Source organism: Tiliqua scincoides, chromosome 7 (assembly GCF_035046505.1).
Source record: "Tiliqua scincoides isolate rTilSci1 chromosome 7, rTilSci1.hap2, whole genome shotgun sequence".
Classification (NCBI taxonomy): domain Eukaryota; kingdom Metazoa; phylum Chordata; class Lepidosauria; order Squamata; family Scincidae; genus Tiliqua; species Tiliqua scincoides.
Genome location: NC_089827.1, coordinates 51,032,012 through 51,176,190, shown reverse-complemented (window position 1 = coordinate 51,176,190; position 144,179 = coordinate 51,032,012). Strand labels below are relative to the sequence as shown.

Below are 144,179 nucleotides of genomic sequence, written 5' to 3'. Positions count from 1 at the left end.
GCAGGAGATGTTAACCCCAGGCAATCTTAACTCCCTCCTTCCACCCACACATAGCAGGGTTATTGCCATCATGCAAGGAAAGGATATTATGCTGTGGGTATGGATCTGTGCTAGTGTGAGCATAGTGATAAGCAAAACACTTTTAAGCCCATCAGTGGTGTTTCACTGTTTACCTCAGGAATGCTCTTTTGTTGATAATCCCATTGCAGTAGTTTCAAGAAACTGTTTGTTAGCACCAGAGTAGGTCTGAGATTTGGTTTCGAGATCCCATCAGCACCAGATGTTTCATGGGAAATAGATGCTAATTCGTCGTGTATAGATTCCCTTATCCATTCGGTTGTTAAATCTAGGGCACCTAAAATTCCAAGACAGCAGAGATTAAGGAGGGACATGACTGAGACCTACACAATTATACACGGTACGGAGAGAGATCAACATTTTTCCTGCCTCCCACTATACTGGAATTGGGAATAATCCAATAAGAAGCCGACTAAAACAGATTCTCAACAGACAAAAGGAAATATTTCTTCATTAAGTGCATAATTAATCTATGAAATTCATTACCGCAAGATGTGACAACAGCCACAAGTTTAGATGGCTTTAAAGTGAAATTAGAAAAACTCATGGAGGGCAAATCTATCAATGGCTATTTGTCATGACTTGTCATGAGCCATGACCTTGGGGTTCAGAAGCAGTTCTGCCTTGAAATAGTATTGGCAACCTTCAGTCTCGAAAGACTATGGTATCGCGCTCTGAAAGGTGGTTCTGGCACAGCGTCTAGTGTGGCTGAGAAGGCCAATCCCTTCCACACCGGGAGCAAATGCAGTCTGTCCCTGGTCTGTCTCCCTGGCTATGGGCCTTCCTTCTTTGCCTCTTAGCCTCAGACTGTTGGCCAAGTGTCTCTTCAAACTGGGAAAGGCCATGCTGCACAGCCTGCCTCCAAGCGGGCCACTCAGAGGCCAGGGTTTCTCACTTGTTGAGGTCCATCCCTAAGGCCTTCAGATCCCTCTTGCAGATGTCTTGCAGATGTCTTGCAGTTCTGCCTTGAAATAACAGAAACAGAAATGCAATGGCAAAAGCAAAGTATGCCTTTCTCTCCTACTGGTGGGCCTCTGTGAAAAACAGGATGCAAGACTAGAAGGGCCTTTGGCATTGCCCTACACAACTTTACTTACGCTAACCACAGTGTATATTTTGCATGAATGTATTCAGCTTGCTGCAGGACATTCTAACACAACTGAGCACACAACCTAATAGAGGAGAACAATTCAGGGCATCACTCACAAAAGGGAGGGAGAAAAATGGAAAGAAAGATGACAGAGTAACTGAGGCCAAAACGCAGCAGACTGGTTGCAATTCTGCCCACACTGTGCTACAATTCCTTGGCATTATTGCAATGTGGGTGAAAGACAGCAGGCTGCCTTGTGATGCAGGCACTGTCAATGCCAGTTCTGCCCACATAGCATGACATAACAGCATCACAGTGCAGTGTAGAACGAGCTAAAGCAGGGCCATCATGGCAGGGCCTCCTCAAGAAGAAGGGTCAGTTTCCATCTCATCCTACAAACAGTTCATGACAAACCTGCATGGTTAGAACCATACTTTCAAAGATTACAAACAAGTCAATATTCCTTATAAAAACCTATGGTGTGACCACAACTGAAATACTATTTGCAGTGCTGGTTGTTATGCCTCAGCAAGGATACTGTAGAGTTGAAAATGTGTGCAGAAAATGGCAACAAAGATGACTCAGGGTTGAAGCACCTTCCTTATGCTACACCACCTGGGCTTTTTAGTTTAGAAACAAGGACACTAAGAGGGAACATTATATATGTTTATAAAATAATGCATTGTATACAGAAAGTGGGTATAGAGACTTTTCCCTCCTTCTTCCTTTACACTAGAACCCAGGGCATCCAATGAAACCCATCAGCAGGAGGTTCAGGATAGACTAAAGGAGTATGTATTCACACAGCACATTATGGAATTCACTGCTATAAGATGTCATGATGGCCACTATTCAAGATAGCTTGGAAACAGGATCAGATTCATGGAGGACTATCAATGACTATTAGTCATGATGCTTATATGCTATTTCCAGGTTCTAAAGCAAAAGCCATTTACCTTGGACTATCCTACATTCAAGTCCCCTGTATTACTGAGGTCTATTACAAAGAAAAAGATCCAAAGTAGATTGCAGAGTTTATGCTCTTTAGTCTTCTCTCCAAACTTCCCTTCCCAACCCAGCCATTATACTTTGCTAACAGGTGCTTCAAGAGTGGTTATACCAATTTCTCCCACATAATTCTGCCCGTCCCCTAAGATCATCAGGGAGGGTCCTGCTTAGGGTGCTACCACCAGCCAAGGCTAAGAAGGGGATGGCAGCAAGGTCTAGGGCAGTGATGGCAAACCTTTTAGAGACCGAGTGCCCAAACTGCAACCCAAAACCCACTTATTTATCGCAAAGCGCCAACATGGCAATTTAACCCGAATACTGAGGTTTTAGTTTAGAAAAAAACAACTCATACATTAACATCTTTTACCTACTATTATTTGTAACCCGTAATGAACTTTTCCTCTAGAAATTTGTCCAATCCCTTCTTAAAGGCATCGAGGCAATTTGTCATCACTGCTTCCTGTGGCAAAGAGTTCCACAGAGTAATTACATGCTGGGTAAAGAAATATTGGCAGGGAGGGGGTGGCTGCAAGACCTTGCCACTGCTCATTTTCTCAAACAAGAATTTATTTTTTTTTAAAGAACCACCCACAGAAGTGGGCTCTAAGGCTGCAATCCCAGCCACTCTTTCCTGGGAGTAAGCCTCATCAACTTAAATGGGGCTTACTTCTGAGTAGACACACACAGGAGCAGGCTCCAACCCAAGGCACCCTTTCCTGGGAGTAAGCCTCATCGACTCTAATGGGGCTTACTTCTGAGTAGACATGCACAGGAGCAGGCTCCAAGGCTGCAGTGCCAGGCACTCTTTCCTGGGAGCAAGCCTCATCCACTGTAATGGGGCTTACTTCTGACTAGGCATGCACAGGAGCAGGCGCTAAGGCTGCAATGACAGGCACTCTTTCCTGGGAGCAAGCTCCATTGACTATAATGGGACTGACTCCTGAGTAGACATGCATAGGATTGGGGTCTGGCAGTCCAACCCTATCCACACTTTCCTGGGAGCAAGCCCCATTGACTTTAATGAGACTTACTTCTTAGTAAGGCAAGACCAGCAACATGTGCAGGGCTGGTGCCAAAGCCTGCAGCAGCAGCTTCACTGTGCCTGCCACATGCCGCAACCTCATGCTGCATGTGAGCTGCCCACCTTACCCCAGACAGGGGAGGGAGGAAGCGCTCCCATTGGGCTGCTGGGCAGGGGGGGGTGATGTGAGAAATGTCCCCTCACAGAGCCTTTCAGCCTTCCTCCTCCCCTTTACCTGGCTGGATGGGGCGCCTTGGGAGCACGCCTGGCTCTCCCTCTTCCCCCTGCTGTCCGTTCCTTTCCCCCCTTGGCCTCGCCCCTCCCTCCTTTGCTCTGGCTGCTGCTGGCTTTGCGGCTGCACAGGCTCCTCAGCCTTCCATGGCAGGCACGCAGCCTAGAGGCTCACGCCTGTTCAGGGTGGAGGAGCGCCCCTCAGTGGGTTGCTGGCCTCGCCCCATTCCCCCCTTACCCCTGGCCAGGCAAGGCCCCCCAGATGCCTCCTCACTCTCCTGTGGTAAGGCAGGGCGGGCGGGGGACAGCTGGGGCAACGGCACGCGTGCCCACAGAGAGGATTCTGTGTGCCCTCTCTGGCAAGCATGCCATAGGTTCACCACCACTGGTCTAGGGCCTTCTGTGTTGTGGCACCAGATCTATGGAATAGGCTTCCAGAAACTCTTAGGACAGCTCCATCTTTAGATTGTTTCCAGCAGGATTTAAAAGCGCATCTATTTTGTGTAGCCTTTGAGAAGGGATGAAGCCTGTGGGCCCCTTTTTAAGTCACTGTTTTAAATCACTACTTACGAGCCTTTGTTTTAATGCTGATTTTATAGTTCATACTCTGCTATTAATCCACTTGCATGATTTTGTTTTTAATTCATTTTAAACATTATAATATTGTATTTTTAGTGTTTTAGATATGTGAGTTGTATCTGATGTTTTAGTTATTTTAAATTATGTTTTATATGTTGTAAACAATTCTGAGTCATGGAAAAGCAGCATTAAAAAAACTGTAAATAAACTCCACAGATAAATCTATTTCACTAGAAAAGATTTATCAGCCTATTGTTTAAACTTAAACATTCAGAAATGTGAGTCCACCTCATGAGTTAGCTACTGGTCATCCTTTGAGGCAATTGTTTTCCATTGCCAAGTACAAACTATTCCTTCATAGAGTTCCAGTAGTGGAGCATTATTTCCATTATAATTTTGTGGTATGCCAAGGTGTATTATGGGAATCCCCACTCTTAATTACACTGGCAGGCAGTGAACCATACTTGGGAAAAGACATCTGCTATTTTTATAAATTATTATGGCAAGCACTCAGTAACAGAATTCCAAGTATTGGGGGGGAAGAAGGAAGCACTTTTCTAGCTAAAGGTTGACAGAGAGTTTAGTAACAGGGAGTTACTACATCTAGAAAAGGTTTTAGAAAGTGTCTAAAGAGCAAGTTCCTTTCTTTTTGTTTTTTGGGTCAGAGAAGTCTGGCCTCTTTTCAGCTCTAGGCAGCTGCCTGCATTGCCAGACCACTAATTAGCCCCTCTTAAGTAAACAATGAACATACTTGGTGTTTCTTCAAGTATATCTTGGAATTTTGCTCTCTCATAATCCACCAAGTTTCGCTGAAGATGAGGTCTAAGGCTTTGAATAGTGAAATTGACCATATCCATTGTCATGAGGTCCAGAACATGGAATATTTGCCTGGAAAAAAAAGAAACAAGTTTGTATCATAGGAAATCTGTATACGTATCCATTCCACCCCAATTCTTGCTGATAATGTAGTATACTCAGGCAGACACACTTATCTTAGTTGCCCAGAACTTCAGCGTGGAAGAAGGCCACCACCCTCCCTCCCACGAATCATAGACAAGAGTCCAGCAATACATAACAACAATTAGTAACTTGCTTGGTGATTCATGACCTTGCCATGTGTGTTATGGCAAACATGTATCTCCTACTAAATACTCACAAACTACAACAACTCATTAAAAAATCATGAAATGGCTGACTGACTCAGAGGAAAAATGAATGGCTACCCTCCATAACACAGTTTTGAATCATTGTATCTCTAAGAAAGTTATATTGGGGCACAGCTAATGAAAACTCACTCCTGGGCAGTACCTGCAGTTTTTAAAAGGTTGTGACAGATTAACCTTTCCCATGTGATGACACTGCTATACTAGAAACAGAATGTAAAGTGGGAAGGATTTTCATGAACCTTTCCAAATGATAAGAAATTGGGTGTTAATATTAATTATTATTATTAACAGTATTTATATACTGCTTTTCAACAAAAAGTTCACAAAGTGGTTTACAGAGAAAAATCAAATAACTAAATGGCTCCCTGTCCCAATAGGGCTCACAATCTAAAAAGATGCAAAAGAACACCAGCAGACAGCCACTAGAAAAGACACTCCAGGGGTGAGGAAGGCCAGTTACTCTTCCCCTGCTAAAAAAAGAGGAGCACCCACTTGAAAAAGTGCCTCTTACTCAGTTAGCAGAGGTTAGTGTTTTATCATTAGTGTTTTATTCACGCAAGTCCTCTGCCCTACGTCAGCAGTGAGAGGTCATCCCCATGTAGTGGGTGAGGAATGGTCTTATCTTTGTGTGTGCTGTGGTGAGGGCAAGCACACAGCCAATCACCACTTGAGGGGGTGATGGGGGCAGATCCATATTCAGTGAAGGAGGAAATGACTTGCATCATCCCTATTTTGTAGGCACTTCTGAATAGACACCAATTACATTCATGCATATGAGTGTCTGCTGGCCTCTGACATTTTTCAACAATGTCTGTTCAGGTACACACCACAGAGCAGAGAACAGATGAGCACAAGACCTCCTAGTGTTCACACTACAGAACACACTACACAAGTGCTCCTTGTAGTCACACTGCATTCACACTCCCTCTGTTCACACTTCACAAGTGCTTGTGAGTAGCACTGGCCAGGTGCAGGTAGGGGGAGTCTTTTAAAAAGTCTTGGACAAAAATGTCTAGATTTTGGAATAGACTGGATATCGGATGTCCAGATAAAGGATAATCTACCTGTACCAAAGCCTGGTGGCACAGGATGTGAGGGACTGTACTGACTGCCAGAGGCCCTGGCTCAAGGTCTCAGCACCTTACCACCAATGATAAAGACTGTTCTCCTGGGTAGAAGACCAGAAATAATTGCCTTGTTTGACAGAGAAGGTTTTTGCATTGCTATGAAGAGTCACATCTCTCAGGAAGGGCACTTGCTTTGTGTTTGGAAGGTTCAACCTCCAGGGAGAGCTGGGAAAGACTCTATCTGGAATCCTGGAGAGCTGCTGTCAAGCAGTGTAGAGTAGACCAGTGGTTCTCAAACTGGTGGGTTGTGACCCACCAGTTTGTGTAAAGGGTCCCCCATCCCCTTTAAGGGGAGGGGGAATGGGCAAGGTCAGCACCACGATTCCTACGGAGGGCTGCACAGGGCTCTCTAAACCTTCCTGAGCCTCCAACAGCCCAATCTACATTAAAAGAAGGGAAAACATCCCCCCTCACCCTCCCTTAGCAAAGCGACCCAAGGATCTCATTGCTACCCTCGCCCCCTCCCCTGCAAAGACTTACTTACAGAGTAAATGTTCCTAAAAGTTTGAGAACCACTGGAGTAGACAAATGAGCTACATGATAGCCAATGGTATAAGATCACATTGTAAGTTTTTCAGGTCCAGTGTCCACAGACGTGGCCACACAAAAGCCTCTTTAAACACCTATTCCTGCAATCTGCCCTTCACAGCAAGTCAGCCAGGCCAGGGGGCTATATACTTCAGCTTGCAGCTACAAACTTCTGCTAAGAGGCTTAGGGCCCAATCGTCTCTAACTTTTCAGCAGTGATGCAGCCATGCCAATGGGGCATGTGCTACATCATGAGGTGAGGGAGCAGTCACAGAGGCCTCCACAAGGTAAAGAAACATTTGTTCCCTTACCTTGGGGCTGCACTGCAGGTGCAATAGCACTGGAAAGTTGGATACGATTGGGCCCTTACAATGGTCCAGGGCAGCGTTTCTCAAGGTTTGTCCTCCCCCATTCCACTTCACATGGTCCACCTATCTGAAGTACCACTGGAACCAACTGGCAATGATGTCATCACCAGTTACTTCTGGGTTGAGAGGCCAGAGACTACATGACAAACACCCATAAGAGGCTCAGGGTGGACAGGAGGGCTTTTTTGAGTGTGAAAAAGCATGCTTTGGAGCTCTGCCCACCAAGTCAAGCCTCCTACTGCTGTTTGTTGCATCATGTTCCTGGTCTCACTAGAACATAAGAACAGCCCCACTGGATCAGGCCATAGGCCCATATAGTCCAGCTTCCTGTATCTCACAGCGGCCCACCAAATGCCCCAAGGAGAACACCAGATAACAAGAGACCTGCATCCTGGTGCCCTCCCTTGCATCTGGCATTCTGACATAGCCCACCTCCAAAATCAGGAGGTTGCGCACACACATCATGGCTTGTACCCCATAATGGATTTTTCCTCCAGAAACTTGTCCAATCCCCTGCTGGGCAGTGGGTGTCCAGGGGTTCTGTGAGTACCACTGGTAGTTCCTGTACCACTGTTTGAGAAACACTGGTCTAGGGAAAGTCAGCAGGTCCATGAGGCAACCTTCTCCACAGAAACAGCTTGCTTCTTGGAGTGGCCCACACAAGAAGCCATTTAAATCAGTCCCCATGAAGATCTCAGGTTACAGATCAACTGGTGCTATAAAGAGATATACCTAAAAAGAGGAAGTGAGGGTTTAAACCGGGGGTGACAAAATGTTTTGGCAGGAGGGCCACATCACCTCTCTGACACTGTGTCGGGGACTGGAAAAAAATAATTTACGTTTCAAATTTGAATAAATTTACATAAATGAATATATTAGAGATAAACTTATATGAATGAATGAAGGTCTTGCAATAGCTCAAGGCCTATAAAAGGCCTTGCACAAAGCAAGGCTAGCCTTTCCTTTGCTGCTGTTGCTGTATCACAGATGTGAAACAGCAAGCAGTGGAGGGAGCTCTCATCCCACAGCTCATGTGAGAGGTTGAACAGTTGGCCGTCACGCTGAGAGCAGTTGCATCAGGCCAGCACAGGCTCCAGCATGTCTCCGGAGGGCCAGAGGCTCATTGGAGACTGGGGGCTCCCTGAGGGCTGGATTGGGAGTCCTTGATGGCTGCAAGTGGCCCCAAGGCCGGGGCTTGGGCACCTCTGGTTTAAACTAAGGATGAAGTGACGACTTCTTGGCTAAACCCTGGAGGCTTTCAGTGTTGTTTAAATGTTTAATCTATAAGCTTTGCTTTCATCACGGAGCTGTATGTATAGTAAGAGCCGCTTCACATGTTGCAAGGTTTCTGCAAGGAAGGCACTTCTAGGAGGAGATGGATTGTGAACAGGAGGATATGAACTGAAATAGCAAAAGGAATATAAAATGCAACAAGGGTGCGGGTCTTGATGTGCCCTAATAAGCAAGTGTTTCTTTTTTTCCTATTTCTCTCAGGCCGATACAAAGGTCTTCACAAATCAACATATTTAGACAAATTCTTTCAATTTTGGGGTTCTAAAGAACAGTATTGAAAAGCAATTAACCACCAACCTCAACAACTCTACAATATTTCCAGTGGCTTTTAACTGGTTCACATCAGCATCTCTTACTGGCGCACACAGTTTCCCCATGGTGCTAATGACATAGTTTGCAAGACTCTGGATGTCAAGTGCATCATGCTCGGCCTGCTGTCTGATGAGGTCTGTGTCAAGGACTTCACAAATCTGGCTTCGCATCCTGTTGGCACCAGGGTTCAGGAAAGAAAGAAGAATCTGCAATATCGAAAACAAAGACCAACTAAGAACCACCATCTCAGATTACCTACAATGGTAATGCAGGTCTTGCGCGAACATGGCTCTGGTTACGGCCAGCCCCAATTCTGAAGGGGCCGATGGCATGCAAGTGCTGTGGCCCCTCCTTTGTGGAGGGAGCTAATTACCTTGGTGAGTTGAGGAATTTGTCAACAGTTCCTCTTCCTCCTACCCACCCCCATCTTCAAAGGGTCATCACAGGAGCCCATGGAGCAAGCCCCTTTGGAGGTGGGGATTGCCATCACTGCTGTGGCCTCATGACAGTGGACATCAGCCCTTCTGATGATGATGAGGAAGGATATTTATACACCATTTTTCAACAAAAAGTAGTTCACAAGCAGTTTAAATAGCAAAACAAAAGGTCTTGAGCCCTTGGCTGATCTCGAGCCCAACTTGGTTGATCTACTTTTCTGGGCCCAGCACTTTCACATGTTTGCATGAAAGAGAGATGTTCAAGTGTAGCTTCTCTCATCCTTGCATAAATCAAGGTATACCAGCTGACATTCTCTCTCTTATATAGCTTTTAAAGCCCTGCCCACCTTTGCATCTGGGACTAGCCTACGTAAGCAGTCTTCATTAAAATACTTTTGGTGTGAATCTTATGTCAGCTACACCTAGACATAAAATAGATGTGTACCGATGGCCCCTAATGCCATCAGGAGCAAAGAAGAGCCACTGCTTATTTAACAGTGACTACATACTATAAAAAGCCTCAAAACATAAGGACTGGATTTTTTTAGCATTCATTTTACCCTGCAATGGACTTTATAGGCTGCATACTTCAACGATTTAGAAGAGAGATGTGCCTATATAGATCCAATTAGGTAGTTGGGGCTAAGCTGACCAAAATAGGAGCACTCACATGAGAGAAGAGAAAGCAAAGATTAAACTCACCTCTTTAATTTCTTCAAACAGCTTGATAGCATGCTCATATTCGGGAGGATCTTCATTCAGATCTTCTTCCAAACGGTCCCAGAATGCTTTGTGTACAATTTGTTTCACTCTTCCTGTCAAGCTGGGGGGTGAGATAAATTGCATTGAAGGAAGGAAGGAAGGAGAGACAGAGAGAACTATTCAAGCCCTGTAAGTGTCCATCATTTCATTAACAGTAGGGATCTAGATCCCTGTTTGGGTACAGGATTTTTTGCCATGTTGGAAGCCAATAAACAAGGGACATTTCATCATGGTTGTATGCTACCTCAAGATTCAGAGGTAGTAGGTCTCTGAATACCAATTGCTGGGAAACTGTGAGAGAGGGCTATTTGCCTATATGTTCCTGTTTCTGGTTTACGAAAGGCACTTGACAGGCTGCTGCTGGAAGAGGGATGCAGGTCTAGATAGGCTTTTGGACTGATCCAGCAGAGCCGTTCTTAGGATACAGTTAACATACATGCAGTTCCAACTGAAGCAGTTCAGGTGACCAGTAGACCCAAGCCCATATACTTCTGTCTAACACCTTGCAACTCTCAGTTTGGGAAACATCTTTTTTGGGATTGGGCTGAGCTCAGTCTGGAGTAAGTGGAAAAGCGGGGGTTCAGCTCATGGTGGTGTGAGACAAGATGCATAGCAGTTGCATAATCTCTGGGAACATGCCAAAGTATAATAGCCACTGTCTCCAGGAGAGGGTGTGGAAACCCTAAATCAGTGGCAGCAGTAGACAGTATGCAACAAACTGTTTCCTAGCAATGAAATTTTCACTACAAGTATGGGATGAAGAGACATCTGGGCAGACCTCAAGGGCTACATGCCATACATACAATCAGTTGAAGTCACAGGAGGGTTCCCATTAGTCACTCCTGCAGTTAACCTTTAACCTGGAAAAGGATCATGCCCATGTCCACCTGAGAGAAAGACATAGGGGTGCAGTGAATCCAGGAATAGCTATACAGCTCACTCTTTTGAGTGGCCATGGACTTATATCTCTTCTTCATTGACACCAATCCCATTGAAACTGGAATGTAGAACTTCTTTCAGCATTTGAAGGACGAGGACTTTTGGCTGCAATGATAACTGTTTATGTTTTAAGTGCTTTAAACAGTCTTATTTTAACATGTATTTTCTTTAAGCATTGTTAACAGTCTTGTCGTGTTAAAATTATAGTTTTTCCATTATCTCTTTGTTTTTGCAAGCTTCCTTGCGAGTTTGCAGAGACTTTTGATGATACAACCTTTGCAGAGGCCCTTGTACAAGACACTTATGACTTTTACAAGCTTTGTTTAAGAACCAGCTCTACAAGAGCATGTAAGATTTATGTCTCCTTTTTAAAGAATCTTCAGCTTACCTGTTCTGTGGGTGCTCGATGCGTTCCAAGCAAAAGTTCTCATTTACAGCAATTTCGTGGGCTAGAGTCAAGTTGGACAAATTTCTTGCAGCTGCCATCATTTCATCAAAGGTAACCACTTTGGGAGGGCTTGTGGCTGAAATGAAGGAAATAAAGGCATGTCCACATTGCTGAAAAGAGTTCAAACAGACATGAAGGAAGTAAAATATGAAAATGGTCAAGAAAGAAGGAAAGTGGATCATTATACACCCATCATGTACTCTGTCACTGAGTTCTACCCTTTGTCACAGGGAATGGCAGTTACTGTTTAGAGCAGCGATTTTCAACCACTGTGCTGTGGTACACTGGTGGGTTGTGAATGGTCCTATAGAAGTGCTGTGGGAGTTTGGAGGAGGGTCATTTATTAGTAGGACCATTGGGGGATGCCAAGTCTTGCCACCAGCAGTGCAGTGTACCTTGTCAATCATCAAAAAACAGATGGTGTGCCTTGACAATTTTAGCGCCCTGTCAGTGTGCCTTGAAATTGAAAATTGCTGGTCTAGAGGTCAGACCGTGCATACTGAACAACCCATGAAACTGGGAGGTGACCATAAATGAGAAGCTTTATCTTCTGTCTATTCTAAGGCAATGTTGTCCAAACTTTCTGCCTCCAGGGAACCCTTTCAACACTGACCTGTTTGCTAAGGAACCTCCACACACCTGCCAAGTAACTAGTGCGCATTGAAGGAGTCTGGCATACAGGGGGCACAGAACATGTGGACCTGTGACCAAGCCTATCTGATCTTTGTGTTATTTTGGTACAGACGTCTCTCCTCTTCATGCATGTACTGAAGATGTGAGAGGAACATGGGACCACCCCAGATGCCTGTGTGCCCCACTGTTCACGCATTCACCAGTGTCAGCACTCTCAGAATGTGCGCCTCTCTACATTTTACAGTTGATTTTATTATTGCGGACTCCTAAGTTAGAAAGTAAAATGTTTATGCTGATCTGTTTTAATGGTTATTTTTGCTGACGACTGTATACAGTTATTCCCTGCAAACCTCTTTGTGAAATATATATGTTTAAAGGTAGGGAATACAAAATAAGTGTACTGGTTGCTCAGGTGAACTTACAAGCTGGGGAGTTGGACTTGCTTGAAGAGTCGCTGGTAAAACTCTGTCTTGAGTAATCAGAGTCGCTGGAAGAAGCTGCACTTTCAGAGAATCGTGAAGAATCACTGTCACTGTTCTGCCCATCACTGAGAGGCATTTTAGGTCACTTTTGTTGATACAGTAACAGAACCTGAAAAGAAGACCCAGATCAGTTTTTGTTTCCTCTAAGGCCTTTTAAAACTAAAAGAACAGCACTTAAAAATAGAATGCCACATACAGACTGCCTGCAAAGCATGAACAAACAATACTATATTTTCCCACCAGATATCAGTTTGTCTGCTTTATTTTCTATTTAAAGTTCAATGGTTGCTATAAAGTTTGGCGTTTTTAACAAGCGACTAAAAGTTATACTGTTTAGTGCTCTGATGTTTTCCTACTTTCTATAAATAGAAAGCCAACAGCACAATCCTAGGCGTGTCTACTCAAAAGACAATTATATTGGGTTCAATGGGGCTTATCCCAATAAAGCGTGTATAGAACTGCAGCCCGAGAATATTGAATACTAGATTCTGCACCTAAAAATATGACATATGACCTAAAAAATGATGCACAGTTGCATAAATATATTTAATGTGCTTTTATCATGGTATAACCATGATTTTAAAAAATCCCTAACACGGCAAATAGCAATGGGGGGGAGGTACTGACATGGAAAAAGACAACAACATGAAGATTTAAACTTTTGTCCCCACACCAAATTACCCATCTTGAATTCCCCTCCACCGAACTTACCCCTTGGAGAACTGCTGCCACCTACAGTGAAATCCTTGGCTTTATAGGATATTTGAGTACAGTCAAACAATAGCTGGTAAACTGACAATGGCTGCAATCCTAACCACACTTTCCTGAGAGTAAGCCCCATGGAACAAAATAGGACTAAACTAACCACACGCGGTAGAACATGTGTAGGACAGGAAGTGAGCATTTCAGCTCATTTCAAACTCCCAGTGGAATTTAGCTCGTCATAGTGCAATTACTCAAAGTATGTTTTGGCAATGAGCCCACAGACTTGCATCAAGTACTACAATTAGAGCTCTTGCTTATGAGTGAGAACTTTACTAATGTCCTTTACTTCAAGGAATACCCTCTAGCAGCCATTCTCAACCTTTTTTGGGGGGAGGCGTACTGCCCCTTAGGAGCTCTTCTCAGGTTTCAGGGCCCCCCTGTCAAACAAGGATACAACACAAACAGAGAAACATAAAATCCATTTCTCACAGTTGTCAGTCTGTGACTGCCTTCAAACCAGGGTTCCCCAGGGGGCCATATGGCTCCCATGGAGAATGGTTTTCTATAGCATTATAGAATACTCTAGGAACAGAACTAAACATCCATAGCAATTGTGAAGGAAATCAGACCACACTCCTTTATGACCAGGTAATCTTTTTATTACCCTCAGGGTGATCAAGTAGCCATAAACCCTTATGGTCACTTGTCACCCGCAGATTGCCAAATAGCTCCTAAACCGCAGAGCTTCCATTCCTGATAGCCAGGATAAATTTGGGGAACCCTCCCCTTGAGTCGTACTCCAGCTTACACCCCCTTGGGCTCAGCTTGACAGAAGGAGTAGACTCCCGTACAGGGTCTCCAGGGTCCACCCCGGTCACACTGGATTGCCTCCCACAACCAGTCCCTGTGCCCTCTTCCAATCCCAATAATCCAGTCAGTTGTAATAAGTAGGATTTATTGAATAAAGGTTTAAAGCAGGGTTATACAGACAGCACTGCATACGTCTAAAATTTAGGAATTTAGGCAAAGAGTACAGCAATACAATACAACACTCAGTCTAATAAAACATTAACATCTACCTCCTAACTCTAACTATCACTCACCAAAGTCTTAGCATTCCAAAATCCGATCTAGCCCATCTTGCTGCAGTCAAGTTGGGTCACTCCTGCCAAGGTGGTCAAGGGTCTCAGGCCCCCTCAGCCAGAGACAAAGCCAGCCAGCGCATATGTTTCCCTCCCTCACCTTTATAGGTCTCCTGACCTATCCACCAATCAGAACTTGGTGCCAGCCGAACATTCTAGGGGTGAACGTGCCACAAGCCTCCTTACTCATGGTGGAATCCCCCTCCCATCCCGAGACACTCACAGCTGAACCCTGTTGTAAATCAAGCTGGCCTTGGAGCCCACTTGGTACGATATCAGAGGGCCCTGTGAAGCGACCTCACCTCCTCCACAGTTCTTCCAGGCTTGGTATGCACTAATTAAAGTTGGATACAGCTGGGGTCTGACACTGGGGCCTACCAGCATGGCTACAAGCAGATCTTTCTTTATTCAGATGTTACCTGGTCCTCGATTTCCCTTTTTTGTCACAGCAATGTATTGAGCAAAAACCACAACTCAGGTACCCCTCATCTTGGCATATCTGTCCTAGATTAAAAAATCTTTTTGTCTCTAAGCTCAGCAAGCGACTATACCATTTCATCACTTTCACAGATTTGCCTGTCCCAGTTTGCAACACTAGCACATTATTTTAAGTGACTTAGGGGCACAATTCCATCCAACTTTCCAGCACCAGTGCAACTACAATGTAGAAATGGCTTAAAAACCAGCAGTAAAGACAGATGAGCATTCATAAAATGTGCTCAAATGTCACTTAAAAACGTGCTAACAACAGCCACAGAGCTGGGAGTCTGTGAAAGTCTGGTTAGGTTCTCATGAGCAAAGGCAGTCATTAAGATAATCTTTAAGCCTAAACAACTTGGGACCAGGTTAGTACCAAATGAGCCTAGAAACTAACTGGGAATCAATATAATTGATGCAGGATAGGTGTACAATAATTTTCATTTACTATCAATGTGCTGGTGGTTGTATATTGCATTAATTGTAATGCATCTTTTAATTTTAACTATGGGAACCACCACAAAAGGGAAGAGAGCCATACCCCCCACCCATAACTCAAACAGGATCTTCACCCAGAAAGTAGTAGCAGCAGATATTACAGTTTGCAAGGGAAGAGCAGGGTCTCCTCACCTGGACTGAAGGTGTGAATGAAGGTTTCTTTGGCTGGTTTGCTGGGTACAGCTGGTCTCTCCTCCACCGGGGCTAGATTTTCAAGATGCTTCCCCTTACTCCCAGCAATTCCAGCCACTGTTGTGCTGGTGCCACTTGTGTCAGGTGTGGAGCAGCACCTGCAAATTAATATTCTTTGCTCATCATCATAGAACACTAAGGAACATGTTTTATTCTTGCAGTTATAGCACAGCAGGAAACATATGCTGTTACAAACAATGGTTGTTTGAAAAAGCTAAGCCTTATCCTATTGTCAAAATAGTAAATGAGGTAGAGACCCTGTTGCTGGAGGGGATTGTTTTGGCTTACAGATGGGGGCTTGTGCAATGGAAAGCTCCTCCATTAAAAAAACCTCCTTGCACACAGGAAAGTAGTAAGGCTTCTATCAGGGATGGAAACTCGCATCTGAGACTCAAGACTCAGATAGCAAAAAATTGGTTTTTCACAACTTGTGGGAAACTTGAGTCACACACACCAATGACTCAGGATTGACTCAAGACTCGAATAGACCTGAGTCAAGACTTGCTTTTATATGTGCTTACAACTTTATTTTGTGTGTGTGCTTTTTTTGCTGCTTCCATGCCTTGACTCACTTCTCAGAAAGACTCTGACTCAAGTCAAAATGACTCTGGACAAGTCACAATGGCCTTCCATTATGACTCATTTGTGACTCGAGTCAATGGGGGGGTAGACACTTGGGTCTTGACTCGAGACTCAGTGCTGCGACTCCAGCATATTCCTGGTGTTATCTCTAGGAAATTTATATCCATGGGTGAATATTTTATATTACGTTGAGCCCATTATGATCTGTTGGGAGCTGTCATGAGTCCCCCGTATCAGGCAAGCTAAAAGTCTTTTTAAAAAGAAATGCAAGCCTACGCTATGAAGCACTATGAAGTCCAGTCACGTCTGTGACTTCATCGGTGAGAACTAGGCCCGATCAAGAAGTTAGTACATTCTTAAGAGTTTTGCTATTGGATAATACATTGGAGAACAGATTTCCCTTTGCACCAGACTATACAGGGACATGATTCACTGGATTAAGAGATAAGAAGGGATTCAAACATCACTTTTCATGTTTGCAGCAGAGAACTAGAAATGTTTTCAGCATTACCTTTGCTTGATATAAGTATCTTCCAATTCCTATTGGTGAGACTTTACAATGCTATATGCCAGTAACTTTTCTTCTGCAGATCTTTAAGAACTCGTAAGCCCAGTGTCCTGGGTGTCAGATTCTAGCATGCTACCAAGGACAGGGCTGGGCAGAATTTCCACAGTGGAATGCATGCATGCCTAGCACAGATATAATTAGGAAGCTGGAAAGCCACCAGAATTAGGTCCAAGGCAGAAGGCAAATGATCTATGCTCCACATGTTTCATTCATCCAGCCTGACAGGCACATAGTGAACACACCGAGATCAGCGGACAGCACCTCCGTGAGCAGCACTTACTGTTCCACTGCTCTGCTGCTTCGTTCTATGACCTGGATGCAACTGCCCAGAGTGTCTCTATGCCCACATGGGTGAAGAATGAAGCGGCCGAGCAGCAGAACAGTAAATGCTGCTCTCAGAGGGAAGGGATTTTGGTAAATGCTGGATCTGTCCCACAAGTTAGGGTCTGATGAACCCTGTACTAGATATACTGGCCAAAAGTCAAAATCCAACAAGCATCTTGATCACTGGTCAGCATGGCTTATTGGAGCTGTCAAGTGAGAGGTCTAGGTGAGAGGGCCAGGAGGGTAGTTTATTCATCAGTAATGGAGAGTGTGTTACCAAATACTTTGAAAGTGGCAGTTATATGCCCCCTTCTGAAGAAACCCTCCCTTGATTTTGGAGAATTTCCAGCCAGTATCCAAGCTCCCCTTTCTGCGCAAGCAGGTGGTGGTGTCTCAGCTCCAGAAATCACTGGATGAAGCTGGATCCCTTTCAGACTGGCTTCAGGAGGGCACTGGGATGGAGATGGTCCTAGTTGCTTTGGTGAATCACCTTCACCAAGGACTGGATGGGGGAGTGCTTCCCTGCTGGACCTCTCAGTGGCTTTTGACACCATCAACCATAATGTCCTTCTAGGCCAGTTAGCTAAATTGGGGCTTGAAGGCACTGGTTTGCAGTGGTTCTATTCCTTCTTGGCTGACCTGGCTCAGATGATTGTGCTGGAGGATGTCTGTTCATCACCTCTTCCTACCCCCCCCGCCACTCCTTTTTTTGTGAATCTATTTCTTTAATGATTCTGAGTTTTTAGAATACAATTTTTTTTTAAGTGACCTGTTGTGTTTTATGGATGCTGTAAGTCATTTTGGAGACTGTGGTCAAAAAGCAGGATAAAAATATATGTAAGTGACCTACTTTAACATTAGAAAGAGGGATGTGAGCAGACATGCCTGCGAACGAACACACACACACACACAGTTGTAGGGTAAAACAGGAGGATTTCCACAACTGTGTTTCGGGTGGCTCATCCATTCTTATCAGTCCTTAAGTGCTCAATGGTTGTTCCACATACAAAATCTGATGTCACTTACTGGAGGATATTGTTTCAGCACTGTGTTCATTCATGGTCATTAAGAAAGCATTTGGCTGTTCCACAGGGTCAGACAAGGAAAGAAAAAAAACACTGTGAACAAAACCTGCAATTCACTGTGTCCCACACCCTTCGAATAGGAGCTGCCTTTTGAGATAGGATAGGAATGTCTGCAACTACTCTGTTGGGTCCCTTTCTCATAATTTCAAGTAACAAATTCCACTGCAGGCACCTCTAGTACTATCCATTGGGTACAAATACTGATGCAGTACCTGTACCTATAGCAGTCTTTAGCTATCACCCCCAGCAAGAGTACAGCTCTTCCATCAGGTATATAAGCTGACAGATTTCAGCTGAAAGGAGGTTGCAGGGACTCAGGTTTATAAAGAGTCATATTTATAGTCATATCTACCCACCGGGTAGATGGGACTCGTTAGCCTGGGAAGGCAGCTCATCTGAGAGAAGGAAAACTCTGATCCCAAACCTCCACTGCCTTGTGGCTACATCCAGTTAAGGAAAAGGCTTCAGGAGTCAACCTCGAGGCAAAATCAGGAGCCGGAGTCCCTGAGGCAGTTCATGGCTGAACACAGTCATGTTCTGGCAACTCCTGCGACGCCGCTGGAACCAACCGTATTGGCCTCTGCCTTTCCATTGGACCATTTCAGCAACGTGGAGAGGGGGGATTTGCCGCATGGGAAACAGTCTATCCTCCATATCTACTTTACCCAGGCTTTGCGCACTGGAGAGGACACTCTGTTCCAGAACCACTATTCAGAGCGCGATACCATAGTCTTCCAAGACTGAAGGATGCCAACTATTTGTATGGCTGTGTACACTACTAACAATAGGATACTGTGAATTCTGCCTGGCAATATATAGTAGCTGGTGCTACATATTACATTATTATATAGGAGCTTATAGAGAAAGGAAGCACAAACTGAGTGTATTTTTTATTCTTTGTTGGATGTTAAGCAGAGATCCCTTTACTATCCTAGGTGTACTAGCAAACCAAGAAAAGATCTCTATGCCAGTTCTTTTTTGGAGCAACTTTTTTCCTTGTTTACTAAACAATACAAAACTGAACAACATCAGAGATAGGACTGAGCCCCTATTGACCTATCCAATTTTCCAGCACCAAGGCAGCAGCCTCAAGTGTCAAAATTTTCTGTGATTTAAACCTATAGATTCTCAGTCTGTGCTGGTGCCCCTGCACAGAATACACAGTAAACTGAGAATAAGGCAGCAGTGTTCTTTAATGCATGGGTGTGCCTCATCTTCTCCCCCTCCATCTCCAATATACAAAAAATTAAAAATGAAAGGAATGAAAACCCAAAGGAAATGAATACCAAAACAGCTTCTTTTTTTGGGAACACACCTAATTGCAGTTCTGTTGGGATGGCTTACTCCATTGCAGCCCCTGGCTTTCAAGTGCTTTTTTCACCCTCATGGCTCTCTTGCCAAGATAACTTTGTCTTGATGATCCACTGGATTCTAATCACTTCCACAGGAATTTATGTTTCAGTTTGTGTGACCTGGCTGCTCACAGCCCAGCAATGACATTAGGACTGCCACTCACATTGGCTATCCGCTCTCCTTAATCAAGGGCTGCATTAACCAATCAATGCTACCCAAATTTGTGTTTAGTGCTGCTCTGCCAAAAATCAATCAAGAGCTCAGTCTGCCCAATGCTGCTACTGTATCATCTCCATTCATTTCAACAGGGCATCAATACACGGACCACAGGCCCTGACTGAATATCAGGGGAGAGATCAAATACGGGAGGAAAGCCCTACAGGGAGAAAAAGTCACCTCAAGGGAGCAAACTGCACAGAAGCTGTGAGATGGTTCATTACCCTCTTTTGTTTTTAAAATGCAAACCACACACACTTTTATGATTGGCGCTGACCCACATTGGGGGGGAGGGAGCTTTGCCACCATCCCATTTAATTTGGCTCTAAAATGAATGAAAGTTATACAGCACCACTTGGTGCATGAAACTCACTGCATATTACTTGTGGAATGGGCAACTCAGTGCTAAGGCATCCTTACGCCACCAGAACTTATGGCAGTTGCAAATGCAGTGTGCTAGTGGGAGGAGCCAGTCCACCACCTCAAGCTGTGAGTGGTTACGGTAGCCCACCAGTGGATCTTCCATGTCCCCTGGTGCTGGTAAGTCAATGCAGGGGATGGGAGGAAGCCAAGGAGGAGACAGAGCGAAACAGGAGGCAGAATGAGAGAGCTAGAAGGGGGTAGCATTGGTGACAGCAGTACTGCTGGTATCCTGTCCTTCTTTCAGGCCTCAATCTGTATTCCTGGATTCATTCAGACTTGCGTCAGCAAAATCTCTGGCACAGCTCCAGGAAGACCCATTCTAGTACCAGAGGCTTACCCCCAGGTAAGGGAACAAACATTCAGGACAGTGTGGTTGCATCAGCGGGACAGGGAAATGATAGGCTTGGGCCCTTAGATCAGCAGTGGCCAAACTCGCCACTGCTACGGAACAGAAATGCGGTCCCCATTTGGACCGCATCTTACCATTCCACCCAGGTGCTGTGTGCAGTCCTCAGTTGGGGGACAGGGACACTGGTCAGTCCTGTCTGCTGCCCAGCATCCCAGAAGACCAAGTAACAGGAGGTCCAGGCAGGCACAACTGCCCAAAGCATTGCTGTTCTCCAATCAAGAAGGACTACTCATGGTGCCCGGGGCAAAAGGGTAAGGTCCACTCACTGAGCAGACGGGTTGGTCCAAACCCCGGATCTGGCCCCGGGTTGGCAGCCCTGCCTTAGATAACGAAGCACAATGATGATTTCAAGTCTCTACTGGTGTTTACAAGAGTGGTGGTTTGCACTCTTGTAAACATCAGTAAAGAAGATCTTTAAAAGTTGCGCACTGTGAACGGCACTGCAAAGACTTCATTTAACATCAAAATTGGCTCATGAAAGATCATTCATGAAATAATTTTTCTGCACATTTTATTTGTTAAGATCCCAAGAAGCAAAGTAGTCAGTGGTGCATTTATCAGCTAAGAAATCTCATTCAATTTTGTTGTCAGTTACCTCGTGGTCGATCATGCTGTATTTTCTTTACAGAAGACATTGTGCAGTTTGCTAACAGCATGCATGGATTTGCATGCAGTTCAGACAGTGAACAGTGCTGTGTACTATTCGTCAGATAATTATTTGGATTACACCACACAGTTTTATTGGCTTCAGTTTTTCAATCCTTTAACCCAGATGTGCTTCCCCAGGTAACTGAGATCATGCCATCCCACCTCTTGTTGGTCCAAGGAAGAGTACTGCTGAGCCAGTAAGCATTATTATAGTTGGGGATTAGCACATTGCCTACTTCCATTTAGAGCCATGAATAGCAACTGCTATCATGCCTTTGCTCAGCTAATCACAAATCTCCTTAGAGAGACCTTTTACTGTCTGCCACTGACTGAAGACTTCACACAGCAGGATTTATCAGTGGTGTACCAAGGGGTGGTGGTGGTCCATCCTGGGTGCCAGCAATACAGGGGTGCGAATCTCTCCTGCGATTCTTAAAATAAATGTTAAGGCGCAAGAATGTTTGTATGTGCTTGAAATAATAAGCTTAAAAAACACACAAAGCTGTACAAATGTCAGTTTACACATTACATGGAACTCAAGTGGCATGTGTGTGTGTGTCGGTGTTGAATTCATTTCAAACATGCATACATGCTTGACGCGCATATGTGCTCAACCACCTTCTCCCACTCCCCAAGGCCACCATTCCACAGCCCTGGGGAAAGCAACCCATCTACTCTCTGTAGAGCAGAGCTGATGCAGCAGCAGCAGCAACATCGGCGGCTCCTCCTCTTCCTCCATCTGTTTCAGTTATCCCCTCCCCCAGTTGTATTTTTGGCAGCTACTTTGAAGCCCAGTCGCTCTGGCAGCTACTGATCAAAACAAAACCAGCGTTTCCAAGGAAAGCCTTTAAAAACACACACACACACACACACACTCCACCACTACCATTGCCCTTTGCTGTTTCTCCTGCTCACATCCGTAAAAAAAAGAAAAAAGCTGTTGGAACTGCCCTTCTCTTTCACCCCAGGAAAACTGGGGGGGGGGGGGGAGTGATAGTTTTAAAAATGCACAAAATGATTATGATGAGGCTTGCAAACAATAAACACAATCAGCTATAAACATCATCTCTTTTTTTCCTTTTGCAAAAACTCTTGTACAATACAAGATTCTGGTACTAAAGAATTCTTGCTGATTCTTTTACAAAAACAATCGGTTTATGGCTATGATCCTAGGCACACTTACGTAGGCGTAAGCCCCACTGAGTGGGTTTTACTCATGTAAACAACCAGGCTTAACACCAGGTGACTGGGTGAAAAGGGGGGGGGAGAGAAGCAATGCCCTGTCCTTGCTTGTGCAATTGCAGAAGTCACCTTGAACGCCTTTTCCCCCCTCTTTGAAGTGAGCTTTAGAATGATACCCCCCCCCCCCAAATATACATATATATATTGCAGGATTCCATTGGGGGATGCTAAGAAATGTGAAGTCAAGCCAGGTTGCAAAACTCCAGGGTAGTGGTGGTGGAATAAATCAATAAATGGAAGAAAGTCCTTTCCCCCCTCCATAGAGCCACTCACCACCAGATCTTGTAGCAGGCAGATTCCCAGGCTGGGGAGAGTTGATCGCTGGAGCAGAGCTGGCTCCTCTTCCTGCTTTGCTTTGCTTTTGCTGCTGCTCAGCTTTCTCACCAGACCTTTAACTCCCTCCTTCCCCCTCCATTTAGTTATACATAGTCCTTGATTGTCTATTAGCAGCTGCCTGTAGACGCTTCCACTTCTCTGGAGAGGGGGGAGCAGCTTTCTGTGGTCTGTGCCAAATCCCTGGTAACTCACCAAGCCAAAGAGAAGTAGCCTTTGAGGATGAGTGAGGTTTGTTGGGAGGTAACTTCTTCCAGATGGGTCATCATGGGTCGGAAGAACGAAGAAACTGTATCCCATGACATCCCTGCACCCCCCCCCCCAGAAGAGAAAATGCTCCCTTCCAGGGAGGGAGAGAGACAGGGCTGAGTGGTGTTTACGGAAGGGCGAGACTTGTCCTTAGTTCTCCCTGCCTGTTCCCTGCAGGAGTTGTGGGTTCCACCAAATTAGATCTTCCCACTGTGGCACCCAAGCAGCCTCTGCATGCATGCATTTCTAGGTATTCAGGTAGCTTATTGCAGCCAGAGTTTACTGCATGGGAAGCATTTCCTATCCAAATTGGAATTGTTGTGGACCAAATGCAACCTCCACGACCATACAAAAATTACAATTAAATTGGTAATAATTAGAGAAGATTTATTATTTAGAGAGAAGATTTATGAATTGCTGTTTTTTGTTGCCAGTTGTGGCTGGTCCACCCTCTTTGGTGGTCCATAGGGAAGCACTTGCTCAGTGACATGCTGGAAGTGATAGAAGGTGATCTTTTTTTTTCCCCCTGAGACCTTGTTGACCATTTCTTATGGTCTTGCCGACCACCAGTGGTCTGTGGACTATGCGCTGGGAACTAATGGTCTACAGAATCAGGGAAAGTAGGGGAAAATTTTGTATGAAAATATAATGATCTCTTTCACACACACCCCTTAGTTGCAGCACAATAAAATTCAGGGCCAGCCCATCCAGGAGGTCAACTAAGGGCCCAATCCTATCCAACTTTCTAGCACCAGTGTAGCCATAATGCAGTCCAGAGGCAAGGGAACAAATGTTTCCATATCTTAAGGAGGCCTCTGTGACTGTTGCCCCACCACAAGATGCAGTGCATGCCCCATTGGCACAACTGCACCGGCACTGGAAAATTGGATAGGATTGGGCCCTAAGCTGTCACCTCAGACAGCAGATTGGAGGGGTGCACTCATCTCTGGTTGCCTACTTGTCTCCACTACTCTTCCTTCTCTTTCCACTCTCTGGATTTGAAAAGAAAGAGGGATAGAGAGAAAGCGGAAATGTGGAGGAAAGGGGAGTGGTGAGCAGGAACACTGGAAAATGGGCGGAGCAGAGGCTGGCACATGATTAGGTTGGCACACAATTTGGCATGCCACCTCAGGTGTCTGGAGGTCTGGGACCAGCACTGATAAAATTGGCTAACTTAGGGCACAATCCTAACCAGGTCTACTCAGAAGTAAGGCCTATTTTGTCCCATGGGGTTTACTCTCAGGAAAGGGTGGTTAGGATTGCAGTCTGGGGGCCAAATCCTATCCAATTTTCCAGTGCTGGTGCAGCCATTCCAACGGGTGGTTGGGTGTGTGTGGGTGTGAGAATACCAGGGCTCTTAGCCATGATGGCTCATGCAGAGGTAGAATGCCACTGAATACCAGTTTCTAGGGGAGAAACAACAGGACAGAGCTATTGCCTTCATGTCCTTCCTGGAAGCATCTGGCTGGTGACTATGAGATATAGGGTGCTGGATGAAATGGACCAAGCGTTCTGCTCCAGCAGGACTCTTATGTTCTCCACAACTCAACACTTTCAACACTGCAGGGCTTTAGGGAGACCATTTTCAATGTCTAATGAGCAATTCAGGAGTACTGCAAGGGGACAACATTCTGTAGGGTCACAAAACATGTTTGAAATTATCCCACTTCAGCCTTCAGTTTAAACTGAGCAGCAAAGAGAAGTCATACCTAAGTTTCTTGACATATGGTTGCTTCCACTGTACAAAGTTGTTTAGTCACAAATGCACAAGACTATATTATGTAACCATGAAGTATTTGCTGCTGTGGCCAACCCACTCCTTGTTAGAATCAGCCCTGAGTCATGAACGCAGAACTCCACCCACAGGAAGAGAGGATGCCAAGATATGGTATGTTATCAGCAGTCACTAGTTTCCAAATATACCTCAGTACATTATACAGCACAGTGTTTTTCTTCATTAGTTATTAAAACACCTGATACATACTGCCTGCCTTACACATTTTTGCATAGCTCTCAGGAGCAGAATTTTTCCTTCACCAGCAAAAGGTATTTGTGACAAAGTCACAAATTGACTGACTTTCCTGGTTGTATGAGTACCTGTCATGACAATAACCACCTTTGAGAACCTGTTTAGGGTTTTGATGGCCATGCTGTTTAGCTAGTAGGAGCCTCTGTGAAGCCTGATCCCGTACCTGTTTAATCCAAAGCAAGTCCCAGTAACTTCAGCCCTCCTGTCCAGTTTGATACACATATACTCGGAAGTTATCCTACTATGTTCAGTGGAACTTTTCAGGTAAATGAATGTAGAGCTGTAGCGTTTACATAACTAGGTTTGTGTGGATCCAACATTTTAAATATTAAGTCTTGTGTCAAAAGCAAAGAAGATATATTTACTGATCTGTATGTAAGTACTGAAAAAGAATTCCATTGAAGCTGTTACTTGCCAATCTGGACAAGTGTGTGTCTTGAAAAAACATGCCCAGGCAGGAAAAAATTTAAACAAGACTGTAAAATATAAATGCCTGTTACTATATATACATACTATTGTAACATATATTTACATTCTAAAATATAAAACCCTGTTACTGACAAGGTTGCCAACTTTTTTCTGATATGAGGCCTGTGCATTTAATACACACATGTAGGTAGAGTTTCACCATGTGATACTTTCCCCTTGTTTTCCTTCACTAGGAAAATGCTCAGTTGCTGAATATGGCAAAGGCACAGTAGCTCTGTCAATAAGAACAGTTGACAATCCTAGCTATAGAGGTTAGGTATCCTCCTTTACCAGTACTTAGTTGTATAGATGGGATTGAGAAGGGAACACAGTCTTCTCAATCTTTTTACCCAAGAACTCTACAAGGAACAAGCTTTGCTGAGGTCAGAACGTGGCAACACTAGATGAATTAAAGTTTTTTGTTTTTTTAATGAGGCCAATCAGGGAGGAAAAAGATAGATAAAAATCTCCCAAATTTTATAGTTATCACAGAGATTGATGAACTTTCATACATACAAAGATCACAAATATTTTGTCTTAAAGCCTTTTAAGAAACAATCACCTGTTTGAGTCCATACCTTATCCCACAAAAGCTAGGATTAACAGATTGAAACATGGAAATTTACCATTAAAGAAGTTGCTGAATCAAGAAATAAGGCAGCTGAGGCTTCTCCTACCATTTCTCCCTCTGGTCTATTTGGTTGTCCCATGTGCTATGAAAAATAGCCTCCAGACATACTGAATATCAAGCCAAGGAAAAATTTGGACAAAAAGGCCATGGGAAAACTGGTGAGAAAAGCCACTGACTGCCTCATTTTCTCAGTCATCATCAGATTTAAAAGTAAAGGGAGACTTCTCTAGGTTGCATCCTGAAAATCTCAATGAAAGAAGACTTAACAGTAACATTGCAGATTTCATTGGCATTGATCAGTTATAAAACTGGGTGTCTACAAAAACCATTATACAGTACAGTAGATCTAGATCTCCAAGCATAAAACATGATAGCCATTTCAGATGGAACTGGAAATAGTAGTAGTAGTTGGCAACCTTCAGTCTCGAAAGACTATGGTATCGCGCTCTGAAAGGTGGTTCTGGAACACCGTCTAGTGTGGCTGAAAAGGCCAATTCGGGAGTGACAATCCCTTCCACACCAGGAGCAAGTGCAGTCTGTCCCTGGCCTGTCTCCCTGGCTATGGGCCTTCCTTCTTTGCCTCTTAGCCTCAGACTGTTGGCCAAGTGTCTCTTCAAACTGGGAAAGGCCATGTTGCACAGCCTGCCTCCAAGCGGGCCTCTCAGAGGCCAGGGTTTCCCACTTGTTGAGGTCCTATAAGATCTCCTCATTATCCTGACAGAGGGTCTGCAGCTTTAACAGCTGTGTGCTTTAAAGAAATCCAACAGGTTAAGTTTACAGGGATTAGATATATTGGTGAACAAAACTACCTTCTAGAATTTCTGCCTACCACACAGTTTTTCAAGGTACAGAGTCACTGCCAGGAAAAACTGGCTACCTTGATCTGGAATAACCTAAATGCACACTATTGCTTCAGAGTGGAAAGCTATCATCCACTTTGATAGTCTTGATTCAAAAACAAAAAGAGTATATCACAATGAGGACAAGGAACCCAGGAATAAGAGAGCTCTCTACATAAAGTACATCACAGTAGGGTAAAAATGCCAAGAAACAGAACCTCAGCTACTTATTTGCGTGCTTAATTTGATGACTATGACATTTAATGAATGGAGATGCTTATGTTAAACACATGCCACTACTGAAGTAAACACTTATTTAAGGTCATCTCATCCTGAAGGCTGACTGCTTAAAAGAAAATGTCACCTGGTTTGAGCTCTGTGAGCTAGCAATCTTAGACATTTGTAGAGCACTATTTTAAAAATATTTCTATAATTAATTAGTTCAATTAATTATGGAAATGTTTGCATCCCTCCTTTCACAATCTGAATCAGTAAAGCTGTCCTGCGGGTGGGGACGTTCTAAACTAGAGTAATAAACAGTGACAAAGGGAAAAGGAAGAGGCTTCACAAGTTTTTGTTTTTTAGACAGCCCTGCTTTCAGGATCACTTCAGGGCAATTTTCACAATGGAGAGAGGTGAAAAGCGATGTGCCCCAAGGATCTGTCCTGGGACCGGTGCTTTTCAACCTCTTCATAAACGACCTGGAGACAGGGGTGAGCAGTGAAGTTGCAAAGTTTGCAGACGACACCAAACTTTTCTGAGTGGTGAAGACCAGAAGTGATTGTGAGGAGCTCCAGAAGGATCTCTCCAGACTGGCAGAATGGGCAGCAAAATGGCAGATGCGCTTCAATGTCAGTAAGTGTAAAGTCATGCGCATTGGGGCAAAAAATCAAAACTTTAGATATAGGCTGATGGGTTCTGAGCTGTCTGTGACAGATCAGGAGAGAGATCTTGGGGTGGTGGTGGACAGGTTGATGAAAGGGTCGACCCAATGTGCGGCGGCAGTAAAGAAGGCCAATTCTATGCTTAGGATCATTAGGAAGGGTATTGAGAACAAAACGGCTAATATTATAATGTTGGCAACCTTCAGTCTTGAAAGACTATGGTATCGCGCTCTGAAAGGTGGTTCTGGAACACCGTCTAGTGTGGCTGAAAAGGTCAATTCGGGAGTGACAATCCCTTCCACACTGGGAGCAAGTGCAGTCTGTCCCTGGTCTGTCTCCCTGGCTATGGGCCTTCCTTCTTTGCCTCTTAGCCTCAGACTGTTGACCAAGTGTCTCTTCAAACTGGGAAAGGCCATGCTGCACAGCCTGCCTCCAAGCGGGCCGCTCAGAAGCCAGGGTTTCCCACTTGTTGAGGTTCACTCCTAAGGCCTTCAGATCCCTCTTGCAGATGTCCTTGTATCACAGCTGTGTTCTGCCTGTAGGGCGCTTTCCTTGCACGAGTTCTCCATAGAGGAGATCCTTTGGGATCCGGCCATCATCCATTCTCACGACAGGCGTCTCTGTTTCAGCAGTGCGTACATGCTAGGGATTCCAGCACGTTCCAGGACTGTGTTGTTTGGAATTTTGTCCTGCCAGGTGATGCCGAGAATGCGTCGGAGGCAGCGCATGTGGAAAGCGTTCAGTTAATGCCGTTGTACAAATCTGTGGTAAGGCCACACCTGGAGTATTGTGTCCAGTTCTGGTCGCCGCATCTCAAAAAAGACATAGTGGAAATGGAAAAGGTGCAAAAGAGAGCGACTAAGATGATTACGGGGCTGGGGCTCCTTCCTTACGAGGAAAGGCTACAGCGTTTGGGCCTCTTCAGCCTAGAAAAGAGACGCCTGGGGGGGACATGATTGAGACATACAAAATTATGCAGGGGATGGACAGAGTGGATAGGGAGATGCTCTTTACACTCTCACATAACACCAGAACCAGGGGACATCCACTAAAATTGAGTGTTGGGAGAGTTAGAACAGACAAGAGATAATATTTCTTTACACAGTGTGTGGTTGGTCTGTGGAACTCCTTGCCACAGGATGTGGTGACAGCATCTGGCCTGGACGCCTTTAAAAGGGGATTGGACAAGTTTCTGGAGGAAAATTCCATTATGGGATACAAGCCATGATGTGTATGCGTAACCTCCTGATTTTAGAAATGGGCTATGTCAGAAGGCCAGATGCAAGGGAGGGCACCAAGATGAGGTCTCTTGTTATCTGGTGTGCTCCCTGGGGCATTTGGTGGGCCGCTGTGAGATACAGGAAGCTGGACTAGATGGGCCTATGGCCTGATCCAGTGGGGCTGTTCTTATGTTCTTATCATGGCCTAAAACTAGCAGCATTTTGCTCTAGTACTAAAGATTCTAAAAGTTAAAAGCAGCCTTTTTAGTTTGAGGTGTATAGGGATATGCACAAGTGTACGTGGTGCTGAGTGCTTACTAGGAAAGCACAGTCCAGACCAGTAGACATGATTCTAGTAACTGGGCCAAAGACAAGATCCACAACCAAGAAGCAGGCCACACTGTTAACTGTTAGAGCAATCACCCCCCTCTACTCAATCAGCTAGCTTACAAGTCAATCCTATGCATGTCTACTAGGAAGTAACTCCCATTTGTGTTCGATGAAGCTATTCCCAGGAAAGTATGGATAGGACTGCAGCCTTAGGTGGAGCCTTGCCTGCTCCAAAGAAAATTCCACAGGCTTCCTTTCTTGTGCAGCACGTTTGACTCCAGGACAAAAACCACCCCCTAGGAGCTTCCTGACTTGGGAAAAACAAGTTGTTAGGAACACAAAAGACTGTTGGCCCAATCATATCCAACTTTACAGCACCGGTGCAGCCACAATGCAGCCCCAAGCTAACAGAACAAATGTTCCCATACCTTGAGGAAGCCTCTGTGACTTCCTTTCCACCACAGGATGCAGCACATGCCCCATTGGCATGGCTGCACCAGTGCTGGAAAATTGAATAGGATTGGGCCCTGTATCCCTAACCCTAGTTGTCTTCACCAACTACAGGGCTAAATTCAATCAAGGAGGCCCATTAATGGAACAACTGAACTCCTGAGCGAGCTACCACACTCTCAGCCAGGTGCAAGAACAAAAGCAGCATCCATGTAGGTCCAGGGATAAACCATCAAAAGTTCCTTGATGAGCTCACCCCTCAAAAGATCCCATAGGAATTTATGGGCACAAAAGGGTATAAAAAGCACCCTTACCCCATTGCACTTACAGCACATTGCACTCCATTCACCAGAAACAGACTGGTAAACTTGGTCCTTGGTGCAGTCTTACTATTGACCCATCAACTCCCTACTAGCTTTCCTAATCTACCTCACTGTCCAGTCAATTTGAAGCCACTCCTAGTGCTTGTGATATATTTTCTTTGTGTATGTGTGTGATTCTTGGTTTAACTGTTGAATTTTGATCTCCACAATAGAAGCTTGTTTGTTGCATCTTTCATCCTTACCTCCCTCTCAGTCCCCACCGAACCACTGAGCTATACCACTGACTACAGAGGATCCCAGCACATGAGATAGTTTTCTCCTCTATGTACATGTTAAGACATGTTTAAAGGTACAGCTGAAAACAGGTAGGGACCATAGCTCCATGGCAGAGCTTCTGCTTGGCATGTAGAAGGCCCCAGGTGCACTTGTTAGTGCAGGGGCATCAAAACAGTTTCATACAGTGCACTGAATAGCTTTCATGGTGCCTGCTGAAGGCTGGAAGTGACATCATTAAGCAGGAGTGGTGTCAATAAGCAGATGATGGGCAGAAATAAGCCCTTCGTTCTCACATAGAAACTCATTAGCTGCAAATGATGGAAGAGAAAAATGTGCAAATTTTGATCATATTTTCAAAATATGAGAGAGCCCAGTTACCATGCAGGCTACCCTTTCACCGGCATTGCTTCTGCAGCAGTGCCATTTCATAGCTCAGCAGCTGAGAGGTGGTCTGGTCTGCAAAGTGACACCTTAGAAGGAGTGGTGCAGCTGAAAGGGCAGCCCATGTGATAATTGGGCTCTCCCAGCATACCAGCAGCATCTCCCTCTCTCACCCCTCTTGGTCTGCCTCTTATTCCATAGCATTCATTACCTTCTGAGGCCTCCTCATGTCTCTCCCTCCCACAGCCTTGGCAGAAGCAACGCTGTTGAAAAGCCAGTGCTGGGAGAATCCAATTATCACCAGGACCAGATAAAGAGCTTTTGGGGGCCGCATCTGGCCCGCAGGCCTTATATTTGACACCTGCGCACTAATGTCTCTGTGAGAGCTGGGGAAGACCCCTGCCTGAAATCCAGGAAAGCCACTGCGCTATGTGGGCCAATGCTCTGATTGGCAGTGCCGCTTACCAGTGAGTAAAGCTCCCTGAAGCTAGTGAGACTTTTTCTGGGTAAGTAAGATTGGACCGTAATCAATCAAGCTCACATCACTTCTAAGTGATAAAAAATAATTACCACTGGTTCAAGGCTCCATTCCTGTGCACACTTACAGGGAAGCTTCATTCTAACCCTCGGCATACAGAGTTATTACAATTAGCTAAGAAACTTGCAGATTTCAGTCCAAGGCTGCCAGTGCCACTTGCTCCAGCCTTGTAACAACCATCAAACAAAGCAGATAAAAATCAGGAAGTACAAAACATTTCAGTACAGTACACACATTGCGCAACACTTGTGCAGAATACACTGTAATGGCAAGCATACTTTTAAGTCTTAGAAGTTATTACACCCCTCAGATATGATATGGACAAGAGCAGGCTGTTCCCTTCAGTTTATTGCGGAGGTCATACACCCAAACACCCGAGAACAGTTACTAACAGCTAACATTTCCATAGCACTATTAAGCACATACAAATTACTTTAAATATATCATTCATTACAACAGACTTGCAAGGCAGCTTGACAGATTAGCAACTAAGGGCCCAATCCTATCGTGTTTTCCAGGGCTGCTGGTGCAGGTGTGTCAGTGAGGTTTGTGCTGCATCCTGTGGTGGAGGGACAGTCACTGGGGCCTTCTTAAGGTATGGGAACATGTGTTCCCTTACCACCAGACTGCACTATGACTACACCAGAACCCCATTGAATTTGCTCCCAATTATGCATGCATAGGACTGGGTTGCACACTGCAGCAAAGTTCTTTTGTGGGACTATCCTGGGATGAGGCAGAGGCATGACGAACATTTCCCATGTGGCTTTGAGGTTTGTGTTTTGCTTTCCTCCTCCTTGGTGAGCAGATTTCAAACAGGCTGTACTTAAGACAGGAACCATTTTGGGCTGGTGGAAGGACTGATATAGCATGCTGCCTGCTTTGGGGGTGGGGATGCACGCCAACATAAGGGTGCACAACAGCCACAATAATTGAGCATTGGGAGAGTTAGGACTGGCAAAAGAAAATATTTCTTTACTTTTTGGGTCATGAGTCTGTGGAACTCTTTGCCACATGATGTGGGAGCAAAGATGCATTTAAAAGGGGAGTAGATCGATTTCTGGAGGACAAGTCCATCACCGGTTGCAAACTGTGATGTGTGCATACACGCAACCTCTCTGAGAGGTAGCCTATTTCTGAAAGCCATCAGCAAGGGAGTGGCACCAGGATGCAAGTCCCTAGTTGTCTTGGGTGCTCCCTGGGGCATCTGGTGGGCCGCCGTGGCATCCAGGAAGCGGGACTAGATGGGTTTGGGGCCTGATCCAGCAAGGCTCTTCTTATGCTCTTAGGAAAGCCCCACGCCCTTTGCTGGCTGGCTGCTGCCTTTCCCCTTGGTGTGCGTGGCAGCTCTTCCTCCCCCTTCACCCCTGCAGAGGGCAGGAACTCGGGAGGCGGTGCTGGTGCTGGTGCGGCGGGGGGAAGGCGCGGCAGCCCGCCCGGATCCCCTGCCCTCCTCCTCCTCCTCCCTCCGCGCTCCGATTGAATGGAGAGAGGCAGCCCCGAGCTTGCCTCCTCCTCCTCCCTCCTGCAGCTCTTTGCAACCGGCGGGCTGCAACTCTTGCAGGGGAAGCGCAAACTTCCACCGCCAGCAGCCAGCCAGCCAGCCAGCCCGGGTGGCAGCCGGAGGAGCAAAGGGGGCGCCCGGCAGCAGCCAGCAGCATGTCCTCGGCCAAACAAAGGAGCGGCAAGGGAGGCAGCGGGGGCTCCTCTCCGTCCGAAAAGGGGGCCCAGGCGAGCCACCCCGATGACGTGGCAAAGAAGCCCGCGCCTCCAAGCCAGGCGCACGCCAAGGGAGGCAAGGCAGGGGGCGGCTCCGGGGCTGCCACGGGGGGCAAAGCTTTCTGCAGCCTGGGCAGGCTCTGCAGCTGCCTCTTCTCGCTGGCTCTGCTGGCCGCGGCCGCCTTCTCGGGCTACTGGCTCCATCACCTCCTGGGCGAAGTGAGCCAGATCAGCCTCCGGCAGGAAGCCTTTGGCAGGCGGCAGGACGAGCTGGAGGGCGCGCTGCGGAAGGTGAGCAAAGGCGCGCAGGCTCTGCTCCTCTCCGGGCTGGCTTGGGAGCCTTTGGGGGAGGGAGAGGCAGCCCTTGCAGCTGGCCCTCTCCAGGCCTGCAGTGCATCCCATGGCGTGGGGAGGAGGGAGCATTGGCTGGGAGCCCCCCAAACTTTGCGCATGGCTTCGCTTGGGCGAACGTGTTGTTGCCAGCACTGCTGCTGCCGCCCCAGGACTGTTTGCATGGAAGCCCAGGAAAGCATCTGGGTTCCTTCTTGCAGCCCGCCTGTGCTATCCCCTCCCTTCCTTGAGCCCCTTCGGGGAGAAAGGCGGGGTAAAATAATAATAATAATAAATAATTCCTTATGTGTCTCACTTTGCTGATGAAAGTCCTTCCAGTGGGGAAGTCTCCCCCCAAACACTGAGAGTGTTTTGCCACTCTGTGGCAAGAAAGAGGCTTGGAGTACCTGAGAGCCCAAGCCTACTCCTGTCTACTCAGAAGTAAATCCCATGATAGTCAATGGGGTTTATTCCCAGGAAAGTGTGGATAGGATTGGGCTCTAATCCCATGTCTGTCTACTCAGAAGTAAGTCCCATGATAGTCAATGGGGCTTACTCCCAGGGAAGTGTGGATAGGATTGCAGCCTTAGAGCCCAATCCCATGTCTGTCTACTCAGAAGTAAGTCCCATGATAGTCAATGGGGCTTACTCCCAGGAAAGTGTGAATAGGATTGGGCTGTGAGGCCACAATCCTGTTCATACTGATCTGGGAGTAAGCCCCATTGACTATAGTGGGACTTTCCCGTAAGTAGAAAGATGCAAGGGAGGGCGCTGGGATGCAGGTCTTGTGTGCTCCCTGATGCATCCGGTGGGCCACTATAGAGCTGGACTAGATGGGCTTTTGGCCTGATCTGGAGGGGCTCTTCTTATGCATAGGATTGCACTCTTTGAGACTCTTTGACACGACTGTATTGTGGTATTCAGGTTTTTGTGGGCCGTAGTCTATATTGGATGAGTACATCCACCCCATGAAGCTTAGGTCCCACAATATACAGTATTTAAGATACATTCAAATGTACTGAAACTGCAAGGGGAGTCACAGTGCATGACTTCCTGCCATATTTGGAATACCAGTGCTAGATGTAGTATAGTAAACTCCAAGTTGAATGCTTATTTGGCCTTGCCCTTCCCATCTGTCTCTGATTTTAAAAGCACGATATAAATGTATTTCAATTAAATGCCCATTTGTCCACTTTATTTTTCCTAATGCAGGATCAATGTTTAAAATAGTTGAAAAACTACTTCAAGGAAGGGGTGATGGCATATGTGAACAGCACTGTTTTTGGCCAATCAGAACTGTGCATGCTAATTCTTCCTGAAAGCCTGCAGAACCACTTTCCCTTGAGCTTGACCCAGGAGAGAAGGTGGCACATCAAATGTGTTGTGGCTCGCCACTCAAACTATGAATGCTGCATGAGCTCTTGGTCTCCAAGATGCTGCAGGAATCTGTGCTGTTTAGTTTACTAAGAGGGTGGGTGCAGACTAATTTTCTGTGGCGTCACAAATATGAGAGAGTATTTTGTAAATGATACAGAAAGGAGACTTGAGATCCATTGTGGGTGGGCATGGCCAAGTGTGCTGATGAGTTTCTATACCCCAGATCTGTAGATCAGGGATGTGGGAGTGCCTGTGTGAATAAACTGAAAACTTCAGATGTACTGCAGTTGTTAAAATGGCATTACAGTACTGCAATGCTACTCTGAGGCCTGTTAAACAACAACGCTTTAAATTATCAGCTTGCTCAGCACCGAAGAATACACACTGACACTTTTGTACTCCTAGCTTTAAGCTTACTTCTGCAACCATAAAAGGCTAGAAAGCTGTAAAACTGGGGTTCTGGCAGAAAATTACTGGTTGCACCACAAAGGCAAAGAGGCTGTCTGTGGGCAGATTGCCAAAATGACCACAAACCCTTCTTTGAGCAATCTGAGCCACTGGCATTGACTTGATGTACTTGGTGCTTTGATCTTGAGTGTTTGTGGCATTACATCCAGGAAAGAGTTTGGGGAAGTCCCCTGAGCCCTGCTGTAGCATAGCGATGAGAAGTCTGAGCTCTGAATAGGGAACTCCCTCATTCAACTTTTACTTTTAAAAAAACAACATATATATATTAGAACCAAGCAATTACCAAATATCAGTACAAATGAATAAAATGACAACATTGCAACAACAGAAACAGCAGAATAGAAGCACACTAACTGGAAATAAAATCCCAGCCAGTAGAGAAAAATTTCTTAGATCATCAGATAAAAGCTTGAGAAAGCATGAAAGGCCCTCCAGAAAAGCCACGTTTTTGTCTGGTACATAATGGAATACAGTACAGTATGGCAATCCATTTATCCTCTGTGGGTGAGAGCATTCCATAAGGTCAGGGCCCCTGCCCCTGGAAAGGCCTTGCTCCTGATAGACTGCTATGAATTATCTAGACAATAATAATAATAATACAGGTATTTCTATACCGCCTTTCTTGGTCCTCAGATTTCTCCTCGAACTTTATTCAAGGCGGTTTATATAGGCAGGCTAATTAAATCCCCGTAGCGATTTTTACAATTTGAAAGAAGTTTCTATCTTTCAAGAAACCACAACATTCAGATGTTTCTTTCTGATCTGGTTGCAACATTCTGGCCTCCATCCTCCCATACTCAGAGCAGATGGAATAACTTGGCTCAGCTTGTCAGCTGCTTCAAGGTCGCACGGTGCCGGTGGCCTCGAACTGGTGACTTGCGGATGTTATCTTCAGGCAAATGGAGGCTCTACCCTCTAGACCAGACCTCCTGCCCACACAGGAGGAGGAGACAGGAGGAGAGACAGACAAGCCACTGTCTCTCTTGAAGCTTCAGTCCCTGTCCTGCCAATAGGGAAATACAGTAATGCTGACCTACCTTACAAGGTTGTTGAAAAGGTGACACCACAGTAATATATACACAGTGCTCTGAATGTTCTCAAGGGCCATGTTCTTGTTTCATTGACTGACCTGAGCATGAACAGTTGTATAACACATGCTGTGATTGACTATGAAGTGCTGAGTTCAACAACTCTAGATCCAGCTAATCAGAGGTGAGGATGAATGAGACTCAGTGGAAACCTGGTATCAATGTTATAGCCTGGAGTAAACTTGTAATAAGGTGTGAGTTCATTTCACAGCCGTGCAGCTAAAAGTCAGCCTCGACTGCATCATTCCTTCTGCAGCTTTGGCCTGAAAGGGATATATGAGTCTGTCCTTAGATTCCTTGTATTTCTGAATATATCATCCTATTTAACATCATAAATTTGGAAATGAAACTGTGATGCTTTTCATGGCTGGCTACGTCTTTATCCCCTGAGTGTGCTTTAAGGCTATCTTTAGCATTAAACTGTTAGTCAGTGGTTTGTTTGACTTCCCTCCTCACCCCAAAATCTGAAAATACTGTACTATATTTCCAGCAGTTGGGTGTTGTTTTTTTTAAAAATACTGTATAGAAAGATTTGCATCAAAAGACATAGACTTGTGCAAAAGGCAAAAGCATCTTTTCAAGACTTGCCCTTGTGAGCTCATGAGGGGGACCATGCTGTTGTCCTGATCTGAACTCAGTTCCTCCCACAGCTACTATTTGCCTTGGAAGAGAGTTCAGCTTCCTTGTTGCATGCCAGCATCATACAGGTCATGTCTGATTATCTGCTAGGGTTCTGTTCCAAAACCCCTAGTAGATAAAAAAAATCCATGGATAAAAAAACAATGGAAAAATAGATTTAAAGACCCATTCTTGCCCCTCCATTGCTCCTAATAAGGTTGTGTCTTGACATTCTCAGGGATTTGATTCTGGAACTTCCTGCTGATACCATAAAATGTGTCAAATAAAAGCAATTAAAAAAAATTAAAAAGTGCATCCCTTTACAATTGTGGTTTAAAAACAGCTTTTCTTATTGTTGTAGAGAGGCAGTCAGCAATTAGAAATGCAAAGAGCCCCCTGCCTTTGACTGACTCAGCTGAAGAATGGAATGATCACTTGCATGACTGTCTCTCTACAACAGTAAGAAAAGCAGTTTTTTTAAACTGTGATTTTAAAGAGATGCATTTTTCCCCCTCTTCAGGGATCAGCACATTCCTTCTCATTTTCAGTGGCCATTCGTGTTGAGTCAAATCCATGTATAAAAAAATCTGTGTATAACAAGGTTGGACCTTTAAAAATTAAGATTTGGAAAACTGCACTCTTTTCCAGTAATACTAAATGGGTGCTAATATAGGCGTCTCCCAGAATCAGTGGGGGATACGTTCCTGCCCCCTGAAGATACCACAAACCGTGGATAAATGTGAACCTGATCTCTGCTGTTCTCCACACCCCCCTACCCATGACCTTTGTTTATCTTTATTACATTCACATGAAGTAATAACATGCCATGTTAAGCCATTTCTGCCCAACGTTGCATATATGCAACATGGACCAAATGCGAACACCTGTGGACCAGGCCAAAATGGGTTAATCAAAGGCTATAAACAGAGAGTTTATAACAAGAAGGGGGGGGGGAGCCTGCAGGCCAGAAGGGAAATTAAGAGGAACAGGAAGCAGGAAGGTAATGTTCACTCTTAATCTCCCTTCTAGCCTGCAGGCTCCCTGCCTGCTTGTCTTGCTGTAAGCTCTCTTCTTATAGCCTTTAATTAAAACAAGACAAATTATTGTCTTGTTATAGACAATATAACAAGAGGGGAGGGGCTGCAAGGAACTGCAGATAACTGGATCTGCGGCTACTGGGGGATGGCTGTATTATAGCTTATATTTTACTTAATGATAAGATGATAATCAGAACCTGTTACAGCCTCTCAATAGTAGCCTGTATAACTAAGGTGAACAAGTATGTGTTACGACAAATAAATGCAAACTGTTCAGCTTGAACTTTGAGGTCGTCTGGATTGCAGCTTGTTTAATGTTCAGATTCCTGTGTAGACCTGGGACATTTATAGTACGTACATGCAACCCTTTATGTGCATTGCAGTTGATATATAATATTTTGGCTGAAGATGCTTGATTACAATTTTGAAGCATTGCCTACAGTTGGTATTGTATGCCTATCTGTGCATATGTTTATGTTTGTGCACTGTAGAGTCTAGACACTGGTATTTAATGTGAGTATGAACATTTTAAACTTCCCTTTAAAAAAATGCAGGTTTTTGGTTCTCATTGTTTTAATCAAGCAGATGAAGACCCTATGAAATGGCCTTGTACCAAGATAGACTGTTGCTCTTTCTGACTGCTGACAGCAGCTTTCTAAGTTGTCAAGCAGAGAGGCTTTTCTTATTTTTGCTACCGAAGATCCTTTAACTGGACATGCATACAAAGCATGTGCTCTACTCCTGAGCTATACCCCCACCCCAGATTTTGGGTGACAGAGCACTGTTCCCATTAAGTCCATGCAGGATACAGGATTAGAAAGGGTTGGCACCCACAGTCCACAGGTGGAAACCAAGCAGGGCTTTGTTTGTCTGAGCCACACTTTCTTAAGGGCATAGGCACAGAGGTGATTGAGTACACCTTTACTGTGTTGCTACTAGTGGCTCCCATTCAGCCACTCATTTCCACTATTCTTCTCCTGTAGTGCCATGCCAATAATAGCCCTTTCTGGGATTGACCCCAACATCTGTCTCTAGATTCACCAGTATGTGTCTTTCTCTTTTAGGTGCAGTCCCTTCAGTCTGCATTTGGAGGTTTTGAATTGACACTAAAAAATGTTCAGCAAAAGCAGGAAGTGACAGAGAAGGCTGTCAAGCAAGGAGAGAGCGAGATCAGTCGAATTAGTGAGGTTCTTCAGAAACTTCAAAATGAAATCCTGAAAGATTTGTCGGATGGCATCCATGTCGTGAAAGATGCTCGAGAACGTGATTTCACATCGCTTGAAAACACTGTGGAAGAACGGCTAACGGAGTTAACCAGGTCTATAAATGATAACATTGCTGAATTCACTGATGTGCAGAAACGGAGCCAAGATGAAATCAGTGAGGTGAAAACAAAGATGGCTTCACTTGTTGAAACAGAAGCATTCAAACATGAGTTGCAGGCTGTGAAAGCTGCTGTGGATGAGATACAAGCATCCGTGAGAGCTAAAGAGAAGGCTATTGAGTCATTGCAAAATACCATAAATTTGATGGAGTCCGACGTGTTGTCCGAAGTCAAGGAACTTGTCAATCTCAAACAAGAGCACGATAAGTTCAAAGAAGCTGCTGACACTGAGCACCTTTCATTACAAGCCTTGCAAGAAAAAGTCCTTAAAGCAGAAGAGTCCATCGAACATTTTCCTGATGAGCTTAAGAGGCTCAGTGAAGACCTGCTACATGTTAAAGCCTCACTTAATGTGCAGGAAAGCCACCTGCTCCCCAAAGACATGGAAACTCTGCTAAAGAACAACCAAGAATTTGAATCCAGGTTCAGGTACATAGAAGAGAACCTTCAGGCTCTGGGGTCACCATCTGCCCGAGATACTGAAGGGGTGGAATCTCTTGATTCCAAGTATGATAGCAAACTGGCTGCCTTGGAGGAACTCATTGGCTCTCTCCGTGGTGCTTTCGAGAGTGATCTGCGTTCGCTGTCGGATACGGTAAACAGTCTCAGTGAATCCCAGCTCTCAGTATACAGTAACGTTGATGAGCTGCAGAGAACTGTGAGTGACTTGCCAAACAATGCGGATGCACTTGATAACATCCAGAAGCAAGTTCGGGCATTGCTGGATCAGAAAAAGCCTCAAGTGGATATGGGGTCACCTCAAGATCAGCCAGAAGGACTCTCCGCCGTAACAGCTTCCATTGATGAACTACGATCCTCTCTGGGCCAGGCTGAATCTGACTTAAACATGCTCAGGACTGCAGTTGACAATTTAGTGGCTTACTCTGTGAAGATAGAGACCAATGAAAATAATGTGCAGTCAGTCAAGGGCTTATTAGATGACATAAGGAATGACCTGGACCGGTTGTTTGTGAAAGTAGAGAACATCCATGAAAAGGTGTAAACAGCCAGCGGCAAATGTATTTTGCTGTTGAATTGCAAAAGAAAAATAGTGTTTATGGGCCAAATGTTTTTGGTGGGGGGGGGGGATGGAAGGATCGGTGAGTTTGGAACAAATCTGTTGATGCTTCTAGAAAAAATAGTTACAAAGTCTAGTTAAGCATCTATTTTATTTTTTTTCCCCATTGCTAGGACAAATCATTTTGTTTCTGCTGCCTATTTGATGTTGTCAAGGGAGGGAAGGCAAATGAGAATAATGGTTACTTTGATCCCTTGATAATTGATCCTTTTGAGGGTTCTGTTATTTGCAGGCTTGTCCATTAATTTGAATGGAGGAAGTGGCCTTGTACTTGCATGGTTTGCAAGTACAGATGTGCTGCCTCCATTTAAATAAATAAAGCAGGTAGTACAGACAAAAACTCCTTCTGCATATGTATAAGCATGCACAGGGCTCTGGATCTGTGTGTGGTTGCAATACGTAAATTGTTCACAAGCAAAGTCTTGTATAGGATTCAGGATTTGGATCTCCACCATCTGGGATGAGGCTGTTCTGCAGCTCTCCTAATGGGGACTGCTGTTCCATAGCAAAACCAAAGACCGTGCTCCTTTATCCAAGTGTTTCTGAACTGACCACAGGGAATAAGAACCTGTAGTCTTGGCTAGAGCTTTGCCATCAGCCACTCTTCTTGGGACCATGCAGCACATTTTTAGGTTGACCTGGTTCTTAGGTTTGGCATCCTAATTTTTGCTGTAGAGACTTGTCAGGGAAATGGAAACCAGCTAATACCAATATGCTTTTTTGGTATCAGAAGGAGAAAATATTCCAGGTGGCACAGTATATGCAGAATGGCTTCCAAATGAAATGCCATTTCCCTGCAGAGTGGCAGAATAGAAAGAGCATTATTACAAAATACACACTAAGTGCCTGAGCTTTTCCTGTTGACTTCGTTGTAACAGAACTGGACCTCAGACAGATCCAGTCTTGGATCTGGGCAGTTGTTGAAAGAATGAGAACCATTCTAAATTGTTGATTTTTAAGAACCACTGAACTCTACACCAGCCTGGATCCATTTTTAACCTTCTTGAGAGAGTTTCTGCATTTTGATCATGAGAGTTTCATGGTTATTTTTTACTTAATGTTTAGTGATAGTAGTTGCCTGTATACAGTTGCAGCCATTTTGGAGTCCTGTTAAGATTAGGATCTATACATATATAGACTTTTTCAAAGTGTTGCACTTCTGGAAATAATGCCCCGGCAGCACATGTAACAGATGGTCTTCAGATAGAAGGCAGAAAGATGTCAGTGCCTCAGATGTGCTCAGAAGCTGCTACCAAGAGACCTTCGGCCTTAAAACCCAGGAAGGGTGTCCTGGATTGAGAGCAATGGTTTACTTTTCTAAGCTGCTCTTCACAACTTCCCTTTGTGAGTCTTGTAGTTGACTGTGAAATTCACTTTTTTCCCCTCTTTCAGTATCTGTAATGCCTAATAAACAGTTGGAAACCTATGAATATATGTAAAAAGATGTTTGCAATTTCTTGCAGATGCAGGCCACAAATAGTTCATGAAAGACAGAAATTGGGTAAGGGTCAAGCTAGATGTATGTAGGAATGTTTTTAAAAAGTGACCATGGAGGGGAGCTATATCCTGAGTGAAACTCTGGTACACAGTCTCCCCTCTGTCTCCCCTCACATCTCCCGTCCGTAGCTTGCTGTTTGACCCCAGGGTGGCTATTTACAGTCACTATTGTATTTAGCCATTTTGTGGGGACAATTTCTGTTGCAAAAATAGCACATGAGGGAAGGGGTAGTTCCCCCTGTGCCCCAATACACTGTGGCCCTGATCAAGATTCACCCCCATGGCTGTTTTTTTGTGGTGAAAAAAGAATGGTTTCTTGTTGGTACCACACCTCTTTCAAACATGTTCAAGCAAATGTCTAGTTTGGACCTAAGATGGGTGGGACCTGGAGATTCAGGTTCAGGCTGCACTTCTGGTAACACCCTGGTATCTCTCAAAAACTGACCTGAGAAAGTTTGGTACAGACTTTTCCATGGGACCTTCCAACTGCCAAAAGCAAATGAGACTTCAGTGACTTCTGGTCACCATTGTTGAAAAGCCAGTGGTTTGTTTATTATTGTAGAAGTGCCAGTTGACTGGTGTGGACAGTGTGTGTGTGTGTGTGGGGGGGGGGGGCCTTCCTTCATAAAGAAAAGCACTTTGATGAAAGAAAAAAAAAACACCTCAACCCTCATCTCAGTGCACTCCATAGCTTTGGAATAGTCACTCTGGAGCAAAATGTGTGCCCGAAGCCCTAAGTGAGCCGATAAGGCTAAAATCCTATCCACGCTTTCCTGGGAGTAACTCGTATTGACTGTAAGGGGACTTTCTTCTGACATGCATAGGATCGGGCTCTAAAAAGTGCAATGTTTGTTGCACCTATGCTTGAAGCATGTTGTAACCTGTCTCTTATTCTCACTAAATGGAATATCTGTGTTGCCATTTGAGTAATTTGGGAAACATCCTCTTGGGTCATTTTTCATCAATGGACCACCACGTACTCCTAATGCATAGACTGTGTGTGTGTGTACCTGTTAATGTAATTTAAAAACAGAAGACTGTTTTAAGTAATCACAATCCCTAAAGTACTAGAATGTGTAGTTTATTAGGAGGAAAGTCTCTTTGAAAGCCTGCCCTGGGTCTGCCCTTGTCCTCCAAGGATGTGCCTTCCCCCCCCCCCCCCTGGGCTTCCAACCTACGGACAAAAGAGGGGTGGAGGAAGTGGCATCTGCTGTAAGAGGATTTGGGGGAATGATCATTTGGAGAGAGGAGAGTGAGCTTTATCATTTATTATAGTACTTGTACATATACTGCATTTCTCAATAGATTCAAGTCAGTGTGTGTAGGCAGGCTGCACACGAACCCATTTTCCAATTAGATTTTTACTAGTGCTATTCCATGAGACAATCTTGGAAACCTTCATTTCATCAGGTGTCTTTTTTCACAGTGCAGTTGTCATCCTGGCTGTGGACTCTTGCACTTTCCAAGCCTTTTGCAGGCAGCTGCAACTATGCTTCAAACCGGCTCCTCCACCGAGTTACGCCAGTGGCCTTCTGATCTCCCATTGGGCAGTCGATCCTGCTTAGCTTTTTCAGGCTAAAGTGCCAGCTCAAACCTCTGGAACACACCTCCTGCCCACCTAGTACCACTTTTCAGAGTGGCCTGTTGGAAAATTAGTCCCTGACATTCCCCCACCATTTTTGGGGGGGAGGGTTTAGGAGAGCTGATCCACCCTAAAGGAATATCCTGCTCTTTGTTCTCTTCCCCACTGGCCCACCTTCCTCATTCTTATTGACCATGCAAGTCTAGCTTTTTCCTGTCGCTATTTATCCCTGAGGGTGGATTTTAATAGCTGATGCTAGAATTCCAGAGCTGAAATGGAATTTTGCCTAAATGCATCAGCTGAGTTTCCAGATGCCTTTTGTGCTCCAATTAAAAAGTTGTAGCAAATGTTGCCATAACACATCTCCAACTGGAAAACGTACTCTGGATTTAAATGTAGAATAGCTGAAGTTCCAGTTTTCATTGCTTGTATGAAAACTTGAGAATTGACAATTTCCCCTTATGCTGTGATTCTCTGGATGGTGATGTGTGTTTCACAAATTACACTTGCGTGAAAAAAACTAAATATCCTTGTATACTTGTATAATGCTTGTATAAAAAGGTGGGCAGTCCAATCCTAACTAGGACTGGGCTTCTTGTTACAAAAGCAGAACATAGTTCCCTTGTAAATGGTTATGTGGTGGCACACATAGTGTGCTGCAGTTGGCCATTTTGGATCTACCACCACAAATTGTGATGGTGCCAGAGGCCCTCTATGGCTGCTGGCTACCTCCAGCAGTGAAGGTAAGCTGGGAGTGAGAGGAAGGGGGGAGTTTCTGGATAGGGAGAGGGCAGATGGAGACAGACAGGAAGAGGGAGTGGATAGATCTTGGCAGCACTGGTGTGCATTAAATCTAACTCTGTTCATTGTCCTCTTCCCTCTCACTTTCCTCAGACTTGCATGATAAAAATAACTGGCTATATCCAAGGAGATCAATCGGGGCACTGGATGCTTGACATGGGGTAAGGGGAAAAAATGTTTCCTTATTGCAAGTCCTGCAGACTGCCCCACCCCATACTATGTGCGTTCCTTTGGTGCAGCTTCATCGACAGTGGGGGATTTCCTTAGGATTGGTCTGCAGTTTTTGTATTTACAGTTTCTTGCTAGCTCCAGGATAGTTTATATTCTCTATGCAAATAAACAATACAGTATTCTGTATGGACTGTTGTTGGAATTAAGAAATTATATGGATCATAATTTTTCGAAGTAATTTTATTAAAACTATTGTGTGTTGGCAACCTTCAGTCTCGAAAGACTATGGTATAGCGCTCTGAATGGTGGTTCTGGAACAGCGTCTAGTGTGGCTGAAAAGGCCAATTCGGGAGTGACAATCCCTTCCACACTGGGAGCAAGTGCAGTCTGTCCCCGGCCTGTCTCCCTGGCTATGGGCCTTCCTTCTTTGCCTCTTAGCCTCAGACTGTTGGCCAAGTGTCTCTTCAAACTGGGAAAGGCCATGCTGCACAGCCTGCCTCCAAGCGGGTCGCTCAGAGGCCAGGGTTTCCCACCTGTTGAGGTCCACTCCTAAGGCCTTCAGATCCCTCTTGCAGATGTCCTTGTATCGCAGCTGTGGTCTACCTGTAGGGCGCTTTCCTTGCATGAGTTCTCCATAGAGGAGATCCTTTGGGATCCGGCCATCATCCACTCTCACAACATGACCGAGCCAACGCAGGCGTCTCTGTTTCAGCAGTGCATACATGCTAGGGATTCCAGTTCGTTCCAGGACTGTGTTGTTTGGAACTTTGTCCTGCCAGGTGATGCCGAGGATGCATCGGAGGCAGCGCATGTGGAAAGCGTTCCGTTTCCTCTCCTGTTGTGAGCGAAGAGTCCATGACTCGCTGCAGTACAAAAGTGTACTCAGGACGCAAGCTCTGTAGACCTGGATCTTGGTATGTTCTGTCAGCTTCTTGTTGGACCAGACTCTCTTTGTGAGTCTGGAAAACGTGGTAGCTGCTTTACCGATGCGCTTGTTTAGCTCGGTATCGAGACAAAGAGTGTTGGAGATCGTTGAGCCAAGGTACACAAAGTCATGGACAACCTCCATTCATGCGCAGAGATTGTAATGCAGGGAGGTGAGTCTACATCCTGAACCATGACTTGTGTTTTCTTCAGGCTGATTGTCAGTCCAAAATCTTGGCAGGCCTTGCTAAAACAATCCATGAGCTGCTGGAGATCTTTGGCAGAGTGGGTAGTGACAGCTGCATCGTCGGCAAAGAGGAAGTCACGAAGACATTTCAGCTGGACTTTGGACTTTGCTCTCAGTCTGGAGAGGTTGAAGAGCTGGTTGAAGAGGTTGAAGAGTTGGTGCTGATAATAGTTCATGGCCCACTTGCTTAGGTCAGTTTGGCACTGGGAGGATGAACGAAAATGGCCAACGCCTGCTAGAGTTTTGCTGTCATCACGGTCTCTGTGTCAGCAACACGTTCTTCAACACAAAGCCCCAACATAGAGTCTCTTGGAGACACCCAAGATCAAAGCACTGGCACCAGCTCGACCTGATCCTCACCAGACGCTCCAGCCTTCCCAGCATCAAGATCACATGCAGTTATCAGGGTGCTGCCTGCGACACCGACCACTCCCTGGTGTGCAGCAGAGTGAAACTGCAAACAAAGCGACTGTATTAAAACTATTACAAAAGCACAAACAAGTCTTTCCATCTCCAAATGCCCATTCCAGGACCAAGCAAATAGTTGCAGGTTCTGATCAAGTAGGAACTTGACTTCGAAGAATAATTCATAATCTTATTTTTGTCTCTTTTAACTCTCTTAGTCTGAACTTACATAAAGACAGGCTAAATATTAATCATAAGTTATGTATAGCACCAGCATCATAAAAATAATACATTAATTCAGAAAAAAGCAGATTTCGTCAATAGCAGCAATACTACAGATGGCAAAGCAGAATCAATGGCTAAAAACATCAGAGGCACATGGCAACCTGCTCATTTTGACCTGCCACAGAAATGCACCATGTGAAATAACTTCCCAGATTCCCCATGGCACTGAGTTACATTGTCTTGGCACTGCTATTGAGCCAGCCTGGTCCTTGCACCTCACTAGGGCCTCCCCTGGTGATGGGGAGGGGGTGCATTCTTGACCTCTAGAAGTTACGTTCAGCTCTTTTCTGGCTCCTGAAATTTCATCAGACTGAAGAGACCTGAATCTTGCTATCATGAATTAACTACCTGTACTCTTAGGATTTTATGATCTTCAGTTCTGCCCAGTTCCCCACTGAATAACACCAAAAGAAGATTGTGTTGTGGACCATTGCATCCAAATGACTGCGTACTTTGTGAAAAGATGCCTATAATCTTACATACACTACCTTATTCTTTACAGCATAAGCTGAGGGCCAGCAGATTCATACCTTGAGAGGTACACAGTGCACAGAATTTTGGGGGTGTCTTTCCGCGGCCCTGCAACTGCAATAAGGGGGAGAAGCCAGACCTGCTGCAATTTTCCTTTTTATGCCTTTTTAAAGAAGGCTTCTTCAAGAGAAGAAGAGTGTCAAGACTTAAAGACTGTCTTCTTCACTCCCGAATCGGCCTTTTCAGCCACACTAGACGCTGTTCCAGAACCACCATTCAGAGCGCGATACCATAGTCTTTCGAGACTGAAGGTTGCCAACTACCCAAAGGCCCAGAAGCTCTGTTAATATCTGAACCTGTCACCCCACAGGATCCATCCATCCACCACATTTTTTGCAATTTATTAATTCCTCTAGACACCCTTAGAAGTAATTTAGGAATTTAATGGTTGAAATCTGCCATCTAGTGGCAATATGCTGTAACAACTCATTAAAAAATTGAATTCAGTCTTCCCATCATGCCTTATGAGGAGCTTAATTTGTTCCTGAAAAGTCCTCCTTAGGGCAAATTCTTCAAATTCTAAAATGTAATTACTGTTAATTTTGTTTATTTTATAAATTTTATTCCTGAGCCCTGAAATTGACACCCATTTATGCTAAAACTACACCAGCTCCCATTAAAATGGACAAATTACTTCAATAATTAATGTTAGTTATCATAACCTAACAAAGCATTTCCTCTTCATTCATTACTCTACGCTGGCTGTTAACCTGCTTTCATTAAGCTCTTTCGTTGCTATTATGCACTGTACACTTAACACTACATTTACAAACAAAACATATACAGTATATGATCCATAAGATCGCATAGTGGCTCTCATCTTGCAGTCCTCAGCTGCTTGCGAGGTGCATGAAATCCAAATCAGCCCTTCTAAATGTGAAGAAATGTAAGCTGAAGTAGAGATGTTAAACTAAACTCCCTGTAGTTGAATTCTTGTAACCTGAATGGGTATATCTCGGGGCATGATACATCTCCTTACCCCAGGCAAAGCTCCAGCAGCATGTATGGGGCTACTCAGATCTGTGCCAGCTCTATAGGTGCTGAAAACTCAGGCCACCCCATGTTGTACTTTCAGGCTCAGAAGAGGGGCTAGGATATGGCGGAGGCCTCCTCTGCTGTCTCTGCCCCTTCCCAAGCCTGATGTGGCCTCCTCCTTGCCCTCCCCTGCCCATTCTACCCGCTCCCAACCCCATTTCACCATCCTACAATCCTGCGGAGTACCTGGTGCTGGTTTCTGACTGGTGGCAGGAGGCCAGTGCAGGCAATGTGCCTTACATCACATTTGTGAACAGTACGCATGATGCCGGCAGAGGCTGGCATAGGATTGGGCTGTTAGATTTCTTTAATCAGGCAACAATGCCACTAGTAACCATAACTGAAGGCTAAAGCCTGCTGGTTTTTGTAGCAAGTGTGGTTACCTCTAGGGCAGTGGTTCTCAAACTGGTGGGTCGCTACCCTCCAGTTCATGTAAAGGTTCCCCTGTCCCTTTAAGGGGCAGGGGAAGGGGAGAGGCAGGGAAGCGATCCCCAGGATCGCGTCCATATGGGGGGGTGAGGGGGGGTGCTTGTGCTTGTGAAGGCAGGGCTGCAGGAGGTGTGGGGAGCCCTCTGCAGCCCTCTGCAGTGCTCCCCAAGGCTTGGAAGTTTCCCTGAAAGCGAGCGCAAAGCATTTCCGTTTTGCAGGAGGTGCTTCGCACCTGCTTTCAGGGAAAGTTCCAAGCCTCCCTAGCCCCTCTCCCGCAAGAACTTACTGAGGGAGTAAAGCTCCCTCAAAGTTTGAGAACCACTGCTCTAGGGATATGCAGTTGTGCAACAAATGGGCTGCGTACCTTATATTTGTTTTGTTACAAATCTAATGCAGTGATCCTGGACAATACAGAATGAGGCAAGTGAGTCATTAATTCAGAACAGTTTGGAAAGAACCAGTTTGGAAAGAGCCTGGTTGCAGTGAAGTTAATTTTGATTGCTACAACTTTGAGCAGCCATTGCTATCATTTCTTCCCAGAATGCCCTGAATATTGCATTGCTCCAGGTCCTTCTGGGAAAACAATGCGACCATAAGTGGGGACTCCCAGAGGCATCACGCAGGTTTGCATCACCTGGCACAAGAACTCACTGTCACCCCCATGATGGACCTTCTCCTGCACCAAGACCATACAGCTACTAGCCAAAATTGTGAAATCTTTGTATTTTTGAATAATACCATCATGCTATATATCATTCAATGTGAACTTTAATGAAACAAACCGTTGTGAAATAGCTGTATTCTATCTAAAGGTATGGACAAATAACAAGAACTGGAAAACAATGCCTTCTGTAATGAAAAGTGAATTTCCAAAACACAAAACAGACCAATGAGACTGATTCTTCTAAGAGCCAATGAAGTGTTGTTATGACACAGCAGGGAACCAATTAAGTGTTTGTATAAGTCAGATCTCATGAGAAACTAGAACTCTTTTTCAGTTGTGTGAGTGCCATCAAGTTGGCCCCTGGTTTTTTGTTGGTTATTGATTTGTTGAGTGACCTGTATTATATATTAAATAACTTAGGGCACAATCCTGAGAACTACTTGGGCTGGTGCAAGTCCCTTGCACCGGCCCAGGAGGGTCCCAAATGTGCTGTAAAGTACATTTGTGCCTCCTTGGGAGTAAGCCGCGCTGGCACATGGAGGCTGAATCCAGCCTCCGTGGCAGCTTCCTTGGTGAGTCTTGCATCGGCCCAGCTGGGCTGACGCTAGGCTCTGAGGTGGGTGGGGTGGAGGCAGAAGGGAGGTGTTCCTTGGCAGGGGGAGGGTGGGCGGTGGGCAGCCCCAGGGGTGAGCGGGGCTGGAATCCAGCAGTTATGCTGAATCCTAACCCCTGTTCCCAGAGAGTTTGAAGCAGCTTCAAGTTGCCCTGCTCTCCTCAGACTTGTGCCACCTCAGGAGGTGGCACAAGTCCAAGGAGACGCATAGGGGCAATGCTGCCTTACCCAGGTTTCCCCTTACCTCTGGCTGAGCTGCTTTGGGCCCCTATCCCGTGCTGGATACAGCGCAAGCCTCTTGGCTTGCCTGTTCCAGTGCAGGGTAGGATTGTGCCCTAAATAAAGTTAATGGGGGTTGCACCAATCCTAGTGATGCCAGCACATTTAAGTTGTGTGTTTGATACTGTAATTTATTGTGTATGGTCTGGTATGGGAGGAGATCCATCATGGGTGTGGCACAATGAGCTTTCATTCGAGGTGATAAAACCCTAGAGATGCCTCTGATGGCACACCCTTGGTTTTGTCTTCATTGCAGAGATCTTCAAGGAAGCTGTAGGCCCAGTGTGTCCCACAATTGTTTTCCCACTGATTTTCTTGTCCATGTGCTGAAGTCAAAACTGAATGTGACAGCGTTATAATAACTATTATGATAACTGTCTGTATGTGACAGTGGGTTAAAGCTGAAGAACACAGCTATGGCAACGGTTCCTCTGTGACTTTTCAACAGAGAGGAGACCAAAATCAGTAGGGTAGCTGGGAAGGGGGCAAAATGTAAGTACTGCAGGTGGCACAATGTACCATGTAAGTGATCCCTCCCCACTCACTGTTGGGGCCATTCTGGGCAATGACGGCAACACTTAGAAGACGCCGTTTGGTTTGCGCATTGTCATCACTGTCCAGAATGGTTCTGACGGTGAGCGGGAAGGGCAGCTTACAGGGTAAATTGCTGCGCCTTCACGACTTATCATTTTGTCCCACCTCTGGCTATGCTGCTGACCAAAAGAAAGAGGTTTCCCTGTTGTAGACAAAAACGTTGAAAAAAATGATTCTGCTGGATACGTCAGTCATCTCCACCCGCACCACCATTCCGCCCTAATGACAAAGGGTGAGTTATTCTAACTAGGTCAGCATTAGGTGGATTTTCTCCTCTGAGTTAGACATAAATATACAAAATTCCAGCAGTGAACACTTTGTTATCTATACTGCTTTGGTCCGTGGTGGAATGAAACCTTAAAAGTTATGAGACGCGATAGAAAACATAATAAGCACAGTGTGATTAACAATTTCCTTGGAATTTGTTTGTGAATTCAAAGTGAACTCTCTCTGCCATTTTGCTGTAAACACTCCATCCCTTCATTATTTGCTAAAGAACCATATATGCCATGTGGTTTAAAGAAAACATATTTATCATTAGCAAAGATCTCCGGGGTTTTCTCTCCTCCCACCCCCCCCACCCCAAGAGGCTGTGTGCCTATAACAGCAATATGCAAAGCTGAATTTCAACTTTCCTGCAGTGATGCTACATCAGTTGAATTTCTGCCTTACTGCACCTGTTAGCAAAGCTTCTCTGAGTATTCTTTTTCTTGTTTGTTTTTGTTAAACTATTTCTATCCAGCCTTTCCTACCCAGGCGGGAAATCTCAAGGTGGCTTTCAAAGACCTTGTTATTTATCAGTAATTAAAAAATACCAATAAAACATCCAGCAAAATAAACAATAAAAAAAGCCAGCAATCCAAACCAATAAAAATAACCTACAGTGATCAATATAACAAATCAAGAGCCAATGCGATTCACAGAACAGAAAACAAAGTATCAATTAAAGGTGTGGTGGAGCAGGTCAATTTTATCTCCTTTTCCAGCTTCAGAACATCAACAAAGGGATTTGGGCCTATCAGTATTTCTCAGTTTAAGGAGGGGAGCCATGTACAGACATTCCAGCTCCTTGGCATTAGAGAGGGATAACAGTGTAATTTAGAAATATTCCAGCAAAAGCCTGGAGAAATAAAATCTTGACCTGATGACTTCTTGATGGTTGGGGTGAGTGGGACCCCTTCACCCTTCTGCAAAGCTCCTCTGTGCAGGCAACATCGCTGAATCAGCCTGGACAGCATCTCCATTTTGACCCCAACTGCATAGACATCCACAGGAACAGCTTCACTTGGACGTGTTTTGGAAGCACCAGAGTGGCTGGTACCTGTTGAACAAGAGTGGTTGGCAACCTTCAGTCTCGAAAGACTATGGTATAAGCCTACAGCACTGGGTATTCCCAGGCTGTCTCCCATCCAAGTACTAACCAGGCCTGACTCTGCTTAGCTTCCGAGATCAGACAAGATCAGGCATGCACAGGCCAAATGATGCTGCCTGAGGTGAATGCTTTAGTCAGCCTCATGGATGAGGCCAGCCCTGTAGGCATGGCACAGCCCAATCTTATGCGTGTCTACTCAGAAGTAAGTCTCATTAAAGTCAATGGGGCTTACTTCCAGAAAAGTGTGTATAGGATTGGGCTGGCAATCGGCAATTGTTGTGTTAAGTTCAGGGCTGTCCCTACAAATGACAAGCATGGATGCAGATGAATGGGGTCAACCTGGCTCCTTTGTTTCCTGGATTATTCTTTTGGCAGCTGGCTTCTGTACTGTGGGAACTCCAGTAATTGGACACCACCACCACCACCACCCCGATGTGAGGATAGATGAGGAAGGGCACCCCCTTTCTTGTCTTTTTCCTTCTGATGGCAACTTCTAGCCCAGTGATTTTCAACCTTTTTCATCTCATGGCATGCTGACAAAGTACTAAAATTTTCAAGGCAAACCATCAGGTTTTTGACAGTTGACAAGGCACACCATGCTGCTAGTGGGGGGCTCACATCCCACATCGGCCCTACTAATAAATGACCTTCCCTCAAATTCCTGTGGCACACCTGTGGACCACTCGCGGCACACCAGCGTGCCATGGCACAGAGGCTGAAAATGGCTGTTCTAGCCCTTTCCTTGATAGCTCTGCCTCCTAGTCATCCCGGAAGAACCTGTGAGTGTGTGGAAAAACCAGGCACATGGACTGTGCACTTTGGTCCCCCCACACTGCTGAAGCCACTCAAGTCACAAAATCTAAACACAATAGGATTTAGTTTATTAATCTTTGTTTAAGAATTCAAAATGTGTAATATTTATCAATGAAAAATTCCAAAAAGGGGATTAAAAAAGAAAAATAAACAGTTTCTGTGGACATTTGGTAGTGGTAGCGCTTAACGTAGTTCTCAAAACACATAGACGAACAGGCCTTGCTGAGGGAGAGTCAGCATGGCTTCTGTAAGGGTAAGTCTTGCCTCACAAACCTTATAGAATTATTTGAAAAGGTCAACAGGCATGTGGATGCGGGAGAACCCGTGGGCATTATATATCTGGACTTTCAGAAGGCGTTTGACACGGTCCCTCACCAAAGGCTACTGAAAAAACTCCACAGTCAGGGAATTAGAGGACAGGTCCTCTCCTGGATTGAGAACTGGTTGGAGGCCAGGAAGCAGAGAGTGGGTGTCAATGGGCAATTTTCACAATGGAGAGAGGTGAAAAGCGGTGTGCCCCAAGGATCTGTCCTGGGACCGGTGCTTTTCAACCTCTTCATAAATGACCTGGAGACAGGGTTGAGCAGTGAAGTGGCTAAGTTTGCAGACGACACCAAACTTTTCCGAGTGGTAAAGACCAGAAGTGATTGTGAGGAGCTCCAGAAGGATCTCTCCAGACTGGCAGAATGGGCAGCAAAATGGCAGATGCGCTTCAATGTCAGTAAGTGTAAAGTCATGCACATTGGGGCAAAAAATCAAAACTTTAGATATAGGCTGATGGGTTCTGAGCTGTCTGTGACAGATCAGGAGAGAGATCTTGGGGTGGTGGTGGACAGGTCGATGAAAGTGTCGACCCAATGTGCGGCGGCAGTGAAGAAGGCCAATTCTATGCTTGGGATCATTAGGAAGGGTATTGAGAACAAAACGGTTAGTATTATAATGCCGTTGTACAAATCTATGGTAAGGCCACACCTGGAGTATTGTGTCCAGTTCTGGTCGCCGCATCTCAAAAAAGACATAGTGGAAATGGAAAAGGTGCAAAAGAGAGCAACTAAGATGATTACGGGGCTGGGGCACCTTCCTTATGAGGAAAGGCTACGGCGTTTGGGCCTCTTCAGCCTAGAAAAGAGACGCTTGAGGGGGGACATGATTGAGACATACAAAATTATGCAGGGGATGGACAGAGTGGATAGGGAGATGCTCTTTACACTCTCACATAATACCAGAACCAGGGGACATCCACTAAAATTGAGTGTTGGGCGGGTTAGGACAGACAAAAGAAAATATTTCTTTACTCAGCGTGTGGTCGGTCTGTGGAACTCCTTGCCACAGGATGTGGTGCTGGCATCTAGCCTAGACACCTTTAAAAGGGGATTGGACGAGTTTCTGGAGGAAAAATCTATTATGGGGTACAAGCCATGATGTGTATGCGCAACCTCCTGATTTTAGGAATGGGTTAAGTCAGAATGCCAGATGTAGGGGAGAGTACCAGGATGAGGTCTCTTGTTATCTGGTGTGCTCCCTGGGGCATTTGGTGGGCCGCTGTGAGATACAGGAAGCTGGACTAGATGGGCCTATGGCCTGATCCAGTGGGGCTGTTCTTATGTTCTTATGTAGTAAGCTCCTTGATCTGAAGTCGATGAAACTAGGGGAATAAAAGTGGTAAAGACAAACAATTCACATCAGTTCTCAGAAAAATGCAGATAGCCAAGATAAAGAGCTGCAAGTTTATTCGTTATAAATTCCTTTCTCAGTATTACTTTCAGAGTTTGGATTTAGAGTGTGGTTATTTTTGCAATAATGAATATGATTATTCTCTCAGGTACATTATTTTGACTCTTTGGTATTCAGTACAAATAATTCCCTGTTTATGAAAAGAAAGAAGACCCAGCAACGTTTGAATATTCATGCAGGAGAGATGATTTTGTTGGGCACAAGACAATTTTTTTCACCACTTGGTGGAGCTATAGGAAAGTCAGATTTCTTGATCATTTTCACTTGCCTTCCATGAAACAATAAACAAATGATCACCTGAAACCCAATGGTTCCTAATAGGAGAAATGATGGAACCATGGGGTTCCTGTAGGAGAAATTATTCCAAAACTGAAAGTTGGTGAGAATGAGAGCACGTACAGACTTGTTAAGCTGCAAGAACAAAAGCTGCAAGAATTGCATGATAGGCAAAAAGTCCCTCACATAATTTTTTTGACCATGAATGGGAGCAGAGACCACACGTGTGTTGACTCAGAGCCCGATCCTGTGGTCTGCGCTGCAGCTCCATGCCGCAGACCACAGTCGCAAATGTGCCGTAACGCACGTTTGTGGGGCTTACCACTGGGCTCCCGCCAGAGCTAGTCCAGCTCCGGTTGGCACTGAGCCAGTGCATGACGGGCGCCCGGGTTCCGTGGCTCGGCGGTCTCCTGAACTGCCGGGCTGTGGAACGGGAGATGGGGTGTGGCCTGGGGCGTGGGGGAGGCATTCCAGGGAGGGGGGAGGCGTGGCCTGGGGTGTGGGGGAGGCGTGTCGGGGGAGGCGGGTCCGCAGAGCCGAGCTCCGCAGGATCCAGGGCGCTCAGGCAGGGCTGCTCACCCTACATGAGCACCTTTACTTAAGCGGCAACCAAAAGGTGGCTGCTAAACTGAGTAGCCCCGTTGCTGGGCTGCTTCCCTTACTTGGGGGAAGGGGATGAACGTCCCCTTCTCCCGAGGAGCCTTCCGTGCTAGCACGGGAGGCACAGGATCCAGTGGGAGCCCTCCGTGGAGCTGCTGGGTCCCAGAGCTCCGGGCAGCTCAGGACTGGGCTACCTGGCAACACTTTTCTTGATAAGTGAATCTGCGGGGTTGAAGTATGTGGTTGATAACTGACTGTATGCTTTTCTCTGGAGCAGGGAAGGGTGTAGAAACGGTGACCTTGGCTATCGCCATGTTCGACCCCTCTTCCTGGGCTTGGAAGCCCGACATGGGGCACCTTGGATTTGCACCAGTGATATTGCTGGCACACGTCCAAGTAGCCCCACTGTGGCTGCTGGGGCTTTCCCAGGATAAGGAGACAAATGTTCCCTTCCCTGAGGAGACCTCCAGCAGCCACAATTTCTGCATTGGATGTGATGGAGGCTGAACCGGCGAAGCTGCATCACAGCATTGGATTTTTGTTAGGATAGGGCTGTCAGGTTCATAGCCCCAAACAACTATGAAGTCAGTCAACTTAGTTCAGGATTCCATTTCAAATGTGACTCTTTCAGGAACCATAGTACTATATGGCTGATGTCAACTTTCATTCATCACCCTTTATTTAACTTCATACTGATACGTGTGAATTCCATAACTGACCAACTGCACATGATGGCTATCAAACATGTTCCTTTCTTCTGTTCAAGAAAGATTTTCTGCAATTTTATCCATCTAGGCCAGGTATGCCCAAGCTTTTTGGCAGGAGGGCCACATCATCTCTCTGACACTGTGTTGGGAGCCAGGGAAAAAAAGAATTAATTTACATTTCAAATTTGAATAAATTTACATAAATGAATATATTAGCGATGGAACTTATATGAACGAATGATGGCCTTGCAATAGCTCAAGGCCTATAAAAGACCTTGCACAAAGCAAGGCCGGCCTTTCCTTTGCTGCTGCTGCTGCATCACAAATATGAAACAGCAAGCAGTGGAGGGAGCCCTCATCCCACAACTCATGCGAGAGGTTGAGCAATCGCCCTCATGCTGACAGCAGTTGTGTCAGGCCAGCATGGGCTCCAGCAAGCCTCCAGAGGGCCAGAGGCCCATTTGAGAGGAGAAGCTCCCCATGGGCCGGACTGGGAGTCCCAGAGGGCTGCAAGTGGCCCCTGGGCCAGGGTTTGGGCACCCCTTATCTAGGCTGCAGAGATCAGTGGCGTCGCTAGAGGTGTGTGGGGGGTGCAGGCCACACCAGGTGACGCAAACTGGGGGTGTGTGTGACGCCACTACTGGCCAAAATTTTTAAAGTCTTCGTATTTTCAAATAATACTATTATGTTATATATCCATCAATGCAGAATTTCACGCAGAATGCAATGAAACAAGCTGTGTTGAAATATCTCTAGCCTATCAAAAGCTACAGTCCAAACATTTTGGGAAGCAACCAATAACAGCGCTTGTAACATCCTGGCTGTATGTAATGTTTGTAGCCTGCATTTATCATTCAAAACAACATTTTAGTTGAAAAAAAAGTAAGTAAAAAAGTTTTTTCAACTAAAATGTTGTTTTGAATGATAAATGCAGGCTACAAACATTACATACAGCCAGGGCGTTGCAAGCGCTGTTATTGGTTGCTTCCCAAAATGTTTGTATCTGCATCAGTGTTCACATAGCTGGTTGGATAATCTACCACCCATGCTCACCCATGTGGTGCTGTTGGTGGCAACTGTAAGCCCATCATAAAGTGCATACATTGAACAGTGAACATTGGTGGCAATTGTAAGCCCATCATAATGCGCATACTTATTGAATAGTGAACATTATTTTATTATGGAGAGTCCATTGTAAAGTGGTTTTGCTCATATGCTGAACCAATCTTTTAAAGCAGAGGTCCATTGTAATTCCTCCTTTGCACTAGTTTCTCTCTTTCCTTACTTCATGCTGAGAAAAGACAATATGGAGATATGTTCCTGGAGGAAAGCTTTTCTTTGCTACAGAGGCTGAAACTTTTTATTGAATAGTCACATTCATCTGGATCAAAATGGGGAGGAGCATAAATGGTTTAGGGTATCCTACCCCAAATCTAGAAAAGCACCAGGTGTGAGCACAGCTTCCAGACATCCCTTCACAAGACCCTTCCAAGATTCATACTTTACTCTCAGAGCCATGTGTGAAGGCTCCTTCTTAAGGGTTGCTTGTGGCCTGATTTCCTGTTTGGTGATATTGCCTTTTGCAACAACAGAGAAACAAAGGAATGTATTCTTAATTCCTATACTATGAATTAAAAAATAAATAATTTGAACACTTAAGCATGAATTGCAATGACTGGGAACATTCCTTCCTGGCCTTGTTAATGTGCAGCTGCTGATCCACTACAGCCCTTGAAAAAACATGTACCCAATATAATCACAATAAAGCAAGGATTAAGATGGTGGGTGGATTTCACTGCAGAACAATTTCAGTAGCCTTTATGTACACTTCTGTTGGGGGACCAGCCTGGGGTACTTGTCAAGAGGACCTGAGCTGGGAAGTATGAATTCAGATTCACTGCTTGTCTGGAGCCTTTGCTTGGTCTGTTGTCCTTTGTGCTGCACTACAGCAGGGCCAAAGAATACTGAACACATTCATGGAAGAGGAGCTCCTGTCCTGATGACAGATGCAATGGTAGCATCTTCTCCTCCTGTGACCCTTAGGCCACTGTCCCCTCCATTTAGCTGGGCATAACAGCCTCCACCAGACAGCAGGAAGGACAAACTGCATTCAACAGTGCACTTCTAGATATTAAGGGTGCACCTACACTGAAAATGTGAATCGGTTTTGTATTTACACAGGCCCAGGAGTTCCTCTACACTGGTTGGGGCAAAAGGCAGCATCGTACCATTAGAAGCCCTGAAAAGTCTATTCATTATGAAACCAAAACAATTTGCCCTACCATTGGCACATTTGGCACAGAGAATCTATCTTGTAAGGGCTATAATCTCAGCAAATTTGAGGATGTTCTGATGAAAAATGGTTGTGTTGCAGCAGTTATAAAAGTTAGCTCTCAGCCAGGTGACTTCACATTCATTCATTTTTTTGCCCCCTTAAAACATATTTTAACATGGCCTTCCATTGGGCTTAAGAAAATCAATGCTTTTTTTTTTTTTAAAGTTCCAAGGCTCTACATTTCCCATTTTAAATATCAGTTTGACTAAGAACACTGACAGCCCAATCCTATCTAACCCGCTTCCCACACCAATGCAGCCACACCACTGGAGTATGTGCTACTTCCTGTAGGGCATTCCTGCAGGTCTCCTCTAGGTAAGGGGACATTTGGTCTGTTGCCTGGGTGTAAGCCTCTGCTACAGCAATGGGTCTACTCAGGTTTTGCCAGTGTTTTTGTGGCACAAGTGGACCTAGGAAGGTGGATCAATGCTGGGTAGGGGGATAGGATTTTGGCAGAGCAGCTGCCACGCATACTGCCCCTTCTTGGCCTCCTCCCAACACTGGTCTCTCCCCCATTCCACGCTTCTTCATGCTGATTTACTGGTGTTGGGCTTTTCAGGAGGCCACTGGTGCATGGCCATGGAGCTTGCAGTTGCAGCTGGGCTGCACAAAATGGTGGCTTGCATTTTGCAACTGTTGTAAAGCACACTCTGCTGTTAGAACACAAGTCACAGCCCTACTGCATGGGCCCACTGAACCATCTGATCTCACGTTCCAGTGGCAGAGCATGCTTTATAGCAGTAGCAAAATGCAAGCCATCATTTTGTGCAGCCCAGCTACTGCTGCAAAGGCCCATCTAGTCCAGTTTCCTGTATCTCACAGTGGCTTCAGGGAACACAAGACCACAAGAGACTTGCATCCTGGTGCCCTCCCCTGCATCTGGCATTCTGAGGTAGCCTACTTCTAAAACCAGGAGGTTGCACATACCCATCTGGCTTGTAACTTGTGATGGATTTTTCCTCCAGAAATATGTCCAGTCCCCTTTTAAAGGCATCTAGGCCAGGGGCCATCCCCCCTCCTGTAGCAAGGAGTTCCACAGACTCATTACATGCTGTGTAAAGAAATATTTCCTTTTGTCTGACCTCACTCTCCCAACACAGGAGGGCCACGACTTGTCTGCTTATGGGGCTGTGGAAGAAAGCGGCTCCGAGCCCAATCGTGTGGTGCATGTCTCCTCAGAAGTAAGTCCCATTATAGTCCATGGGGCTTACTCCCAGGAAGGTGAGGATAGGATTGCAGCCACAGAGCCCAATGCTATACATGCCTACTCAGAAGTCCCATTATAGTCCATGGGGCTTCCTCCCAGGAAAGTGTGCACAGGCTTGCTCCCTCCGTCTCCTCTAACCTCGGGCCTCCTCCCCGCGCCCTTAGAGCCCGACCAGTTTCCGCGCAAGCCGCAGCCAGAGGCGACTGCTGGCGCCTGCCGGCCCCGCTGGACGGTCTCCCGGTGCCTGGACTCCTCCTCTTCCCTCCTCCTCCCCCCCGCTCGGCCCCGCCTTGGCCCAGGCGCTCCCAGTGCCCGTCCCCCCCGTGCGGTGCGCACCCACCCATTCATCCATCCAGCCTTCCCCGAGAGCTGTCAGCCGCGCCAAGACGCGCCTCCGGGGCGCTGGATGCCGCTGCGGGGCTCCGAAGGCGCCGCCCCGGGGAGGAGCAGAAGCAGCAGCAGGGAAGGGAGAAGGGACCGCGGGCGAGGAGGAGCGCCGGAGGCTGCGGGCGCCACCGGGGCCCCTCTGGAGAGGGCTGCAGGGAGCTCTCCAAGCGCCGCCGCGCGCCCTCCGTGCGCCCGCCTGGAGCGCTGCTCGATGTCTGGCGGCAGCCCGGGCAGGCGGTGAGGGGAGGGGACAGCGGAGGGGCGCCGCCGCCGCCCCCTCCCCACCCCGAAAATGGGGCCGGGGCACGCCTGAAGGGAGGGTCCCCGAGGCTCCGCCCGCGCGGCCACAAGTGCCTCCCCGGCGCGCACGCCGCGCCAGCAGGAGATGGATGGGACCGAGCTGGATGGAGGCGGCGGCGGCACCAGCACCCCCGGCAGCCGCCCAGAAGCGCCTCCGGCTGCCCGCGGCCCCCGGCCGGGCGAGGAAGCGGCAGGCATGGCAGAGCGCGCCGGGGAGGCTCCCGCCGCCGCCAGCCCCGCAGCCCAGGAGCTGAGGAAGAAGCAGCAGGGCGTGAAGCGGCACCACCACAAGCACAACCTGAAGCACCGCTACGAGCTGCAGGAGACGCTGGGCAAGGGCACCTACGGCAAAGTCAAGAGGGCCGTCGAGAGGTTTTCGGGCAGAGTGGTAAGGAGGCGCCAGTGGTGACTCTTCCCACGTTACGTTCGGACGCGTCCCTCGAGTCGCGTGTCCAGCGCTTGGATCATGGGAATTCCCCCCCCTCCACCCCAGGAAGTCTTGCTCCTTTCCCTTTCGATAGCCTTGGCTGAGAAGCCCACTGACAGCCCAGTCCTGTCCCCACTTTCCTGGGAGTAAGGCCCACTGACTCTAATGGGACTTCTGAGTAGACAGGATTGGGCTCTGAGCCTGGAGATGCTCGCTTTCTTTCTTTCTTTCTTTCTTTCTTTCTTTCTTTCTTTCTTTCTTTTGATTCAGTTGTGATCTGTCTGCATGACAGTCAGTATTGCATCTGACAGCCCAAGGCTATGCATGTCTACTCAGAAGTAAGTCACGTTCCAGTCAGTGAGGCTTACTCTCAGGTAAGTGTGCATAGAAGTGCAGCCTGAATTTCCTCAAAGCATCTGACCAAAAGTTGTATTCTGAACCTCTCTCCAAGCCACAATCAAGTGCTTGTATAGAATTCAGGTGTATATATATATACCCTTAAATGCTGCTGGAAGCCAGCAGACAGGTTGTGTTATTACATTGGCATCCTCTCCCTCACCACCCCCAGCTATCAGACCATTTACAATTTGTTCACAGCGTGGGCAGACAAAGTTCACTGGAAAATGCCCTACTCTAAACAAACAAACCAAAAAAAAAAAACCCACACAGGCAACCTTCACTTTGGGGAACTCTCTAAAGTATAGCAATTTGTTGCTAGTTTTTAAGATGTGAACTTTGCTGACCCCTGAAAACATATTGATGTGGCTGCTCCACCTCAATGAGCTTAAGAGTCCACTTGGTTCATCTATGTCTGCTGGCCCAATCCTATCCAAATTTCCAGTGCCAATGCAGCCCCAAAGTAAGAAATGAGTGTTCTCTTATCTTGAGGAGCCCTCTGGGAGGAGCCCTCTGGGACTACCCCTTCCCTCTGCCAGGTTCTGCAAGTGCCTTGTTGGTACAGCTGCATCAGTGGTGGAAAGTTGGATAGGATTGGCCCTAAGACCCTCAGCAGAGCAGACCTGTTGTTGCAGTGGACTGGCAGCCCAATTCTATGCTTGTCTACTCAGAAGTGAATTCCATTGTCTTCAGTGGGGCTTACTCTCAAGAAAGTGTGCATGGGATTGCAGCCTGGAACTCCAGTCCAACAGCATCATTATTTTATCTCTGAACTCGTGAGCAGCAGGAGAAAACTCAGGTGCATGCATGAAATGCTTATGTAATGAACCAAAGATATTGTTCTGTTCTTTACTGCAGGGAATATCCATTAGCTGGACTGTGTGCCAAGTGTATGTGGGCTGCACATACAGCTTTTCTGAAGTGTTCCATGCATACATTTTTTGTTTGAAGTTGATTGATTGATGTGCAATAGATGTGGTTAAGCAGACGTGGTCCCAAGTGAGCCACCATTTTTGTTTAATTTACCCCCCCCCCCCGCTCTCTGCACACTCAGCAAATATTTTGAGTCAGAGAGCGAAGTACAGCAAGCAAGCAAACAAATAATAAAAAAGAGAGAAAGACACAAATTGCCCTGCCTGTGCATGATGTACTTTTGTAGTTGGCAGGCTCATCTGCTCATGAATATTTAAGAGATGCAGCTTTCCAATAGTATGATTTATCAGTGTAAAACAAATTCCCAATGAGCATGAAATGTATATTTCAAGACTCTTTGTGTGCAGGCAAATCTTAAGGTTGTATTATGTATGCTTTCATTTTATTAGCTCATTAAGAGGGTTGCTGAATAGAAAATAGAGGTGAATATACATGCTCCTTTGAGTGGATGATTTTTTAAAGAGCTCTGCTTGGATTGGGTCATATTGCATTCTTTTCAAACTAGCAAAACTTCTGGGTTACGGTATAGATTAAAATTTTACTATTCCAACTGTATAATTTCCAGATTGTATTGTTGGGTTCACCTTTCTGTTACCTTACATCACAGTTTTCTAAAGCAGTGATTTTCAGTCTTTGTCATCTCATGGAGTACTGACAAGGTACTAAAATTGGCGTGGCACACCATTGGGTTTTTGACAACTGATAAGGCACACCATGCTGCCAGTGGGGGGCTCACATCCCCCATTGGCCCTACTAATAAATGACCTTCCCCCACATTTCTGTTGCATATCCGTGGACCACTCGCAGCACACCAGTGTGCCACAGCTCAGTGGTTGAAAAATGGCTGTTCTGTTTTCAAAGGATGCTTGATCCTTTGTTGGATTGATTTTGAAATAAAGGCCTGAGATCTTTGTAGCTTTATTTTTGCTGCTAAAGAGGCAAAGCAGAAGAGAACAGAGTGACAGACCCTCAAATGAAGTAGCAGTGGTGTTCAGATCTGTCTGTTCGTTCCTGGGATAGAAATACCCAGGCTGATTTCACATTGTAAAAACACTGGCAATGGCAATGGCAGAGGGTGGAGTTTATGTATTATGTTAAATATAGCAACATACTTTAACCTGAAGTCTCATATCTGAAAATATATAAATACCTGTATATTGTCTGCTTCAAAGGATTTGGAAGACTGGTTACTATGACTTCATGCCAAGTGTACATTGACTTCTTGAAAAGTTTTATCTTTTTTTCTAATCCTTAAAATGTAGAACTTTCATTTTTTATATTGGTTACTTCACAGAAGAGAAGAATGTGAAAAATGTCTGGGCCAGCAGAGGCTCAGGGAGTCTGTTTTGTTTTGCTTTCCTTTCTTTGCTACTTTTTCTGTTTTCCTTAGTCATCAGCATTTATGGCATTATTCTAAAGGTCTGAATAGACTTCATACTAGACTGTGCCAGCAGAGGGTGTTCTTGGAGCAGTGTGACAGATATCATTCCTAGCATGACTTCATAGCAAATAGTCAAATATAAAGAGGACCTATGTATTAGAAATCCCAAGGTCACACTCCCACCTATGTCATTTGCTTGCTGTCATACTACTGGGTTAGCTAACCTTTTCCTACACAGCAGCATGTAAATATTTGCAACCATATGGCAACAGCTCGCAAACCTGGAAACCTTGGAAACATCTCTCATGGCAAAAGCTATCTGCTCGAATCTATCCTTACTTTAACATTTATGTTAACAAACTGCAAATTAGGTATGCAGCATATTGCTTGGCATTCTTGACTGATTAGTCAGAGACTAATTACATATGAGACTCTGAATTTAGTGTGGCAGAGATACTGTGAAATGGAAATTTACAGAGTTGACAGGTTAATTATGGCCTCAAATTGATATAAAACGGAATGATTTCCACTAGGGTCAATGGAATCATGCTAATATAAAATCAACATAAATAAGAGAACAATGTGCTCCATTATTGTTTAATGGCATGAGCCTGTTTTAATTGAAGCCAGATGCAACATTTGCATTGTCTTACAAGAAAAGAGGATTTTGAGCCTATAATTTCAATTTATGAGCACTGTAAGCCTGTGATCTTATGCACACTTATCTGGGACTATGTTCCAGTGGTTATAGTTGGATTTATATTTGACTAAAACATTGTATTGGAAGTTTCTTTATTCGTTTTTCTTTTTAGTTATAAGCTATGTTCATATCAATTGTTGGCAACCTTCAGTCTTGAAAGACTATGGTATCGCGCTCTGAAAGGTGGTTCTGGAACAGCGTCTAGTGTGGCTGAAAAGGCCAATTCGGGAGTGACAATCCCTTCCACACTGGGAGCAACCCCAGATGCCTCATCAGGCAGACTCCTAAAAAGCAGATACAGTATTCATATCTATAAATTTAAAATATTTTTTCACAGTTTAGGAAGGGGCTCAAAAGTTTGGTACTGGCTTCTCAAAATCTGAAATACCTTTCTAGCTTTAGCTTATGTGGTGGCTCATGTGAGATGGATTATAGACATGTTATATTTAGTTTGTTGTTGGTAACTACAGAACTTATTACTCAAATGTATTTACTTAATAATATAACAACTAACGCTGGGCTGTGCACTGCATAAAATACAGCACTACATTTACTCTGTACTGGGGCAGTCAGCTTTCCATACATTTATTTGGACATCTTACATTCAGGTGTCTGTAAGCACAAGGATAAAGATGTACCACAGGAAGTCTGCTGAGTAGCCTGCACACTGAACATTCTGTGGAAGTTCGGTTCATATGCTCAGCAATTTAGCAGATTTCATTCACATACTGTAATCTTTCTTGAGGCTCTTTTATTCCCAGAATCCCCAGCTATAATTGTGGTCATGGAAGATATGAACAGTGGTAGCCAAATTCTTTCTTGTGAAGCAGATGAGAGATGCATAAATAAAGGAAGGAATGGAAGTGCACATGCTGGGAAACAGCAGCACTTGACTATATTAGAAGACTATGGCTGCAATCCTAACCACACTTTCCTGAGAGTAAGCCCCAATGTACAAAATAGGACTTACTTCTGAGTAGACCTGGTTAGGATTGTGTCCTATGGGAATAAGCCAATGTTGTGCATGTTATGGGTTATGCAAGGAGAAAGGTTTGCAGCCTTATAGACTATTGTCTATACCAGCCATTTTCAACCACTGTGCCATGGCACACTGGTGTGCCATGAATGGTCTGCAGGTGTGCCACGGGAGTCTGGGGAAGGGTCATTTATTAGTAGGGCCATTGAGGGATGTGAGCCCCCCCCCATCAACAGCATGTTGTGTCTTGTCAATTTTCAAAAAACTGATGGTGTGCCTTGACAATTTTAGTATCTTGTCAGTGTGCCTTGAGACAAAAAAGATTGAAAATCACTTGTCTGTATACTGTGTACTATTCAGTATATCACTATACTGTATAGTGCCAGGATGAACGAAGTTGTGTAGTAGGAACAAAGCAGACCCTATATCCGTTTTGGGGAAAAAAAAAAATGCTCTAATTGCAAAGAACTAGATCTGCTGTAGCCTTGCATTTGTCCATGGTGTTAACCCATTAATAAAGCAGTGCAGTTTATTAATAGTAGCATCTTCTTGTATAGCTGCCTTCTCATTCACTTCTCTGTGTTATGTATTCATCATCTGAATGAAAATGAAACTGCTTGTCTAATCTTTAAGAATGCTGCACAGTAACGGACTTATCCCTTGCTGCCCCCGGGGCAAAGTTCCGTGATGTCGCCACCCCTGCGAGATGCAGCTCCCCCATACTTACCCAGAGAGATGGAACCTCACACAACTCCAAGAAGTGTCCTGAGGCTTCCCTGCAGTCTTAAATAGTACTTCTGAAAAACCAGTAGTACTGTTTCCGATTGCATCAGAGTAAGTATTGGTCAAGCTTCCTACCCCCTGAACATTTTGTGTGAGTGAAAGCAACTTGCACTAGATAGTGTCCCTTCCCTTGCCTGTAACCAGCCAACATGTACAGGAGCCAAAGGGCTGGCACAAATCTGAGGAGACCCATTGGCAGTTGAGTGACTTACGGAGGAGTAAGGGAAAATGTTTTTCCCTTTCTGCTCCTGACTGGTTCCCCCCTACAGCATGCAGCATAGCCTGTTTGGTGCAGCTGCATGCTATGGTGGGGAAAAGGATAGGATTGGGCCAGCTCTTCCCAAAGTTTTTCAGCCTGCGATGCTCCACCGCACTGCAGAGGCAATTTGAGGCTCCTGAAGTGACTGGCAGTGATATCATTGCCAGTCACTTCCAGGTTTGGGACTGTGTGGGACACTGTTAAGGCTGGTAAGAGGTTCTGGGTGGGCAAGCGCGCCCTTTGCAGCTCACAAGAACTATGTTCAGGAGCTTAGCCAGCTGTGTTGAGTCTCTTACTGGCCTACAGCAGCATCCTGTGCGGACTTGCTGCTGGCTGGCCGCGGCCCATGGCCCTTTGCTCCCCAGGAAGTACTTTGTGATGCTCCAGTCCAGGGCATTTAGGAACGCCCAGTTTGGGAACTTCTGGATTAGGTTGTTAGTAGACATGCATAGGATACCACAGCTGAATAAGCCTCTTTGAACTCAGTAGGTCTTATTTCTGAGCAAACATGGATATGACTGCAGCTTATTCAGTTGAGAAGCTTGGCAGGAATAATTTCAACTCTAAACTTAAATAAAGTAAAAGTATGCTTTGTTTTCTTTTCTGTCTTCCTTTACTATTTCAGACAGGAAGGGGGGAATTTTGGCAATTGGCAGGTGTCATGTTGTCATAACTTTGTATCTTGTGATGCATCAGGCAGACATTCATCAGATCTATCTCTGAGAAGTGACTGGGAAAACTTCACCTGCATAGTGCATAATGCATAGAGGAGAGCAGAGTGGGGTCTGGTATGCAGTGTTTGGACTTTGGTTTGTGGTTTTCAGGGTTGGAAACTTTGGCCACATTTTGTCTGCTTGTAATGAAATGTGCAGTGGAATGTAGTTAGTTGTTTGCCAAGTTGTTTGCTCTCGACCAAAAGCATTATTACACTGTAATGTGCTATTACTAATGGCTTCAAAACATCATTTAAGAAAAATCATAGCAGAAGGGGTATGTAATATTAAAGTACTTTGTGTTGAGCCATGTGTGTGGGTTTTTTTGTCATTAAATTCATAATTAGGATGTTATGTGGGGCATATGGAGGAAATTATATCCGAAAGCATATATAACATTATCATTTGGTATCATACATGTTGGGTAGAGCTATTTTGGAACAAGCAGTTCCTGCTGAAAATTGTTTATTTTTCATTGAATTCTAGTCACAGATTTCTTGAAATGATAAATTATTTATGTCGAATGCCTCTCTTAGCCATCCTTTTTAACAGATGTTGATATCCTGTCTCCATTTGGTATGACAATTAAAAAAAAAACAAAAACCTGCCCTGTTGCTAGATATTTGAGAAATTGTAGAAAGAGCTACAAAGTGGGATAAGTGCTTCCTTCTAACATTTGATGACCAGTTCATGTAAGCCTCAAGCATATCCAGGTTTTCTTTTGTGTTCTCCTGCTGTAGTCTCCTGAACTCAGCCTGGGCAGCCAGGCATAGAATTCTAATTTATCTTGCCCACTTGAAAGCTCTGAGCATCTGTAAGTTATGGTTTGTAAAGTATCTGCTTTTAAACGGTGGATATTTATCACCATGTCGGCACAGACAACAGTGTACATTGTATAAATTAGGAGATCTCAGACACTGAACACTAGGGGGCTGGGTGAGATATTCCATGGGAGTATAGTGGTTGCCCATGCTGATCAAATATCTTGGATCCATACCAAAAATTCCAGATGTTTAATACATATAGAGACCCTCTGGTAACCTTTAGCTGCAGTTTTAAAATGGAGGAAGTGCCTCCATGCAGCTAGTTAACTATAAAGCTATTTGATGTTCAAATTGTAGTTAAGTGTATATATATATTTAAAGCAGCCAACATGTGTACAAACGAACAATTTCTCCATTAAAAGCATACATGTTATTAATATTTGTGATATCTTTACTGTCAGGAGGATGAACACTTGCTACTAGCTTTGATGTCTGGCACTATACTAGGTTTTAAAATTTTTATGGGTCCAAGATTCAATAGAAGCCCTAAATCTAATGCACATGTGATTGTTCAGGTCCTGTTCTTATGCGTATAGAGGCTAAGAATGAAATATGTTTGTGACTGGTTATTTTTCATTTTAAAAATATGGCAGCTATGGGAAAAGTTCTTGATAGGATTGGAATGTTATGGGATCAGCCAATTGAAGATAGGATCAGTTTCCAAGAATATATGCAGTTTATTCCATAATTTCATAGTTGCAGATGTGAGTGTGATCACAGAGCCATCCTGTGTAAGATCAAAATCTTTCTCTATGCAAATTAAAATACTTTTATTCCATGGATCAGATTTTCTATTTAATATGTCACCTTCCCATTTATTCCAGATGCAAAGATTCCTCCACCAGGTGTAGACCATTCATACACATTCCGCAAACCGGAATAGGGACTTGTATTTGGAGAAGAAATCTGAATAGTTCCAGATCTAGCAAAGGGAATAGAATCAGAGGCTGCAGAGTCAGGGTTTTGTAAATGGTCAGTGTGGGCAGATCTTAGTTCTGCATTAGGAATCTTTCGTAAATGGTCAGTGTGGGCAGATCTTAGTTCTGCATTAGGAATCTTAACATCTTTGCCTTGGCAACTGTATGTAGATCAAATTTGAATTATCCCAAATAGAACCCCTATTTGGGTTCTTTTTGCAGCTGTGAGTAGTGCAGCGTTGTTTTGGCACAATATTTCTGTATATGAACACAGCTGCCTTCCTTGTTCTGAACACTAATCGGATTGGATGGGGTGAGATTGAGTGCCATTTGAGAATTGAAGACATGGGTACTGTGAGCTGCCATTGGTGTATCTGTCGTGGTAGGGTATTTCATGGTAGGAACCATGACTAGCATTTACATTTGCATCAATGGCAACTCTCTCCCAGTACATATAACTGCAACAGGGCCTTCTAGATCAGAATGGAGGAAGGGCTGGGGGTTTGTCAGAGGTGGGAGGGTGTGGCACCCGGCACAGATGACTTGCGCTGGATGTTATCCTCTGTGAAGGGAGCTGACACACCCTCTTTGTCTCCTTGGATTGGTACTAGCTAAAAAGCTGGTGCAGGACCAAGGAGACCCATCATTGGTGGAGGGGCTTATGGAGAAATAAGGGAAGTTATTTCCCCTTTCCCCTGAAAACTGCCGATCGTTGCTTCCCGCCATAGCATGTAGCGCAGCTGCATGCGATTGCAGGAATCGGCATATGACTGTTGACAATCACTGGACTGAAGACAGGGAAGGGAACATCTTATTGTCCTGCCTTGCAGAAGGAAGTGGGGCAGAAACTGCAAGAGTCTGTTGTGCGTACCAAAGCCTTGGAGGAACAATACAGAAGTTTGGATGAGAACTAAACTCTAACCACTCCCAGACCCACAGAAAGAAGTGGACTACATCTAGTTTATTGAAAAATAAAGGGCAGATTTTGATTAGCTGGATTTTTCAGTGAGTTGATACTGCCACTCTGTGTTTTGAAGGTTTTTTTGGGGGGGGGGGGCTATAACTCTGTTATACCATGTTTATATACTTTCTCCTTGTATTTTCTAAATGACTAGCTTAGTGTGTTTCATTCCATTCTCATAGTGGCATCATGTGATGACATGTGTCTGAAGAATCCTTTTAAATTGCATATGCCGATGAGAAATCCAAAGACAGTATGACTATAAGACACACCAGTGTTCCTTCTTAAGCCTCTGCACAGCAGTTGCCCTCTTTTATGTTGGTCTTAAATAGCCGTTTCATGAGAACAGAGTCCATGTATTGAAGAGGCCAAGGACCTAAAAGAAGTGCTAGTGACTAGCCCTGCCCCCCCCCCCGTTGCACTATATTGGTGAGATTTGCACGGCTCACCTGAACCTTCTCAGCTGAGCTAGCAGTGTTTGTGTGCCCTGATGTAAGGGGAAATTGTAATATTAGTGCCTTGGCACAGAAACTTGAGACTAAGGATTCAAAAGTAATCTTACAGTTGCAATTGTCTTTTGAGCATGCAATTTAAAATGTGTATCTTTTACAAAAACTTTATTCACTTTGATGATTATGCATGCCAGGGAAGTTCTCCCATACTACTCTTTATATATGGAAGCCAGCACACAGTTTACCGATGTCCACTGCTCTAGATACTGTATATCTAGGGGCCCTTCAAGAACTTGTCTCCAGGAACATGGGGCAGTGTCCACACTGAGCACTATAGTGGTATACAAACACCAGTGTACAGTTATGAGTGCATTGGTTCCAGCGGCCGATGCTTCAGCAGTTCCACTTGGTTTCAGGAGCCTTGTTTCCAATACATAATTTGAATACATATATTGACAGTGCACTGGGAATATACGTTTAGAAAATCATTATTATGAATATTTAGCTAAGCATGTCTGGGTCTGATTGTGTCCCCTGCTAATTGGGTAAGAGGCACTTTTTCAAGTGGGTGCTCCTTTTTTTAGCAGGGGGAGAGTAACTGGCCCACCTCACCCCAGCACTGTCTGTTCTAGTGGCTGTCTGCTGGTGTTCTTTTTGCATCTTTTTAGATTGTGAGCCCTTTTGGGACAGGGAGCCATTTAATTATTTGATTTTCCTCTATAAACCGCTTTGTGAACTTTTAGTTGAAAAGCGGTATATAAATACTGTTAATAATGTTAATAATAATGTCTGGGTAGGAGACCACCTCAGAACCCTCTCTATGGCCCTGTGAATTCCCAGAAGGGAGAAAGGTGGCAAATAAAAGGTGTGAACGAATGAATATTGGTGAGGTCCCCCTCCCCACAGAATGCTCTCCCCACATTGCTCTTTGCTATTTCAAAATGGGTTTTATTGTGTTCTGTCAAAAGGAATAAAATACTTGGATTATCAAATAATTTCATTTTAGAATTGATTGATATAGAGCTTTCATTTCTAGAATTTGTGAATTATGGAAGTACTTCATTTCACTTCAGCAATTCTGCTTTGTGGTTTGTTGTTCTGAGTGGAACACTTTTTGCCAGAAGAAAAAGTGACCAGAAGGAGAGTACTGAAGAGTGAAACTTGTGTGATTGTGGAATGCAGGGTCTCCTGGGGGCTCAAATCATTGCATTCCAGGGTGAAATATCATAGCCTGAAAAAATGCCAGCTAAAATACTCTTTTGCTACCTGACCACAAGTGTATTTAAGATACTTGTAACAGAGGCATTGGATCTCTAGCAATATGGTAAAAATATTTGATGGCTCTATTATGATAGCAAAAACCTTGGTAATGAGGTTCTTAGTTTGACTTGTGAAGTCTGTGAAGCTTTGGAAGTGATGGGCCCACACTCTGCGAACATACATTTCCCCTCCCCAAGTTATTTGAAGAACTGGATACCTCTGTGAGCTGGTGTAATGCAGTGAGGCTGAGCTATGAATCAGGAATTCCTTGATTTGGGGTTTTTGCCTCTGTCATGAACTGGCTAGGTGCAAGCCACTCCCTCTGATTCTAAGCTGCTAGATGAGGGTAATAATACTTACCTGGCAGCAGGGATTGCTGCCAAATTACGTTTGTAATTAAGCTACTATTTAAAACTGGGTTAATCACATACTAATAATCCATTCCAGGATTTATACTGAGGACTTGCCCGAAAGGCAGGGAGTATTCTGAAGGAGTGGATAGCTGTTTGTGGCCACATACAGCAAAAGAACCTCAGCATTAAACCCTGAAATTTTGCTAAGACCATTCGGTATTCTTCATATTATTATGTGCTCCCCACACTCTGTTACACCCAATATTGTGGAGCCTATGGGCCACATAGGAACTCTGAGAAAGGATGGCAGTTGCCACTGAGAGGCAGGACTAGGCAGAAAATGATGGCATACACTGTCCATTTACATGGACACACACGGTCTATCCGTCCATGCACACACATGCACCCATGGAGTGGGAATAGAAGAACAAAAGGGAAATGTGAAAAAGAGGAGAGGAGTTGCTCCGCCTTCCATTGTCCTTGCCCTCCACACTCCTCTGTCATAATACAATTCACCAAGCAGGCAGGGCAGAGGCTAGGTGGCAATAGCAGAGCAGGTGGGCATTGACAGATACCTGCATGGGTTCACATATTCCTTTGCCTTATAGGGTACTTCTAAGGGTTGTATCAAACTAATACCTTTGAAGCACTCTGCCTGCTCAGAAATGTTAAGTACAGTGTGTAATGCAAAAATTATTTTCACTATTATATTTTTGTGCATTCCGTAAACTCTTTTCAGAATGTCAGCACTCAAATAATATTTTTTTGTCCATGTGGCTGCAGAGAAAAGTTTAAAAATGTGATAGGAACAGAGAGGATTAGAAACAAGGAAGCAAGTTGAAAGAATTCTTTTTCAACCCATGATTTGTAGTGTGTATAGATCAAAACGTTTTAGTTCAAGCTTACCAGCTTGGTAACAGGAATTTCCAATTCATACAGAGCTGTTGGAGAATGAACACCATGTGTTCCATGCCATAATTATGTATTTCCAGTGTTCATGAGAATTATATGCAAATTATGATAATTATATGTCATTAAAGCATGCTAATCAGCTCTGCTTGGGTTCATGTCAAGTTGTTAATAGGGCTGTTGGAATAGAACAAGTTGCTTTTTACCTTACTGTACCTCAGGGTGATTTTTGGGTTCAGTTATGTGTCGCATCAGCAAGTAGTTGGGAAGGAAAGAATTTCAGAGCTGTGCTTACACTCAAGTTCTTTGATTTAGTGGTCGTGATTCTTCTTTTGTAAAAAAATGTTCTCATATAACAGCCCTTAGTTATTTTGAGAAAAGTTTTAATTCAGTTCTAGAAGGTAACTGTGGTGATAAGTTGCTTCATTCCCTGATATTCCAGTTTCTCCCTTTCTTCCTTTCACTTTCTCTGTGGTCTTCATCACTGTCAAGAATTAGATGGCAAACTCTTTGAGGACTGGGAGCTGACTTTTTTTGCTGATACAATTACATAACTCATCATGTACATTCATGATCATAATTAATACCTCAAGGGCATAAATAAATATAGCTTTATAATATGAAGTACAGCACTAGTATTTTCAATACACATTTTGACTGAAGGTGAAATGAAATGAGACATTAACAACACAAGCCCTTCCATGTCTGCTCAGAAGTAATTTCCATTGTATCCAATGTGGCTTCCTTCCAGGTAAGAGTGGCGCCTAGGAGCCCAATCCTGTGCTCAGCGGCATGGCTTCGTGCTACCAAGCGCTGTTGCAAATGTGCCATAAGGCATGTTTGCTAGCCTCTCCGCCTGGCTCCTGCCCATGCTAGCCCAGCGCCAGCCAGTGCTGGGCTAGCGTGGGCTGGTCGCCCAGCCCCTGCGACTCAGCGGTCTCATGGACCACCGAGCTGTAAGTGTTGGCGGTGACGGGGGTGGGGAGGAAGTGTTCCAGGGAGGGGGAGGCCAGCAGGGGGTGGAGAGAAGGCGGGGCAAGGTGTGATGTGGAGGCGTGATGTGGGGAGGAGGGTGGGCTGGAGGCGTGCCGGGGGAGCGAGGGAGGCGGGTCTGCAGAGCTCTGCTCCGCAGGATCCAAGGCGCTCGTGGAGGGCTCCGCGCCCTACATGAGTGCTTTTCTAAAGTAAGTAGTTCCATTGCGGGGCTGCTTACCTTACCTGGCGGAAGGGGACAAAAGTTCCTTTCTCCTGAGTCGCCTCCCACGGTAACCCGGGGTGTGCAGGATCCAGTGGCAGCCGTTCTCGGTGTCGCCAAGCCTGGGCGCTCTGGGTAGCTCAGGATTGGGCTGTGAAGCTGCAATCCTACACACGTACCTGGGCGTAAGTCCTATTGAACTCATTGAGACTTACCACATTAGACTGACATCCTTTACCTCAGTGGTTTCCAGACTCCTGCAAGGGAGTTGGGACTACTCTAAGTTTTGGCAGGGGTGGGACAGGGGGATGTGCCCTAGTGGTGTCACAGCAATTGGGTCACTGTGGGGGCCTAGGGTCATTTCAGTGTACCTGGTGCGGTTGTGAAACCTCTCGGCAGGCTCTAGAGACTCACAGCCCCTTCTGCGAGCCTCCCTGCTGCTGTACCAAGCTCCAGTCACTGATCAAAGGCCCGTACTGCAGCGGATAGGCTTGCAGAGGGGGCTGTGAGCTACCAGGACCCTCTGGGAGGCTTCACAACCTCCCCAGGTACACTGAAATAACCCTAGGTCCCCGTGGTGCCCCAATCACTGCGATACCGTCGGGGGAGCCATTCCTGGGCCACTCCCCTAAAGGGGGAATGGCCCACTTCCAGTTCCCCTGGTGGGTCATGACCCACCAGTTTGGGAACTGCTGCTTTACCACATTGCTCACATTGCCCAATCCTATGATCTAAGAATCAGTGTGGGTAAGATCAAAGTTATGACCACAGATGATGGAGCCCACCTTGATGGAGTCCAAATTGAGCAGGTTCAAGAATTCAAAATACTTGGGATCACTGATACAGGAGAAGGTGGCGGCATCCATCACCAAAGTCTGCAGCAGGATTGGCCAGGCAACGTAGCATTTGCCTTGCTCAAATGGGATCTCTGGAAAAAGTCCAATATCTCCATCAAGACCAAAATTTGCCTCTTCTGAACACTGATCCTGCCAGTTCTCCTATCTGGATTAGAAACATAGACTCTGTTTAAATCAGACATGAACAAGCTCAAGAGCTTCCAAATGCAGTGCTTGAGATATATCCTGGGTGTCTCTCTTCGTGATCGCCATCATAACAAGTCAGTTTGAATACAGTGCAATCAGCAGCCATTAGTTGAAAAACAAATTCAAAAACGTACACTGCAATGGTTTGGCCATATCTTCAGAATGAACACTAGTTGCCTGCCACACAAGCTTCTCTGGCAGGAGCAACCTCCCTACTAGAGATTTCCATGTGCAGCATCAAAGAAAACGTGGCACATTGAGGAAGATCAAAGGAACCAGCAACTGACCATTGATGAGGTTACAAATATCGCCAACGATGACCAAGAGTGGAAGTGTGTCATCCATGACACGCAGATCCCAGTAGCACTTAAAGCAGCATATTGGTTGAGAGGACAACCTACGCCCCAAGCGCCTGCTGAGGATTAAAGAAGGTGGAACCTTCCATAGAGGTGGAACCTTGGTATCCGCGAGGGATCCATTCTCGGACCTCCTGGGGATACAGAAAATCACAGATTAGCAAATCTGCAGACATCCGCCCGCAGTCTCTGTGGGATTCAGAATGGCGCCAGAGCTCAAAAAATGCTGGGGGGAAAACCTAGAAGTGCCATTTTTATGCTTTTTAAGGTTTTCCTCGGGAAACTGGAAATGATTTTTTTTTTTTGCCTTTTCTGTGATTCTGAAGCCTGCAATGGCACAGTTCTGGTTGCCTTCAGAGGGCTCAAGTTGGGCCAAGTGTGGCTCAACATTGGTCTCCCGGACCCACATTGAGCCAGATCCACGGATACACAGTCTGCGGATACAGAGACCCCACCTGTACATAGGATTGATTGCAGTAACACAGCCATCATAATGCTGGAAGCGGAAACAAGATCTTCCATCGTCCCGCTTCTGCTCCAAGGCTGTCTACATCTTATTTTCATGGGGGAATATCCTACGTTCAAAGTTAACTTATACCCAAAGTCAATTGTGATTTGATCACCATCTCTTCATATCATGAGATACATCTTTTGTCTTTTACATCCTGATCCTAAACATAACTGCAGCTACTTCCTGAAGCAGAGTCAGCCATAGTTGTGTCTTTTATAAACTTGTTATTTCCATGAGAGCTAGAAATGGGGTTTGCGCAGGCCAACCATGTTAAGGTTTCCTTTGCTTTTTAAAGGAACAGTCATAGACCTGAAACGTGAGCACTTTGCAAAGGCAAAGTGGGACGTTTTCCCTGGGACTGGTTAGATGTGCTGCTATCTTATCAAGTTTCTTTTCTTTTAATTGTTACACATATAATTTTTCTCATCCAGTTCTTCTTTAAAATATCATAGTATATCATCAGACAAGTCATATCAAGTTGACCTTTTGTAGTGGCAATTTTATCTTGAATATAATCTGAGAATTTTTGCTTTATCCCTTCATATTGCAAACAATATGCTCCTTCAAGGGAGATATCATAATTTAGGGTTTGGGGTTTTTTTTGGGGGGGGGGGAGGGACAGATCTTGGGCAGTAAAATATTTCAATATATAGAATTAAAAAGAATATGACATGGATCAAAGAGACTTGAGTAGAAATATAACTCATCTGTAGTTTCATTGGGCAAATAACTATCCCTAAGTTTCATTTCCCCAGCTATAAAATAAGATAATTTACCTCATTGTGAGGATGAATGAGATTCATGGTAATAATTTATTATGCTGTTTAACTCTCCTTCTTCCTTCCTCTGAGGGAAGACAATTCTGCCACCATACACATTATAGATTTATCTGCCTTTGACATCCTCATGAGAGGAATACAGGAAATTACATTCTTGGTGGTGCCTTTTGAGTCAAATACTGCTTCAGTCGCACTGATCCCATTGCTTCAGAATGCATTTAACATCAGAATTGGGCCCTTTGCTTAAATGGAAAGTATTTCTTTAAACAGAAAAGGGCGTAATGACACACTTGAAAGCAGTCTGTGTTATTGTCTGTTGAGCAACGCTTGTGCTTTATGAAGTGGCTGATCATAAAGGCAGCATAAATCATGTAAAGCATTCTCATTTGCTCTTTTTGCAGATGGGGCTCATAGAATAGAAATGCTGTCAGATGTCTGCTCCAGGATATTTTAGCTGAACTGTATGCGTCCATTAAACAAATGTAATGGCTTTTTGGAAAGACTTGCTATGCGTTTGAAACCAAATGTCTTACACAGAGAACATCTGGGAAGCATGGGTGTTTGTGTGTGTATACAGCACATTGGAAAATAGCTTTATTGAGCCCAGCTGGGTGGCTGCTTGGGATGTGGTTGTAGGATATGACAGCTTGGTTGTTAGACGGAATAATTTATTTGAAGTATTGCCATCAAATGAATGTTTGGCACTGAAATCGGCATCTTTGTTTCATTGTGCACACAAATTTGTCTTATTGTCATTCCAACAAAACCTGTGATGATATTTTATATTTTGTTATATAAGCTAATTCAAACACTTGCATGCTTTTAAACTGGTGCACACATTAAAGAACACACAGTAGAAGGAAGCCTGTAGTTAAATGAATGAAAGAGGGATGCTGAGGTTGTGTTATCAAACACAAAAGATTTATAAAGTATTTTTACAAGTTAATTTATTGTATTGGAAACCATCAATATTATTTATTGCCCTGCTCCTGTGTCCTCCTGTGTTTAGAGGAATGTAGAAGATAATGCATGAAAATATACGTTTTATCAGGAAATAATGTAATGTGTTCTAACTCCCAAATACTGGATTTGGTTTCATTTTAGCTAAGCCAGGGGCTTGCTATTTCTAGGAAACAGATCTGATAATTTATGTGGAAAAAATGTCTAAATCATTCTTTTGCCCAGATGCTGATCTTAGCATTAAATTATTTTGGTCCTTTAGCAGAAGTTTAGAGTCTCTGATGAGAGGAAAAATTGGTATGAGTGTTAAAGAAACAGCCTAGCTTTTTCAGGATAATTTAAATAAAAACAAAGAAGTCAAAGAGATTGACTTTGGTAGCCTCTGGCTCATTCCCATGCAGTGAACAGTTCATGTTGCACAACCTACTTTTTAAATAGTTCTACACAGTATGACATGATTTGTGGTATTTGCTGAAATGAAATTCTGGCTGGAGTAGCCAGAACCTGGAATTGTTCTGCACCCTGGGGAAGGTGGTACATCCAAGTCTGTGTTAAGGTCATTGGCAGGGTGAAGTGGGAAGCCTGAGTGACTGCTGTTGTTCTTCCTAACTTGAAGAAAAAAAAAATTGGCTAAGAGATTTTAGCCATCTGAATATTGACTCTCCTTGTTCAGTTGATCTGGGCCATGTGATAAGTTGCAAACCGTAGGTGTTTGGCCGCCCCACATCCTGCTTTCTTACATTTCAGATTGTTTTTAAGGGGACCCTGTATTTTTGGTAATGGGGAAAAAAGTGAATGAACAGGCAGCTTTTTCTTCAGAAATACAGATGTTTCTTAGAGAATGGATATAGGCAGGATAAGAAATTAACAGATTACAACTGTTAATGGTTGTAACTTTCTTCTTCATTCGTCCTTCTAAAATGGGTGGGCAAACCCCTGCCCAGGGACCATTTGTGGCCCTCAGGGACCCCCAATCCAGCCCACAGGGAGCCCCCAGTCTCCAATGAGCATCTGGCTTGTTGGAGACCGTTGGAGCCCACACTGGCCTGCAACTTATGTCTCCATGTGTTTCTGGCTTGGTCTGTATGTTTTCATGGTGCAAGAGGTGTGTAGCAAACTGTTCATAGTTCTCATGTACACACACTTGTATTATAGCTGTCATGTGTATTATAAATAAGCCCAGTAAAATCCATCCATTCAAATAAGTTATGTCTCTAATGCATTCTTTTATGTAAATTTTTTCAGATATGAAATGTAAATTAATTCTTTTTTCCCCTGGCCCCCAAGAGTTGATGTGGCCCTCCTGGAAAAATGTTTGCCCACCCCTGTTCTAAATGTATCCCTAAAATTAGTATGATCTGTTGAAACGAACCAAAAAATCCACGGCCTGTGATATTGGTTGATTTCTGAGATTGGTCTGTATTTATTACTTTTTTTATCCCACTCTTTTTTCAAAGGAGCATATAGTGCTCCCCTACATGTTTTAGCTCACAGTAACCCTGTGTGGTAGGTTAGGTGGAGACAGAATGAGTGTCCTAAAATCATCCATTTATGCCTGAGTGGGGTTTTGAGCCTTGGACTTTCTGGTCCTAGACCAATGCCTTAACCACTGCACCACGGGCCTCCAAACTATGGCCTGTGGTGCACCAGAAAATCATCTTGGGCATGGAGATGGCGAAACCTTACCGTTCTGCCCTGCAGCCTTCTGTCTTTGCACCCAATCTTTGCAGAAACTTGTGCTGGGCAGTCTCTTGTGCTGCACATCACCCCATAAGGCTCTATGCCCCAATTTCCTAGAGGAAGTAGCAGCCCAGCACAAGTTTCTGCAAAGATTGAGCGTGTATATGGGAGGCAGTGGGGTGGAACAGTAAAACTTTGCTGCCATTGTGCCATGTCTGAGATGATTTTCTGGCACACTTGAGTCTGGCCTGTGGGCCGGAGTTTGGAGGCAACTGTGGTGTACCACAATCAACCAGCTTGGATAATACTTTTTTCATCCAACCAGCCCCACCTGGTATGTGCTTGCTCAAAATGTCTGTTCTTCCTGGTTCCTCCCTTGCTTCCATGTGAGTTCAGGGCACTTTCCTTAATTGTGGAATGGGGTTAGTTCATCCAAACCTTACTCCACATGTGCTGCTTTTAAAGTAGATTTAGCAGTGCGTGTAGAGGGGCAGTTGATATGAATTTGCATCCTCAGGTGATTAATGATGTGGTTCAAACTTACCCAAAAATAAGAGGGAGAGACTGGGATGTGCATGCATTGTGAGCAAGTACATCTACTATATGTGGGGCAATTCAGATGATTATTGTCCAAACTGACCCATCAGCTCTGTAAAATATGGTGGTAGAACGTTGCAGTAGTGGAGTGGACTGTGCTGCAGTTAGGAGATTCTATTTTTGAATTCTCCTTGTAAAAAAAAAAAAAAAATCTCTGCAAGCAACCAACTACTAGCACATCAGTTTGCAAGTTTGTTGCATCAGTAAAAAAAAATAACATTTATGTGTACCTCCCCACAGCTGTGCTCCCCACAGTTTTATTCTTCCAAGGAGTTTTAACATGGATGGTCATTCAAAAATATGACCTTCCACCTGCAGACTGAAGTGGTACAATTCATTCTACCATCTCAGAGTTATCACCTTATTCCTGCCTCATTTTGCTCTGTCTGTAGACTAGGTCTGAGTTACAGGGAGATTTATCACTAGATCCTATGAGGTTACTTCTTATTGCTTCATTTTTTCTTCTCGTGTCATTGTGTCATTTTTTCTTCTTGTGTCATTGTGTTCATGAACATTGTGTTCATGTGTTCATTGTGTCTTGTGTTCACTCATGTCATGTGTTATATGGTGAGTGAGCTTTTAATTACTCAGGAAATTTTCTTTCAGTGCTTGTGGGAAGATATGTTGCAATTGTACAAAACAAAGCATTGTGATCCTGAGACCTTTGAATTCTTCCACTTGTCCTTTATCTGATTTGCCAGTATTTTTGTGCTTAGGATCTTACATATGACAGTGATGGTTATATGAATCCTATTGAACACATTTTGTTCTGTAAATGGTGCATTTTGATCAGCAACAACTATTCTGCAACTCCAGACTTATTTAAAATCACAAAGAGCAGGTAGACATATGATCAACCTAGATATTACCAGTCCCCCCTCCACCTCATTCATAAGACATTTATTTAGCCATTGCTATCATGTTCTAAAAATTTGCAACTTGGAGAAAAGCTACTAGACTTTGTGGAATCTTGATTTGATGTATTTGGCCCTAGTGAACGTGGAGGCCAGAAATAAACATCTGTTTGGCAGTTTTGCTGGAGGTTAAATATAACTGCAACTTTTGTCCTTTAGTGGATCTGGCACTTGGTATTGGTCAACTTCTAGAGTACTAAAAAGCCAGAGTTGCAGTTTCGTAATTACAGTTGTGAAACAGTTTTCATTTCCGTTCCAGTTGTGAAGTTTTTGAGAACTACTCCATCTCCCTTTTGAATGGAATATCTTCATCCAGATGTGAGTTTGCTTTAAGATATGTAGCTTGTTGGAGAGGGTGATTTATTTTTACTCATAAGATTTGGGGAGGAGGAAATCTACTTTTATTTTCTGAAAATGGCTCTCTCTCTCTCTCTCTCTCTCTCTCTCTCTCTCTCTCTCTCTCTCTCTCTCTCTCTGTTGAGCTGGCACAGGCATCTCTTTGCTGGCTCAGAGTGTTACAAAGGTGCTCTAAGGCGTGTCTGCGATGGCTTGTGTTCCCCAAGTGCTAGCTCAATGGCTTTTGCCTGCCTGCCAGTGCTTCATCCAGGAGTAGCACCAACCAGCCCAGTAAGGCTGGGCCAAGCGGTGCAGGGGCATGGGGAGGGTGGAGGGGTACTGGGGAGGGGATGTTCCTGGGTGGGGGAGGGGTGGAATGTGGTAGATCAGGCCCAGGATAGGGTGCAATCAGTGGAGCAGGCCTTCACCGTATCCTAACCCCCCTCCTGGCTTGCCAAATGTCACACCGGGTTTCCCAGATCTATGCCTGCTAAATAGCTGAATCCAATCCAAGAAGTCCCATGGGGAGAAATTTATCCCCATACCCTGAGAGACCTCCAGCTGCATCCTAACCTGCACTGGATACAACACAGGCTGGCTGTACCTGCGCAGGTTCGAATTGAGCTGCCTGAATTCTGCATCCAGCTGCTTTTATCCCCCAAGATTGCTTGCTGGAGTTGAAGCTGTAGATTCTCAGGAATCAGCAGGTATGCAGTGGTCCAGGGAAACTGGATGTTCTGGTAATCAAAGGACCCTGGTAACAGCAGTAGACTCTATTGAAACTGTACAAAGTTTTTGAATTATTAAGGTATTTATTAAAATACCTTCTAGATCTTTCCCATATCACCGCAGGCATAGGAAATGTATTAGCAATTAGCAGCTTTGATAATTCTTTAATTAAATTCGTGCTCTTATCAGCTTGGTGCCAAACTATGTACATACTGTTTAGGGATCAATCTAGAAATTTCAACAGTCATGCCACATCCATCATATAGTGTTATTAACCCCACCGATGCTAACAGGAGAGAAAAACATCCCAACGTTTCATTACTGAGGTACTGTTCACTAATAGACTCCACCAGTCATATAAATATAGGCCTGGGTCAAACCTCAAGACAAACTATAGCTTGCCATTATATGCATGAGTGGGGCAAATCTCAGGCTTTTCTACTTCCCCCTCCCCTCCTCATGGGTGCATTTGATGATGAAGCTTAAAGCTTCTGTTCATGTTTTTGCAATATTATTAAGAATATTTACATACTGCTTTTCAGTAAAAAGTAGTTTACGAGGTGGTTGATAAACCCAATCCTAAGTGACCCGGCACCCAGGGCCGCAGCGGTGCCAAAATGGCTGTCCCTGTATCCTATGGATGGATTCGTCTCCTTCCCCTGGGTAAGGTATGAAGCCCCACAACGGGGCTACTCAGCTCTGCACTGGCTGTTTAGCTGATGCAGACTAAAGTAGCCCCATGTCAGGCTGGAGCTTTGGATCTGGGACTTTGGATCCAGCGGAGTCCCCTCCCGTCCCGCTCCCTCCTCCTGCCCCACCTTCCCCCTGCCTCCGAATACCTCCCTTCCCACCCAACTTACCATTCCACCGCCCAGCATTCACACAGAGTACTGGATGGCCTCTAACCAGTGCTGGCCCAGCACAGGCTTAGAAATTTGGGAGCATGTTCATCGTCCTCTTTCTGCACTAGGTACCTCTAAAGCAGGATAGTATTAAGCAGAGGAGCAGTACTGTCAGTGTAACAACCCAGGATTGTGAATGAGTTGTTTTTCTTAAAACATTTTTTTCCCACAATCTGAAACTATTTCAGTTGAAATATGCTAGTGTGACAGCTGTGCCTTCTTGCCACGTCTGATTTATCTAAGGGACAGGTTTAATGCCTTCGTTTCACATACAGCGCAATAAATCTGGATGCTGCTTGACCTTACCTGGAGGACCACCCCTAATAATGTCAACTCCAGACTAATGAATCATCCCCTTTTCTTCCAAATTACAACTGGCAAAAACCCCACATGCTAGTCACTTTTACATTCTGGCTTCTGAGCCTCTTGAATTCCAGGGTTGTTTGCTCAAATAAGGACTGGCTACATTCCTCATAAGTCAATGGGATTTACTTGTAGCTTCAGGATTGTGGTCTCATTTGTAATGCAGGATCTGAAAACGTAAATGTTGTAGTTCCTGAACTACTAGTCCTGTTTGAAGTAGATTCAGATGCCCTGGATCAAGTGGTGTGAGGATGTGGCCAAAATACGACACAAACCTTTCACTAAAACTGAAGGAGTTTACAACATTGTTCCTCTCAGGTGGGGGAATATCTCAGTTTCCAGCCTCTGTTACAGTACAAATCTGTGGAATATGTGGGCTGGCCTGAGACTTAGAACCTCATATTCTATAAACCATCAGGATAAAACCATCAGAGAGTTGCTGGCTGCTCTTGAATTTCAGCTGCTGATTAGTATTTGAGGGATTGAATGAGCTGCTTATTGTCTAAGATACATTAACACTTCTGCTTAGAAGAAAATCACTTTGTTGAAAGAAACTTGCTTCTATATGGGTGTGCTTCGTATACCCTGGGGGGCTAGCTGATGCACTAAATTTCCTCCCCACTGCAATAATGTCCATACCCGGAAAAATGTAACATGTGAAACAGCACTAAGATTTTAGGCAATTTTAAAAGTATCTGTTCTGTTCCCATCTTTAAAGTGTACAGTCTGTTAGGCAGTGTCTGAATTACCACGTTCACTTGCCATAACTAAGGAGATGATCTCTCTCTAAATACTAAAACATCATTGGTCTCTCCAGACAATTTTTTTGCTAGGGGATGTGATGTGAGAAAGAAAATGCCAGCTGCGTTTGCACAGCAGAGCATGGCAGGCACAAAACAATGAAGGGATGTAATTCATGGCAGCAGGGCAGAGCTCAGGAAGTGCGCACACAAATCCTGTTAGCACATAAGAGTGAGGGCAGAGGGTAGGAAGGGTGTTGCAGATGTACCTCCCATCCTTTGGCTTCAGCAAGTGCTACATAAATCCTTTAGTCTGATTGCTTGGTTTGGTTGCACTGACTAGCTTTGAGTCTGTGCATAATAGAGAAGAGAAAAATCTTCTGCTTATTTAGTTACTAATTCCTCTTCTGTTGCTGAGTCACCACTGTCGATAGGATAATGTTCCTTACAGCCAGAGAAATTGGCAGTGTAAAACTGAAATACATAGACATAAAAGCCTCCTCGTTTTCAGCGCAAGCAGTGTGTATCATCAGCTTATGCAAATAAAACTTTGATGTGACATTTATCATCTACACACAGGCCCTTTCAGTGTCTGAGGGTGGGGCGTTTGTCCGCAAGCCGTGACACAGTGGTTTTGTTAGGAAGCCTGGTCTTTCGATTTTGATATTGAAAACTGAACGTTAAAGCAGATTGATGTGGTTGTTTCTATGTTTTTGTTGCAATTACCTCTTTAAAAAATGACACCTTGCCTGTTTAAAAAAGAAAAATCCAAGCAGCCTGAATGGCTTTCCTCTGGTGCAGGTATTCCTATCCTTTCTAGAAATCAAAGGCTTTGGACAACAGAAAATTTGTATTTGAAAGCCTCGCTATAATGGCCAGAACAAATATGCAACATGAAAGAAAAGAAAAATAAAAGTAAAGCAAAGGGCATGAATCTGTGGTTTAAATCAGCAGGATGTTGTTGGGTACAAATTGCCCCATGGCTTGCTTAGGCAAAACCCTGAAGCAACTTCCCCGATGAGTTCTCTAAACAAAGAGATTGGGTCGCTTCTAAATAATTAATTCCTCTTTTGCTGCATGATTCCCTCAGAGGCAACATCACCATGGAGATGATCTGGCTTGGAGGATCAGAACAGTAAATATTTTCAAACAATGGAGCTGTCTTGGCCTTAATTCTCTCTACATCCCCAGCCCCACCAAAGGAGACCTCCCCGAGCCCTCCTGGCCTGCGGGGCTAGTACTTTAACATTGCTGGGCATGACACTGCAAGGATGGCCATATGGGTTTTTTAACAGGAAATGGCAAAATATAAATCATTAAAAGAAATATTTTTGCAATGTGAGCTAATGAGGATTGTGTGCGTGTGCTTGTGTGTTCACCCCCCCCGCACCCACACCCATATATGGTGAAAAAGCTGCTATAGAACTCATTTGCTTTTCAAACTCTTTGTATACTGGATTTTTAACATATTTCCCAATGACAGTAGCATGCTTTCAGCTATCAAGGGACTATGTTCTTCCTCTTGCATGTATTTTTTTTTTCCCTTCCAGGCTATAATTCTATTGCAAAACCAGATTGGAATTCTGTTTAGATCACAAACTCTATTTTTTTAATTGCAAGTCAGATTGCCTTAGAATTCTTAACCTCCATAGTGAAAATAATTCAGGCTGTTAAGGAAACAATGGCAATTTCTAAAAACATTTTCTTCTTTATTGTAGTGTTCTGAAAGTTAAATTCTGTTTACTTCTGGCCTGTAAGCTGGAAAGTTCTAAGAAGAGAGGAATGTATCTTAATGCAATAGCACCAAATGTACATAAACTTTCTACAACTGCCTTGAGCAAGCCAGGAAGTATTTATAATCCACAGCAAACTATTTGTAGTTGCAAACAAAAGCATAGCAGTTTGAAATGTGTTGAGATTTTTCAATGTCCGTTCTGTAAACCAGGAAAATTAATATAACCGTTGCCATAATCATTCAGTTCAGAAGCTGTAAATATAAAACTATAAATATAAGAAACAATTTTTGAACTCTCTATCTACCTACCTACCTTCCTATATATACAGAATCAGTGTGATATTCTCCTGTTAGCATTTCTGTTGCACCTGCTTTTATATCAGCATACATAGGATAATAGTAATCTATTTTCATGTAACAGAGAGAAACAGATTAGGCTGAGATAATGTTTCAGATATAACGGCAAGCCATGGTTTTTTGTTATATCAGAGCAAGCATAATCTGGCAAATTGTGGTTTGCAAGTAGTTGACAAACCATGGCTTGTGAGTGATCAACAAACCAGGATTCAAAGTTATACTTTGAAGCTGGTTAGCAACCCACATTTTGAGCTATCTGTTGTTTGGCATTATGTCTAAACCCTCAAACCATGCTATAGGAAGTTGTTCTTCCTCTGGAGGCCACTGCAGTTAATTCTGGATCAAAATTTTAGAATTCAAAATTCTTGAGTGGCCTAAGGATTTTTGAGAACAGTTCAATGCTGAATTGCATGTGCTTAATTTCCATTGATGTTAATAGCGGTTTTTGAACAATAGCAAGTTTGTTTTATTATTTCTTATTTATTAAAAAAAAACTATTTATACCGTTGCCTTTCCCTTGCTGGGGCCCAAGTCGGCTTACAAAGTGTTTCATAAAAATGAACATAAAACAGTAAAAGCATAAAATAAATAAAAACAGTCAGCAATCCAGTCCAATCAGTCCAAGCAATAAAACTAGGAGTAAAAAACAGTGTTGGTGGAAAGACTAACAGCCCAATCCTGAGCTGCCTATTGTGCCAGGACTGCTACGCACCAAAATGCTGGTTCTTCAGGGGAAGGGGACTTTCATCCCTTTCCCCAGGTAAGGCAGGTAGCCCCGCAGTGGAGCTACTTGATTCTGTGGCAACCCTTCAGCTACTGTAGAATCAAGAGCCTCCATGTCAGGCCCATGGCCCAGCACAGAGGCTCTAGATGCGGAGGACCAGAGCTCCTCTGGTCCCACTTCCCTCCCAGTCCACTCCATCCCCCCAGCATGCCTCCTCCCTGCCTTCCCCTTTCCCGGAATGCCGACTCCCCTTCTTCCACCCACATCCCTCCTACCTCTCTGCTGCCTGGTGGTTTGGGCGACTGCAGAGCAGTGGAGGTCCACCAGCACTAGCCCAGCAATGGACTGGCACTGAGGGGTGCAGGCGTGCCTTACGGCATGTTTGTGACACTCAATGCCGGTAGTGGACCAGCGCTAAGAGCTCAGGATTGGGCTCTAAAATGCTGAAAACAATACACCATACACAGGCACAGGAGGAGAACCACCAAAACAATCACTGAAATGCTTGACAAAATAAAATGTTTTGCGCCCTCACCATAAAGCTGTAAGGGAAGGGATGGTTCTTAGATCCTTTGGAAGGGAATTCTATAAATGTGGAACCATTGCAGAGAAGACTTGTCCTCTTGCTGCCAACCCCCTAACATGAGGCAGAGGTGGCAGTTGCAGCAGACCCCCTGTCAGATGGCCTGAGCTGGAATGTATAGGGGAAGGCAGCCCATCAGATGAGCTGGTCCCAAACTGTGAAGGGCTCTAAAGCAGTGTTTCTCAAACTGTGGGTCGGGACCCACTAGGTGGGTTGCGAACCAATTTCAGGTGGGTCCCCATTCATTTCAATATTTTATTTTTAATATATTAGACTTGATGCTACCATGGTATGTGACTGCATTTGGGGAAATGTTACAGACCTGTACTTTTAACAAGCTACTATGTATATACTTTTAACAATGATAGTCAATGGGACTTACTCCTGGGTAAGTGTGGGTAGGAGTGCAGCCTAGGATTGTTAAAAATGTTCCTGCTTGATGATGTCACTTCCGGTCATGACATCATTTCCGGTGGGTGCTGACAAATTCTCATTCTAAAAAGTGGGTCCCGGTGCTGAATGTGTGAAGACCACTGCTCTAGAGGTTTGTGCCTTTTTCTCTTATTTGTTAGGCAGGGTCAAGATCCATGGAGACAACTTTGCTCTTCCTGAATAATGTGGTGTTTCCCCCAAACTCGAATGCTGAAGAATCTACACTCTTAAGAGCTTAATGATAGACTTGTTTTAAACTTCTTTCTGAGAGTCAAAGTCTGGGCTATTTTATACTAGGCATGTTTTTATCAATGTCTATATTTATTTTTTTCCCAAGGAATGCATGGGCTGATCCAAAAGCTACCCACATCCTTCTTTCATGCCGAGCACATATATACTTGCAGCCTCTCCCAGTGAACAAAATGAGAGAGAGAGAGAGAGAGAGAACTTTGTCTGCCAATTGAAGCTGCATTCCTCCACTGTGAAATTGCTTATGCATTTGTTTGCTTTGATTAGGATTCTTTCTAACCATGATTAAAATCGCATCAGTCCTGGCTATTATCAAGCCTGCTGAGTTTACCTTCTCTAAAGCCCAAGGTTTGCCTTAAGAAGCAAAAAGGACTCTTTTTGCTTTTGGACCTTTATGTAAAAGAGTCATCACTTTTTTTCTTAGCACTGCTCAGGCTAGTACTAATGCAGTGGTGTAGTGTGATATTAGTTCCTTAAGAATTGGTGGTGAGGATTCCTCTCTTCTGGCTGAAGAGAGTCTTCCTGTGCTGGAAATAAAAATACTGTAGTCATCTTTGCCACTTCTTTTTTGTACTTCACTTCAGCAAGGTGGCTAGTATGTGCTTACAGAGCATACCTTGGTACCCAAGAGTCCAAGAATAGCTTTAAAAAAAAAAGATTGCTACTTTAAAAACACGTTTAAAGACCTGCATGAACACTTTTGAGCTTCAGTGATGCAGTAGACAATGCTCAGCATCTAAAGTTTTTAAAAAATTGAATGTGAAAAAAGGTGTAAAATACACAAAATACTAGAACCAAGCACATCTCTATTGTTCTGTAGGTTCTCAAGACACTTGCACAATCCCATTCTGCACATTGCGATGGCAAAGGATGCAATTAAAAATTTGTCTTTTCCTGGTATCTTGCAGCTTGAGAGATGGGGCAGTGTGATGACCTTGCCAGAGGCGCTGCCTTGAGGATGGCTGATTCTGTACAGCTGAGTAATAACTACATAATGACTGCACAAAAATACTTTAGATAGTTGGAAGCAATAAGTCATTAGGGATAGGATCAGGTCTTTTTTTTTGAATCCTTTTCAGATTATGACTCAGTTCAGGTTAGTAGCATTAAAGCCCAATCCTATTAGACTTCACTGCTAGTCTTCTGGCAAGTGGTTCCTAACTTATGGCAGTCATAAAACACACTCTGGCAGTGTTCAAAGCTGTGTGCTGTAGGAATGCTGGTGAGATGCTGGCGTGACCCTGCCCTGCACATGGTGGCATTTCAGGGAAGGCCCGCTGACTCAGGTAGGTTGGCAGGGAGGCAGAATGGGGTGGATGGAGGGCAGAACAGGGAGAGGGCAAAGATCATGATGGAGGCAGGAGGACTTACACTGGATGCTGTCCCCTCTGATAGCAGCCAACATGCCCCCTTTGTCTCTTTGGACTTGCACCAGCTAAAGAGGTAGCGCAAGTCTGAGGAGACCCATAGGAGATCATGATGCAGTGGAACTTTGCCCTACTTTCCTCTCCCATCACATAATGCCCCCCCAGACAGGATGCAACTCAAGTCTCCTTGGCATGGCTACATTGAGGGGGGTGGAGAATCGGATTGGTCTGGGGCAGTGTTTATCAAACTATGGGTTGGGACCCACTAGGTGGGTTGCGAGCCAGTTTCAGGTGGGTCCCCATTCATTTCAGTATTTTATTTATTATATATTAGGCTTGATGCCACCATGGTAGGTGACTGCATTGAGGAAATGTTACAGACCTGTACTTTTAACAAGCTAATATGTTATTTCTTTTAACAATGATAGTCAATGGGACTTACTCCTGAGTAAGTGTGGGTAGGATTGCAGCCTAGGATTGTTAAAAATGTTCCTGCTTGATGATGTCACTTCCGGTCATGACATCACTTCTGGTAGATCCTGACAGATTCTCATTCTAAAAAGTGGGTCCCGGTGCAAAATGTGTGAGAACCACTGGTCTGGGGGGAGACTAGGATTGGGTTGTTAGTGAACTCGTTTATTGGAAAGTGAAATAAAATATATTTAATAATAATTTTATAAGTTTCACTTTTTCATCTAGTATCCTTTTGAGGAGTAGATAAGAAATAAAGGCAGCAGCGTTGTTTGCAGTTCTGAGTACAGGCAACAGTATTGTATGGAGTATAAACCGAAGATAAGACTTATGCCAGGGGTGCTCAATAGGTGGATTGCGATTTACCGGTAGATCGCGAGGCAAAATGAGTAGATCGCGGAGTGCCGACCCCCCCCCTTCAGGTGCCTCTGGGAGGAAACGCCGGGAGTAAGGCCCATTGTACTCAATGGGGCTTACTCCCAGGTAAGTGTGGCTAGGATTGCAGCCTCACAGCCTAATCCTAGGCATGTCTACTCAGGAGTAAGTCCTATTATACTCAGTGGGGCTCAAGGTACACCAACATACATTGTACACATAAATGTTATATGTTATGATGGGGCGAACATTGTAAAAAAAACTCTGGTAGATCTCCGGGCCTTGCTGGGTTTCAAAGTAGCTCTCGAGCCAAAAAAGTGTGAGCACCCCTGACTTATGCTGTCTTCTCAGCAAAAAACCAAGTATAATAGAGTTGTGGAATGTACAAATAGTCTTGTATCTGGAAGAGAATAATTTTTGTGAAGATAGTAATGCTTGTCAGAAAGTTTACAACCCAATTCTATGCATGTCTACTCAGAAGTAAGTTCCATTAGAATCAATGGGGCTTACTCCCAGGAAAGTGTGGGCTGTTAGTCATTACATCTTTGGTTTAGACCAGAATGTCCTAACTTTTTGGCAGGAGGGCCACATTATCTCTCTGACACTGTGTTAGGGGCTGGGGAAAAAAGAATTAATTTACATTTCAAATTTGAATAAATTTACATAAATTTATATAATTGAATATATTAGAGATGGAACTTGTATGAATGAATGAAGGTCTTGCAATAGCTCAGGGCCTATAAAAGTCCTTGCACAGAGCAAGACCAACCTTTCCTTCGCTGCCACTGCTGCATCACCGATGTGAAACAGCAAGCAGTGGAGGAAGCTATGGTAAGGCCACACCTGGAGTATTGTGTCCAGTTCTGGTCGACGCATCTCAAAAAGGATATAGTGGAAGTGGAAAAGGTGCAAAAGAGAGCAACTAAGATGATTGCTGGGCTGGGGAACCTTCCTTATGAGGAAAGGCTATGGCATTTGAGCCTCTTCAGTCTAGAAAAGACACCTGAGGGGGGACATGATTGAGACATACAAAATTATGCATGGGAAGGATAAAGTGGACAGAAATGCTCTTTACACTCACATAACACCAGAACCAGGGGACATCCACTAAAATTGAGTGTTGGGAGAGTTAAGACAGACAAAAGAAAATATTTCTTTACTCGGCGTGTGGTTGGTCTGTGGAACTCCTTGCCACAGGATGTGGTGACGGCATCTGGCCTGGATGCCTTTAAAAGGGGATTGGACAAGTTTCTGGAGGAAAAATCCATTACGGGTTACAAGGCATGATGTGTATGTGCAACCTCCTGATTTTAGAAGTGGGCTATGCCAGATGGAAGGGAGGGCACCAGGATGCAGTTCTCTTGTTATCTGGTGTGCTCCCTGGGGCATTTGGTGGGCCGCTGTGAGATACAGGAAGCTGGACCAGATGGGCCTATGGCCTGATCCAGTGGGGCTGTTCTTATGTTAAGCCTTCAGCCTGCAGCTCACATGACAGGTCAAATATTTGCCCTCATGCTGAGAGCAGTTGCGTTGGTCCAGCATGGGCTCCAGCAAGTCTCCAGAAGGCCAGAGACTCATTGGAGACTGGGGGCTCCCTGCGGGCTGGATTGGGAGTCCCTGAGGGCCACAAGTAACCCCTGGGCCAGGGTTTGTATACCCCTGGTTTAGACAAAACCTGAAAACCTAGGATGGGGTGAAAGTTTGTGGCCATTCATTCTCTATATGGCTGGTTCATGTTTCATCACGTTCCCTGATTTGATCTCAACAGCTCCTTATATGCTTGTTGTTCACTGACAATGTATACTTCCAAGTCACAAGCCATGATGGACATGTACAGTCTGAGATTAGCTGGTTGCTTATGAGGGTTAGGGAGGGACTTTTTTCTGTCATCCGAATTGGCTGTGGAGGCCAGTTTTTCAACTGTCTCAGACTGGCAAGGGTGGGAAGGTGTGTTCAGTAGGTTTCATGTATTAAAATTGGTCACTTGTGTTTAATAAAGTGGCCCAAGTTAAACCCAAGTGCAGTCTGGTCTTCGTTGGGTGTGTGTGTGTGTGTGTGTGTGAGGGTAAATAAAATGCCAGATGCAGGGGAGTGGCAGCGAGATGCAAGTATCTTGTGGTCTTATGTGCTCCCTGAGGCTTCTGGTGGCTGCTGTGAGATACAGGAAGCTGGACTAGATGGGCCCTGGGCCTGATCCAGCAGGACTCTTTTTATGACGTTTAGACTGTGATGCCGGTTTGGCTATTGTTTCCTCATTTTCCCACCATTTTTTCTTCTTCTGGAAAGCTGTCCACTTACATGATTGAGGAAGGATGCAGGAAGGATATGGTTACTGAGTGATTGCATAAGTGCTACAGAGGACATGAAAGCACAAGGTTCAAAGACTAATGCTGGCAAATATGAGTTTTTCAGTATCTCCTAGAATCATAACTAGACAGCAGTCTCCTAATTGTGGAGGTATAATACGTGATGTGTTGGCTTCGGGTGAGCAGCTTGTTCAGCACTATAGACTGTGATGACAGTGAATCATGAGTCACTGGGTCATTGCTAATTTTTTTTAATTACTTTTACCCTACATCATCACTGTACCTGAAGCTTCACAAAGAATGAGATGCAATCCTCCTATGAATAGCTTACTATTAAATGCTGACCATTTGGGAGACAACTGCATGAGAAAAGGAATGAGAGAGGCAGGGAAACGAGGAACAAACATTAGCAAATGCATTACAGGCATATGAGCTTCATTTAGGCTGGGACAATTTCCTCTGTTCCTTTCCTTTAGTATTGATCTGGTTTGCTCTGCCCTGCATTCTACGTTCCCCAAATTCCTGTTAACCAGGAGAATTTCCAGAAATGCTTTTGGATTTGGTGCAATAAGCAGGTTGTCTCAAATTTCAGGTCCTTCAGGTCATTTTTATTTTTTCTCGCTCAGTATTACAGATGCAATTTTGGTATTTTATCAAATATGCACAACAGTAAAACATTTCAACTTGATGTGGTGGCACATATGATTGCATCAAGATTTCATCGGTTTTCACACGAAAACTGGACGTGTGCTCCAACCTGCAGATCGCAGTGATAAGAAGCTTCAGGGAGATCTGCAGAGGGGGCTATGGGCCTCCTGGATTCTCCCCGAGGCCTGCAGACCCCTCAAGGTAGGGAGACAAGGTACCTGCGGCACTGTTGGGGCACTTCCCCTCTCTCAGTCCCCGCTCCCGGCATAACTTACCTGTGGCTCTTGAACTCCCGGAGAGTTTGAGAATCACTGGTATATTTAATAAACTGTGTATTGAATAGGCTGCACAGTCAATTTCAGAATAGCTTGTTTCCACTTTCTGTACTTTCTATCAGCATTCAGAGGTGAAGTGGGACATAAGATAATTTTAGTATCTCTAACAAAAACACTTTTAGGATGCTAGATTTAGGCTAGCTTTAGCTTGAACTGAATTTGTTCTCATTAGGTGGCAACATCTTAATTTCATTAAGACCATTAGTAGACTATTTCGTGTTCATTTTTGTTTTCTTCATTGAATTTGTGGTCTGAGTATGATATGAATGGCAGTACACATAAAGATCTCAAACCCAGTACTACTAGGTCCTGCAACATGGACTGCATTTGTCATAATGCAATAAAAAGGAAAGGGTTGTGGGTATGTATTTTAAAGCTTTGATTTGCTCGTTCCATGTTTTGCCAGCATCTAACATCTGTATTTATTTTCTGAATTCTCCTAATGGATTATTTTAATCTGTTTTGTTCCAAGAGTAATGCTCAATTTCCTGAATTTATAGGTTGCAATAAAATCCATCCGTAAGGACAAAATTAAGGATGAACAAGATATGGTTCACATCAGAAGGGAGATTGAGATCATGTCATCTCTCAGCCATCCTCATATTATCACTATTTATGAAGGTTAGTGACTGGAATTCTTTTCATCATCTGTACCATTTATTCATTCAGCTCTAAAATACCATATCCTTTTACACGAGTGGCTGTCTAAAATTTTTTTCCCTACTTCCTTGTAAGGAAAGGTACCTATTGGAAATGTCATTAAAGCTGTTTGCATACTAAATTAGTAAAGTAAAAGACTTTTCAAGTTGTTTCCAGTTCACTGGTTTGTTGTACTTCAGCTATACCAACCAGTAGGACAGTGGTTCTCGAACTTTTCCAGCTCATGCCTCCCTTGATCCTTGTAGCCATTGGCCACGGCTCACCATTACAACACCTCACCTCAGTTCCCCCCAAAATGGGCATGAAGGTGTTATAATTATACACTAGAAACAAGGCTGCCAGCACTCTGAGGCTGCAATCCTAACCACACTTACCTGAGAGTAAGCCCCATTGAACAAAATAGGACTTACTTCTGAGTAGACCTGGTTAGGATTATGCCCTGAGTTTGTTAGCAGCACACCTTTGGAAGGGGAGGGGTTTGGAAAGGGAGGGGGGAAGTGATGAATTTGCTGGGGGAGGGGAAGACTTTGTGTTGTGTGTATCTGCTAATTGTAAACTGATGCAAACTGAGATGTAGAGACTGTTTGGCTGGAATCCTAACCCCACTTTCCTAGGAGTAAGTCCCATTGAACACAATAGGACTTGCTTCTGTGTAGACCTAGCTAGAATTGTGTATTTTGTCTTACAATAGCAGCCAACAGGGTACCCCCCCCCCCCGCCAAAGGCGGCAGGAGGAAAAAGAGATGGCTGAAAAGGAATGGGGATTTTTATTTTTAATCAATTTTTGGAGACAAAGCCATCAAGAGTGGCTTTTTTTCTTTTGTGAAGGGGGAGGAAAAAAGAGAAAGGTACTCTGAAAGAGAAAGAGAGGATCCTTGGTTAAGCTGACATAGACCCCAAGCCTACTCAGAAGTAAGCCCCATTTGAGTCAGTGGGGCTTACTCCCAGGGAAGTGTGGAAAGGATTGCAGCCACATACAGCAAGACTACAACTCACCCCAAAGTAGATGGGGGCTGCTCTCTCTCTCTCTCTCTCTCACACACACACACACACACACACACTCACACACACACACACACACACACACACACACACACACACACACACACACCGAACATGCAGATGCCACCCCTGTTCCCCCCCAGGCAAGACGGAGGGATGCAGGCTGGGGCATTTGGACACTCCCACACTAGGAGCAGGCTGGTTCCTTTCTTCCGAAGCAGCCTTGACCAATCCCAGGATGCCCAGGGCAAGGGGCACACTGGGAAATATCATCCTTGGGTCGAGGTTGCACATGGAGAGAGCTCCATGATGAGATGCGGCACCTCTGCCTGCCTGCCCAGCCAGCCTTCCCTCCCACCTCCCCCCACCATGTTTCGCAGCCCTCCCAGTTTCACGCTGCCCCACCCACCTCTTTCACAGCTGCAGAAAAGCAGCAAGGCAGCAGAGCTGAGCAGAGCAGCCTCTCTCCCTGAGGGGGAGGCGGGATGCACAGATTGAATACCTCAGCAGTAGGAGCTTTGGGAACCTGGAGAAACAAAATTAAGCATTTGATTTGCTTTGCTGTCTTGAAGGAGCTGCATAAGATAACTGATTAAAAAATGGGAGGGGAAAATACCTTAATCGTAGAGTCCTCTTGTGGTTGCCACCCCCCTTGGAGGTGAGGGGGGTTATGGCTAGAGAAAGGGCTTTCTCAGTGGTGGCACCTAGACTTCGAAATTTCCTACTGGAGGACTTGCAGACTGCCTCTTCTTTGATGGCATTCTGGCATTGTCATTGTTATTACAAATGTGTATATACCACTTTTCCACAAAAAATAATTCCCAAAGTGGCACATATAGCAAAATAAATCAATAAATGGTTCCTTATCCCTGTTCCCCCCAAAAGAGAGAGAGACACCAGCCACTGGAAAAGACGCTATGCTGAGGTGAAGAGGGACAGTTGCTCGCCTCTGCTAAATATAAGTGGAAACCACTTTAAAAGGTGCCTCCTTGCCCAGTTAGCAGGGGTGGATAGGTCTCTGGGTGTTATTGTTGAGTTTCTATTTGTTTATAAGTAAAGATGGGTCACTGCCTGTCTGCTGATTATTGGTTTTGTTTTTGTCCTCACTTATAGACTAGTAATTTTAACGAGCTTTTTATTATGCATAGTGGGCATTTGATTGTTTTTTTATGATATATGCATTATATTTTTATGGATATTATAATTTTTTTAAGCTTTTTATAAGCTGAGTTACTTGTTGCAGTTACAAAAAGCGGGTTTAAGTACTCTAAATAAAATAAATACACACCATGGAGTTCTGGTTAGAAGCAGCTTTCTTGTCTGCTCTACCAACAACAGTTCTACACCTGGAGTTTCATTCCTTTGAAGTTGTTTTGTCTGGTTGCTAAGGACGAAGTGTAACTCATAGTTGTCATTAGTTACCTTATTAGCGCCCTGCTGTCTACAGTGCCCACATTCTCACCAAGCTTCAACCAAGGAGTGTTGCTATCAAACCTTGTTGCTGCCATGTATGCTTTGCAGTAGAACAGCGGTCTCCAAACTGGAGTCCACCGCACACTGGGAATGCTTTCCCCGGTGCAACTGGTACTTAATGTTCTAGCGTGCTGCGGCTTGTCATGTCCCCGGATCAGGACGACGCAATGCTCTGGGCAGTCGCGTCTATGATGCAATGCCCCAGCGGGCATTGTGCCCAGATTTCTGGGCAGACACAATTGCTCAGAGCTTTGTGTCGTCCCAGTCTGAAGATATGATGAACTGAGGTACACCGGAATGGTAAGCTTCATTTATGGAGCGGACAGCTTCTCCCAAACTCTGGATCCAGGATTTGGAGGGAGCTGCTGTAGAAAAGTATGTGCCAGCAACTGAGTACACATGGTTGCATAGGGATGGGGGTGAATTCTGTTTAGGTTGCCCATTATTTTGGAATGCAGCCAGTCTTGGGAAGCCAAATCCTGTCCTGGACCAACTGGGACTTTGATCCCCAGGGAGCATATCATGTTGCAAGTTCAGGCGAAAGCCACTCCCCTCTCCATCTTATAGTTGTAGGGAAAGGATCCATCTGCAGTCTGTCCAGTGAATCAGAGCCATAATAGAGGCTAACAATCGTCGTGATGCCATCATAGTATCCCAGGAAACCTCATTACATTCTGTCCCCATGAGATCCAGTCTCCCACCCTGCCCTTATGGCACAATGTAAGGCACCTGAGCTCAGAATGCTAAATGCAGCAGTCTCAAGCATGACCTGGGCAGCCCCAGTTGAGTGCTTCCAATTTATTTAATCAAATTAATCATGTTGCTTAATTTAAATAAATCTGCATATCTCCAAACTTCAGTATAGCTGCCAAGGGATACTGAGATATCAAAGGAAGGATGTCATGTTTCTTACATGAGATCACTCACATTTAATAAACAAAAACTTCCATTAATTACTAACAGGAAATACCATCTTTGATATTTACTTTTATTTTGAAATGTGAACTATTTCCTAGCTTTGGATACAAAAAGAAATGTTGTCTTTAAATTTCTTTTTAATCAAATGTAGTATATGGAAGAGCAAGTTGACATGTTTGTGCAGGCTTGTTGGAGGTGCACCTTTCTATCTCAGTGCCACCAATTAATCAGAGACATATTTAAATCTGCAATAAAGCTTTAGTTGATTACCCTACCAATTAAAGCAATTAAAAGTTGTAGCCTTAATGGAAACCCCATTCTGAGAGCTGATATGAATGACTAAAACAAAGAACCACTTGGAATCTCATGTTACAGTATCACATATTGAGTTATTCAAAAGCATGTTCTTTCAGTTGAAAGATGAATATCTGACTCTTTTATTGAATAAAGTCTTAACTGGATCTGGAAACAGAGAGGGAGGGGTGCTGTGTCAGCATGTAGATTGCAGTTGGAGCAAATGTTCTGAGCATAGTCTGAAGCTAAAAAAAACAACACAACCCTGTCTGCTGCAACCTTAATTCTTGCCTTTTTTTTAAAAAAAAAAAAAAAGTTAAACTCACAGCCCAGTCCTGTGCAAGTCCTTTTATTTCAGTGGATTCAGATGCATCTAAGTCTGCTAGGATCAAAGGTGAAAAATACCCCAAAATAAAATAACATACCTGGAAGAAACTCTTTTCTTACCATTTTTGGTACCTCTATAGAAGTGCTCTTGTGCAGAAAATGTGCCTTGTTCTATCTGAGGCCTTTGTGATTTTCAAAACATAACTACTGCCCCTCACCCCAGTCTCCCAAGTAGGGTTTTCTCTTTAAAGAGAAAATTAACATGCATTAGTGAGAATATAAAAAGTTATAGCACAGATGCATGAATATACTCTCTGCCTGCAGAAAGATCTTTCCAAGCATCTCATTTGAATCCACTCTTGGACACTTTGTATTGATTTATCAGTTGTGTATGTCTCCATGAAACCTAGAGGTAGCTTCTCGAACCTTTGGCTATTTTAAGTATATCCAGTTTGCTGCCATCTATTTTGTTCAAAGGCATCTTTAGTTAAATAATGTGGATTTCTTCTTGAAAAAAAATAATTATTTGAACAAAAAGCCCAGGAGTCTTGTTTGTTCACTCACTCTGAAGATGCAAACAACAAGAATTCAGACTATAATGAATTTCATGGAAGTATCAAGAGCAAGGACAGAGATATGAGAAATTAGAACTACAGGTGGGACCTTGGTATCCACTGGTTTGACTTACAACTGATTTCAAGGTTCACATTTATATGCCTTGTAACAAGGAAAAAAACATCAAAATCAAATTTCCTATATTCGTGCTGATTTCATTCCAATAGATTCCATTATTCATCCCATCTAGTGGCTGAATGTGGTATAGTGTCTATACCAATGCATTCTGGAGCGACAACAGAAGAGTAAGAAACCTGGAATTGGGTCTTTAAAGCTATTTTTTCACTGATTTGGTATCCACTGATTTTTTTTTTTTAATTCACTGGGGGTTCCACTGGGGGTTATGAGCTGCACATCAGACACCACTTCAGCACTAAAGAGTCTTATGGCACCTTAAAAGACTAATAAATTTATTTTAGCATAAGCTTTCATGGACTAGAACAGGTGTTGCCAAACTTGCTTAATGTAAGAGCCACATACGATAAACTTTAGATGTTTGAGAGAAATGTTTGAGACCTGCAATATTTAAGAAGCATTTAAATTCTTAAATATTAACCATGAACATTAAACTAATGTTTTAATCCAGCGGATCTGCTTTAACCCATTTCTGCCCAGCCCACAGGTGTCAACATTTGGTCCTGTTGTGTATAGGCAACTTTGGGCAGAAATGGCTTAATCCAGTGGCTTTTGTATTAATTGTGATTCAAAAAAGAGATCAGCCAAGATATTTCCAAGAGCTGCACATTATGTGCCAAACAGCTGCATGTGGTTCGCAAGCCATAATCTGGCCACCTTTGGACTAGATCATACTTCAACCGATACAGGAAACATAATCTTCATTTGGTAGGTATATATACGTCAAGAGAGAGAAAGAAATGGGAGGAGAGTGCACAGTAAAGTGAATAGTGAAGCTCCCAATTGTATCTCCCTGCAGCATTTGTTGATATAAGGAATGGTGCTCAGGTTCTAAGCAACTAGAACGCACCCCATTGCTTCTGTTTTGCCCTTTGAACTGGGAATAGTTGTTACCACCCAAAACTAGTGAAGATTCAGACAGAAGGGGGTCATCCTGCAGGGAAACCTCCCTTCCAGCATGGTAGAGAGCCCCCAGTTCCAAGGGAACTTCTTAAAAGCCAGATGGTAGTGGGGAACAGTGAGTCTGGGATGATAGAGCAACCAGCTCCTTCTCAAGTGAAAGGAGACCAGGCTGGTGAGACAGTAAAATAAAAGGAGTTTATATAAAGAAAAAAATCCACCAAAAGATGAGATGGAAATAAAAGGCAGGAAAGCAATGCACTTCCTGAAATCAAGCAATGGAATAACCAAGTGGAAGGGTTAGGTCAGTAGCTCCCAAACTTATTGGGGTCATTGCGCCCATGTAGCCTCTTCTTCCTGGCTCAGCCAGGGGCTACCCTCTTGGATCACATGAAATCTCATGACATCCAAGATGTCAGCACCCAAATTTTGCATGATTCAAGATGGCAGCACCCAAATATCGCAATATCTCACATGATGCAAGATAGTGGTACCCAAATCTTGTGAGTTTTCACATCCATGATGGCTGCATCCAGGAGGGGACACAGGGGACATCCCATGGTGCCCCTTTGAGTTTGTTGCTGGGCCCTAAGGCACCGCAGTACATAGGTTGGGAACCCATTGGTTTGGCAGTGGGTGTCACAGAGTTTTAGGACAAGTTATAAATCTCGCATACTTTTCTGGCCAGTTTCTCTACCCTATGTACTCGCTCTAGTGCCCAGGATTGTTTCCTATGCACCACACCTGTTGCGGATTAGAGATCAGGGCAGATGCATCATGAGGTTTCCCTTTGCTTTTTATAACCTCTGGACATGATCTATATGTAGTGTGTTGGTTACTTAGGGTCACCTGAGCCTTTTGACTTCCGTGTTCTGGGGAATCTGTTTGACTTCATGGACCAACAGGCTAGCTCAAAGCCATGTTCTTTGTTTATAGTTGAGAAAAGTTGACCAAGGGGAAAGTGAGCAACAACAACAAAGTAGAAATGGCTGTAACTCTGAAATGACTTGACTGCCCTTGAAGGATGCTGACCCACTACAGGAGCCTCCTTACAAGAAATTCAAAAACAGATTAAAAAATAGGGGAAAATCAAGAATTTTCATTACAGTTTAACTTAAACTGTAGGGGCCCTGCTAGAGAGAGAGCCTATGAGTAGTGTTTCTCCCCCCCCCCCTCATATTTTTCACTCCTCTGCATGGAGGCCTTCCATGACAGTGTTCTGGCATCTCTGGACATCTGTCGATTACGTCAGGTGTCATCTTCTGGGTTGCCAAACTGAGCTGCACGGAGCTTGGTTTCATGGCTTAGAGGGAGCTTCCTATGAATGATCTCTCTTCTCCCACCTTTCTGTCCATTTGTCCATCATTGGGACCATGATGGAGCAAGTGATGGAGTTATGGAGATGGGGGGTGGCATTTGCACTTGTTCTGTCCCAAGTTGCAGGTAACTATGACCAGAAATGTTTCCCTTCCCCTTTAAATACTTTAAAGGTTGATGATGATCTTTAAAGCCCTATATGGCATAGGACCAGGATACTTCAAGGACCATCTTCTATATTTCTACACATCCCCTGCGGTCATCAGAGATGGCTCTTCTTAGGATACCTCTGCCATCTGAAGCCAGGAGGATGGCAGTGAGGTGTAGGGCGTTCTTAGCTGTGGCACCATGCCTCTGGAACCAGCTACCAAAAGATTTGAAGGCAACCTCTTCATTATATGGTTTCCGGTGGATGTTGAAGACCCATCTGTTTTGCCTGGCCTTTGGGGAGGTCCTTAGGGAACGCTTCTTAACTTTGCAACTTAGGAGTCCTTAGGAACCTCTTCTTAACTTTTATGCTGCTGTATACTGTTTGATTTTTTATTCTGCTCTTTTATTGTTATTTTTAAAATTGTTTCAATTGTTTTTAAGGTTTCTGTTTTAATATTTAATTCTGTTTTATCACTATGTGTTTATGTTTGTTGTATTCCACTTTGGGTTTTTAGAAAAGTGGTATAGACATCTAATCAATCAATCAATCAAATAAATAAATAAATGATAAAAACTATAAATTGGGTCCCATCTCAAAGTTTGGGGTTGAAGATAGGTGCCACATCTGGAAAAGCTGAAGACCAATTGTCAATAGACCCACTGAGCCTTCCTAAGGTGAGTGCTGTCCCTTTGCTGGAAGGTCTTTATAGCTGGTTTCTAAATGTGTGCTTCCCTTAAACAGGATACATGTTTTGGTATCCTTTTGACCTTCCTTGGGTAAAGGTGATTAACCTCTGCATTTGTCAGCTCAGTGTCAAGACAAACTACCCGTTTTCAGTGGTAGCCAAATCCACATGTATGTAAACAGGCTTTCTAGTTTCAGAATTCTTTTTGTAACTTGATCAAAATGAATTTATCTCCCACATTATCTGCAAGAGGCAGACCCCCAGTTTGGAGTCAGAAGAAATTCCATCCTCTCCACAGGACTGTAATTGGCAGCCTTTGGAGTGCAGCTGGAAGGGAAGTGCTTTCAAGTAATTTTTAAGGACTGAGTAGATTAAGCTGACTTTTCCAGAAGTGTTCTGATTTTCAGGGTGTACATTATAACTTTAAAAAAAGCAAAGCCCTTGTTTTTTGCCTCACATCTTCCCCAAGCCTGTGTTCAGCAGAAACTTTTTTGCCTCAAAATTTCCATCTGGCAGTTCTTTGTATATGTTTAAAACCTGAAGTGAATATAGTCCTGCAAGCTCTTATTCATCCACAGTCCAATTAGCAGAGTTATATGAGCTAAATATTTGTAAAAGGTATAGTATTTGAAGAACAGTTTCAAATCTGGAAACATCCTATCTAGTATTTAACTCCTTGTGTGAAGAAAGAATTTGGGAAAAGGCAGCATGTTCTAAATAGTGTGGTAGAAATGGTTTCAGAAGGATTTCATTTGCTGGATGACTATAGCCTGAATTAGAGGTGTCTTCTCACAAACACGCATAGCCTAAGTAGTGGTATGAAAACTGTAAAAATCTTGGATTGAAGAGCTTTTGCGATTGTCCTCAATATACTCAGTACAAAATGTCCATGGTTTGGTAGCATTAACAGTGCCATCTAACAACAGTTATCTCATTCATTTCCTTTTTGTTTCAACCTTTGACCTTTCAAATATATTATTTCCATTGTTTTCATTTGATAACGCCCAAGATTATAGTATAGATTTTCCGAAAGGCCAGTGATTAGGAATGAAAGAAGTATAAACTAACCTAACCTCTGGAATCTTGCACTCCACAGTCCTTGACTTCCTTGCATTCAATATAAATTAACACCTAAATAATACTGCTTGTTGTAGGAAACTATGGAGGTGGAGGAACGCTGGCAATTTGCCTTGTTTTCTAATGATACTTTTTTGTGTCATACAGTTCAACCCAAGGTAGCTTAACAGAGAGCGAGACCTTTCAAAATACCTCTAGGGCATGAGAACGGTTTCTTTGTTTTGCAATTCTGTACCAGTGCAGAATGCGCTGGATTGATCCAAAACCATTTGGATCAGTCACACAGGTCCCTTCCACCTGATTGTGGCCATCATGCCCCATCTTAACATGGGAAATTGACTCCCAGGCCACTAAAGATGCACGTATTGGGGCCCTGAAAGAAATGTGAAGTGTGCCAGATTGCAGTTAGACAGTAGATCTGATTGCCACATGCAGAACTTAACCTTCTAAATCTTTTAAGAGCTACTGTATAGAAAGGAAGGTTGTCAGATGCAACTTCTCTGTCACTGCCATGTTGTGGTAGGAAAATTGCATCTGGTGAGGTTCTGCTCTCTGTGTTTCTCTTATACGTTCTCAAAACACAATATTGACCTGGGAATCCTAGAGGTTGGTGGGAGACCAGCGGCTCAATCCTAAATGTCCTCAGCACAGTGCTGCGCTCCAGCGCAAAAACTGGGTATCACAAATGTGCCATAAGGCTCTTCTTGGCACCTGGAGAGGGAGGGCCACACAGAGCTGTTTGGAGGTCTGGCCGTCCGGCACTCCAGAAGCAGCAGCTGGTGGTGGGTAGTTCTGGGGCAGGGAGAGGCAGGGAGTGGGTGGAATGGGATGGTGAAGAGTGGGATGGGTGGAGGAACCGGGGTGGGACCAGCGGAGCCCCACTGTCAAATCCTATGCTCCGTGTCAGGTTGAAAAACCCAACAAAGAGCTCCTCCAGTCTGTGCCGGCAAAAGAGCATTAGAAGAGAAGCACTTGTGAAATAATCTTCAAATTAAGTGGAATGGAATTAAGTATTCCAGTGCAATTCAGTTTATTACCTTCCAACTTCCATCCAGTATAAAGTGTCTGTCCTTGACTTTATTAGATGAGTACCTTCACTGACAAATGCTTCATAAATTTAGATCTACGCTGAACTGTTTTATTAGACACCTGTATGGTTAGATGGGGAAGTTAGTAGAAATTTAGTCCTTGTTAATGGAGAAATGCTTAAAAATCCTGTACAGTTTTTTTAAAACATCAGTGTAACAATTTCACCCAAGGGCCTAAAACATTTTACCATATAATTCTGAGTAGATGAGATGCAGTCTATTTTAAGCATTAAGAATTGCTTTATGTTACTTAAATGTATTTTAGAAAAAATAATTTGCTCTTTAACTAAGGTTTTCAGATGATTTTAGTGAATTAAAGTTTATCCTATCCTATGTCCATAAAATTAAAGACAAATTCACTTGCTGCTCTGATTTGGCTGACCTTTAATAAAAGAGCACTTTGCATCAATGCAAAGGTACTTCTGTCTGCTGCTGTAAGGAGGTTAATAAAAATACCACTTTATGGAAAGACACCAGATGGAAGGAATGTCAACACACTGGAACTAATTTAGGAGATTGCTCTGATATAGAGAAAAGGCACGAGGAGAATTCAGATGGTTCCAATGTGAAGAGGGTAGCTGCCTCTCTTAAAACAACAAACTAAAATTCTTATCCTGGGGTTACATGTAAATGGAAAGCAATCAGCCCTTAAGGTGGAAATCCTTTAAAAAGAAAGTACTGTACAACCCTTGCTTTCAGTCTCCCATTTAAGACCCCAAAATGTAGAAACATAAAGGGATGAGGATTTACTTTTAGCCTCATCTTAGACATAGACAAACAAAAAGGTTTAAAAGATATAGCCAAGATATCTTGCAAGGCTTTCTCCTTTCTGATGAGCAAGTATGTTTTTAAGAGGGGGAAATTACACCTCATTGGAGGCAGTGGAATTCCAGAGCCCTGAGCAGGCAGATATGGAGAGTAGTCCCTGTACTAGCAAGGTTCTGTGCAAAGTTTGAGCTCTGAATAGAAGCTGAGCTCATCATTTCAAGCCTTCTAAATATAGTTCGGAAGACAGATTACAGTCAGGAGTTATAATGATAGTAGAACAGACTGTGATGGAGAATAATGCAGGGGGGGAGAGATGTTACAGTGGGGTGATGATGTTACAAAATGTACTTCAACTCAGATTCATCTTTGGAAGAGCGAATTTAACTTCTTTCCGAGTTTTATATTCTTTATCCTTTAATAAAATCCCAAGACAAATGATTTTAATTAACTGACCAGAAACAAGGAATTAAAACACACACACTCAGTACAGGATAAACAAACAAATTTGTTCTTAGAATTAAAGAGTTATTATATAGTATGTGAATATGTGAATATTCTGCATATGTGAATAAGCATATGTGAATATGCTGAAACAGAGATGCCTGCGTTGGCTCGGTCATGTCGTGAGAATGAATGATGGCCGGATCCCAAAGGATCTCTTCTATGAACTCGTGCAAGGAAAGCGCCCTACAGGTAGACCACAGCTGCGATACAAGGACATCTGCAAGAAGGATCTGAAGGCCTTAGGAGTGGACCTCAACAGGTGGGAAACCCTGGCCTCTGAGCGGCCCGCTTGGAGGCAGGCTGTGGAGCATGGCCTTTCCCAGTTTGAAGAGACACTTGGCCAACAGTCTGAGGCAAAGAAGGAAGGCCCATAGCCAGGGAGACAGACCAGGGACAGACTGCACTTGCTCCCAGTGTGGAAGGGATTGTCACTCCCGAATCGGCCTTTTCAGCCACACTAGACGCTGTTCCAGAACCACCATTCAGAGCACGATACCATAGTCTTTCGAGACTGAAGGTTGCCTACAGATGTGAATATAAACACTTTCTTCTACCTATATGAAAACCTAATAGCTTTTCGGAAACGTTTTGTAAGGCATGGAAGGGACATACATACATATACCACATCTTGCAGGGTTCTTCTCTTGTATCCTATACTGCACCATTTTTCCAATGTGGCTTCTGTGGGGATGGTATTAAAGGTAGTCCCTGCTGCACATATAGCAATTAAAATACAGATATTTACAAGCAATATGTATGTAACCTTGTAATAATGAAGGGTCACCAGGAAGTCCTAAGCCTTACCATTATTTATCCACCCCATTTCATGATCTCCCTGAGACATTAGCAAAAGACCACACAAAACGCATATGGCTGCTTTTTGCTTCTGTTGTAATGTATAGTTTGGCTGTAAAATGTTCAGGAAATGGAAATGGATAACGCACTGAGCCTCCTCCCCACCCCGAGCTTTGACCTATCTGTCCCTCTCTGATTTCTGAGTCTTCAAAAATCAATGTCTCCAATCAAGTTTCCAGGCAGCTAGAACCCATTTTTAATCTGCTGTTGGGTTATACTTCACTTTGTCCATGCTGCTTCGCCTTCCTTTCCAGATCCAACACACATAAACATGTCACTTTTCCTCCTTAATTCTTGCACAGTCCAAAGGAAGTTGTGGATTCACACTTTGGGAAAACTTGAGCCATCCCAGTTTATAAACCTGTTATCAATAAGACAGGTCCAGACTTTATTTGTGGATTCGGGATCAGTGTTTTTATCTAACCGCGGGTTCTGAACCTGTGGATTGGCTGGACCAGTGTGCTCCGGTCACATCCGGAGGGCCTTCTGAGCACCAGAGAAACTGCACACAGCCTCCCTGACCCATTAAAGGCCTTCTAAGGGCTGAAAACCATCACTTCCAGTTTCAGCCAAAAACAGCATTTGGTTGCATTTGAAGGGCCACAGGGTATCTAACCCACATTATCCACTGGTTTCGGTATCTGTGGAGATTCTGGGAACAGGACCCCCATGGATACCGAGCACAACTATATAGTAACATTTGTTTGCACCTCTCCTGCTTGTGCCGCATGCCTCACAGTTTGAGAAGCACTGCTTTAGCTACTTTGCCCTAAAACAAGTGTCATGGAGACACTTGTCTACTTGTCTGACACTTGTCTACTTGTCATGGAGACACTTGTTTTCAGGCTGCATATTATACTGCTAATGCAAACAGCAAACACGATTAGGGGCCTTCTCATACCTATTGTCACAGCAAACAGAATGCATGACTTACCCAAAGATGAGGCGACAGATTGTTGACTGTCCAGCTCACTGGAAACAGGTGAGGAACACCAACCATTCTCATGGTAATAACTAGTTGTCATTTCATCTACATTTCATAAGAATATAAGAAGAATCCTGCTGGATCAGGCCAAAGGCCCATCTAGTCCAACTCCCTGTATCGCACAGTGGCCCACCAGATGCCTTGGGGAGCACACAAGACAGCAAGAGACCTGCATCCTAATCCTGAATTTCATAATTCAGAAAACACCCAAAGTCAGCTTCAAAGCTGACTTTATCTTTGGCAAGTTCCAAATCTGCAAATGACACTAAGCTCTGACCTGAGGCCTGATTCACCGAGAGCTTCAAAGCAAAGTTAATGTTCTGAAAGCATATTTTTTGAAGAAATATCAGTTTTTTTATGAGGGGTCAGAAATCACTCTGAAGGAACTGCTCTCTTTCATAGTTTGCTTTTTACCTCTTAAATGCATTTACCTTTTACCTCTTTTTACCTCTTAAATGCATGCTCAGCAAACCACCATCAGTGCAAAGCCTGAGTAGAGAAATTAGAATTGTGTTCATTTTTTGGTTCCTTTGTTATTAACCAATCAAAGTACCTTTTTGTTTCAAATGCAATAAGCTGTTGTAGTTCAGCATTCAGCAATCTCAGTAACAGCTCCATGTGCCTATATGCTTGATGCACTAGTAGCCTCATTAGGAGTCTCGGTAACACTGAAAATACTGCATTCTGGAGAGTGTTAGGTGGCAGATTATATATTTCCCATAGCAGTACAGATGGGGCCTTGGTATCCACATTTGTTCTCAGATCCCCCGTGGATACAGAATAGGCAAAGCCCTGGGGCTACCCAGCCCTCAGAATGCCTTTTAAAAGCATAAAAATGTCACTTCTGGTTTTCCTTTGAAAAACAGCAATTTTTTTTAATTTTTTTTTTGCATCTAGGAGGCATTCTAAAGCCTGCAGAGGCAGTGGGCAGACACGCACAGCCTCTGCAGGCTTCAGAAAGCCCTCCAGAGGTGACCAGAACACAGTTCTGGTTACCTTTGGAGGATTCAGGTTGGGCCAAGTATGGCTCCATGCGGGTCCAGGAGACCTGTTTTGAGCCAGATCCGTGGACAGAAAATCAGTGGATGAAAAGGCTCAACCTGTATACACCTTCCTGTGCAATCTATCAAAGAGTGACTTTCTTCCTGGAGGGGGTCTAGTAACAGTGAAATAACTATCTGGAAAAGATTTTAATTCCGTGGAAAAGAACTTGCAGGACCCTGTTGAGAAGGGGTGAACGAACCCCTCCAGGTGAGCAGGTTCATGAGACTCCCCTGTTTTAACACATTTTATAAGCATCACAATTGATATCCACCAATTCTGGAGTAGTCAAGGGTAACTTTTCCATGTCCACCCTGTTCATTTTGGTGAGCCAAAAAAGCCAAAGCACCCGTTCCTCATTATGTTTCTGTGGACTCTATGGTGGCAACAACTGTACTGAAATACTTGAGAAGTGTATCCAGCTTCAGCAGAACCTTGGTTAGAACGGCAGGCCATAAATCAAACACAGTAAAAATACACAGTGAACCAAATGGTCCCAGTAGTTATCCTGAGGCAATTAGACCATCATCAGTCAAAGCTGCATCTTAACAGAGCAGAGTATTTATTTATCTTCTTGTTATTATTTGTAGTAAATAATACTACATTTAGCAAAATGCTTGAGGGGGTTAGGGAAATTCAGTGCAGTGTTGCAGAATATGGCATTACACTAGCATTGCTGAGCTGTGTCAGCATCTCATAGTGGTACACTACGCCTTGCCCATGGTACAAGTTCATATTTTCCAGGAGATTTGCATAGACTTATATTTTTTTAAGGAGAGACCATAGCTTAGTGGTGGGGTGCTTGCTTTACATTTATAAATGTCAGGTTCAAACCCAGGCATCACCAAAGGATCTCAGGTAGCAGGAAGAAGAAAAAGCTATGTCAGTACAGTATTCCTTGAGAGAAGGTACCAGTGAAGGAACCATTGGGGTAAATGATCTGACTAAGGGCCCAGTCCTATCCAACTTTCCAGCACCCTCAATGCAGCCCCAAGGTAAGGCAACAAATGTTCCCATACCTTGAGGAGGCCTCTGTGACTGCTTCCCCATCACAGGATGCAGTGCATGCCCCATTGGCATGGCTACACTGGCACTGGAAAATTGGATAGGATTGGGCCCTAAGTATAGGGCAGTTCCTTGTATACAGTGGATCGTCTTTATCCACAGCCTCAGAACCCGAGGATTTGACCCACCGAATGTTCTGAACCCGCATTTGGAGGACGCACAGAGGACCTCTCAGACATGAAGTTGCACCTGGGAGGTCTTCTGAATTGTGGGGAGGCGACATGCGACCTCTCCAAAACTCAGAATGTTTGTCAAAGCCTTATGGCAGGCACTTTCGGTTTTCACGGGAAACCCCCCCCCCCAGTGGATGCCATGGACCAACCTGTGGTCTTATGTAGTACTGGAACGTTCACATTTAGAAGTAATTAACCACCCACTCCTATGCATGTCTAACTCAGAATTAACTTACTTTATAGTTAATGGGACTGAACTACTTGTACAGGTAAGTGTACATAGGATTGCAGTCCATTGTAGGAAAATTAAGGAGAATTTGGTTGTAAACTTTAGCATCACAGAGATTTCAACCAGTGGCAACAATCCATTTATTCTGTTTTATAAATATCAGTTGGGCTACTCTGAAGTAATTAATCTGTGGACTGTGGCCAGCATTTTGTTCTAAGGTGCTTTTTTGTGCCTATGCAGTGTATCCATTTTGATTTGTTAGTATTTGTGGCATTACAGATATGCAAACTTTTCTGTTATTTTGACAGTAAGGGGTGAGACCATTTTAACTGAGTGACATTAATTCATTATTTATTGCATCAAATTTGGAGTGAATCCTACAACACAATCTATCCAGAGACAGCACATACAGTTTCCAAAGTTCATTGTTAATGAGGATATAATCACTGGAACAAATCAGTGCTTCATAAGCAGTTAGACAATCAACTAGTCAGCAGCTAGTGTTTATCCGGCAGCTTCCTTCTCCCTCCCTCCCTCCCTCTCTCTCTCTCTCTCTCTCTCTGCTGGAATGTTAGTGGGATAGAAACAACAGCAGTACTTTGCCATGTATAAGAGACATTTGACAAAACCTGAGAATGAAACTGCATTGGGTTGAGAGCTGCAAGATTTTTTTGAATGCCTGTTGGCTGAGCTCTTCTATAGTTGTCTTAAGATGCGTACAAGTTGTGATCAGACCACTTGTATCAATTTAGAATAACCCCATTAGCATGGAAGTCCTGCCAAATGCAGTCTTGCTTCAGTGAGATGTCTCTCTGCATTGAATGAAGCAATAAGAAATGCATGTGAAAGTGCGAAGAAAATCTTCTTGCCTTGGCAAGGATTGTTTGCCATGTACCCTGTGGATTGTGGACAGAGAAGCAAAAATGTTCCATAGCAGTTCCAGGCATAGCCTGTCTGATAGTTTAACATATTTATATTTCCTTCTTAAAATACTGTTTTAATGGCTCTTAATTTTTGTTACATTGTAAGATGTGAGATAATATAAAGTTTTAAAACTCTGTGTTTCAAATTCACTGGGGCAGGATGACCAGAAGTCATAACCACAAAGGAGGACAAGGCACCCCAAAATGTAGGACATCCAAGAAAAGTGTAGGACATAACAAAATAATAGCTAAAAACACTTGTGCATTCATTGCATGTGGTTAATTTAAGCACTATATTTCTAATTATTAAAAATGATATTATGCATATTTTTTTCCATATAATTTATTAATTACAAGAAGGCTGTGCCCTGCCTGCAGAGGCCTGCTCACAGGGAAAAGGAGGACATTTTAGTTCTTTTCCAGGACATGAGGCTAAAAGAGAGGACATGTTTTGGAAAAAGAGGATGTCTGGTCACGCTGCATTGGGGTGACTTCTGCATCACCAACAAAGCACTTTGCTTTCTTCTGCCCCATCAAGCAATACATTCCTGTATGTATTACATGCTTGTTCTTGTAGCACTCAGACTTTTTTCGGTTATGACAGTAAATCCAAAGAGAGCTGGGGGGGTTTCTATTTCCTACTGTCCTAATTTAAATCATTTTTGCCTAACGTTGCATATGCGCAACAGGTATCAAATGTGTACATCTATGTGCTGGGCAAAAATGAGTTTAAATTCTTCCTTTCTGCTTTCAGTTGAGAATTCATGCACTTGGCCAACCCTTTTCAAGCATGCTGGATGTGTGTTAGGGCTGCCTGTGCTGTCCTGATAGTTCACTATATTCCTATAATGCAGTGGGCACAATCCTAACCAACTTTCCAGCACTAGGGCAATGCCATTCCGAGGCAAGGGAACAAACATACCCTTATATTGAGGTTGCCTCCGTGACTGCCACCCAACTGCAAGATACAGCACATGCCCCATTGGCACTGCTATGTCACTGCAGGAAAGTTGGGCCAGTGTTTCCCAACCTGATGGATAGAGGTTCCATCAGTGGTACTTGAGGTGGTGTCTGATGGTACTCACTGGATCCCTTCTGCCCGGCAGCGAGACCAGAAATGCGACACAACAAACAGTGTTGGAGGCTCGGCTCAGTAGTCAGATCTTCAAAACATGCTTCTCCATGTTCAGAAAAGCCCTTCTGTCCACCTTGGGCCTCCTACTGATGTTTGTTGCTTTGCATCAAGCCTCCCAGCCCAGAAGTAACTGGCAATGAAGTCATCGCCAGTTACTTCTGGTGGTGCTTTGAATAGGTGGACCATGTGAAGTGTTACAGCAGAGGACAAATGTTGAGAAACACTGCTATAATGCCTTCTGCAGCCAAATCAGTCAGGTGTGCATCCCCCCACCTCTTTACTCCTCTTTCTTGCTTGTCCTGTCCTCTCCTGGTCATTGGTGTGTGTGTGTGAGAGAGAGAGAGAGAGAGTGCGCCAATAGTGCTGTATTGTACCTCTGTGAAAAGTGATGGAAGGCTACCCTGGATGCCTTCCTCAGGAATCAAGGTTAGCAGAAGGCACTTGGGTCAGTACCTTGGAAGAAACAGACTGTAGCGGGTCCCTTTTCCCTGTAAGTCATCAGGCTGATCTTGTGTGTGTGTGTTTAATTCTTAAACCAAATGAATTAAAAGTGTAGTGCTGTTTTTTTTTTTAACCTGCAGTGTTTGAGAACAAAGATAAAATCGTGATCATCATGGAGTGTGCAAGTAAAGGAGAATTGTATGATTATATCAGTGAAAGGCGAAGGCTGAGTGAACGGGAGACAAGACACTTCTTCCGGCAAATTGTCTCTGCCGTGCATTACTGCCACAAGGTGAGCAAACGACTTGAGCCAGCTTAAACACTGGATGATTCATGTGGTGATGTCCTTTCCCATGTGTTCAGTAGACTGTGAACAGAGAAGCAAAAATATTCCCTAGCAACTACTGCTGGGTTTCAAAAGTGATCAGAGTCTGTGGAGGGCTTCACATGCATGCATATCACATGGAAGAATGTTTATTTGTTCTTGGATAGTGTTCACATGTATCACTTGAAATGCATTTCACTTCAGGGCTGATCCTACTGTTCAGAATTGCTCCAAAACCACCATAGTGTAAGTTGGGGGGAGCGCAGTACACAGAAAGAATAGCAGATTTCAATGTGAAAAGTATGCTTGTGAAACTTGGTAGTGAAAAAGAGTTCTAAACCGCTCTGTACCATAAAACAATGGTATACAACCTAGAGGTTGAGACTCCCCCCAGGGCTACTGGAACCACTGCATTCCCCCTTAAGGGTAGTGGTGACACTAGCAACAATAGAATAGCGGCAATGGCATTGTGGGAATTGTGCCACTACCATGAAAAGGGTTTTTTTAGACATACTTGGGAGTAGCACTGGCCCTCCGGAGAGTGCAGAGGGCCCATATTCCCTTCTGAGGGCCTCCCTGTTTCTCAGAACGGCTCCCTGAAGCAACTGCAACTCACTTCTGGTTTTTGTCGCAAAATAAAGGGCAAGCAGTACCCCAGGTACATCTAAAAAAACCCTTTTTCATCACCGCCACGTGATCCCTGCCATGCCGATGTCACCTTTGCCCCCCCCCCAAATACTTAGTGGTCTCAACCTTTGTGTAAAGGTTGAGAACCACTGCCCTAAAAGGTGCTATGTCTGTGTTTCCCAAATGTTTTAGTGCCAGGACCCACTTTTTAAAATGACACTCTACCACAGGGGTGCTCACACTTTTTTTGGCTCGAGAGCTACTTTGAAACCCAGCAAGGCCTGGAGATCTACCAGAGTTTTTTTTACAATGTTTGCGCCATCATAACATATAACATTTATGTGTACAATGTATGTTGGTGTACCTTGAGCCCCACTGAGTATAACAGGACTTACTCCTGAGTAGACATGCCTAGGATTAGGCTGTGAGGCTGCAATCCTAGCCACACTTACCTGGGAGTAAGCCCCATTGAGTACAATGGGCCTTACTCCCGGCGTTTCCTCCCAGAGGCACCTGAAGGCGGGGGTCGGCACTCCGCGATCTACTCATTTTGCCTCGCGATCTACCGGTAGATCGTGATCCACCTATTGAGCACCCCTGCTCTACCAGGACTTGTTCACTGTTTTATCATTTTTACTCTGGTGTCTGTGTGTGTGTGGGGTGCTTTTGAGCATTTATTGAGCTCTGCGTTCATCAGATCAGAACCATTCTGGTGTCCACGTGTTTCCCTTTGCCTGGCCTTTGGTCAAATGGCCAAGGCACACTTTCCTATTCACAAGTAAATGTGCAGCTCCGTTTTACTTTCCATAAGGCTCAATACATTTTCCTTGTCAGCTATCAACTTGTCAGTTTCATGAGCCACCAACAATCAGATTGTGACCCACAGTTTGGGAAACACTGTGCTATGTGAATGAACTGAAAGTGATGAAATGAGTTACATGTTTTTGTTTTGAAATATGAAGGTGTATTGAAAGAGGGTATCATTTGCCTAAGTATTAAATTAGGTCATGTTCCATATATAACATGACTGTGGGCAATCAAAATAATTTAACTCTTTTTTTAACGAACACTTTTCCTCCCTCCCTTACATATTATTTTAATCTTCCTCTGAGTTAAAAACACAGCAGAAGAGGTTGGAGCTTTCCCACTTCACAACACGGAAAGATGTATTTACAGAAGATGTAAATGACTTAAGTCAGTGGTTCCCAAACATTTTCGCATCAGGACCCATTTTTTAAAACACCACTCTTATTGGCACCCACCTAGGTTTACCAGACTTTTAAAAAAGATCTAGAAAAAAAAGCAATATTTTATTTATTTATAAGTAATAATAACCAGCAAAAAAGACCTTCAAACTTTATCTCTCTATATTTACACATGCTTGCAGACTGCAGGAGCTCAGCTCCTTGCAGGGAAGATAGCAGCTATCTTGTAAACCTCAGGAACTGAGATCTCTGTAGGGTAATTAGCAACTACAGTGTCTGATTTTTTAATAACCACAGGGCTCGAGGCAATTATCTGATCTTTTCATCACCCTTTGGCGACCCACCAAAAATCAGGTCATGACCCACCAGTGGGGTCCCAACCCACAGTTTGGGAACCACTGACTTAAGTCGTACATTTTCTGTATGAATCCTCACGAAATTTTGAAGAAGCTTACAACATTTGAATAGCAAGCAGCACAGTATTTCAGTGATGTTTGTTTGCCAGGCCTAACAGGACCTTTTGTAAGTGCTAACATCACTGAGAGAGATTGTTTTCTGGTGCCTTGGAAGATTATATTACTTTCACACAGTGAAGAGAGGACTGGGGTTGGAATTAGTTCCGAAAAGAGTCCCCCTGCTGTTTTACAGGCTTTGTGGGAGGACAGATTCCAGTCATTCTTCCCTTAACCACACAGCAAGTGACTAATACATCTCCTGTCACTAGTTACTAGGCTGCAAGTGTTATGACTGAAGTGTAAATGCAGAGACCACCCTGATGGCTCACTTCTTTAATCCGCCCAATATTAAGCTCTCCCACAAATTCACCTTTCTGTCCATCCTCACCTCCTTTTGTTTTTCTTGTTTCAGAATGGTGTCGTTCACAGGGACCTAAAACTGGAAAATATTCTTCTTGATGACAATTGTAATATTAAGGTAAAGGCATTTTCTGTTGTCTGAAAACTTTAATCAAAGGATTTTACAAAGCCCATTTCTAAACCTGTGCAGCATCTTTATAAGTGGAATGTAGAGACATTTTACATTCTGATTAGCATTCTGACTCAGACCTTTATTGGCATTCATTGTGACTAGCCTTAGGAACTAAAGGACCCAGTCCTATCCACATTTCAAGCACTGATGCAACTGTGCCAATGGGATGAGTGCTGCATCCTGTTGTGGGGTGTGTGTGTGATGAAGGCCTCCTTAACATGTGTTCCTTACCTCAGTGTAGCATTGTAGCTGCTGGAAAGTTGGCTAGGATTGGGTCCAAAATGAGTTTTCTTGTTTAGAGTCAAGGAAATTGTCTCGTCTCCCCCCTCCAGAGGAGCAATAGCAGTTCAACAGTAAAAACAGTAGAATCCCTGTACAAGACAGTTTACTTTACAGATGGCATTTTTGCTGGCTGCTCGGGACATGAAAATGTTCATGGTCTACAAGGTTCAAGTGCCTCCTCCAGAGCACTCTTAACATCCTTTTGATCACATCTGAAAAATAAGCAAGTCCAATTTCAAAATAAACTCAAGCAAAGCACATGTCCTTCATTAGGAAATGGCCTTAGGACTCCAGACACAATGATAGCTTTCAGATTGGCTCTTGGTGATGTCATAACTATGTCAAAAATCCTTACTGAAAGCATGGGAATGACCTTTTCATTCTCCTGAAGACCAAAAAAAAAAAAAAAAGACTGTGATACACGATGTGGGATGTTCTGGGAAATTAGTGCCGTTCCCAAGTTTCACCGTTCAGCTGCTTAATAACAGCTGCTATTCTTACCTTGGTACCAGATTTCCAAGACAGTGGTCTGAAGGTACATGATGCACCCACTTTGCAGATGCTAAGAGCCCAATCCTTTTATCAGTCAGCACAGTCACTGGGTGTCATAAAAGCTCTTTAAAGCACTTTTTGACACACCATGAGTATGTGGTGCTGTGGCAAAGCCTGTGCAGTCGTGTGGACACTGCACCCCTCTCAACAGCCACCAGGGCAGTAAGTGCTGCATCAGGCAGAGAGACAGAGGGACCACAGAATGGAGGAGGAGAGGGGGGGTTTGGGGGCAGGGGAAGATGGCAGTTCATTATGGAAGAGGTCTCTGCCACAGTCTAATCCCCATCTCAGACCTGAAAGCCCTACACGGGGTTACTTGATTCTGCAACAGTGATTTAGCTGGCAGTACTAGTAGGGTTTTTGAGTTGGTACTGCTGTTACTACAGATGGGGCCTCTGTACCCACAGATTATCTATCTGTGGATCTGGCTCAACGGGGCTCCACCAGATCTGTGTTGAGCTAGACTTGGCCCACCCTGAACCCTCTGAAGCTGTGCTCTGGTCGCTGCTGGAGGGCTTTTTGAAGCCCACCCCATGACCTCTGCAAGCTTCAGAATGGCCATTATGGCCAAAAAAAGAATGTACTTCCGGATTCCCTTGGGAAACCATAGGTGACATTTTTTGCCTTTAAGGGCATTCTCAGAGGACAGTGAAGGAGGACAGCAGATGGGGAGATCTGCAGATTTGATCTGCAGATTTCGGTATCTGCAGGGGGTGGTGGTAAGCAGATACCAAGGCACCACTTGTAGTTTCCATTTTATTCCCTTCACATTCGTATTTACTCTCCTCTCAGTCAACAGTGCCAGAATTTAGATTATTTCAAATGAAGCTCACTTTGTTCTCCTGTACATCTTACTTGATGAATTGTTGAGGCGTATCTGCAATGTTTGATATCAAGGAAAATTCCACTATCAGCCTTGATACTGTAGACTTAGAATTTCTTTTGTGGTTTCTGTTATTAATCACAGGGACTTACCCCTCCCTACTGTTTCACTAAACAATATCTGTTGGCAAGGAAACACATCTGGGATTGTAAATTATTGATGTGCAGCAGGGTAAATCAAGAAGACCTCATTTCCGAAAATATTTGGAAATGCATATTTCTCAGAGTCCAGAAAAGTGCTGTTTTGCAAGTTAAGAGAACAATCTTTGTATTTGTGCGATATCTTTCCCTATTACCTTCTTTTACGTAACACATTTTATCCAATGACTTCCAAAGCACTGTACATATTACATGGAAATGTTTGTAATGTTCAAGTCAAGCAAATACGCAAGTGACCATGTTTACCATCAACCTTACTATTGAACTTTGCTGACATACCAGTTGTCTGACCCAAAGAACTATCCAGATTTAGCTTTTGGTGTTCTCTTTTATTGTGTTCATCCTTGTGGAAAGTGGTGACGTGAGTAAGATACCATCACTTTCTCTGAAGATGAAGATGTCTGCCTCTTTTCATGAAACTTTGGCTGGCAGGAACTCTCCAGTTCTGGGTAATTACATCACACTATGTCATTGTTCTTCGATATGTAAGACTTACTCTGCCTAGTAAGTAGGCAGAGTGAGTCCCACGTTACCAGATACTGGAATACAACCATCTGAAGGAATGACATTAAATTTGCAAATCCTGTAGTGCAAGTCTCTTCAAGAAACTCTTCCATAGATTAGTGCAAAATTTACAGTTTATGCTATCAGAAGTCCTTCTACCCATTTCTCCTCTTCTTGTTAACCAGGAGACTTTTGAAACCTTGAATTCTTGTGTGTGCCTGATTCTTCACAACAAGCTTCACTTTATTTTTGCTGTCCTAATAGTATCCTGCAAATTATAATTGCATTTTAAAAGTGCTATTTTGTTCTGTAACTTCACCATGTGTAGCTAGAAACTGAAGGCAAGCAGGCTCCAGCAAAGTCAAAGTACTGTTATTTTCCCTAAATTAATCAATCAACTGTGTTGCAACAAACGAACAAAAATGATCACAGTGGAGAAAATTCAGCAGCAATAGCAGGATATTGGAAAAGAAAAAGATAAGTAGAAAGATCCTGTGAAGAAAATCAGAAGCTCTTTAGAACGGTACACTGTGCATGCAAATCTTGGGTTTCGTGGATGGTGTCATCTCATTTCAATAATTCAGCGACAGTTTCTAGCCTGGAGGACAACAGAAAAAGGTCCAGTTTCTCAGCTGGCGCAAACTGAATTGAAAGAGAAATGTTGATTTACACTAAACCCAAACAGTTGGAGTTACTACAAGCTTTATATTCCACGAGTAAATTTCATCATATTTATTGTAGGTAGTGGAAACAGCCATTTCCTTGAAGGTAAGGGAATATGAAGTCTGGCTTTCCAGCAACTCCTCCCGTGTTTGGAAAACCTTTTTTTTTAAAATAATGCTTTGGCTTCATTTAACTGCCAAGAACAAGAAGGAATCTTGGCTACTATTAAACTTTTTTTTCCATGTGGGGAGGGGGTGTGTGGAAATGACAGCTTTAATGGGAGAAGCTGATAAACATCAGTCTGTGATTATGGGAGTTGGCTGTGAGAGAAATATTTTTTTCCTGAATGGCCAGAAATGAAAAACATTAGGAGCTGGCTTTTGGGCTGAACAGTATATGTTCAGGTATGCATACATGGAGACATATCCACACATATTGCACAACAGATAATGATGGGGTTATGGATTGTCCTAGACAGGCTTGCCATACCGTATCAGAACCACCATTACCACCCACTTCAACAAAAGTGAATTCCATGGACTAGCCTCCAAGTTCAAAGACTGAAAGAATTCCATTTGGATTGACAGACCACAGTCCTTTAGCTTAATTCTGACTTCCTGCCGGCCAGGCAGAGTGATTCGATAGGAAAGTGGAATTTATTTAAAGCAATTCACTGCAGCTTGAGCCCTGAGAAAACATTTTCAGTCTGCAATTATATACCAGTCCAATGAGATTTCAGGCGTACAGTGAAGATTTTACAGAACACCATTTTCTCCCCAGGGTTTCCCTCTTGCATCTACCCCCATAAAAGTGCTAGAATAGAGTTTGAGTTAGGCATCACATTGCAAATGAACTGGGAAGATGATGAAGTACAACAGTTCTACATTAGGAACAATAGCATACACGCACCAGCCAATAGAGTGGAGATGAACTATTGAATTGCATATGATAAATAATATCATCGTGGCAGTGATGTACACCCGTGTGACTGCTACTTTGGATATACTGTGCAGTTATTTGATTTTCTCTATAAACTGCTTTGTGAAATTTTCATTGAAAAGCAGGATATAAATATTGTTAATAATAATGATGATGATGATAGATAGATAGAGTCTGGAGAAAGAATGCTACAGGTCATCCATTCTGCTTTAAAGCAGGACTTTCTGTTTAATCAATCCATTCCACCACCACTCCCCAGATTAACCTAGATCATCATGATTACAGTATGCCTGAAGCCGATTGTAGGAGTAATTAAGATAGCTACAGCAAGAGATGCCTTGTCGGTTCAGAGAATCATTTAGTAAAACATTACATGCCAAACAGATCAACCAATCAATATGCATAATGTGGAAGAAGTTAAAACATCTTGGGATCGCTAGCTAATCTGACTTGGTGGAGAGTTTCCATCTGATTCCAGATATCAGGGTCACTTTGATTTGGAGTGTGGAGCAAAAGCTATATGATCTTCCCCAATATTTTTTTTTTAATTGGCTTTTAGTATAAGTCTTTCTCACTCAACATTAATCTTGATCTGTAACAGTCTCTGATGATCCAGCGGAGAGGGATAAGAGTCAGGCTGTGGGGAGGAGAACCCTAAGGCTTCAGGCAAATGCTAAAGGCAGATATCTGGCAGATCTTTACAGGAGTTCCCTCTGATACAAAAAAGGCACGTGGTTTTACTAGAAATGTTCCTGAAATTCCGCTCATCCAGATTTGCCCCAGATTTGGGAGTTCTGAATTTGTTTTTGCAGTGCAACTGATACCTTATGAATTCTCCATTATTCCTTTTTTGTAAGTTTAAGAATTTTTTACAGAGCATTGGGCATGCACGCTTTGCCAAAACAGGCAGTTCAGTTGCATCTTCCCCACCTGATATTACCAGTGTACATTTATACAACACTGCATGAAAGCAATCTTTATATCATCATACCTATGATTGCATCAAGATTTTTTGTTTTTGTTTCACCAATGCAGTAAGCCACACGTGTGCATCCGTGAAACATAACATTAAAAGAATCTTGATGCAGTCATCGAGATTCTATTAATGCTATGTAGATAGCTTTTCCCAATGTTTGATCTGTATGTAAATGTACTTTGGTAACATAGAGGCAAGGAAAGATGCACATGAATGGAAGGACCTGAATGCTGTGCCACATGCCCCATGCTCCAATTCTGGATTTAATTATAGAAAATATGAAAACAGAGAAGCTAAATCCTTAGCTTTTACTAATGGTAAATCTCAGCAATCACTCAGTAGCGAAGGCTCTGCTTGCTTCCTATTGCTGATGTTGGCCAATAAATAAAAACTGCTTTTGATTACCGTAGTAAGTTACACTACAGGAGCTTGTTTCATTTGTCTTTATAGATTGCAGATTTTGGTCTTTCAAATCTTTATCAGAAAGACAAGTTTCTCCAGACTTTCTGTGGAAGTCCGTTGTATGCTTCTCCTGAGATTGTTAATGGAAGACCCTACCGAGGCCCAGAGGTAAGCAGAACAGGGACAGAAGGAATAAGGGAAACGAAAGCATTCTCAGTGCTGTTATTTATTTAATAATTGTTTTGGGGTACATGAGCATTTTGAATTTGATTTAATGATTACCAGCTTGTCCCGAAAAGTGAAATAAATTGTTCTTCTCTGACATCCTTTCATTTGCTATGCACAAAAAATTGCCTGATTTTTCACAGGATGCCTGTATGCTCCTCATCGAGCATAGCTGGAAGTTCCTTCTGTTCTTCATGTCGTTTCATAAAATCCAGGAATCCACTGTTCCAGCCCTTATGTTTCTTGTCTCTCTGCTTAGGTTGATAGCTGGGCCCTTGGTGTATTGCTTTACACTCTGGTTTATGGAACAATGCCCTTTGATGGCTTTGATCACAAAAATCTAATCAGGCAGATCAGCAGTGGAGAATATCGTGAGCCAACACAGCCCTCAGGTATCAAAAATATCTGATTTAAAAATGAAATGAGATGATGGGGGTTTAAAATGGCTGGTCTTATCTCTTGTCTAAGCCTTGGTTTATTGAGGACCTAGGTGGATGAAGCAGGATGATCAGTGATAAGAGTGCAGGTGGCTCTCAGCTTGTATTAAAACTATCTAATCGCAGCAGGAATGTTTTTCAATTGTTGGAAACCTGGGGGATTCTTCTGCAACATCAAGGATCCCTAACGGCCATATGGTGAAAAGTTGCTAGTGAATATTAGCATGCCATGCTAGCATGACAATAGGGAAGCTCGAAGCCCAATATGAATGAAATGCCCTTGCACCAACACAATGTCACCAATACCACTTGCACCAGCAGTCTGGAGGTTTCCTTGAGATAAAGGGACATTTGTCCATTTGCCCTGGGGAAAGCCCCAGCCATGGCAGTGGGTCTACTCAGACCTGCTCCAGTTAAATCGCTAGCACAAGTTCTAGTGGATCCATATTGGTGGGTCTTGCCCAGGAAGAGGGATAAATACGGTTTGTGCCAGCCAATTCATTTTGCCCATGCACCCAATTTGGAGAGATCCTTCTGGACTGCTTCACAATCTGCTCTGGTTTTACATCACCATAAATAATTTGGCACCATCCACAAACATGGCCACCATATTGCTCGCCCATAACTCAGATCATTTGTGAACAAGTAGAAAAGTACTGGTTCCAGTACAGTATCCTTGAAGGACTTCACTCCCATTGTGAATATTGCTTATTTATTCCTTCTCTCAGCTTCCTGTTCTTTAGCCAGTTATCAGTCCATAAGATGACCTTTCCTCTTTTTCCATGATTGCTAACTATACCAAAGCAGTTGAACCTGCAAAAACATATTATCCTGCTTTCCTTGCAAAGTCATCCAAGAGTGCTGTTACCAGTGGCTAGTGAGCCCTAGCCCTGGGCTAGCCTTGCCTGTTTCCATTTAAAACATGACTTAGGATCACTGCCCTACAATGAATCAACAACCTGTTTTCAGGCAAAATTATTCGTATTTCATTCAACTTAAAGTCACAACCTCTGTACAGAGCCAGGACTGACTAATATACTGTCACCTGCCCCCAATTTTTGGGATAAGAAAGGACGTAAATCAAATAAATAAATTAAGCCATTTCTGCCCAACGTTGCATATACACAACAGGGATCAAATGTGTATACCTGTGGGCTGGGCAGAAATGGGTTAATCAACCATGTGTTTCTATAGCAGGCTTAATAGGACAATCCAAAGATTTTCCATTCTCTTCAAAACATCATCTACTCTTGCTCTTATCTAAGAAAAATGCTCATCAAGACTTACTTACTGAATAAATGTCTTGCACTTAATAGACTGTGGGCACAATCCTGACCCACTTTCCAGCACTGACATAAGGGGAATGCAGCTTTGAAATAAGGGAACAAACATTCCCTTACCTTGAGGAGGCCTCCATGAGTGCCACCCAACTGCAGGATGCAGTACACGTCCCATTGGCACAGCTATGCCCTTGCTGGAAAATTGGTTAGGATATGGGCCTGTATTGCTTTGGGTAAACGTTAACTGCCTGGTTTGTTCAGAAGAATTTTGGGTGGGTACGTGCCAGACATGAGTCAGGTCATTGGTCATCCAAGGAGAAATTTTCCTGAAGATGACACCTGGATAAGGAAAGTCTGCTCCCTGACTGGAGCATCTAGAAAGCTGTTATGGGAAAAGATCCCTTTAGCACATGTTGGATGATGGACTTGCTGTGGTTCTGTTGTGCCGCTAGGCCTAATTCCCACCAAGGTGGAGTTAAAAAATAATTCCCAGTACATAGGCTGGAATTCACACTGATACTTTATTATCTAAGTGCAGAGTAGGTCATAGTCATTCAGTGTCCCATATATTATGCAATACCAGTCTTAAAATGGAAGACTACTGAGATTGCAGAAATCTGTGATTACAGAGGCAGTTTGTATCATGAATGTTCAAGTACTACACACACACATGCAGTTCCCAAAGTTAGATGGCCGTAAAAGAGCTCTGGATCTCTTGTTCTCTTGTAGCATTTGGGCACACCTGTTCCTATGTCACGTTTCTGATTTAGAATGAATATGAATGAGTGTGAAGATGCAATGATTTTAATTGCTGTTTGTTTCCTGTAGATGCACGTGGCCTAATCAGGTGGATGCTAATGGTGAATCCTGAGCGCAGGGCAACTATTGAAGACATAGCCAACCACTGGTGGGTAAATTGGGGCTATAAGAGCAGCGTTTGCGATTGTGATGCCTTGCAAGACTCTGAGTCCCCTCTGCTGTCTAGATTTATAGACTGGCATCATCGTTCTAGTGGCCTGCAGCCAGAGACTGATACCAAATTGAAGTGCCTTTCCAAAGCAAAAGGATCTGAAGTCACACTAGAGAGGCAGAGGTCCCTGAAAAAATCAAAGAAGGAAAATGACATTGCACAGTCTATCCAGGAAGGAGGAGGTGAAAATGCATGCAAATTAAACTCCAAGAGGCCAAAAGGCATTTTGAAGAAAAGGAGCAATAGTGAACATCGATCTCACAGTGCAGGATTCATAGAAGGAGTAGTCAATCCAGTGTTACCCTCCACTTTTAAAATGGAACAGGAATTATGTAGGACAGGCATGTCCATCAAGAGCATTGTGGAGGGGGAGGTAACGGGTAAATACAGCACTAAGCAGTCTTCCTTAATGCCAAAAAAGGGAATTCTCAAGAAGACTCAGCAGAGAGAATCTGGTTACTATTCATCTCCAGAACGGAGTGAATCTTCAGAACTCTTGGATCAAAATGAGGATGAAGGAAACAGTGACACGTCCCCAAGTATCATTGAAACATTAAGGATAGAGTCTCACACCCATTCCTACAGGCGCAAGGGTATTTTGAAACACAGCAGCAAGTATTCTACCAGTAGCACAGTTTCAGCTTTAGTCAGCCCCAACACACCAACACTGGAAGCTATGGAGGAAGTTGTCCTGCCTGGGGATGGATTGGCTCGAAGTTACAGCCGCCCTTCTAGTGTGATTAGCGACGACAGCATCCTATCCAGTGACTCTTTTGACTTGGTGGACTTGCAGGAGAATAAGCTCAGGATAAGGAGCTGTGTGTCTGCTGAGAACTTCCTCCAAATCCAAGATTTCCAAGGACTCCAAAACCGCTCACGACCACAATACCTGAAGCGTTTTCGGAATCGGACAGGCAACAGCAGTTTTTCTCTCCTTACAGATATGGATGATGCAACTCAGGTCTACAAGAAAGCTCTGGAGATCTGTAATAAACTTAACTAGTGGAGGGGGTGGGGAGAACACAGCTGAAAGGAAAGGGTACCTTTATGATGGAGTTGGCCCAACTAGCAATTTGCTGACAGTGGCACTACTAAAGTGATGTCAGTGGCGGACCTCCCATTATGTTTGATGGGGCAAATGCCATCAAACATAACTCTAGGACCCTCTAGGGTCCATAACTCTAGGACATCAAACAAAACTCTAGGACCCCACGGAAGCTTCTCTGAGGCTCCCGACAGGGTCGGAAACTGTGCTTCTGGTTTTCCAGAAGCACAGTTTATAGCGTCGGGGAAACCTCAGGAAGTTCCCCAACGTAGGCTCAGGCTGCACAAGGCTTTGTGAGCTTCAGGTGAGTGGGGGGGGGGCGGATTTCCATGCGAGGGGCAGTGAGAGCCCACGGTGAGGTGCCATCGTGGACCTTTGCCGAGTGGGTGGGAGGTCCACCACTGAGTGCTGTTGAACACAGAGAAGAAATCCTTCAATTATGTATTCTGGGGAAAAATTCATCTCATTGTCATTATGCAACCTTGTAGTTCATGCAGTTGAAATACTACCTAATGTCCAAGGAAGTTACAAAAATGCATGAAGGAAAAACTCTGGAATCTAAGAGATAGAAAAGTGTGATGTTCCAGTGGCTGTAAGTTGAAGTTAGACAAAGTGTAAACTGGAAAAATGGTATATATATTTATAGTAGAGAAGATAATTCACCACTGGAAAAGCTATAACACTAAAAGTAAAAAATCGAATAATCAGTTTTATTTAAAGTCAGCTGTGAAGCATAAGAAATCTGTTGGAGATGGGTATGTAGCTAATGATGTTTTCTGATTGCCAGCCAAACATAGCCCTGATCCATAAAGACTTCCTACAGCACAGATCAGCTCTAGTGTAGTTGTTCAACTGATGATTGACAGTACCGAGTATTGCCTGATAGAGCCACCTTGTGAAAAGCGTTTAGTAATTTGAGTGGAAAGTGTTTGTATTTATAGAACTTGGTCTAGGAAAAGGTATAGCGATGTAGTACACGGATGAAGAGCTGAGAGTGAGGAAGGTGATAAGGAAAAAGAAGCAAGGGCTCTGGAATTCTGCATGGCCACAGTGAGGACACAGCATCTAATGTGACAGAAAGTGCCAGCTTCAGCAGAATCCTGAGGATTTCAGCTGTCCTAATTAAGAACAATAAGGTTCAGGCCCTCTTGATTGCAGAGATGAAACCTCAGAACATGTTGGCCACGCTTAATCAGACATTATAATATACCTTCCATAACAGTACCATTCAGTGGGCAGAGGAATGCTTAAGCCAGCTTGAACCCCACAGTGCAGTTAAGCACGTTGTCCCACAAATTTCATAGGACTCTGGATGAGAGTGCACTCTGTTTCTTTCTCCCAGGACCTTTGATCCAGTACCTGCTAGTCTTCTGCATCTGGTCCAGTGCAAACAACCATACCCAAAGAAAAGGGGTTAGTTCCTACGGAATCCAGATATATAAGAACAGCTTAGGGAACATGTCTAGGCACGTCAAGGGCCACTCCAAAATATCTCACTAGAAGAAGCAATTGTTAATCCAAACGAGGTTAGGAAAAATTAAGGACAACAGGAAGCACAAAGAGCTAAGATAGCTACCTGCCAGTACTATCTTTCCATTCCCTTGTGTATGGCTACTGGGAGGCTAGAATCAATCAAGGCAGGAAGGAGGTGAGACTAATTGCATTGAGGCTTTTCTAGCAGAGGTCTGGAAATGAGAACATCCCCCCTGAAGAAGAAATTCCAATAAAAAAGCTGAAAGCATCAGTCATTCATCACTCTATGCAAATAATGTGAACTATGAAGATTAAGGAAATTCATGATCATATGTATCCTAAATTTGCATACTCTTATGCAAATGGATAGAATAGAATTTTAGTTTGATCAGCTGCAAAATTTGATTTTGATTTTTGAGTTGCAGACTTAGGGGAGCTTTACAACAGAATTCCAGAGCCCTTTTCAGTAAAATAGCATAGTAAGGGAACAGAAGGAACACAGTATGAAAAGAGAAATGCCAGTAGTATAGTAGGCTTGACGAGGGATTTGGTCTAAGAATGTTAATATTATTAAGAATGTTTATATACCGCTTTTCTACAAAAAGTAGTACCCAAAACTGTGCACATAGCAAAATAAATCAATAAATGGTTCTCTGTCTCCAAAGAGCTCGCAATAAAAAAAAAAAAAAAAGTTGTAGAACAACAGCCACTGGAAAAGATGCCTGCTGGGGAGGGGGGAAGAGGGACAGTTGCTCTCCCCCTGCTAAATATCAGCAGCCATCACTTAGAAGTTGCCCAGTTCACAGGGGTGGATGTTTATGTATTGTGGATGATATTTCATGACCAGTGGGATCAAATTGGAAAAGACTAGATATAAGTCTCATGGGCTTAGTTTAAGTATTGTAGTGAAAGGCCTCAACTCCCATAAAGATACCACATGGGTCTACTGGATTTTGTGAATGTAAGCCTCTTTTTAAATAAGGCACTATGTATATGACAGGTCTGGGCAATTAGGTATAATTTGGCCCTCTTCTCACCACAGTTATCTCAACAAACTTTAGTTTCAGGAGAACCGCATTATTTAAGTTAGCTTCCTACATCAGATTGTTTGGCGTCCATTGTTTTCTAAAGAAATAGTTCACGCAGAACTAAAGGTAAAAGGCCAAAAAGCAAACAGTGCCAAATTTATTGTGTTAGAGAGGGCAGATTTTGAATCTCTAAATCTGGGCTCCAAAAGTCACATAACTAGTGCCAAACTCAATATAAAGACATAAAGAACATAAGCTAGAAGAAAAAGCGGTTTTGTGTTTCTCATAATTATTTCCAAATTGTCAAATACTTCCACCTCACAATCAGACAGGGAACTCATTAGGATGGGTTAGTTTCAGTTTTCCAAATGGCTCTTCTAATGTTTCAGAACATCTGTTTCTCACCACAAGGCATAGGAACAACCAAATTGTAATTCAAATTATCCAGACTTTGACAAATTGGCAATGGATTTCCATAAAATTCAAAAAACTGATCTTAGAGGCATGAGGATGGAATATCCTCCCCTTCCCTCTGGGGAGAAAATATTTTTAGTACTGTTTGATGTCTGTCACAGTATGATGCCAAGGCACTTACCTTCTCCAGGCTTGCAGCGCTACCTTCCATCCCATTTACTCTGTGAGTCCTTAGAAATTAGGCTGCAATCCTACGCACACTTCCTTGGGAGCTAGGCCCATTGAAAACAATGGAACATGTAGGCATGTCCCCATATCCGTGCAGGTTCCATTCCAAAACTTCCAGCAGATCTGTGAATCCGCAGATATGGGAGAAACCTCCCAAGATGAGGGGAGCTCTGCTGTCCTCACTTCCAGAGGTTCTTCTGAGCCCAGCAGAGGCCATGCCCGCCTGCCTGCGGCCTCTGCTGGGCTGAGAATTATCATATTAAGTGAAAAACAGCACTTCCGGTTCTTCAGGTTACAGTCATTCTGAGCCTGGAGGAGGCTGTGGGTGGAAGCGCATGGCCTCTGCTGGGCTCAGAAGACCCTCCAAAGGCAAGGGGTGCAGAGCGAGGAATGGGGGAGCAGGGGGGCACGTGGGAGCCCCCCACAAACCCTGTCCACAGTTAACTGAAACTGCGGATACAGGATCTGCAGATACAGGGGGCCCCCTGTACTTCCAAATAGACATGCATAACTTGCATATTACACTGTCAGTCCTGAGTTCAATGGGGTTTGCTTCCAAATTAAGGGAGCATAGGATGGCAGTTTTAGAGGGGGTAAAAAGGAAGATGTCCTGGGTCCTTTTTGAATCAGGATGTAAGCTTTGAGTCATTTGGTAAGCTTTGCAATGAAAAGACAGGTCTCAGTTGTCCAATTAATGGTGCCTGACCTCAGTGAAACAGGAGTGGCTCACATCAGCTGTTTACGTGGCACAGCTAAATATTTTATTGATATATGCTAGTGAAGGAAAGGGAACTTACTGCTCCTCCAAGGAATTAACAAGTCCCCTCAAGTTTGAGTTCAAGGCTGCTGCCCAGGCCTGCCATCTCGTGTACAAATGTGAATGATTGATTGATTGCTGCCAAACTGGAAAATGTTCTGTAGACTTACTGGCATGTTATCATTCCTAGGCAAAGAACACTTGACTGCACATGGTTATTATTAACATTGTGTTTTTTTTTCTTATTTAATTTGGGAAGCTTTTTTTTTTTTTTTTTGTAATTCAAAGTTGACTTTTATTTGCATTTGTCTCTCTTTTTTAATTTATTGGTCTGAAAGCCATTTCAAAGGTATAATAATATATTTTGGTGTAATTTAATTGGTGCAGCATAATTTTACAGCTCTGGCCAAAATGTTACTCTTTAAAAATACTTTGTTGTTGTTTTCCTTTTTTGTTTTGCCATTGGTTGCTTTGATCTCTAAGAGGCATGTGGGAGAAAAGCTGGATAATCACCCAAAGTGTTTGTATTTTTAATCTGATACTGTTTTTTATTAAATAAAAAAAAATCAATAAAAATGTGAATTGTGTTTGATTCCCTCCCCTATCACAGCCACTACCTTTAAAGTTGATCAGTGTTGGGAAACAGCTAAAAACCCATTTTAAGCAAGACTACAACTCTCCCTCAAGCTAATGTTCAACAGAGTTGAATCAACAGTCTGGTTCAGATGTAATACTAACCATGATGAAACACTACAAGAATACACTGCATTGGGTCTCAGACCCACATGGTCACTCTTTCCTTTTCTTTGATATGAAGTAAGAAGCTTTCGTTTGTGTTACCAAACCATAGTTTCTCAATTTCGTCCAAATACAAAAAACTGTGTTTGTACCAACTCTCGTAATCAAACTAATGTATGATTTTGGTTTGATGCCTTGTTTGGGAGATATCAGATTTGCACTACAAACGATGGTGTCCCATATTCAAATAAACAGGAAACTGGCTTGTTCTAAATCACAAATGGGATCTTTTAAATCTCTTCCCCTTGCACATAGGGGACCGGGAATGTAACTGTGGTTTAGTGTTACATCTGAGCTGGGCCAAAGTTTTTGTCATTATTTATTTACTGCACTTGTATACTGATTTCGTTACTTTAAAAAAGTACAAACCAGTAGAGATAAAGTATATCTACACAAATAATAAAAGTAAAATAGCAACACAGAGCAAAAACAAATTGACATAAAATACATTCAGAGCCCAATCCTTTGCATATCTTAGAGCAGGGGTCTCCAAACATTTTGGCCAGAGGGCCACATCAAATAGCTAGCATGGTGTTGAGGGCTAGCAAAATTATAAAATTTATATAAATAAATTAGAGATGGAACTTAGATGAGTGAATAAATGAATGAATGGGCTCATTCATTCAAACTCTCTGGCCCTTAGAACAACCTCCAGCTGCAACCAGAGCACAGTTTCAGTCATGTTCGGCCAAGTGGGCCAGAGGCTTTTAGGGGATAAGAGGCTGGCTGCGGGCCAGATTGAGGCTGGCCACGGGCCGCATCTAGCCCCCAGGCCAGGGTTTGGAGACCCATGACTTAGAGGTAAGCCTCATTATAGTCAGTGGATTTTACTTCCACATAAGTGTGAATAGTCTTACATTCTCAGCCTATTAAAAGTCACCCAAAGGGAAGTCCATTTGGAAAAACAAACAAACAAAAAAGATGGAGCCAGCCTGATTTTCCTGCAGAAAGAAGTTCATAGCTCAGAGGCTTCCACTCTGGAGCGGGTGGAAAACCCTCACGGTCTGGCAGCTACTGGTTAAATTTTTATGTCACAGGCAGATCAGTCAACAGAGCAATATGAAGGGCCAGGCAGGTATGGGAGAAAGCAGCCCTTAAGGATCATTAGTGTATTTGGGCAGGGCTCTCCAAACCCTGGCCCATGGGCAAGATCCAGGGTTTAGAAAAAGCCTTGCCCCCCCCCCCCCCGTGAGGAGTGCTTACTGTTTTGCATTGCTGTGCCCAGATCAGTTTGAAAGAAGCACCATTTGGGACAGGAATGGCTTTTTGAGACACAGCAGTTTCCAGTTTGGAGACCTCTGTATTAGAGGATGTAGCTCATGCTTGAAACATCAATGCTATGGGGAAAAAATCAGTACTGTAACAGATCCAAAGTTTTCATCTTTATTGTATTTATATTCCACCTTTCACAGTGTTTAGTTCAAGGTGGTTTACAACAATAAAAGCTATACCATATAATTGCAAAACAGCGAATTGCAAACCAGTCAGGTACTGGTAGAACAGAGAAAATGATAGCTTAATGGGGCTTTGTGTTCGTCCTTTGGGAAACAGGTGTGGCACAGATGAGAGCAAAACTATTTCTTTAACCTCCATTAAAGTCAAAGAACATCCTAATATTGTACTCTGAAATTGGAGAGGAGAAATGATACTTTGCATTTTTTAATAAAGAAAGCTAGCTGTTAATAATGCTTGTGTAATCCAGATCCTAAATGGACAAAAGGCTGTCTGCCATCTGCTGTGATCAGATGTGCAGTGATTTATGCAATATCGCTTGTGGCTCACAGATAGGTTGTCGGGGAGTAGTCCAAAATACACAGAAACCAGCATTTCATTTTAGTTTGCCACATTCCCTTTTGGCTGGCCAAGCATGATCAAACCTTTTTCTGTATTTGTTGACTGGGGAGGGGGGCAGCCAGAGATTTCACGAATGGCTGCTTTTTTGAGTGTTTATATCCTTCCCCATACCAAAAAAGAATTATTGTTGGTTATAGCACGTTTTCTTAAAAGGGTTAAATGCTTCAATGTAAAATACAGTGAATAAAAAGAAGCCCCCACCTGCTTGAGCCCTGTCAGAAAATGTTGGTTCAATAGAAGGGACTACACTGCTTTTTGACAGAGATGTGCAGCACAATCCTATCTTGTGCTGGAATAGGCAGGCCAGGAGGCCTGTGCGGTATCCAGCGCAAGATAGGGGCTCAGAGTGGCTCAGCCGGAGGTAAGGGGAAACTCTTCCCCTTGCCCTTCACTTACCACCACAGCCCCAATGTGGCAGAAGGTGGCCACCTCAGAAGGTGGCATAAGTCCAAGGAGAGTGGAGCGGCTTGCAGCCTGCTCTGCGCTGCTCAGGGAACAGGGTTGGGTTCTGGCATAACAATCAGGTCCCAGCCCCACCTCCCACTCCCCACCCGCCCCTGGAACCACCCTCCAACCACCCTCCCTGCCCTGGAACACCTCCCTCCCGCCTACTCCCTGCCCTCCCCAGACCCTTGCACTGGCTGAGCTCTGCTGGTGCAACCCTCCCTGCCAGAGTGGGCATGGAGGCTGGATTCAGCCCCTGCAGGCCAGCACGTGTCCCTGTGCCAGCCCAGCTGACTATTGAGGAGGCACGAACGTGCTTTACGATGCATTTGCGACCCTCCTGGGCTGGCGCAAGGGACTTGCCCCAGGTACATTCAGGATTGCGCCCCTAGTCAGGTAAGATGGGCCAATCACAGGGAAGTTTCACGAACATACTTTTGTTCCAACCTGGGGCATGGAGGGCAACATTACAAAAGTGTTCCCATTTGGTCTTACAGCCTAATAACGTATTTGCTCAGAAATAAGTCCCATTTAATTCCAGGGTTTGGTTCCAGGTAGTGTGCATAAAACTGTCACCTTAACAGCACAATCCTATGCATGTATACTCAAAAGTAAGTCCCACTGAATTCAGAGGAACTTACTCTCAGGTAAGTGTGTAGAGGATTGTAGCCTAAAGTTTGTGATAGTAAAGGCACAGTGAAGGGAACAGTTCCCAAAATTAGCAAGGCTCTTTTGTTGTATCTTATTTGTTTAAAGTTTAAATACATATTCCTTGGCAGCCAAGAGGAGTGATAATGTTTCGTATGCTGAAAGTGGCAATGTGGGGGCTTATTGGTACTCCGCCCTTACTCCAAGGAGCCAAAAGCCACATAAATAGGGCTATCCTTTTATCCTACCAACAACCCTGCAAGGTTGGTTAGATTGAGATATAGTGACTTGCCCAAGGCTACCAAGTGAGTTTCATGAATGGGCAGGGATTGAAGATGAATGGGTTTCCCAGCACTGTGGCAACTGTTATTGTTTACAATTCACACTGTTTACTACATTATCCAGAACCATGTTTCATTAATTTCAGTGCTATTTACCAACAAGTAATTGTGCTTTGGGTTACAGTCTTTGGGCACAATCCTAACCTGGTCTACTCAGAAGTAAGTCCTATTTTGTTCAATGGGCCTTACTCTCAGGAAAGTGTGGTTAGGATTGCAGCCTTTGTAACATAAAAAGTGACTTGCACAAATGGGTGTATAGTTGCCAAATCCTGGCATGAAGTGGGTTCTGCTGCCTTTCATAACTCATCTGGAAGGGGCAGTGTTCTGCATTACATTTGTTTAAGTTGCATGGGGCCTACAATAGTGCTTGGCATTGGACTCCATGTCCCTGTTTAGCCACATCACTCTCTTTTTAAATGTAGGCCCAGAAACCTTTAATCATATCAAACCAAAGAGTTTCTGGCATGTAGCACCTTATAAAAAGACAGTCCATTCCTGGCCTAACTGCATGCATGGCTTTCAGCTAAAAGGCACATGAAATTCATGTGAGTCTCTGATGTGGTGACGACAGAAAATTATAGCCAGGCACATTCAAAAATGTACTCTGTGTATTTTATATTCTGTGTGGAATGGGATAACATGTATTAACCCAGCAGGGACTCTTAAGCTTCAACAAACCATTAGCTATGTCTGGGAAGGGACCATGCTTATTAACCCAGCAAGGGGACAGGACTCGTCTCGACCGTCTGTCTAAAGGCTGACAGAGAGGCAAACAAAGATCAGCAAAACTGGGATCTCCTTGTGACCCCCCCCCCACCCTTTTCTTCAACTGGAAGGAGACAAAATTCAATGTAAGCTTTCTCAGTATGGTAATTACATTAAACTCAATAATACAAAGAAATAGGAGCTAATCTCTCCTTATGGTTGGGGTTTGAAACATATCCACGATTGAAACACAATCAATGGATGGAGGTACTGTCACAAATGAAGGCAGCTACTTGGTATACAGCCCACGTGCAGCTATGTGGGGCGAGCTGTTATCAGAATGTGCCCTGGGAGAGGCTTCTTTTCCAGCATACATTACTCATCAGAACTGAATAGTCAGCAAAAGCAAGTCATTTTCAAAATCAAATATACATTCAGTTCAATTTTACGCATTCTTTAGACCAGGGGTGCTCACACTTTTGGCTCGAAAGCTACTTTGAAACCCAGCAAGGCCCGGAGATCTACCAGAGTTTTTTTTACAATGTTCGCCCCATCATAACATATAACATTTATGTGTACAATGTATGTTGGTGTACCTTGAGCCCCACTGAGTATAACAGGACTTACTCCTGAGTAGACATGCCTAGGATTAGGCTGTGAGGCTGCAATCCTAGCCACACTTACTTGGGAGTAAGCCCCATTGAGTACAATGGGCCTTACTCCCGGCGTTTCCTCCCAGAGGCACCTGAAGGGGGGGGGTCGGCACTCCGCGATCTACTCATTTTGCCTCGCGTTCGACCGGTAGATCACGATCCACCTATTGAGCACCCCTGCTTTAGACTGAATTGCAGCAACCCGCTTTGGCTGTAACCTGTGAAAACAGCTTCTTTTCTGATCATTTTACAGCTTCTCCATCCATTCTGCCAACCAACAGTGGGCAGGTTTGTTTAATTATAACATATGGCAATCTTTTTCGATCACATGTACAAAACAGTGTAGGGGGTTGGGGGGGATGTCAGATCATATTTTATTATCTTAAACCATTTCTGCCCAATGTTGCATATCCGCAACAGGGATCAAATGCATATAGCTGTAGGCTGGGCAAAAATGGGTTAATGAAATATAGTAGAGAGTTTCATGGAAGCAAGAATCACATTCTGCAGATTTAACTCATATATGGGGTTTGGATGAATTAATGGCGGAGAGAGGCCTACCAATGGTTGCTAGTCATGATGGCTATATGCTACTTCCAGGTTCAGAGGTAGTAAACTCTTAGTTGCAGGAGAGCAATGGTGGGAGACAGCTGTATGCCTACACAGTTTGTTTCTGGGCTTTCCAGGATGCTGAGTGAGAGGAACCTCTAATTTGATCTAGCAGGGCTTGTCTTATGTTCTGTGTTCCACTTGTGAGATTTACTGAGCACATAACAGCAATTCCCAGGAATCTGTGGCAGGAGCTATAACAGTTAAAACAGTTTAAAATTAGATAAAGCTGGTAATAAATTAAAGATCAATAAGTCACCGGGCCCTGATGGCATCCACCCAAGAGTTATTAAGGAATTGAAGAATGAAGTTGCAGACCTCTTAACTAAGGTATGCAGCTTGTCCCTCAAAATGGCCATGGTGCCAGAAGATTGGAGGATAGCAAATGTCACGCCTATTTTTAAAAAGGGAAAGAGGGGGGACCCGGGAAACTATAGGCCGGTCAGCCTAACATCCATACCGGGTAAGATGGTGGAATGCCTCATCAAAGATAGGATCTCAAAACACATAGACGAACAGGCCTTGCTGAGGGAGAGTCAGCATGGCTTCTGTAAGGGTAAGTCTTGCCTCACCAACCTTATAGAATTCTTTGAAAAGGTCAACAGGCATGTGGATGCGGGAGAACCCGTGGACATTATATATCTGGACTTTCAGAAGGCGTTTGACACGGTCCCTCACCAAAGGCTACTAAAAAAACTCCACAGTCAGGGAATTAGAGGACAGGTCCTCTCATGGATTGAGAACTGGTTGGAGGCCAGGAAGCAGAGAGTGGGTGTCAATGGGCAATTTTCACAATGGAGAGGGGTGAAAAGCGGTGTGCCCCAAGGATCTGTCCTGGGACCGGTGCTTTTCAACCTCTTCATAAATGACCTGGAGACAGGGTTGAGCAGTGAAGTGGCTAAGTTTGCAGACGACACCAAACTTTTCCGAGTGGTGAAGACCAGAAGTGATTGTGAGGAGCTCCAGAAGGATCTCTCCAGACTGGCAGAATGGGCAGCAAAATGGCAGATGCGCTTCAATGTCAGTAAGGGTAAAGTCATGCACATTGGGGCAAAAAATCAAAACTTTAGATATAGGCTGATGGGTTCTGAGCTGTCTGTGACAGATCAGGAGAGAGATCTTGGGGTGGTGGTGGACAGGTCGATGAAAGTATCGACCCAATGTGCGGCGGCAGTGAAGAAGGCCAATTCTATGCTTGGGATCATTAGGAAGGGTATTGAGAACAAAACGGCTAGTATTATAATGCCGTTGTACAAATCTATGGTAAGGCCACACCTGGAGTATTGTGTCTAGTTCTGGTCGCCGCATCTCAAAAAAGACATAGTGGAAATGGAAAAGGTGCAAAAGAGAGCGGCTAAGTTGATTACGGGGCTGGGGCACCTTTCTTACGAGGAAAGGCTACGGCGTTTGGGCCTCTTCAGCCTAGAAAAGAGACGCCTGAGGGGGGACATGATTGAGACATACAAAATTATGCAGGGGATGGACAGAGTGGATAGGGAGATGCTCTTTACACTCTCACATAATACCAGAACCAGGGGACATCCACTAAAATTGAGTGTTGGGTGGGTTAGGACAGACAAAAGAAAATATTTCTTTACTCAGCGTGTGGTCAGTCTGTGGAACTCCTTGCCACAGGATGTGGTGCTGGCGTCTAGCCTAGACGCCTTTAAAAGGGGATTGGACAAGTTTCTGGAAGAAAAATCCATTATGGGGTACAAGCCATGATGTGTATGCGCAACCTCCTGATTTTAGAAATGGGCTATGTCAGAATGCCAGATGCAAAGGAGGGCACCAGGATGAGGTCTCTTGTTATCTGGTGTGCTCCCTGGGGCATTTGGTGGGCCGCTGTGAGATACAGGAAGCTGGACTAGATGGGCCTATGGCCTGATCCAGTGGGGCTGTTCTTATGTTCTTAATGCAGACACCTTTGCATACAGTGCACTGAAGTCTGAACTGAACCAGTTGAAATTGGAACTAAAGAGATTTTGGGGTAGATGGTCCAGCTTTTCATTAAGGAGACTGAATAAAAATTAATTTTTGATTCCTTCCTTTGTTGTGATTCTATTTTTTTTTTTAAAGACAGATTGCCTGGAATTGCTCTTACCAAGTTATTGGCTCTAAAAGTAGTACTCCCCAAATGTAGGCTGCGCGTGGTAGAGTCCTAATAGCTTGAATCAGTGGGTCAATTTTCTTTGTGAAATAGGTCAGAGCTGCTCAGTGCACCCCAGCAATTTCAATGAAGCTTGTAGAATTGGATTATTTTATGGATCAGGCTGCTCATTGATCCTTTTCTGAAAATATACGTATTTTTTAAAAGAAGACGAAGAAGAAGAAGAAGAAGAAGAAGAAGAAGAAGAAGAAGAAGAAGAAGAAGAAGAAGGACCACAGCAATTCTGCAATTAGGTCATCCACTGCAAAGGTCACTAAATGTCTTGACCTTTCGCCACAGAAATATCTACAGCTGCATAGACATGTATATGTAATAGAAAGCTTTTGTTCCGACCCGGCGGAGCAGAAATAAACCTTTGTTTAAAGGTCATCTGAGTTTGCTTTGCTAGTTGCGGTGGAGCAAATTGGAAAAACACAACCTGTTTTTTTTTTAAAGATGTTTTTGCTGACACTGCTGTCAAAGACAGGTGCAGGTAATTCTGGAGAAGTTCTTTTATTATAGGAACATCTATCTAGATGCAGAACATCACTTTTACAAGTGGCTTGCCAGAATACAAGCTTCTTGGTAACTCATGCAAAAGCAACCTGTTTATATGTGTGCCCAACAAACAGTGTTCTCAAACCAGACGCTCTTGGGCCTGGCAGCCCCTCCTCACCCATTCTGCTTAACTTTTCTAAGCTCCCTATTCCCATCACCACACCAGTAATCTCCTGCAAAGCTTCCTGACCTCCTTTCTCTCTTCCATTCCTCTTGGTGAACTCAGGCCTCTAAGGAACTGTCCCTGTTCAGTCATTCATGGTTGGCCTCCTGGACCTATTTGACTCCTAACCCATCCCCACTGCTTACTCCTTGGTTTTCTCATCCCCAAACTGTTATTGAAACACATGCATCAACAGAGGAGCAAGAAAGATGGGACACCCCTCTTCAATTTATTTCTGGAGCAAAAAGGTCAAACTGTACTTTACAAAATCCAGAGGGGTAACCTTGTTAATCTGTTACAGCAAACACAAATATATAGAGTTCTCTGGTGCCTCCAAGACAAACAGATTTCTCCCAGCAGAAGTTTTTGTGGACTAGAGCTACAAAAGACAAAAGTCTCAGCCACAAGAAATCTGTTAGGTGTTACAGTGCCTCCGGACTCTCTTTTGTTCTCTACTGAAGCATATGCCTCAAATAAAAATGTTCTGAACTGCACTATGTATGGTCAAAGGCACTGTGTTATAGCTCTGGTTCTCTCCGATCCAGAAGCGCCTGTTGAAGAACAGCCCTTTTAATGCATCATAATTTACACATGAGTAATGTGAGTTAATAAGTAGCTTTGAGAACTTATTTTGCTGGGGGGGAAAATAATAAAAAATCTCAGTGAGCATAATCTACTAGGAATCTACTCCTGCAAAAGGAAAGCCTCATTGAAATCAAAAAGGATTTGTGTGAGATCACACAAGAGCCATTCATGCTAGAGCACCAGTGCAGAAGGTGACGTCGGTGGGTTGTGCCCAATAGCATCACAAACGCATGGGGATGCAGAACAATCTTTGAAATTTTGCAAAGTGTTTTGCAGCCTAACCTGGAGGTTTCTGCTGCTCGAAGGCTACAGCCTTCCCTTGATGAACACCATGAAGTCCCCTCCCACACCCTGCAAGGGACGTGGATAATCTGCTCAGGTCATAGTTTAGGCTTAAAAAAAAAAAAACTTATGCTGAACTTTAACCTGCTCTGCATTTTGTTTGAAAGTCCAGATAAAGCCAAAGGGTAGAAAAAGCCAGGACTGAAATGATTAGCCTGAAAGTCTTTTCGATGCTACAAATTCCATGGACTTCTTTGCCAGATTATTCACTGAGGCCTACAAGGTCGGAATGTCTTCTCTTATCTTTTCTTGCTTTTTATGACCCCAGTGTTGCCCCATGTACAATAATGATACATTGGTGTGCTGTTTCAGTCATATTTGTCTATCTTCCTGTAGATTTGTGTTACTGATTTTCCTTGTATGGCTAAGGCAAAATGCCCAGTTACTTAGGACTCTGCTCCCTTGTTACTTGCTTGAACTAATTCCAAGTCATGGGATTTTAGTGATTTGGGAAAGGACACATTTCTGGCACTAGGTTGCCCTAGGGCAGAGTTCTGTAGTGGACCCCCATGGATCTCCCAGTTACCTCCTGAAGGTACACTGGGCTCTACCACTGTCACTGGTAGTGAGAGTGCAGCGGTTCATCTGGTCCACTGGGCCCTCTGACTGGGGCGGGTCCAACCTGACCAACCCTTGGAGAAATGGCCACAACCCAAAAGGATCTTGGGTTCAAAAGGATCTTGGCCATTGTACACATTGCCATGGTATTCCATAGCCATGGGCACAGGGATGGCTGTTGACTTGTGGGCTACCACAGGCATCCAGTTTGTCTCCCATTCTAACATCTATATCAGTGTTCTTCAATCTGTGGGTCATGACCCCAATGGGGTCATGAAGCCTCATTTGGGAGGTCATGACAACCTTCCAAAGCCTCAAGAGAGGGCTTGGATCCAATTCAAAAACAGTACTGCCTTATCAAAACTAACTTCTGGATATAATCCTATACAGCTCCTAAGGCTGGCAATGCTGGTCGCTGGAAATGGGATGGTCAGAAGTTGGGGATAGGTGGATCCCCTAACCCTAACTCCCAGGAGGGGGGCAGTATTGATGCTATCTCATACATTATACTTCTTACTAGTCTCATACTTTATTGATTTACTTATTTGTTGAGGTTGTGGCATGAAAAAGTTTGAAGACCACTGATCTATGTGAATATTTTGCTTAGGTTCCCAAGCTGTGAGCTGTGGCTTCCCTGGGAGCCATGGAAACCAGCCAGAGAAGCCACGGAATCCTCGCAAAATTCCCACCACCCTATGCAATGTATAGGATTGTAATTCTAATGGGAAGCTTCAGCCCAGTAGGTCAAGAGAGCATTTCAGAAAAAGGAGTGTCTTATAAGAACATCTGTTGTGGTTACTTTTTAACAGAATAACCAGAGATATAGGTATTCCTAGAGAATGATCGCACGCAGGCTGAAACATCACAGGGCATATGACATTGCTCGCTGCCTCCTTAAATGGCATCTCAATCTACATGTTTTGGCTTTCAGTGGAAAATAAGCACCTGAGTGTAGCAGAGCAGACCGAAATTCATTGAGAATGAATGTGGCCAAACCACTCATTCATCTGGGGGGTAAATTTTCAAAGGGCTGTAACAGCTGCAAACATTCCCATGACTCATCTTCAAAGAGATGCTTCTATGATACTGTCTGAGAAGACAAAAATTGGGTTCTGGAGAGCCAGGAATGCAACGACTGGAGTAGAAGCCTTTGTGAAATGATTTCCTTTGTACCCCCATGAGTTGTACCCCATCTTATGGTTCCAAAAGTATGGCTAAAACCAAAATAGATGAGATATTGGCTGCCCTCATGTTAAGAAATAGGTCAGTGGTTCCAAAACTTTTGACTGGCGCCTCCCTTGACCTACTGGGCCACTAGCTGTGGCCAGGGCCATAGCTAGGGGGGCAGGGGTTTTTTGCCCCCCCCGAGCCAGCAGTTTGCCCCCCTGGCATTTTTCCACCCTTGTCATGTAAATGTGGTTGAATGTCCTTCAGTTTAGCCCCTGTTCCTTGAGAGCTCAGCCCCTCCCTGCAGGCAGCCTCCTCCAATCAGCTCAGGCTGCTGATGCTTAGTAACTCACCTTAGGGGCCAATCATAGCGACCTGCTGATAGTCACAGGACACCAGAGGGGCGGGCATGAAAAAACCTGGAGGGAATGTGCTTAGTGCCTTTAGTCACCTTCCTGGGAGCTGAGCGGCTGTGCAGGCACTTTGCAGGACCCTGGAGGCTGCTGCTGAGTGACTCTGGCATCATTTGGGGGTGAGCAGGCAGGAGATTTTGGATGGGCCATTTCTGTTGTTTGGGTCTAGTAGGGCCTTTCTCTTTGGGGGGGGGAGAGAAAAGCATGGCTCTGGCATCTGAGATTTTGGATGGGCCATTTCTGCTGTTTGGGTCTGGTAGGGCCTTTCTCTTTGGGAGGGGGGAGAGGAATGCAAGGGTCTGGCCTCTAAGATTTTGAATCTTTCCTTGAGATCTCAGAGTTTTTTTTTTCATGGGTATTGGATATATACACCACCAAATAAACAGACATTTACTCTGAAGAACCTGAGTGCAAAAGAATTAGTGTTGAGATCTTCCAACATGGACCGTTTTGTTGTCAGAACAAACCGAGCTTCAAACTCGTGTAATCAAGAAACTTTGGAAACAACAGGTGGAGTTAGAGATATCATTGCTTCTGCTAGCACCAGTAAGGCAATTAATGAGAAGACTCCTGATGATTTAGCACAAGTAGGAGAGCCTATTAAACAAATTAAACTTGGTAAATATCCAAAGAACAAAGATGGCAGAACATTCAGATCAGAGTGGTTTCAACATTTTAAGCGGTTGGAATATTCTTCAAAACTAGATGCTGCATTTTGCTATCCGTGTCGCCAAATTGTTCCATTTACTAAAGAGCAAGCTTACATAAAAAAGGGATTTTCCAATTGGAAGGCTGCATTGGATAAAACTAAATCAGGATTTTTCAAGCATGCTTCATCTGAGACCCACGTGCAGGCTATGTTAATGTGGTCTGAAAGAAATGATTCAAACACATCTATTTCAACTCTAATTAATGACAATGTGCTTGAAAAACATAGGTATTACATTTCAAGCATTGTTGAAATTATTCAGTTTCTTGTAGCTAATGCGCTTCCAATGAGGGGAATATACAACATTGAAGAACATGTGGAGGAAAGTTTATTTAAAAACCTTTTCAAATATACCCTCAAAAAGGACCCCAAACTAGCTGAATCTTATAAAATTATTCCAAAGAATGCCACTTACCAATCCCCAGAAATTCAAAATGAAATAGTTAAAGTAATGACTGATCTCATTCAAGAGGAAGTTTCCAATGACACAAAGAATGCAAATGTCCCATTTTTTTTTTCTGTCTTGGAGGATGGAACAAAAGACAAATATCAAAGACAAAATATAGCAATTGCTACTAGATATGTTAAAGATGGTGAAATTTACGAATCCATGCTAGCCATAGAGACAACAACTGCTTTGGATGCTGAGACTTTTACAAACACAACTTTAGATACATTCCGAAGGTATGGTTTAAATCCTAACAATCTGTTGAGCCAATGTTACGATGGAGCATCAGTTATGAGTGGCAAGAAAGGTGGTGTCCAGGCATCAATAAAAAAAAAAAACAACTGAAGAAAGAAATTCCATACATCCATTGTTTTAACCACAGACTGCATTTAGTTGTAGTTAAAGCAGTTGAAGTTGTGCCAATGGTGAGGGAATTTTTTGGACAATGTGTGGAATTTTACAACTTTTTGTCCCGTGGGGTAGTAGCTGCTGCGTATGAAGGCAAAGCTGTTTGCTGGAACAGAGATGGTCAGGACATCTTCAGGTATTTAGGACAATTTTTGAAGAATACAAACATATATCAGAAACTCTTGAACTAATATCAATAAATAATGGAAAAAGATTTGCTGGGGAAGATGTGGTTCTTAGCACTGGTCACCATCTTATAATGTGGAAGCAAGAGTTGCGATTTTGTCTAGTGGTAATGAAAAATATTTTGGAAATTCTTTCTCCAGTAGATAAGGGACTCCAAAGTCATGACATTTCCTTGGAGCAGGCCTATAATTCAATTCAAGCTACAGAAAGTTCACTAGAAGACTTAAGAAACAGTGAGACTTTGAAATCAATTCTACAGGAAACATCAAAACTGGCTAAAGAGGAAGAAGTAAAAATGCCAAGGAAAAGGAAATTTAATTCCTTACTTGATGATTATGTGGTGTCTGAAACAACAGGTATCATGTACTGACACCCACAGTAAGCATGCTTCTGACTTTTTTTGAAATTCTGGGTGTAGTGCTAGCCGAAATAAAAAGGAGATTCCACGACAATGAAGAGATTCTTCAGGCAATAATTGAAGCAGAAAATTTAGATGATGAAAATGGTAGGCTTAATTATCTAAAAAATTTCAATATTATCATTCCAAGTAAAGAAGAAATGAAAGTAGTAAAACATTTCCTTGAGAAGAACAAAATTGAAAAGCGAAATTTCTTCAGTGAAATATACAAACACCGGAGTGTCTTTGAAGATTGTTACAGTATGAGCCGAGCTATTCCATCTGCTATGAGCGTGGGAGGATGGAGGCCAGAATGTGAAACCAGATCAAGAAAGAATCACCTGAATGTTGTGGTTTCTTGAAAGATAGAAACCTTCTTTCAAATTGTAAAAATCCCTACGGGGATTTAAAAATTGCCTGCCTATGTAAACCGCCTTGAATAAAGTCTAAGGAGAAATCTGAGGACCAAGAAAGGCGGTATAGAAATACCTGTATTATTATTATTATTATTATTATTATTATTATTATTATTATTATGTTAGCAGCAGTAAGAACTTTTGCATGTAGCACAGCACTTTGTGAATCGACCTTCTCAGTGCTTACACGAATTAACAGACCTCAAAGACTATCAATGTCTCACTCAAGAATGGCTAATTTAGTATACCTAGTTTTTGAGCTAAAGAGAACCAAGAATTTAAGTATGGAAAAGAAGATTCAATTCTCAGAAAGATAGGAGAATTCAGCTCTGCTAGGTAGTTTCAAATCTTCTGTACCTTGCTTTTTAAAAGTAATGAATAATGTAAAAAACTAATGTTCCATGGCATTGCTATATTTTACTTCAATATCTTTCCTCTTGCTTTTAGGTAAAGTAAATTTACTTTTGTCATCAGCAAATGAAAGGCTTTCAATACAAGTAAATACTACCTGTATCATAGTGATATGTTTTACTTTTGCAGTGTTGCAAGTCTGTGTATTGCACTGGTGTCCAAAATGAAAGGACAAGTTGCACGTTATTTCTGGGTAGATTTTACATTGCATACAGAGATGCATTTATTCTATGCAGATCATTGTTAGATTGCTTTACAGATAATGAATGCATCTTTCAAAAAAAACACCCCAAAATATTTCCTCCTAATGAAATTTGGGTTAGTTATGGGTCTTTGATGTTTCTCAATACTTATCCTTCATTTCGCACACCAGTATAGATACCTGATATACTTGCCCCCCCTGAAAAAATGGTTACCCCCCACCTCTAGAATCCTGGCTACAGGCCTGGCTGCAGCGCTCCATTAGGGCTTCAATCCTGTACATTGTACGTGGTGGCAGGCTTTTTGCAAGAATCTTGTGGCTCCCTTCCACAGCTCCCCAGGGAGCCACAGCTCACAGTTCGGGAACCACTGAAATAGGTGGATGAAACTTGGCAGGAGTTAGGTTTCCAGAGAGCACATTTGATTACAGGGAATGCTTAAAAGAATATTTTGCTTGGTAAAATGACAAACCTGAACAGGACACATTGGCTCTCCTGAGCTATTCGAAGTACTGTACACAGTTTGCAGGGCTGGCAAAGGTGGAAAAGGGATAACAGGAATACCATACATAGGCCATCACTATAGAAGATTCTGTAGTTGTCAGGCTTTGGTATGCTCTCAGGGCCATCATTGAACTTCTCCTGCAGCATGAGGGCAATATGTCAACATGAACAGAACACGAACTCCTTCTAGTGGGATCCTAAAAACATCTGTAAAAAAGAGACTGCTCACAACATGTTTTAATGACACACTGTGTTAG

General features: G+C 43.8%; 3 protein-coding genes across 3 annotated transcripts in view; 2 read left to right on the top strand and 1 right to left on the bottom strand.

Annotated features, from left to right (window-relative positions):
- TCP11L2 (t-complex 11 like 2) overlaps nucleotides 1-22,814 on the bottom strand; it is a 27,880-nt gene extending 5,066 nt beyond the window's left edge. The window contains exons 1-8 of the mRNA XM_066633608.1: nucleotides 22,640-22,814; nucleotides 15,457-15,614; nucleotides 12,443-12,611; nucleotides 11,328-11,463; nucleotides 9,941-10,061; nucleotides 8,787-9,007; nucleotides 4,759-4,895; nucleotides 174-355 (exon numbers count right to left, since the gene is read on the bottom strand). Of these exons, the coding sequence (XP_066489705.1) occupies nucleotides 174-355; nucleotides 4,759-4,895; nucleotides 8,787-9,007; nucleotides 9,941-10,061; nucleotides 11,328-11,463; nucleotides 12,443-12,578 (933 nt within the window). The 5' untranslated portion in view covers nucleotides 12,579-12,611; nucleotides 15,457-15,614; nucleotides 22,640-22,814. The remainder of the gene's footprint in view (nucleotides 1-173; nucleotides 356-4,758; nucleotides 4,896-8,786; nucleotides 9,008-9,940; nucleotides 10,062-11,327; nucleotides 11,464-12,442; nucleotides 12,612-15,456; nucleotides 15,615-22,639) is intronic.
- A 10,091-nt stretch (nucleotides 22,815-32,905) lies between these two features.
- CKAP4 (cytoskeleton associated protein 4) lies at nucleotides 32,906-41,964 on the top strand. The gene is made up of 2 exons (XM_066633922.1): nucleotides 32,906-33,327; nucleotides 39,019-41,964. Exons 1-2 carry the CDS (start codon nucleotides 32,977-32,979, stop codon nucleotides 40,339-40,341), a joined length of 1,674 nt encoding a protein of 557 aa, XP_066490019.1. The 5' UTR covers nucleotides 32,906-32,976; the 3' UTR covers nucleotides 40,342-41,964.
- Nucleotides 41,965-60,195: 18,231 nt separating this feature from the next.
- Nucleotides 60,196-124,346, top strand: NUAK1 (NUAK family kinase 1). The gene is made up of 7 exons (XM_066634096.1): nucleotides 60,196-60,592; nucleotides 93,636-93,756; nucleotides 112,037-112,188; nucleotides 114,921-114,986; nucleotides 120,448-120,567; nucleotides 120,884-121,016; nucleotides 123,170-124,346. Exons 1-7 carry the CDS (start codon nucleotides 60,290-60,292, stop codon nucleotides 124,312-124,314), a joined length of 2,040 nt encoding a protein of 679 aa, XP_066490193.1. The 5' UTR covers nucleotides 60,196-60,289; the 3' UTR covers nucleotides 124,315-124,346.
- The last annotated feature ends 19,833 nt before the right edge of the window (nucleotides 124,347-144,179 follow it).

Excerpts from the sequence above, each read along its gene's own strand:
- CKAP4 (XM_066633922.1), top strand. The coding sequence starts at position 32,977 with ATGTCCTCGGCCAAACAAAGGAGCGGCAAGGGAGGCAGCGGGGGCTCC. Across the intron at positions 33,328-39,018 it reads TGGAGGGCGCGCTGCGGAAG|GTGCAGTCCCTTCAGTCTGC; the intron begins GTGAGCAAAGGC and ends TTTCTCTTTTAG.
- NUAK1 (XM_066634096.1), top strand. The coding sequence starts at position 60,290 with ATGGATGGGACCGAGCTGGATGGAGGCGGCGGCGGCACCAGCACCCCC. Across the intron at positions 60,593-93,635 it reads AGAGGTTTTCGGGCAGAGTG|GTTGCAATAAAATCCATCCG; the intron begins GTAAGGAGGCGC and ends CTGAATTTATAG. Across the intron at positions 120,568-120,883 it reads GACCCTACCGAGGCCCAGAG|GTTGATAGCTGGGCCCTTGG; the intron begins GTAAGCAGAACA and ends CTCTCTGCTTAG.